Source organism: Camelina sativa, chromosome 14, assembly GCF_030686135.1.
Source record: "Camelina sativa cultivar CO46 ecotype springtype chromosome 14, ASM3068613v1".
Classification (NCBI taxonomy): Eukaryota; Viridiplantae; Streptophyta; class Magnoliopsida; order Brassicales; family Brassicaceae; genus Camelina; species Camelina sativa.
In genome coordinates, this window is record NC_141893.1 from 33,692,308 (window position 1) to 33,804,965 (window position 112,658).

Here is a 112,658-nt window from a genome sequence, read left to right on the forward strand (position 1 = left end):
GCCAATTGGACTCCTAAAGCATGTCAAAGAGCAACAATCGGTCGGAAAAACACACCAGATCGGGGATTCAATCGGAGAAACGAAACAGCGTAACTGTAAAAACCAGTCGCTCAGTGAATCGTCTAGAGAGAGACATTTTATACGACCTAAAATTTCATTACAAAAATTTTGAAAAATTAATGTGTATATATACAATATATTTTGATAAATTTCTATAATTATTAATTTATATTATTGATGGGATCATATATTTATTAAAGATTTTCAAAATAATTATTATTTTATTATATTTTCTGTATTGTCTGCAAAATTACATTGGTCCAACTTCGAACCGAAGAAATTTATTAATTTACTGAATATTAATTTATAGCAGTTTTACTGTAATTGAGAAATGTATGTACAATATATTTACGATTAAATGATATTTTATGAGTTTTAAAAGAGACACTTGCAAAATTAGACCCCTAACTTGAGTCAATTGCAAGACTAGACTCCTCTTTTTCTCTCTCAAACATTTGCCACTTTCTGCCTACTAAATCCTCTGCCATTCATTGTATTAACAGAAATGCCATTATTTCTAATTTATTTAAATTTCTTGCGAAAATGTTTATTACATCCATATCCTCATCTTCTTGTCTTATTTACGGTTGTACCACCGCCATCAATTTTCCAACAACCATGAACAACTAAATTTGAAGCTCTTAATGCTTCAACAACCCGATTTGTGAGCTTAAATAACACCAAATGCTATGAGAACTTCATTTTTTTCCATCTCATCTCCATTTTAATCGAAAAAATTGAAAGTTCGTTAATCTTGTTATATCTCGTGAACAAGGAAAATTGGCGCTGTGTTTCTTCAGTGGTGACTAAATACGACGTCCTCGGTGCTTGACATTGCGAAACCACCACCGATAAGGTTATTTTCCGGTAATTTCGTGATTTTCTTTGTTTTTTTGTCGAACTTAGACTTCATTTGTTAGTCCAACCGTCATAATATCATGTAAAGTCTACTATGTGGTCAGTTTTGCAATTTAAAATTTATCGACTTTCGAGCCTGTAGACTAAAATTTCAGTCTCCTTAATTTCATTTGAAAACAAAAAAATATGATTCAGACTGCATTATTATCTTTCTGTCAGATAATTCGTTTGCAGTCTACTAAGGTGTATTTTTGCAATTGACCAAATTCTTGACTTTTTAGTGATGACTGTTGGCCTAAGTCTTCTTACGATAATAAACGAGTAGACTTCTATAGTGACTATTTTTGGAATTGACCAAAATATTTAAACATTAACCGTAATATTATTATATTAAAATAATTATTTGACTGCAAAGGAAGTCTACTAATTAAAAATTTTAATTGTTGGTCAACTCCAAAAATGACCACGGCAGATTGCAAACGAAGTCATCATTACTATAGACTTCATACGTAGTCTACTTGGCAAAAGTCAAACTTGGTCAATTGCAATACTAACCACGACGAAGTTTACATTTTCTTGTTGACGGATACTTGTTAGACAGAAGTCTACTGTAAAGTCAATGGGTTGGTCAATTGCAAAAATAACCAGAGTAAACTATAATTGAAGTTAACATGTGGAACTTTCCATTGAAGTCTACCTATTTTTATCTATTTAATTGCAAAACTAACAAAAAAATTAACAAAGGATGACCACAGAAGAAGTCAACCGGTTCTAGTAGATTTCGTCCACTGTCTGCTTTGTTAAATTGTAATTGCAAAAATAGACCACAAAAAATAGACTTCATTTGAAGTTATCTTTGTATAGTCTAGTTTATATCTACCTGTTGACGTCAACATGAAGTCAGCAGATTTTGAAAACCAAATTATTGCAAATTGGTGAATAATTTTTAAGATTTTCTTCTTGTATTCTTCGATATATGTTATTTACTTGCCTCTGTATGTTTTTGACATGAATCCATATTATACATATGGAGAAATCAAGTTTTTGGTTTTCATAGGCAGTTAGGTCATTAAAGTAGACTAATTTACGAAGTCAAACCGTTGGAATTATCTATGAAGTCTGTATATTTGAAATGGTGTTTAATTGAAATTTATAAATTTTTCTTTTTGATTTTGTAGTTCAAAATGTTTTGTATCGGTTATGTACTTGCCTCTGTCTATTATTGTCATGATAATATATTATACTTTTGGATCAATCATGTTTTTGTTTTTGTTAGGCATCTAGGTTATTGATTTAAGACTTCTACGGATAGTCAGCTATGTAATGAGTAATTGACTTGTTGCTTACTCTTTCAGGTAGATGGCGCAAATACCTGTTGTTTACGGAGTATGGGCGACGAGAAATGGGTCCTGGCATTTTGATATGGATGGACACAAAGGTGGGAGAACGTTTTTTTTGCGACACGGTTGTACATACACTGAGCTTCTTGAAATGGCTGTAGAAGATTATCTGATTGACAAAGAAACAGAGATGGTTCAGTTATCGTATCCCTTAACAGAGATGATGCTTCAGCAATTGCCCCAAGATACACCTCCTGTCTATGTCACAAATGATAGATCAGTTCAGAACTTGATAGATTTTAGTAGTAGGAATGTTGTTCGCCTTTGCGTCTCTACGCGATGCATGGATGGACAATCGGTTAAGGGATATGTTAATGATATAAATAACTCTTGTTCTATTGCCGATGGGGAGCCAACGGATGAATTTGGTGACGATGTAGATCCAGGTGCCGATGAAGGTGTAGAAGAATGTGAAGAAGCTCTCCATGACACTACAGATGAGAAGCCAAAAGATGTTGATGACATGGATTTCGATTACAGTGAGTACGACAAATTTGAAGATGAAGATGACGATGAAGATGGAGATCACCCGGATGTAGATGCTGAAGAAGGAAAACCGTTTGTTGGTGGTATTCATGGACAGTTAAATAATCCTTGGATAGACCAACTGAAAGTAAGTCAATGCTTTCCATGCAAACATGATGTCATAAGAGAGGTGCGTTTGACCGCTATTATGCTAAAATTCTCTTTCAAAATTAAGAAGTCCACAAAGTCTCGGTTGGGGCAATATGCTCTGTGCCAGGATGCACGTGGAGGGTCGTGGCCACTGTGAAGAATGATCCAACCACTTTTTGGGTCACCAAATATCTGAACGTGCATACATGTTCTATTGTGGACCGCATAACTCACCGTAAGCGTTGCACCTCCAAATATATTGGGATGCTTTTTGTAGACCGGGTAGGAATAGTAGATGGTGTTGTCCCACAACATATCCAAGATTCAATGAGGACAATGTTCGACATGACATTGGATTACACAACTTCGTACAGGGCTTTACAATATGCCTTGGAATATGTGAGAGGAAATGTCGAATCTGGATATGCGAAGTTGCCTTATTGTCTTAGAAAAATAGAGCAGTCAAACCGGGGAAGTGTCGTTGACCTTGTTGTTGATGACGATCATAGGTTTAAGTACCTTTTTCTATCTTTCGATGCTTCAATCTGTGGTTTCAATTATGTCAGGCGAGTTATTGTGGTTGATGGGACCCATCTCACAAGAAAGTATGAAGGTGTATTGCTAGTCGCTTGCGCACATGATGGTAACTTTCAGATATTTCCGTTGGCTTTTGGAATTTTTGACTCAGAGTGTGATGCTTCATGGGATTGGTTTTTCACCAAATTAAGTGAGTGTATCTCGGATGAATATCCACTGGTAGTAGTTTCGGATAGGTGCAGTTCAATAGCTAAAGCATGTCGCAATGTTATGCCATGGGCAACACAAGGGATATGTTACTACCATCTCCAACAAAACATAATTTCTAATTTCCGTGGGAAGCAACTGATGTACTTGGTGAAAGGGGCATCATATGCGCATATGTATGATGATTACAACCGCTACATGGCTTCCCTTAAATCCGGCCCTTGCAGCGTACTTGAATGAGGCAGATCCAACTTTATAGTCTCGGGTTTACTGTCCAAGAGATAGATACAACATCAAGACTAGCAACATTGCGGAATCTATCAACTCCATGCTAAAGAAAGCCAAAGGTTATCTCATCACATATCTCATTGAGTTTATTACGAAAAAGTTAGGTAGGTGGTATTGGAAAAGACGAGATGATGCACTTAGTCTGACAACCACTTTTAGTCGGGGTGTTGAGTTCTTATTGGCCGTAAGGGAGCATTACGCAGATATGATGACGGTAGAACGCATTGATGGCTGGCGTTTCTACGTTAGGGGTGGGCAACATGACTGTTTGGTTGACTTGGAAGCAAAATCTTGTTCATGCGGGGTGTTTGATGTTGAGAAAATGCCATGTTCACATGCAATTAAGGCTGTCAAGTCAAGCGGATGACATATGTCTACCGTAGTCGAAGCTTACTATAGAAAATATTATGTCTATGCGTCGTACGTGACTACCATCATGCCCAATGTCGAGCACGATCTAATTGGGCCAGATATCCGATGTATACCTCCCATACCGAAGCGGAAGCCTGGAAGGCAAAAGAAGTCTCGTTGGCTAACATGGCTAGAACTATCACGTAAAAATGGGAGCAAGCTGAGGAAGTCTCATAAGCAATATGCTTGTTCAAAATGCAGACAGCCTGGACATACTCGACCTCATTGTGTAAGTAACAATTCCACTTGATATATTTTTAACGTTTTGTATATGATCGTCAGTTACACTAACAATTATTTGTATAGGTTGCTGAACATGGCGAGTAGAAGTTAACTTCATCGTGAAGTCATCTAGAGTTTTCTTAGCTATAATTTGTCTCTGTAATTTTCCGGGATTATCCCACGTGTTCACGTCGACATTATTAAAGACTAGTACGTAACTATCATTTACTCGTAAGATCATTTTATGATACTCCTCTTCTTGAACAACCACAATCAGCTAGAGAATGATGAGCCTAATTTCGGGGTCAGTTTCTGATACAAATTCGCATATACAAACAACTGCTCCAATCTACAACTACTGCGGTAGATCAACGATTATTGTGAAATCATGGACAGATGCAAATCCAGGAAGAAATTTCTTCAGATGCACTGTTCATGGGTTTTCCCATTGGTCAGACGTAGAACCATCACGTGGTTGGCAAAGGCGGAGCTTATTGGATGCGAGAGATGAGATCCGTCGGCATAGAGAAGAAATCAAGGTACTTAAAGAATCTGTAAGAGAAATGAAAGAACAAGTTGTTAACGGTTTGGTGAACTCTGGGGTGGTTAACACATATGAGGAAGACAAGAAGAAGTTTGAATGTGACTTACTGGCAGCGAATGAAAGGGAAAAAATGCTTCGAAAATTTATGGTTCTCTCTTGGATAGGTTTCATTGTTGTCATTGCAATGTGTCTTGGGATGTGTACCAAGTCTCTAAGTTAACTTCAATCTAATGTCTACTAAGCTTTCGATGTATGATGCGTTTCTCTCTACATTCAATGTACCCTTTCGATATCTCTGCATTCGTTGTACCCTTTCGCTATCTCTACATTCGTTGTAATCTTTCGATATCTCTACATTCGTTGTACCCTTTCGATTTCTCTACATTCATTGTATCGTTGCCGTCTCAATTTCACCTATAAATATCCTCTCAATTTCCACTCAATCTTTTGCATCTCCTTCTTCGATAACAAGAGAATAAGTTGGTTACGAGCTATGGCCGGAGAGAGTTCCAGTAAGCGTAAGCGAAGCAATTCCGATTTCGAGTGGGATGAGGAAGTAATAGATGCCATGAAAGATGCTTTTGAGAGGACGAGAGTCGTGGTTGAAGAAGAGACGAAGGACCGATTTAAAGCCATTCTTCGTATGATGAGAGATCACATGAAGAAGAAGGAAGAGGCTACTGCCCTTGTGCATCAAGTGGATCTGATCGACGCTCAACTATCCTAACTGAATCAAATATTGGGTCAACAACTTGTCGACATCGAGGCAGAGCACAAGAGGTTAGAGGAGATGAGAGAGGTTGCGGAAGCTGATGTCAAACAGTGTGTGGTTCCTCCTCCTATTGATTGGGGCAAACTTCATGTCTGTCTCGACGATTAGTTGCATCACCCAAACTCCTATTTGTATTTTATTTTTGAACTGAATTTATGCATTCTGAATATCTATTTCTCTATTTCTATTGGTCAACTCTACATGTCTATTGAACAACAATATCCATTCGAAGTCTCCAAGTTAACTTCAGAAATATGTCTAATAGGCTTTCGCTGTACGCTATTGTTTAGAGAGACTACAAGTAATTAATATTTTTATAAGTAACTAATGAGGAACAAGCAAGTGTAAAAATAAACAGAGTCGACAAAAAAAAAAAAGCATCGGTTCTCTCTTCTCTCTCTCTTTTTTGTATTATTTTATTAATATTTTAATAAAAATTTATAATAACACATTCCCCGATAAAGTTTATAACTCTGTCACATTTTATATTATTTTATGTTGCTTATCTGGTTCTGACAGCAAGAGTAGAGTATCGGCGAGATAGCAGATAAAAAAGCACTTTGTTGGTTTTTATTGAAACTCTGTAGATGGATTGAGATGAACCACTGTTTTAGTATTGAGATGTTAGGTGAGAGGATTCCACAAAAATATATGGATGACAGCAAGAGCAGCCTATCATCATAGTTAAACAAAAAATTTAACTACGAGAACAAAAGTTTTACATGTCTATTGAACAACAATATCCATTCGAAGTCTCCAAGTTAACTTCAGAAATATGTCTACTAGGCTTTCGTTGTACGCTATTGTTTAGAGAGACTACAAGTAATTAATATTTTAGTAAGTAACTAATGAGGAACAAACAAGTGTACGCTATTATTAACGTTTAACGTTTGAAGTTATGTATATGTTACGAAAAACAGACCAAAAAATACCAATATCCCACATATAACTAGTAGACAACAAGAACAATCATCCTTACACATTAGAGTTTAAAAGGAGGTTCACACAAAAAATATCAAGCTCCCGCCCATCATCAGAGTTTAATCAGTAGGATCCCACCCACAAAATATAAAGATCCCCCAAACAGAAACAAAACATCAACCCTACATCATCCTAATGAGTCATACATACTTAAAAAAAGAGTTTAAGTCTTTCAAACAAAGTTTATAGTTAGTCCCGGATTGGGGGAGGATCATAGAGCCCAAAGTCGTCTATGTAGTTCTCCTCATTTTGTCCACGACATTCAATCTCGTGAAATAAGTCACAAGCCATCTTCTCCCTTATCTGTGTGATGTTTGCGTCGCACAAAGTAGTAGGAAAGGCTAACCCAAGAGCATGACATTCTATGTACTTCAAAGTATACACACCACAGTCACCTGGCTTCTTGTTCGGAGGCACTCCTTTTTTGACCCGCTCATGAGTGAACTTCTCGTACGAATACATATGCTTGTGGTTAGGGCTGGCTAACTCCCGCAACACGTAGGGAACCAAGACGGCAATAGGTTCGATGGCAGATGCAAGCTCTTCGTCGTTGGTGACACTCGGGATGCTATCCCAGACGACGATGTGTCTCATGGGAATCGAGATCCACATACCTACCCAGTGCGTCGACTTCACGTTTAAAGGCACGTATAAGTCGTCCACTTCCAGACCCCATTGCTTGTTAGTCTGAGCATAAGGTGGATACTCCCCTGCATGGTAGCTAAAGGCACCGACCGGCAACAGTTTCCCAGATCCATTAGCATGTGCTTCAGAATTGACAAAGTCAAGGTACTTCGTTGTCCACAGATGAGTGAACATAGCGTCTAGGAAAGCCAATCTACTCGTTCTAAATATCTGAGGATGCTACGCGTGTCGATGTCTCAATAGATTCAACCCCGCATCCATGTGCTGGATAACCACATGGATTTAAAACAAAGTTATATAATATTGAAGACCGACTCGAAGTTTTCTAGTATACTTGGAGACGAAGTTTTCTAGTAGTCTTACCGAATCTCGTAGCCAGACTGTTTTTGTCTACAGTTTGTACCACCAAAGACAGGATCGGGATTTCTCTGGGACCTTGTTCTTGTACGTCCTGCGGGTGATAAATGGTTTGGATACATATAAGTTACTAGAGTTTCGACAAAGAGAATTTTTGAAACATAACATAAAAGTTAGTAGACTTACGGATCTTTCTTTAAGAAATCAAGGAAAACCTTCTTCAACTCCATGTCTGCTTTATCAAAACGATTGTACGCTGACGTGGCTGATTTATCACCCATGATAGTCTTGGCTGTGTTATCACCAACGAAAGGAGAACGTTAACTTGACACTAACCTCTTAACCCTTTCAGTCTTGCCATGTGCCGTAATCCTAGCCGCTTCTTTCCTTGGTTCTTGTTTCTTGGCTCTAGCAGTCAAGTCGGCAGCTGTTGGGATTTTCGTGCGAATAAATACAGGTGGGTCTGACTCAGTGTCAGATGATTCAGAGTTGACTTTCTTTGGCACCTTCGTATCCGTATGAGTAACAGGTGGAGATGGTTTCAGGGTCTCAGATTGCCCTGGCTTGTTCTGCAAATTCCGGTTTAAAAGTTACATGGTCATTTCTGGAAACATATAATATTAAAGTCGCCTCATATATTTAATTTGTCTCAAATAAAACAAACAAAGAAAACACGGATATAGAAGTCTACTTAACATAAGGAAGTCTACTTCACATAAGGAAGACAATTGTTTTTATGTCTTCGAAGTTGACAACTTCTGGAAGTCTATTTTTTCTTCGCCTTGTACCTGGTATTGTGATTTTGAGGGATCGTAGTAGGAAATTGAAAGTGTTCAGAACTAACCATTTCCGTCTGAGATTCCTTCTGTTCATTTGATACAGCCTCTTTAGTACCAGAAGCTACCTGAGAGTCCTTCTGTTCCTTTGATAAAAGATCAGCCTCTTTCGTACCAGTCACATCTCCCTTTATTTTGGTAAGATCCGAAGCCAGGCTTTCAATCTTCCTATTCAACATGTTGAAACCTTCCTTCATCTAATCAAGCAGAGCTGCTCCCCACATGCTGAGCTCATCTTTAATAGAATCCAAGATATTGAACTCCAAGGCAGTTGAAGTACCTGAACAATGCCTCTTCCCACTTGGCTCATCAAATGTACCAGCTCTCTTCTTCTCACTCTTTTCCTCCACCTTCACCTTCGCATTGTTGGATTCATAAATACCATCCGTCTGCCACAAACCTCTCCCCCACCTCCATGGACCAAAATCCCCATTGAATGCTCTCAAAATCTTATCAGTCTTCTCATCTGCTTCATCGTCTTCCCAAACAGGACTAATCATGTCACCAATGGTTTTGAAGTGTCTGATGTTTGACTACAATTGATATAAAACAGTGTACTAGTTCAAATTATAGGCAAATCACAAAGGTGCGTACCTGTTTTAAAATGCCCTCTTTGACATTTTTTCTACCGCGAGAACTGTGGTAAGCAAGCAACGGTGGACTTGGATTGTTCGCCAACGGTTCCCCAATTGATTTGCCAAAATCAGGCATAGATTTGTACACCCATATCTGCAGAGCTTCGACAAATCCGTCTATGGTGTAACTCTGCTTGTTTAAGTCCTTCTCCTTAACAGACAAAATCAGGTTCTTGAAAACAACTCTTCCCCAGGGATAATCAAGAAATGCATCTAAATCCATGACTAGCCTAGTCATATTTAGACGGGTGGGCGTTGATGGTTTCCTAGCTTCTATAAACCCAGCATAGATAGCTAAATAACCCAACCTAATACGATCTATTCTATCCCAATCACTTGAGTTCTTACATGCTACAACCAGTTGCTCAATACTCGGACCGCTGTCTAAATTGACTCCAAGCTTCTCCCAAAAATCTTCCATCTCAACTGAAACCTCCACATGTGGCTGGTCCAACAACTCGACATCGTCACAGTTAAGTCCACTGATGGCTTCAAACTCATTCAAAGAAAATCGTAAAGGATTAGATCCAACCATACTCTAGATCTCGTACTTTTTGTTGCAGATTATCTGAAAGGTGAGCAAATGGTGAACCAGTCTGGAAGCCCATTCGAATTCGAGCTTGTAGAACTGTAACAAGACACCCAGTCGAGACTGATAAATCTCGTCCCATTCATCCGGCTCGAGAGCTTTGTACAGTTCAGCAAACAGCTTCATATCGTTGCTGTAATAGCCGATGCTTTTTATTGGAAGCGGCTCATCACCTTTCGCGTAAAACCTCCGAGGAAATTCTGATTTTCTCTCCTCGTCCATTCTGCAAGATAAGATTAGGTTTGGCGGGGAAATTAAAAAACGAGAGATTGAGAAAGAGGAAGACAAATCCAATAAGTCTATGCGTCAAATTGAAAAAGAAGGCTACTATCAAATTGCAAAAGAAGTCAACCTCCAGTTTGATCGAAGAGGACAACAGCGGCAAAGACGCGGCGAAGATGAAGATAAAGCGGCTGGGTTGAAGAATACAGAGTTCGTCGAGATCTGGTACAAATAAGTTAAATGAAGTAAGTAAACTGACAATCCGAAAGATAGAGATTTATGTTTAACATGAACAAAAAATGGGAAAATCAATCGTTAGTGATAAGCGATAAGCGGAAGGATAAGCGAAAGAGATAAGCGGAAGGGAATCGTTTTCTAGTTCCTTATGAGGAAGAATTAGAGATAACTATCCTATGTTATCTCGGTTTTTTAAGTTTTATAAAATTACAATAATTATAATAATCCCGGTTTTATAAAACCAAAATCGTTTTATTAGAAACAGTACCAGAAAATTAGGAAGAAATTATAAAGAAACCGGTTAAAACCGGTTCCCGCTTATCGGTAAATTAAACATAGAAATATTACCGCCAACTAACTTCAAATCAAATTATACCTTGTAATGATTATGTTGACAACTTCTCTGGCAGACTTCTTGATGTTCATATATTTTACCTTGTTTTCCTTTAGTTTATTCACAACTTTTGCATCTTTTGCTATCCATTTAGGCCATTATTGTGTAGCTTTAGGACTAATCATGCATTAGAGTATAGTTGCATTGCATTTGCATCTTTTCATGCATAAACAGGTGATTTTGGAGCTTAAGGAGCATGAAAGCAATGCTGAGGAGAAGTGAAGCAATCATGAGGAGAAAACAAGAGAGTTAAGGCTGAATAATCAAGGTCCAGAGTCCAACTCGACCGCACCACTCGACTACCACTCGACCGTGTGCTGAGGAGGACTCGACCGAGTGGAGAATGCACGAGAGAAGCCAGCTCGACCAGCCACTCGACCGAGCACTAGTCAAGTTGACCGAGCCGTTGACTACTTTGACTTTTTGTATTTTTAGGGCTTCCACCTCACCTCCTATATAAGGCCCTTGTACCTGCAGCCACCAAAGAGTCCAGCTTTTTAGAGAGTCTAAAACCTAGTTTTTACCTTTTTTAGATTTTATTCCTTTTGCACTTTCTTTTATTTTAGATTTTGTACTTGTTTAAGAAAGAAAGACTAGATCCTTGTATTTTGTTTGTTTCATAACTTTGAAAATATTAAGATTTCGAGTTTTATTTCTTCATCAACATTGTAGATCTCTGTTTCATCTTTCTAATGATGCAAGTTTCAATATTTTCTGGGTTTTTGACATATTTCACCATGTGTTCTTGTGAGTAGTTTGCTTTGGACCTTGAGGATGGGTTAGGCTGGGTTGATCTTGTGGTTTGTTTGATTTGGTCAAGCTTGATTGTTGTAGATCTCTTCTAGGCTAGATGATCTTAATGCTGATCCTATATCTGAGAAGGTAGGGTTTAATTTCAAGCATCTTAGCATCACACCAATGTCTAAGGAGCATAGATAAGGCTAGATCTAAAGCTTACCATTAGGCTTGCTAAGAGATTAGAAGTCTTGTTTGGTTTGAGATGTATTGCTTAATGCCTGCTTGTGTAGATTCTTTTCTTTGTGAGAACAAGTCTAGAAATGCATAGGTTTGATTGTTTCTTGCCATGAGAGTGGATTAAACATGTCTTAGAATAGTATGTCTAAAGATCAGCTCAAAGTTTGCTTGAGATTTGTTGACCAAGTTAGATAACCATAATGATTAGTTCAGCCCATGAATCCCTCCTCAAGGCCTTCTTTGTTTATTAATATCTTAGTCTAAATATCATTGCTTGCTTGTTGTTTGATTCGTTTTTGCATTGCTCTGTTTTTATTGTGTTGCTCTGTTTTCACGTTTAGTCTAGCTCGACCCTGTACTCGACCTACACTCGGTCGAGTGCTTGCTCAAGTTCGTCCCCAGAACTTGTGTTTATGATTTGTGATTGTCCTGTTTAATTCCTGTTTTAGTTCTGTTGCATTCATTTAGCTTTCTGTTCATTACTTATCTTGCATTAGTTCTTCATCAACATAGTTTCTATTTCTGTTCTTGCTATTATAATCACTCTGTTCCATTTGCATTTAGCTCCTAGTTCTTGTAGTTTTACTTTCTGCACTTTCCATTTCATAATAGGATTGTTAGTGACAAACAACCTTTACATCTGGCTTGACTTAGACTCATATGCACATCTTAATTGTTCACAAACACTCAGATTGGATTGACACCTCTTATACTACAATTGCATAAGGGGAATTGAAACACCCTGACATCCATTCATTCATAAGTCATCATTCTATTCATCATTCACCACACCACAAAAATAGTTAGTTTCACTTCTCCACGGGAAACTGGACCGTCTGCAAATCCATCAAATCAAATTAATTTTTGTACTATTATGCTGAAGACTTCTTTCTGGGGAAACTAAAACATACTTTAAACTGCAAATCCATCAAATCAAATTAATTTTTGTACTATGCTGAGGACTTATCAAGTAGACTTCTTTCTGGGAAAACTAAAACATACTCTAAACTGCAAATCCATCAAATCAAATTAATTAATACATCGTTAACGACGATGAACGAGTTTCTATGGTACAAGGACAAAAGTTGCGTGTATATAGAATTCTACACTTTTAAGTATAAAGTGATATGATATAGAAACTTTCTAAGAGTTACACAGACGTGAATGATAGATGATTATACACTTATATGATGAAGTGAAGTGATATAGAGAAAGTTTCAATTACCCAACCGCGATCAGTCTCCAATTAAGTGTGGATGATTTATATTGACCGATACAAGTATTTTGACCAATCACCAATTTTCCGGCGTGAAGATGAACTACGTACTATTTTTTTTAAAGAGAAAAGAAATGATTTAAAGATAACTTTTTTGGTTGCAGTTTTAAAATAATCAAAAGGCCCGTGCTGGTTTATATATACGAGACGAAACGGTTACAATGAACAGTTACATAATTAATAACGTAAACCGTCATGTCGTAAATCATTAACGAGTAGACTTCGTCTACTGACTTCTTAATGTAAACGGGGGAAGTCTACTAAATAGGTCATCTAATGAAGTCAACGATATCGTCCAAATATTACAGAAACTGAAGCAAGTTCACAGATTACAGACATAAATACGCCATTCAAACAAACGGCCACGATAAAGAGAGGTTCACAGATTTTAATTGAAAGATCTACGAAGCAAAAGATTAATACAACAATAAAGATTATACCGGCGATTAAGATATTCTCGACCACCGCGCGTACACGACGGACTGACAGACGTAATTCCTTCATCTGATCTTTCACCTTGTCTAGCTCCTGCTGAACCCATAACATTTCATCATTTTCCTGGATGGCTGTAATAGAATCCCTTTGGTCAGCAAGTCCACCTCTCATTGCTTGAAGTTCTTGCATAATAGCCTCATCCCACCATTTCATAATATGGTCCTCTCCATCCTATACCATAACATAGAAATAAATATACCATAAGAATATTATCTATACTCAAATAATAATTATACCAAACGAATAAACCATCATACAATCTAACAACCTCATGGTTATTCCATCCAAAGAAAATCCTTCCAGGATTGTCGGCTGTGGTGGAACATTTCATAACGGTTTCCCTTCCGCAGAAACATTTGTCAGGAATTCCAACTGTCAGGCCAAGAATGTTTACTTCGGGTGGACCTTTCACTCCATACTTGCAAAGAACTAGAAGATGGCTAAGTGTAGCTGTGTAACCCCATATCTGAGTGCAAAATGAACAAAAAACTATGAAAACATATATATTTTCGAACAAAATTAGCTAAATCGTTACAAAAGCAAATCGCCGACGATAAATGATGAGAATACTTATCTGAGATATCATTGAGTTTCAAAGACTATAAATAATGAGGATAGAATCTGAATTTTCGAGAGCAACAATATCGGAATTTTAGAGAGAGAAATTGTGGAGAGAGAGAAAGCACATACAAACTAGGGTTGACTTACAGAAAGAAATATTTATATGGTTACTGAATCCGGTTAGGTTAAAATCAAGGAATCGGTACGCATTCGGTTTGGTTCAGCTATCGGTTTGGTTCAGCTATCGGTTTGGTTAAATTGTTGATGAAATTAAAATAATATAATATTAATAGTTGATGGCATTACAAAGTCAACCACCAATAGTCTACAGAGAAGTCTACTTAAGCAAACCCTAAATCAAATAATTTTAACCTAATCAGCTTTTCCTCCCTTAATTTGACTAGTTTATATGTAAATTTATTTTATTTCAATGCAGGAAGTCTATGTGGTTATTATTTGGTCAATAGGTTTACCAAATTATTTTTTATAAATTTTAAAATTAAAATTTAAACTATAATTAACGAGTAGACATATCTTTATGTCTACTCGTTGACGTCAATTGGAGTCTTCCTTAAATGTATCTATTGCAGACTTCTTCCGGATTACATCTGTCATTTCGGCTTCTGTTTTTTGTTTGGTCGTAAGGGAGTTAACTATAATTTCAACACCCTTAATGGTTATGTTTTTCGAAAATCGAATATAGGGTCTACGATTTCATTCAAATGCAAATAAAGGTAAAAATATGCAATTGTCCCGTTTTAAAAAGGCTAATTAAGTATAACAAGTGTTATCGATTGCATATTAGGTTATTATTTTGAGACAAAATAGTATTGTATAATTTTTTTTTTCAAAATGATTGCGGTGCAATTCGATGGTATTATGCTAGAACATTGAAAAAGAAATACATAGTCATGTTTGGAAGAAAAGATAACATCTTTGATTTGGGCTATGGTTTGTGTTAATATTCTTTTGAATATATAGACATAAATTAACGTTCAAATTCCAGAGATGACAATCGAATACTCATATAAAGTTTTTAAAGTATTTAAATCAGTAAAATGATATGTTTAGGGAAAAGGTAATAACACATTTGAAAGAAACGTACATATGAAGTTAAATAACATGGATAGAAATGATAAAAAAAAGTTTAGACAAAGAATATTGCGGAGATAGGAGGTGAGGGTGTGAAATCACCTAAACCAAAGAAGGGGGCGGGCAATTCTGCGGAGATAAACAAAGGTATGATGGAGGATGTGGATCCACCTGATACTATCCCATGAACGGAACATCTCGATCACCACAAGGGACGGTTAGTATTTGCGTATGCCGTCGACTGGAAATGCCCCTTTCTCCAGGTTTTCATCTTCCCCTAAGAATTTGGACTGTCCCCTTTGTTATTCCCTATATTCTCAGTATAACAATTCCAATCTTACCAATTCATGCTCACCTGCGTTATCTACGGAGCAATGTATTTGTAAGCCGAGATCCTTTAGTCATTATCATTGACATTCCGGTTATGGGTAACCGAGACACTTTATTGTTGAAATCGATGGTGTATGTTTACAGCTGGAAGTTAAGGACATTAGTGAAGTTTGTACTAGCCGCTTGCCATTGTTGGTCTAATGGGTCAATGGCGTTTGCTCATCTTTCGGAAAAGATCGATTTGGAAGCAATTCAAGATCGAATGGTCCTCGTGCAAGAAGATTGCGAATTTGCGGACGCGGGCTTTCTAGCTCGTCCTGCACGCCCTTCCCACCGCAGGGTTTTGGTAGGTATCATACCGCCGGGGCAAGTAGGGTGTAGTGGTCTCTCTGAACCTTTGATTAGGACTTGGAGTTGCCACGTAAAAAAGATAGTGGTCTTGTTTGACCCAAATATCTTTATGACTGAATGTTTCTTTCTTGAGAAATCACTCCCTACCCTTTAGATTTCGTTAATCCCTTATCTTTGGCATTATCTTAGCCATTCTAGTTGTTGTATTTTGGTCCGGGTTCTACAAGCTGTTCTACGAACACCTTCCCGCGATCTGTTTTTATTTTCCTTGTATGTTTATCCATGTAAGTTTAATGATGGTTGTAAAACTATCCCTAAAAGGAGAGTTACTCAATCATGATTTAATATAATGGGTTATGGTTGGGAAAAAAAAAAGAAAAAAAAATATATATATATATATATATATAAAATAGTAGTAGTAATACATATTTTCTTTTTGGTGTAAACGAAAATAAGAATAAAAATATAAATTCGAAGATGAGTAAACAGTCGATTCGACCATCACTGCGTGGTTTAGCTGCAGCTCTCGGAACTAGGTCCCACCATTCCTAATAGGATCTGACGTGGATCCTCGATCCCTCCCTCTTCCCTTTTAAAGGACCCGGAACACACTCAAATTTACGACAACTGCCACCACCAAACACCAAGTACTGCACTGTATATAACGTTGTCAGTGGGAAGGGTAGTTTCGTCAAAACCAAAAAACCACTTTCCGGTTTTCGTGAAAAACCCGTCTCCAGCCGCTGCATCCATCCTCCCATTCTCCATTATGCTCTCTCTTTCTCACCGCAAACATATAATATTAGCAGTAACGTATTATTATAAGTATATGTAACTCAGTTTTGGTCTGTGCATCGAGTTAACACAGGCAATGCTCGTGTCTCCCTCTCTCTCTCTCTCTCTCTCTCTCTCTCTCTCTCTCTCTCTCTCTCTCTCTCTCTCTCTCTTATATATATGTTTTTAGATTCTCTTTTTTATCTGTTGGAACTGGGGAGCTCTCTGTGTTAGCTAAAATCGGTGATCTCGAGAAGCTTTTATTGAATCCCTTTTTCTTTCATTTCGTGAGTTTCCTAAATCAAGATTCGACTTTTATTGATTTTCTATGATGATGATGTAACGTTTCTTCTCATTCTCTTTGCATGTATTGATCTGGCTTTCTTCTCTTCTGATCTCTGTTTTCCTTTTTTCTTCCCAAGCGAAAAAAATTAAAAAAGGTTTCATGTTTTGGATTGGCGTTACACTATCTATTATCTGGTCGACCATATATGATTGGTTGGTTGTTTGTTTTGTGCGTTAAACGTGATTTGAGGTCATGGTTATCACGGCATTGGTACTTGTGGAATCTACTTATTATGTCTTCAAAAGTTTGATTCTTTTCAGAATACTTTTTTTTTTGGAGTGGAAGCATTTAAAAGAAAGAAAGAAAGAAAGAAAGTAGTGTTCCTTTTTGGTTCTTAAGATTAGATGGTGACAACAAAAAGTTGATATATAAATATTGGCATTTTCCATGTGATCTTAGAATGCATTTTCTTTTGTGTTGTAGGAATGGCTTCAAATTCGGCTGTTGATATAATAGAGACATCTTCCAAGGTTCATTTCTCTGGCTTTCATCGAATGGATGGTTTAGTTTCGATTATATCAGATCAGTTGGCTGAGGAAGAGGAACATGGCCAACCTTTTGTGATCGGTGAGAGATGCTGGCAGATTTTTATCTAACTTAAACTGGTTTGAAGATGGTTAGAATCAGACAATGTTAAATAGGATGTTGTTGTCTTTTCAGGAGTTGCTGGAGGAGCAGCATCCGGTAAAACTACTGTTTGCGATATGATTATGCAGCAACTACATGATCAGAGAGCTGTTGTTGTAAATCAGGTACTCGAATGTGATCTATATCGATTTCTGGCTTTTTAGTTCTGAATTCTGATGAGTGACTACAAGTGGCTGTTAGTCGAATATATAATGCATTGAGGCTGATCATTTTTTTTTTTTTGCAGGATTCTTTCTACCATAATGTAAATGAAGAGGAGCTTGCAAGAGTTCATGATTACAATTTTGACCATCCTGGTTAGTAAGTCTCTGTATAGCCAAAAACTAATTAATGGCTCTCTTGATCTAATGCAGACTGCTGTTCTGTGTCGCTTACCCTTTTAAATATCTGAATTTATGCTTGTACATATGAATCTTGCTCCTTGTCTTGTAGACGCTTTCGATACTGAGCAATTATTGTCTTCCATGGAGAAGTTAAGAAAAGGACAAGCAGTAGATATTCCCAACTATGACTTTAAAAGTTACAAGAACAATGTTTTTCCACCTAGAAGGGTAAGGAGCTTCTTAGAATCATTTCTTTCTTGTCACATAGTCACTTGGTATATATGTGTGCTGGTTCTGAATTCTGACATTTGAAGTTTGCTTCTTATTTCTGAAGATCAAACTCATGATGAAGTGATTAGCTCTCTTTTTAAGACACATAAACTTGTTCATCATTTGCAGGTAAACCCTTCTGATGTTATAATTCTGGAAGGGATACTCATTTTCCATGACCCTCGGGTGCGAGATTTGATGAACATGAAGATATTTGTAGATGCAGGTCTTTCTCTTACCGAACCCGCTACACTTATTTAGCCAAATCCATAGCAAATATGAGACGCTGCACTTGTGTATTACACATGTAACAAGTGTATATATAAACATGATGGTAATAAATTTGGTTTCTTGTTCTACATCATGGTGTTATTTATGCAGATGCTGATGTGCGTTTAGCTAGAAGGATTAAACGCGATACTGTTGAGAAGGGCAGAGATATTGCCACTGTTCTTGACCAGGTTTGTGTCGCTTTATGCAAAGAACCTTCGTTAATATCAAATTATTTATGTTTTGCGCTGATTCTTCATTTATGTTTTGATTTGTGAAACTTCTAATGCAGTACTCTAAGTTTGTGAAGCCAGCATTTGAGGATTTCATACTACCAACAAAGAAATACGCAGATATAATAATTCCCCGAGGAGGTGATAACCATGTTGCTATTGATTTGATTGTGCAACACATCCACACGAAGCTCGGTCAACATGACCTCTGTAAAATCTATCCAAATCTTTATGTTATTCAATCAACTTTTCAGGTTTTTACTTATTGTCCTTCTTCTCGTCTAATCAACACTAATCAATTCTTGTTTAATGACTAGAACGACTGATCCTTTAGCCGTTGGTTACAGATACGTGGGATGCACACTCTAATCCGAGACTCTAAAACAACAAAGCATGACTTCATCTTCTACTCCGATCGATTGATTCGTTTGGTGGGTGCTAAATTTGTTTTTTGTTTCGTATTATTTCACCATGTTTGCTTTATTAATGTCCTCTGGCCAGGTGGTTGAGCACGGCCTCGGGCACCTTCCCTTTACAGAAAAGCAAGTGGTCACTCCCACAGGTTAGCTAATGACAAAGATTATATCTTACTGCAATCTTGCAGCAGAAATCTCCAACCAGAGTGAGATAATAAACTCATTTTCTTTGGCTTGTAAATGTAGGATCTGTGTATTCTGGTGTGGACTTCTGTAAGAGGCTGTGTGGCGTCTCAGTTATCAGAAGGTACAGCTCAAACACTTGACACCGGGTTGTTGTTGTGGTCAAGAAGACCCATATAACGATTCTGTCTTTGAACACAGCGGCGAGAGTATGGAGAATGCTCTAAGAGCATGCTGCAAAGGAATCAAAATTGGAAAGGTTCTAATTCACAGAGAAGGGGACAACGGTCAACAGGTTTGTAACTTGTTTGTGTTTTCTCTCTGTTTCATCACATGGTCCTAATTACTTTTGTGGCAACCACCAGCTTATCTACGAGAAGCTACCCTCAGACATTTCGGAAAGGCATGTGCTTTTGCTAGACCCAATCCTGGGGACAGGTCTGTGTTCTGTGAACTCTGTACTACTACTGGTGGTGAGCAAAAGACAAGATATAATAGGAAGATAACAAGAGCTTTTTTTTTTTTTTTTTTTTTTTGTTTACAGGAAACTCGGCAGTTCAAGCGATAAGACTGCTCATAAGCAAAGGCGTGCCTGAATCCAACATCATATTTCTCAATCTCATATCAGTAAGTTTGAAATGCAAAAGCGTTGTGGCTTCCTTCTCTCTCTACATAGCTTAATTTGTTGAAAAAAAGAAATAAAACGGTATGGGGGGTTGTTGTGTGTGGGTTCAGGCACCTCAAGGAGTAAATGTGGTGTGCAAAAAGTTCCCAAGGATAAAGATTGTGACTTCTGAGATAGACATCGGTTTGAATGATGAATTCCGAGTTGTTCCCGGTATGGGGGAGTTTGGAGACCGCTATTTTGGGACGGATGATGAGTGAAACTGTGAGAGAGCTTTTTTGCCCTCCTCTGAAAATTTTGATAAGTTTATTTTTGGTTTTCAAATATGTTATACGGATTTCATAAGATCACACATATACATAGTATACCAACAAACAAATTTTCCAACTCAGTTGAAATTTCCAAGTAATGTATACACAGTTTTTGGGTCCAATCATATCCATGTGTGTGTGTCTCTCTCTCTCTAAGTTTCAGAGTCCAAAAGTAAACTGAATGATTCAATTTAATTGATAAAGTGTTACATGAAAATGACTTATAGTAGAACAACCACTTAGCACTACTTCCTAAAAAAACTGCAACTTATTCAACTACTTCGTTAACAACGGAAGACTCAATCCTACAACTTAGACCAATTCAAACTTAACAATAAAACACTTAAAACTTGATAAAACTTCATATTCTTCAATCCCTCCCTTAAATTGGAAATACTTTGTTTCTAGTTTACACCTCCTTCACGCCAACTCCCATCATTCCTTTGAGCTTCTCGAAGACTTCCAATTTCACCGGCTTGGTCATTATATCTGATAGTTGTTCTTCTGTGCAACAAAACTCCAGCTCAATCACCCCTTCGTTCACAAGATCTCTAAGAAAATGGTACCTCACATCAATGTGTTTGCTTCTCCCATGTAGAACTGGATTCTTGGATAGCTTTATGGTAGAACTGTTGTCACAAAACAGAGTTGTTCCATTTCCTTGATCAAAACCAATTTCTGTTAACACATTCCTCAACCACATTGCTTGACACGACCCATGAGCTGCTGCAACAAACTCAGCCTCTGTTGTCGAGAGTGTGACAATTGGTTGTTTCTTAGAAGACCATGACACTGCACCATTTCCCAGCATGAACAAATACCCAGAAGTGCTTCTTCTATCGTTCTCATCTCTTGCATAATCACTATCAACATACCCTACTAGCTTATCTTCTTCACCAAAACCACGCTTATACTGAATACCAAAATCAGTAGTACCTTGAATGTATCTCAAGATCCTTTTTGCAGCTAGCATATGTGCTTCAACTGGATTCTCCATGAATTTGCTCACCAAGTTGATAGAGAAAATAAGATCAGGTCTTGTAGCAGTTAGATACCTCAAACTTCCAACAAGCTGCTTGTAGGATCCTGAGTCTACTGCTTGTCCAGCTCCTTCCTTTGTCAACTTGCTTCCTGTAACAGTAGGATTCACCACTGAGTTGCAGTTTTCCATACTGAACCTCTTCAATGTTTCCATCGTATACTTCCTCTGACTGATGAAGATTCCTTGCTCATCTTGAATTACTTCTACCCCCAAAAAATATTTCATCATTCCCAGATCAGTCATTGAGAATTCCGTCATCATGGAGGCCTTAAAACATGCAAGCATCGATTCAGAATTGCTTGTGTAGATAAGATCATCAACATATAAGCTGATGATCAAAACATTTACTCCCTCAGCTTTGACAAAAAGCGTGTGCTCACAGTAGCATTTCTTAAACCCTTCTCTGATGAAATAGCTCTCAATTCTGCTGTACCACGCCCTTTGAGCTTGTCTTAGGCCATACAATGCCTTTCTCAGCTTATAAACTTTCTTGCTATCTCCTCCCTTTAACTCAAATCCTTTGGGCTGCTCCACATATACATTTTCTTTGAGTTCACCATGCAAGAATGCACTCTTCACATCAAGCTGCAGGACTCTCCACCCCTTTTGTGCTGCCAATGCAAGAATTAATCTGATTGTATCCCACCTTGCTACTGGTGCAAAGACTTCATGAAAGTCTACTCCTTGTGTCTGATGAAAACCCTTAGCCACCAACCTTGCCTTGAACTTATCAACTTCTCCCTTCTCATTTAGCTTGGTTTTATAGACCCATTTGACTCCTATCACCTTTGTTCCCTCAGGTAACTCAACCAGCTCCCATGTATGATTTTCTTCTATAGATTTAATCTCAGCTTCCATCGCCTTTCTCCATGTATCATGTTTGATGGCTTCCTCAAACATTTGTGGATCATCTTCTCCAACATAAAATGCTACCAGCTCTTCACCATCTATTGACATGAACAAACTCATACCTTTACATTCGTAGTCTTTCATCCACACTGGTTTTTGAAGAGTTCTTCCAGCTCCACTTTTTTTAACTGCAGCCTCTCTTTCTTTTCCAGTAGCTATCTCAGATTGTGACTCAGTGACTGGTCCTTCTATCTCTTGCTCATCAACTATCTCTTCTTCAGTTTCTTGAGAGTTTTCTTGTGCCTCTTCTCCTGGAATATTGAGTTTCTCTTTCTCTTCTTCATCAAGAATCTCAACAAATTTGTCATCTTCCAACTCTTCTTCCCAGCTCCATGGTTTCTTCTCGTCAAACTGACATCTTTGCTGATAATGATCTTCTTTGTTGATGGATCATAAAGGCAATAGGCCTTTGACTCCTTACTGATCCCAAACATCACACACTTGATGCTTTTCTCATCGAGTTTGACACGCTTTTCATAGGGAATTAGTGCAAACGCGACACACCCAAATACTCGCAGATGCTCCACAAAGGGTTTGTGTTTATTCCACTTTTCTGAAGGTGTCATCTCTCCTAAGATTTTAGTTGGACTCATGTTGAGTATATGCACTGCATATTGCACTGCTTCCGTCCAAAAACGCAGTGGAACTCTCATCCCAAAGAGCATACATCTCACCATATTCATCACACTTCTATTCTTTCTCTCAGCGACACCATTCTGCTGCGGAGATTAAGCTGTTGTGAGCTGTCTTTTAATTCCTTCTTGTGTGCAGTACTCCTGGAATGTTTTAGAGTTAAACTCTCCTCCCCTGTCTGTTCTTAAGCACACCAAGAGTTACCCTAACTCCCTTTCTGCAGCCATCTTGAACTCCTTAAATGCCTTGAAAGCTTCTGACTTCTCAGTGAGAAAGAATGTCCAGCATTTGCGACTGTAATCATCAATAAAGTTGATGACATACCTTTTCCCACTCTCTGAGACAGGAGATATTGGACCACAAATGTTGTTGTGTACCAGTTCGAGGCCTCGGCTTGATCTCCATGTACTCTTCTTAGGAATATTTTCTCGGTTCTGCTTCCCTTTCATACAAATCTCACATACAGCCTCTTCAATGGTGATCTTTGGTAATCCTTCTACCATCTCCTTCTTAGCTAGTGTCACCAATGAACTTTGATTTAGATGTCCAAATCGTTTATGCCAGATTTCTTCTTCAACATCAACCACCTAGTTTACCTCCATCTCTCCTCTTCTCTCTTTCACCTTTGCCAATATCGCAAACATTCTGTTTATGGACATTACTGATCGCATTATCACTCTTCTCTGCTCTTTCTGCCAAACTACACACAAGTCATCTTCTACAGTGATCTTTAACCCCTTTTGTTGCAGTTGTTCGACAATAAAAAGATTATTTTTCAGACCTGGGATATAGTAAACAGAGGATATCACCTGAGTTATACCATTAATCTCCAGACGCAGGCTTCCTTTTCCCTCAACTTGCAGCCTTCTATCATCTCCAAGTTTTACATGTTGACGAAACTTGTCATCAAGCTCCGTAAACCATTCTTTCGTACCACACATGTGGTTGATGCAGCTTGAGTCCAAATACCACACATGTTCTTCGTCCTTCTTTGTGAGATTCACTTGTGCCATAAGTAGCACATCTTCCTCTAACTCAACATAGTTAGCCGTCTTCTCCCAACTAGGGCATTCGTTTTTGAAGTGACCCATTTTGTGACATTTGTAGCATTCGATGCTACTTTTGTCAAAGCTCACATGACCTCTGCTTCTCCCTCCACGGTAGCCACCTCTTCCACGGACATATCCACCACGTCCTCTTCCACCTTTGATTTTAAGAGCATGTTCATCACCACCAACAAGTTTGCTCAGATTCTACTCATGCACCAGCAGAGAGCTCTGCAACTCATCAACCGAGAGAGACGTGATATCCTTTGATTCTTCTATAGCACACACCACATATGTGAATCTTTCAACCAGAGTGCGAAGAATCTTTTCAACAATCTTGGCATCAGGCATGTCTTCTCCAAGATTTTGCATATCATTTGCCACCACCATTACACGGGATACATATGTCGTGATTGTATCACCATCCTTCATCTCAAGTACCTCAAAATTCCTCCGCAGCCTCTGCAATTGAGCACTTTGTACCCTCATGTTTCCTTGGTACTTTGTTTTCATGGAATCCCAAATATCCTTTGAGCTATCTTTCTTTGCAATCGTCTTCAGAATCATCTTGTCAATTGATTCAAAGAGATAGTTCTTACCCTTGAGATCCTTGAGCTTCAACTCTGCAAGCTCTGTACGTTGTGGTCCGGTTAAGATCACGTTTCTCTCCGGCTGTAACACACCTGTCTCAATGAGATCCCACCATTCCTTCGATCTCAGCAGTTTTTCCATGAGCATTGCCCAATGCTCATAGTCTCCATCGAATTTTGGAATACTCAACAAAGACTCTTTATCACCCATCTCACTTGTTATCTCTCGATCTGTTTTTCTCACCCCCACTCTGTTTCTCTCTCGATCTCTCACCCAATGTATTTTGCTCTAATACCACTTGTAAGTTTCAGAGTCCAAAAGTAAACTGAATGATTCGATTAATTGATAAAGTGTTACAGGAAAATGACTTATAGTAGAACAACCACTTAGCACTACTTCCTAAAAAACCTGCAACTTATTCAACTACTCCGTTAACAACAGAAGACTCAATCCTACGACTTAGACCAATTCAAACTTAACAATAAAACACTTAAAACTTGATAAAACTTCCTATTCTTCACTCTCTACTCCGGTTGACCATTGAAGTCAGTCAACCCGAGTGAATATGATAAAAACCAAGTGTAAATCGAACTCAAGATCGAACCAAACCGAAACCTGATTGAATACGCGGCTCGTGAGAAAATCAATGGGTGTTTCTGACCGTAGTAAAAAGGTAGAGAAAGAGTTATGTTGTTGAGTTGTGCAAATGAAGAGAGTGACGTGAGCGTATAAAAAAGGTTACGGACAGTGCAGGGACTTGAAGAGGTTACACAACAGTAAATAATACAATACGGGAGGACTCGCTTTGGTCGCTTCCAATTTCAATTTGCTTCTCACTTTCTCTCTCCTCCCGCTTCTCTCTTTCTCTACTTCCTTACAATTACAACACCATGAGCTCCTCCGATGGCGGCTCCTCCTCTAGGGTTTCGATTCCTCGCCATCTTCGCAAAACCCTCGAGAGTATCAGGGAGATTACGGGCAAACAACATTCCGACGAGGATATCTTCGCTGTCTATAAGGATTCCTTCAATGATCCTCATGAGACCGCTCAGAAACTCCTCTTTTTAGGTTCTCCCCCTCCCTCCCTCCTCCTTGTTACTTACTTACTAATCATCTCTCTGTCTCTCCTCCACTTAGGGTTTTTATTATGTATTTCTTAATTTGCCTTATTCGATTTGCTCTGTACCGTACGATAGGATTTGTTGATGTTTTGGAAGATTAGATCATGTGGATTTGCTTTTTGGTTCGCTTTTTGGATTATGCTTTCTTATTAAAAGCCGTTTGGAATAATTGACAGAGAGATCTTTGTCGTTTATTTATTTTTGGGTTACCCTTCAAAGATTCTAGTTGGTGTAGGTTGGGCTACTTGTTCTTTTGTGTCTAGATGTCAAAACATTGAGATTTTGGATTGTTTAGATTCACAACAATGCAGCTTCTTTCGAAACTGTATTCTCGTCTGAATATAACTCTTGTATTTTACTTTGTTCTTCTTTATTATGAGCCTTGTCCTTATATACAGTGTTGAAATACTGCAGATACGTTTCATGAGGTGAGAAGTAAAAAGGAGAAAAGGAAGGAGGCAAGTCTTCTTCTTTCTTTCAGTTATTATTTGTCTTTAGATTCAACAGGTTGCATGATACTACTGTGTGTGCATCACTTGCTCTTATGATAGCTTTCCTTATCTCATATGATCTCTCTCTTTCTGCCTGCAGAGTATAGTGCCAATCATTCAAACAAGTGGCAGAGGTGGTCGGAGGAACTTTGCTTCAAGTAAAACTTATCAAGGTTGTTTGTTTTCTTTTATTCATATCTTAGAAAAATGACAATTTTCATGCTCTTCCCTTTTTTAAGCTCTTTGTTGACATTCCGATGCAGGTAATGGAAGAAGTGCATCTTTTAAAAGGGATAATGGAGCTGTTCATGCAACAAGAGGTTCTAGAACTGCCCAGCCTGCTACAAACATCACAGTACATAGTGAAATGAAGTATGTTTAGTTTACATATCATCCTTCTTTGTCTCTACCATTATGGGTGCTTTTCGTTTTTTTCTCCTATTAAGTATCATAGTATACCTTCTGCAGGGATTCTGGTCCTACTAGTCTCCCGAGTGAGGTCAATCATAAAGTTCAAGATGATCCTTCTTTGATTTCCGCTTCCTGTTGCAGTAGCCAGTCAGATCAAGGTACTGTATATTGACTTATCAATCTTGATTTTGCCTCAAATTCTTCATTGAAGAAGTTTTCAGTTTACTATGTTGTCTAATTAAGTCAGTAATGGTGCAGCAACAATGGCCTGGTATTTGATTCAGCTTCTGGTTTCTTTTTGTTACAGTCGCAGAAATTGAGACTGCATCCAATAAAGTCAAAACTCAATCGTTTCTCAAGTCAGATGTTAGGGAACAATCACACGTAACATTTCCTTTCCACCTTCAGGATGCCAAACTACTGCAAAATGGTCTGACATTTGGCAGTTTTGATTCCAATTTCGTGAACGAGGCATCTTCTAACAATCGTGCCAGTGGCGGAGATGATGAGAGGGAACCTTCTCCCACTACCAGTGGTATTTCTGGGGTTGCTTCTGCCAGGTTGGTGACTACAGTACTTTCACTCTACATATTGTCTTCCTTAGTTATTGATCTACTGCAATCTCTATTCAAACACACTGCTCTGGGTTTCAGTTAAGTACTTAAGTGAGACTACTCAGATAAGCATTTTCAAGTTCAGTTTTGGACATGGGAAGGTCTTTCCTTGTAATATAGTAGTCGAGGTGTAATTTTTTTTTTTGTTGGCTTATCCTTTTAAATCTCAAATTTCGTGTTTCGATCTCATTACCATACCTTCCTGTGCAGAGAAGAAACATCAACTTTTTCTGAAGATAAGGATCATGGAATTTCAAATTTGGCACCTGGAGCTCACATTATCCCACCTGTAGAAGAAGTATTGAAGGAGGAAGCTTTATCAAACACAGAAACTCATCAAATTGCTTATGGTCAAGAAGCTCCACTCAGTATGTTTGGTCTTGTCCCCTCTATATCAGCAATAGGCCAGCCTGCAAACACAGAAGCAGCCGAGACTCAGGCACGTGGAATATCTTGTCACATTATATGCAGTCAAACGATTCCTTTATTTGGTATATAATGTTTTGATAACTGTGTTTTTTTTTCTTTCCAAATTGCAGCCTGGAGCTCCAGCTATTTCATTAGTATCATATCCTCCGGATCAGGTCTCCATAGCAGCAGCCTCTCAACAGGCAAATCTTTATAGGCAGCAATACCCTCCCAATTTCTTCCCTTACAGTCCCTATTACTCACAGTTTTATATACCACCGCCGTACATTCACCAGTTTGTGAACCCAAACGGGATCCCTCAGCAGTCTTATTTTCCACCAGGAGCTGCTCTCACAGCACCTTCTCATGTAGGCAACACCGAAAACTCTTCCCCCACAAATCCATCCCTACAAGCTTCTTCCACTGTTGCTACTCACATCCCATCTGCAACCGCCTTAAATTCTATCCATAGTGAAGAAAATGCATCACGCCTGGTCAGTTTTTTTTATTGTTGTATCCTTGCAATGATATATATGTAGACTATATATATTTTAACAGTGGTGTACATGATATTGTTGTTGCAGACTGAAAGTGCAGCTGCATGGGTTGGACAGGGATTTGGCAACCTGCAGGTGAATCCAATGTACAACTTAGCATTCCAAGGTCCGCCACTCGGTTTTCCAGTTATGCAGGGTGGTCATGGTGGCCTCATGGGAATACACCAACCAACACTGCCCATGACCGCTGCTTCAACTACATATCAGACTTTTCCGCCAGGGCCACACACCACAACGGCTATGGCTGAACCCACAGGACACCCGCACATCGCTTATCAGCAACATCAAGCTGCCCCAACGAATTGGGTCAACAAATATTAGCTCAAGGGGGTATAGAGTTACACATCAAACGCGTAATAGAGATGTTAAAGTCTGGATTTTTGGGTGTAAATACTTAGGAACCATCATCCCCAGAGAAATTTAGGTTGACAATTACAAGAAGGAAGAAGATGTGCATCATAGTAGCAAACCTTTTGCCACATTTTTTGTTGTGAGACCATACAGGAAATACATAAAAGAATGTACTGGATGATCCCTATGGAATAATTTTTTGAAACATGCAGCCTCTCTATATGCATGCCTCGTTAGTCTGAATGTGACTTTAACCGAATCAGCTTTAGGCGTTCTTTAGTAGTCGAGATCAGATCAGAAATATTGTCATATACCTGAGAAAAGATTACACACATTCCTATATATAAACACTTCCTCAAAATTTGAAAGCACATTAACGGATGATTCTCTGATGACCTCAAAATTCTACAAAAAATGTATAATTGAATCCAACTTCCTTGGCCACATGGTTATTTCTTTAAGCTATCGTTTTCTTTCCTGATGGCATCCAGATCGGCTTGTAGTTTCTCTAAACTCATGCCTCGAGCTGTGATGGACCCCAACTTCTTTTCATAATCGGCTGTTTCTCTTCTAAACCGATCAGTCATGAGAATTTTCTCAGAGATTTGCTCAAAAATACTGTGAATACTGGTCAGTAGCTTGTAGACCTGTCGTACCGCTGGGTCTCTTCTCACTTCCCTGCAGAAAAAGAAAACCGTCCTCATCATCACGTTATAGAAGGGTATACATGTGAGCGACATGGCAACTTTTCTTTTGGTGTACATCTGAGCGGACGATTCAAATACTGTATGTGAGACCAAAAGCTCATACCTTGTAACCATTTCATCCACAACAGCATATGATCGGTGCAGGCGTTCTCGGATTGAGTTACTCTCTAATTGTAGCTCCCTGGTCTCCCCTGAAATCCTCTGAATATCGGTGTCCAGTTTACGGCTGTTTTTAGTTATTTCTTTAATCCCATGGATATAAGATTTCCGAGGGGCTGCTTTTGGCTGCCTCTCAAGTTCATTGTATAGGTTACACCGTTCATCTTCCCTGTCGGGAAAAGATAAACACATTAAAATGATACGAGAGTCTAGGGATAATAACCTGATCGAGGTCACAGGCACACTTAGTCATACACCAAGAAAAGAACTTAAGAAACATCTCTAATTGCCAAAATCACAAAAGTCAAAATCACAGACAGTGAAGAGCCATGTAGTAAGAGTTTTCTGGTTACCTCTTTTGAATTTCTGATGAGAGAGATTGTAAATCCAGTTCAGTCTTTCTCAACTTATGGAATTTCTCTTTAGCCTCTGGTTCCTCAATATGAAGTTGGTCCAAGAGACGTAGCTTTTTAGTTTCCAAAGTCAACCTTACATCGTCCCTGAAGGAAGACATGCTATACTTAGTAATCATGCTATACATAGCGCTCCCCCAATGTCTACATCCATTTACACATACAGGGATTGTACATATATATATTTCAAGTTATCAAGTCCTGTGGTTTCCCAGGGAACTGAATGCATGGATGCTTTCAACTTGAAAATGATAGAAAAGTGTTCATACCATTGCTTTTTAATATCCGTGATATTACACCTTTTGATCACCAGTTGTTGATTAAGCTGTTCGAGATATGAACCACCCGGCTTTTTGTCCGCCAATAACCTCTCTGCAGCCATCTTTAATAACTCCAGCTCACTGTCAAGACTAAATAACTCTGAAGATCCAGATTCCAGTTCCTCCAAGAGTAAATTATGTTGATTCTGTAACTCAACAGTCTCAAAATTTGTCTACAAAGCGTAAAAATGATAAAGGTTAAGCCATCAACATTCGTTAAACGGATTTGAAATCACTATTCTTATGTAACTGTTCAAACACATTCCCATATACAAAAGAAAAAGAGATAAGCCCACAATAAGCAGAAGAAACAGTACCTCAGACGGGTCTTTGTAAGAATTATCGTCATATCCAGATGACTCTCTTAAGGAAAGATCTGAGGGTACATCATCAACAGGGTCATCTGTCTTTCGGGGAAAAATGTCAACATTGGCGGAACCATTGGTTGATGTATCTTTTGCAAGAGAGTCTGGTAAATGGGAGATTTCAGTAGTCATTGTAAGATCTTTAAGGACAGCTTCAACTTTCTGTATATGCATATCAAAAGTCTCATCCTTGTCCTCCTTAACCATCATGTCTTCTGAAATATCTCTAAAATTCTCAGTCTTGGTCCTGCTAGCTAAATCACCAGCTGGGGAAGTTTTCACCCCTTCATTTTTCTCCGAAAGCCTCTCAACCAGAAACCTAACCAACCTATACGAGTCATCTTCAGATGGATGCAGAAACTGCCGCAAGCAACACATACAATCTGTTTCAGCATGTGATGCCACACATATAAGAAAAGCCACACAAGCCAGAACAAGAAGATTCTAACGAAGACCAAAAGGACTTATCACAGCTCACAAGAACCCATCTTACATTCTCACAGCCACATCTAATCTACAAATTCCACAGTAAAAGCATGTCTCTTTCAGAGGTGTTAAACCCTAAAGATAATTCCTTTAATCAATCAGAAGACGAAAACGCGCCCTATCCTATCAACCAATCAAAATTCTTAGATTCTCGAAGACGATCTAAAGAGGGGAGTGATGATATGATATGTATAACCTTATAATAGCTCATTTCGCTGATGTAGCCTAGATTCTTCACAGAATGAGCGATGTCGGTGCAGATCCTGAACCTATCGGGGAGAGAATCAGGGAGCTCATGGCAAAGCGACGCCGATGGGTCAATGAGATTGAGCAACTGAGCACAGATCGATACCAACGCCTCCGGGGAAAATTCGCCGACGGAAGAGAAATCTCCGGGAATCAGAACCCCAGATTCGATCAGCGTTGACATCAGTATATCTCGCGATTCCTCCATACTTCTTCTCCAACCTTTCTCTTCTCTTCACAAAAATGGAATGGAAGAAGAAGAAACACACAACTTAACAGTTTTCCGTCAGCAGCCTATACGACACCGTTTTGGAAATGATAAAATAACGGTAAAAGTAATAAAAATGAAGAGCTGACTGTAGCAAGTCTGTACATTTGTGACATCTTCGATTTACTAAAACATCACGATCTATCGTGACACAAATAAGAGTAAGACAGTGTGGTTATTGGCTTATTGCCACAACCAACTGTGGAAGAGACTTTTTTAACTAATGCATGTTGGCCTGCGGTTTTGAGGCTTCAATTCGAAGGAGAATGAATGATCAGTAGGAACACACAAAAGTACTATACTAAAATAGAGGCGATTAATGTGAAAGAGTTAGGACTCTCTAAAGATGTCTCTCGTCTCGTCACACACGAGAATGAATGGGGGAGGTAGTTTCGTTAAAGAAAAATATCATCATGAGATCAAGAAACTAGACTTGTATAATTAGGGTTATAGGATAAATGATTACAAGTTGTTAGGGTGCATGAGACTCTTTAGTGCTTCACAGTTAAGCATAAGGATTAAACTACGAGAGCTGCCATGATCAATAATTATGGTGTTTCTTCTCACATGAGGCTATCTATATGTAATATGTATGTGTTAAGGGTAACTAATGGATCATGATCATTTTTAATAAATTAACCACTTGAGCTGAATTTTTTTAGGGGCATAAAAAGATCATGTATGATTAAAGCATTTGGAGAAAATTATTTCTTAAACGGTATAATATATATTTTTAAAAAATGCCACATGTTAGGTCCAATTTCACTATTTTGGAAGCATTGTTTTTCAAAACGGAATATGGGAATATGTTCTGAGGATATTAAAAATCATTATATATTTATTCGTTAGATCAAAAGGAAAAAACCGACAGAAAAAAAAAATATAATAAAAAGAGAAAAAAAAAGGTAAGAGGGAAGAAGATGGTTGATTGACGATGATGATGCATAGGGTGTAAAAAATGGGTATGGGTTTCTATCCTGTTTGTCTATTATTTTAATGCTTAAGTTTTTTATACCCATATAAATAAATGGGTATTGATGGGTTCTTCCAATAAATTTGTGGGTTTAACAGGGCAATCCCATTAGGGTTATGGGTTACCCATGGATTAATCAGAAAAAAACAAAATTAATATATATATATATATAATATAATATAATATGTATATATTAATATGTAAAATATCTTCTTTTTGCAACTAATATGTATGTAGAATCTGATTGGATCATCTAAAGAAGATTGAAGTGTTTTTTTAATTTTAAATTGAGAATGGTTTTTATTTTAAATTAAAAATGACTTATTATTTTGGTTTTATGGATTTTTAGTTTTCGGATTTTAGGATGCTTTTTCTATTTTAATATCTATATATTATTTTCTTAAGTTTGGAAACTTTGGTTAATTCTATAATTCTATTTTATATAATATGTTATGGATTTAATATTAATTATTTTATTTTATTTTCTTTATATATAAGTAACTCATATAACCCATTTAGCCATTGGATTTTATATTATTGGATTTGGGTATATAAATTCAACCCATTATAATAAATGGATCGGGTTGAACCCGCCCATGAAAACCTCCAACCCATGTGGGTATGGGTCGGGTCGGGTTACCCATTTTGACACCCTAATGATGCATGTGTCATATGACTCACATAATGGGGTCTTTAAGTTTTGTGATTGAATGAGAGGGAGAACTAACACATGGCTCATGGACATTTATGTTTCTTTATATATATATATATATATATATTTTTTTTTATTTTTTTTCTTTTTTTTTTGAAGTTTACTTGCTATAATATCTGTTAAAAATAATGAGTTTTGTTATTTACCTTACGAAACATTTGTATGGAGCATGCATCTTATTCTCTTTTTGGTTGCAATCTCAAGCAAACTATTTTTTAAATATTTTTCTTTTGGTTCATATCAAAAGAAGTATCTAACATATATATACTATATTGTGGAGTACATGTCCTTATTTTTTAGTTTTTGGTAGTGCGTATGTATTGGATATCAACGATCAAAAATTCGAAAGAACTAGATTCCCATATATATATATATATATATATATTAGTATATGGCATATTTAATTTAAGAGCATGTGCGTCAATTTATCATCAACTGTCTCTAATTTTTCACAATTAGTAATCAATCAACAAAACATTTATGGAGTTACCTAAAGTGGTTTACGCATGGAAAAAGTCATTAAATATTTATTTACTAAGAAAATGCGAAGAAATTTAGTAAAGTAAATTCAAATTGAGATTCTCACTTGACTTTTCTTAAAGTAAATAAAATTACAAAATTTTAAAAAATTCAGAAAATGGAAAAAAAAAAAAGAAAAAGGAAGGGTTGCTCGATATTCGTAAAAATGTGTTAAAATTGGAAAACATTTTTAAATTATTAATTTTCTATGGTTCAATTTTTATTACAAGGAAAACCTCATAAATACCATATCAGCATGATGATGATATTGGTGGTATTTATTCTAGCTCTTTGGTCTCTTTGATTCTTGAAGAAGAAGAAGAGAGAAGAACTTAACTGGTCTCTCTCTCTCTCTTTCTCTCTCTAAAGTTTTTATTTTTAATCTCTTTGGCTCCATAAAGAACCTTTTTTTTTTAGTCTTTTCTCTCACTTCTCCTCGGAGGCACTATTATCCGTGAGATCAGCAAAGAGATTTAAACCCTCTTTTCGATTTTGCGCTGAAACAACTTTTGTTTTCTACAAATCCGGGCCGAGCTGAGATCTCTCTATCTAGAAATGAGCATCACTAATGAAGAAGCTATCAAGCAATTACGTGCTCTAATGGAAGACGGTGTGTTGTTTTGTTTAAGCTTTGCTTTTGTTTGAAGATCGCCGACTAATTTTGAGCTAATTTTTTTTTTTTTTTTTTTGCGTCTCTGGTATTGACAGTTGATGATTCACTGAGAGAGCCGTATCGGGTTAGTAAATTTACTTGCTTTTCTCTCTTTTAGATTCTTTGAAAGAAAGATTCAACTTCTCAACTCTTTTTGCTTCTTGAACCAAAGATTGCTTCTTTCGATCTTGGGGGATTACTTTTCTATAAATAGGGTTCCAACCAAACCCCAAGTAAAGAATCCCTTTCTTTTCGTGTCTTGTGTTTTGATTGGTTTTTGAGTGATCTGGATCTAGATTTGATTCATGCTTTATATGTAAGTCTCTCTCTCTCTCTCTCTCTCTGTCTGTCTCTCTTTGCGTTAGATCCGTTTTGATTCAATGTTGTTCGATCTTTGGAGTTGTAGTTTAGATCATTGATTGATCTGGAGTTTTCAGTTGGGGTTTCGTACGTAATCTTGGATCTTATGTCGTCTCTAGCTTGAGAAAAGACCCCCCATTTGGTATATACTATGGTGGAATTTATGAGTGTGCTTGTGTTATGCTGCAGAACATTCATCAAGGGTGTCCAACAGAGACTTTGATACGCTTTCTTAAAGCCAGGGATTGGAATGTTCAGAAAGCTCATAAAATGGTTTTAAATCTGCTTGCTTTCACCTAATTTAGACTGTGTTTTGATATCTTATTATAGCTTTCTTCCGGGGTTGTAAACTAATGACTGCAAGTGTTACAGTTGCTCGAGTGTTTAGAATGGAGGACTCAAAACGAGATCGACAAGATTCTAACAGTGAGTTTGCAGCTTTTGTTTATCCACTTCTCTGAAACCTTAGATCTCATCTGATCATTTGTTTTTTTTTCTTTTCTTGCAGAAACCTATTGTTCCTGTTGACCTGTACAGAGCAATCAGAGACACACAGCTTGTCGGTGTATCTGGTTACTCAAAAGAGGTACTACTATTTTGGGTGTCCCTTTCTTTCTTTCTTTCTTTAACTTTTTGAATTTTAAAAGCATCAACAATATGTTTGATCCTTTGTTAAATCATTTTGACTTTTATTTAGGGTCTCCCTGTCATTGCAATTGGTGTGGGGCTTAGCACATATGACAAAGCCTCAGTAAGCATCTCTATCATTTTCCACTAAGATACTTGATATGAAGTTGAAACTCTAACCGTAGGCCTTCTTTATCCTCCATTCAGGTCCACTACTATGTACAGTCTCACATTCAAATGAATGAGTACCGTGATCGTGTGATATTGGTAAGACCAAATAACTTTTTCCTCCCTACTCCTCCTCCTCTACATGTGCTTGTTGTTTGTTTTTTATCGAATCTTGATGGTGTATTTTTCTTTTCTGTAGCCATCTGCTTCAAAGAAACAGGGACGACCAATCTGCACTTGTTTGAAAATTTTGGATATGTCTGGTTTAAAGCTTTCAGCTTTAAGTCAAATTAAGGTATTAACTGTGCCCTAATTGCATTAACTTGTGTGCTTTATATAACTTGGTTCATTTTCCACCACATGTATTGATTTTTTTCCTTTTCTTTCTGCAGTTAATGACTGCAATAACCACGATAGATGATTTGAACTATCCAGAGAAGACGGAGACATATTATGTTGTCAACGTCCCGTACATATTCTCTGCTTGTTGGAAAACCATAAAGCCTCTGTTGCAAGAGAGAACAAAGAAGAAGATTCAAGTGCTGAAAGGCTGCGGGAAAGATGAGTTGCTGAAGGTAAGCAATTCATTTTCCCAAGGAGAGAAGTGTCACTCTTTGTGCAAGAAGACTGAAAGATTTTTAACCTTTTGATATGCAGATAATGGACTATGAGTCTCTCCCACATTTCTGTAGAAGAGAAGGGTCTGGATCTGGTAGGCATATCTCAAACGGAACATCAGACAACTGTTTCTCTTTGGATAACTCTTTCCACCAAGACCTTTACGATTATGTCAAGCAACAGGCTCTGGTTAAAGGGACAAATGCACCGATCAGACATGGTTCAGTCCACGTAAAGTTCCCTGAGCCAGACTCCGAGGGCAACAAGATCTTTGATACCTTAGAAACTGAGTTCCAGAAGCTTGGGAATGACCACAAGATCTGATTTCTCTTGGCCCCTTATAACACGAGTTTCCCGTAAAAGACCGGAATTTGTCTCTGGTTCATGAGCAGTATTTAAGATAAGAATCACCTTTACTTGTATTACTAAATTTGCTTGCATCAGCTAGATGCAGCTTTTGTTTTAAAAAGATGAAACACAATTTCTTCGGGATGGATCTTCTGATCTAATATATATATTCATATAGAACTCATTTCTATTTATATACTTCTTCTTGCTCTTGTTTCTTACTTCTTTTAACAGTTCCTTTCACGTAAACCAGATTGCAAATCTGCATGCTTCTTGATTCTTTCACCAATGAAAGACTCCACCGACAGTACTTGTGATGCCAAAAGTGCAGTGTCGTCCCTTTTAATATCACCCATTTGTTGGAGTTGCAGACCCTTTGATCCCAGTCGTCAGTGGATCAGTTGTGAAACCAAAGATAACTGGATTCGATCCAGTTCAAGATAGATACGAAATAAAAAGCAAACTTGGCTACTCTTTTGAAATGTCAAAACCAACCATTTGCTTTTAGCACTCTTTTTGGTTGTTGATAAGATTATTGTAATCTCAAAAGATAGATAATCATTGACGCTACCTTCCATTATTTGACTGTAATAGAAACATTGTAGCTGACAGTTCCAGTGACGTAAGCTAATGTCTCGAGATCCACACGACAATGTCCAAACTTACGGCCACCACAAGTTTGGTTCGTATATAAAGTCCTAACCTTTCCACTTGTCTGAGAGACACTTCTCCTCTTACGTTTTTCATTTACACTCGGTGGTCGCTTCGCTTCAAAGAGATAAAACAAACCATGGCCATGGGAAAGGAAGATGATACCCGGTGCAAACCGGTTCATGATGGCCACAGTGAACCGCTTTTTGAGACCAGGAGGAAAACCGGAAGAGTGATTGCGTACCGGGTTTTCTCAGTCTCGGTTTTTGTGTGTACCTGTTTGATTTGGTTCTACAGAGTGACCGTACCGATAAAAATTTCTGATAACCGTACCGGTATAAATCGATTGATCTGGTTCGTAATGTTGGTTGCGGAGATTTGGTTCGGTTTGTATTGGGTGGTCACACAATCTTCTCGGTGGAATCCGGTTTGGCGATTCACCTTCCCCGATAGACTCTCCCGGAGATATAGAAACGATCTCCCGAGGGTTGACGTTTTCGTCTGCACGGCTGATCCGGTGATTGAGCCGCCCTTGATGGTGGTCAACACAGTCTTATCTGTGGCGGCTCTCGACTATCCACCGGAGAAACTCGCCGTGTATCTTTCAGATGACGGTGGCTCTGAGCTCACGTTCTATGCTCTCACGGAGGCGGTTGAGTTTGCTAAAACTTGGGTTCCGTTCTGCAAGAGGTTCAACGTTGAGCCGACATCTCCGGCGGCTTACTTGTCTTCCAAGGGAAATAGTGGTCTTGATTCTACGGCTGAAGAGGTGGCTGAGTTGTACAGAGAAATGGCGGCGAGGATTGAAACGGCTTCAAGACTCGGACGAGTACCAGAGGATGCACGGTTGAAGTACTGTGACGGGTTTACGCAGTGGGATGCTGACGCTACTCGAAGAAACCATGGAACCATTCTTCAAGTAAGTATTGGCTTTTTTTAGTTATGTTCTGTTTTTTTTTTTTAATCTAAATGTTTTTATTTATTTATTTACATATCAGATATTGGTAGACGGAAGAGAAGAGAATACAATAGCCATAGAAATACCAACGTTGGTGTATTTATCGAGAGAGAAGAGACCTCAACATCATCATAACTTCAAGGCTGGAGCCATGAACGCATTGGTAGTGGTAACTTGGCTTGTTTCACAAGACATTTAAATCTCTAATGTGACTTCGTTTGTTGTTTAATTCTCTTAACAGCTGAGGGTTTCTTCGAAGATAACTTGTGGGAAAATCATACTTAACTTGGTCAGCACGCGATGCTCTCTGCATTCTTCTTGATGAGAAAGAAGGAAAAGAGATTGCTTTCGTGCAGTTTCCGCAGTGTTTTGACAACGTCACAAGGAATGATTTGTATGCAACCATGATGCGAGTAGGAGTGGATGTAAGTTAACAAGAAACCACATTAAAACTAGACAGATTATGGATTTCTTAACTTTAATGTTTTGGGATGTGAATAAAAAAACAGGTGGAGTTTATTGGATTGGATGGAAATGGTGGTCCGTTATACATAGGAACTGGCTGCTTTCACAGAAGAGATGTGATATGTGGAAGAAAGTATGGAGAAGAAGAAGTAAAATCTGAGAAAGTTCAAGAAATGATAGAGCCTAAGATTATTAAGGATCTCGCGAGCTGCACTTATGAGGAAAACACTCAATGGGGGAAAGAGGTATGGCAAAATGATTAATACTAACTCACTTACTCCGACTGTTTCTTTTACTCAATCACTATCCCTTTACATGGCAGATGGGTGTGAAATACGGTTGCCCGGTAGAAGATGTGATAACTGGTTTAGCGATTCAGTGTCGCGGATGGAAATCAGCGTTCTTGAACCCGGAAAAGAAAGATTTTCTCGGGGTAGCCCCGACCAATTTGCACCAGATGCTTGTGCAGCATAGGAGATGGTCAGAGGGAGACTTTCAGGTTCTACTTTCGGAGTATAGTCCGGTTTGGTATGGAAAAGGAAAGATCGGTTTAGGGCTGATACTTGGTTACTGTTGCTATTGCCTTTGGGCTCCATCGTCAGTACCTCTCCTCGTTTACTCTGTTTTGACTTCTCTCTGCCTCTTCAAAGGCATTCCTCTGTTTCCAAAGGTAATTATATTTCCTCTGTTTCCAAAGGTAAATATATTTCCTCTGTTTTTTTTTGTTTCGGTATGAACTCGGGATCTCATAGGGGGTATATGAATATATCCAGGTCTCGAGCTCGTGGTTTATCCCGTTTGGATACGTCACAGTGGTAGCTAACGCCTACAGCTTAGCTGAGTTCCTGTGGTGCGGAGGGACGTTCCTTGGATGGTGGAACGAGCAAAGGGTGTGGCTATATAGAAGAACAAGCTCGTTTCTTTTCGGATTCACGGACACCATTATGAAGCTACTTGGGGTTTCAGATTCAGCATTTGTGATAACATCGAAAGTAGCAGATGAAGAAGCAGCAGAGAGATACAAGGATGAGGTAATGGAGTTTGGAGTGGAGTCTCCAATGTTTCTCCTCCTCGCAACACTCGGCATGCTCAATCTCTTCTGCTTCGCCGTAGCGGTTACGAGACTTGCTTCTGGAGACGGTGGAGATTTTAAGACGATGGGTTTTCAATTTGTGATAACAGGCATACTTGTTGTCATAAACTGGCCTTTGTATGAAGGAATGTTGTTGAGGAAAGACAAAGGGAAGATGCCGACGAGCGTTACTGTTAAATCAGTTGTTATAGCTTTATCTGCATGCACCTGTTTAGCGTTTTTGTAAGGGATTAAGGAGTCAGTAGTGTGTTTAAATAATGAGAACTAGTTATGTAATTTTCGTATCTTATTTTGCTACTATAAAATGGATAGCAAATATTCAACCACTACTATAATATTTGGGAAGTTTGCAACTCTTTTAAAAAGATTTTTGATTTACAAAATCTAAGGAGAGAGAGAGAGAGAGAGAGAGAGAGAGAGAGAGAGAGAGAGAGAGAGAGAGAGAGAGAGAGAGAGAGAGAGAGAGAGAACCCTAACAATAGACTAATACTAACATATATGGACAAACAAAAATAGCCCCCTTGAGTTTTCTATTCATTCTGCTGCAGTCTTTAATCAAAAGCTCTTACTCCTTAGCCTGAAAATCTTCGAGATCTGGCCACAAAACAAGTGAAATCTTGAGATTTCCAGACTAAGCAATTTATGGGTAAACCTAAAATATGTACAAGTGTGAAGCTTACTTACATGTACAGAGGAGTCAAACGAATGAAGGATTGATGGGTTTTCCACTGATTCTAAAGGTGACGGTTTCCAGAAAGAAGCTTTGTTCAGGCAAACCCAAAACCTTCACTCGCTTCATGAATGGCAAGTAGCAAGCGTTCCTGTAGTTGTTCCTTAGACTGGTACTCAGGGAGGTCTAGTTGGTTAAAACTGCAACAGAACAATATTGGCAAACATACTTAACGAGAAAGTAAAAAATTAATCATTTAACTGAAAAAGGCTTTGTAATGATTTCTAACCATGTATGAGCTGATGGCAGCCGCTCCGGAGCTCCATATGCTTTGTGGATTTGTAGTCTTTGAGGGCCAGAAATACCATGCAGTGCCTTGAAGCCTTCCAAAGGAACCTGAAAACAGAAACATCGCTTGTTAAACAAAAATAATCTTTCCTTTTTACGTTTTTGTAGCCTTTCAGAAAGGGAAAGAGAGGAAGGAGATCGAGATCATCAACCAACCAGAAAGAAAAAAAAAAAACAATGACAGAGATATACCAAAAAGAACATCTCAAGTGACTCGGACGGAAGCTAGCTAATATTGGTATACCTTTGATGTTCCGGTGACAAATTGAAGAAATCTAGCCATGTCTTCTTTGCTAAAAGCTTTAACGACTTCCCAGAACCAATGAATAACTGGGGATCCTGCCGTGTAGCTGGTATACTCGGTATTGGTTTTTAGATCATCAACTAAAAAAAGACGAAATAACAAATGTCATAATACTTAATGCATAAGCAAATAAGTAGATACAACAATATTGAACAACAGAATCCAACTTACAGTCAATCTCAGGCAACCCACTGATTAGGAGCTCAAGCTCTTTATCGTTGAAAATCGATACAAGCTCACGAGGTATCAATTCATTAAAGCCCTCGAGGAAAGCGTTGATTTGAGGCCGAATAGCATTGGTAAGTATGTGGCCGGCCACAAGGTCAACATACTCATGTTTTGTTTCTTCTGTTACCCGTATGTTTCGTCCTCCAGGTTTAAGCTCATAGTCCGTCACCTTAGCATCAAAGATAGATCAAATTCAATATAGGCACTTTGGGATTAAGCACATAAAAGAACATCTATCAGCACACACCTCAGTCTTTTCGTAAAGAATATGTTTCTCCTCATCTGCGTCCATACTAAATGTGAGGTCGAGTATGTCGCTCACATCATTCTGAATGAAAAGAAAAAAGGGACATGTAAGTCTCAAAAAGCAGGACCTGATTTCAATTTTGAGCTTTGTAATAGATAAAGGTAAATAAAGGCTAGGTCCTCAAACCTCTAATAGCCACTTCAAATTCTTGTAGTAATCAGGATCCACCGCCTCAATGTCATGATAAGTCACCTTCACACCGAGTATGTGCTTGTAAAAGGAACGAGTGAAATAAACATCCAAAAGCTGCCCATCAAACAATGCCTTTGCCACCTGCAATGACATCACAAACACATCAGAGAGACCAAAAACAAAAATTCCGACATTGCATTGAGAAGGTCCTGATATATTACCATGCGACCAACAAATTTGAAGTATGATAGATGCTCAGTTTGATAAACAGAATTGGGATTCGGTTGGAAGGTGGCATCATTTCCAACAGTAGTGAAGAGCAACGCTCCTTTGTCAAATATAACTCTTGACAATAACTGATACCATTCTCTGGTAAGACCACCGGCATCAATACCTTCCTCACCTTGAAACTGCACATTCAGACGTCCCTTCAGATCCTGTGGGGAGCGCATACGTAACTGATTGTACGAATCTTCCAGCACGTAAGCTCGGCGGACACTAATACGCAATGGCCCAGAAATATGTTGATCATGTTGGTGCCGTATTCTTGACCTGAAGTACGCTTTCTTGTTGTCAAAATCAATCAGCCTAGGCGCCTTGAGCATCATTGAAAGAGACTTCTCTAGCAAACTCGGATTTTGCCTAACAAATGAATTCAAGAGTCGCCTATGCTTCTCCGCAAACTTTGCAAATGTAACAGAGCCATCAGACTTTTTCTGAGAATCTACAGTGGATTTGGATGATGAACCATGAGCAGACGACTCCTTTACTTCTCCCGCTGTCACATTTGCATCCTGCTGTAACATTGACGGAGTTTGAATCTTTTCACAGAGTACAAAGAAAGCCTCAATAAGAGGCAGGAGCCTCTGAGTTCCAGGAGAAAGAGAGGACTGAGGAGAGATCCCTAGAACATGATCTCCGGGGTTAACATTTGTTGTAGCTGCAGTATGATCCAGCTGCAACTCCGTCATACTGATACACTGGCTAAGTTCCTGCCACAAAGGCTCTAATGCCACATTCAGTCTCTGCATAATGTTTTGTTCCTCCTGTTCAGTTTCCCTTTCAGTTCCCGCATTGCTACCCTCAATAGGGGAAGTAAGTGAGCTAAGCACTTGCAGAACACGGAGAATTGAAGCCCCCGCCATGGAACCTGTACTGTGACTCATCTTCTGTGTTTTGCTTAGTGTTGCCAGCTCGCGGACAGTTGAGGCACTCAAACCACTCGCTAATTCTGAGAGTTGTTTCGTGAAAAACTTGCGATGAGCCACATCTACGGTAGCCAACTTTTTCAGTACCTCTCCCGCTAATGAGTAAATTTTATCCGATAACCTATTACGGTAATAAAACATGTGAGTTCGTCTAAAGCAATTCAGGGAAATAACTGACCAAGGGAAAAAAAAAAAGACAAATTATGTAGACTACTATATATAAGAAGAAAGAGGAAGCTAAAGAACGCAAAGAATTGAAGAAAGGAAGGCGGGTGTCTCTTACCCTTCACATCCAAGAAGAATGCAAAGATTGCAGAGGTCAGACTGTGGCAAATGCAAGAATATGTTATATATTTCAGCACAATTCTTTCTTCTTGCAACAGATAGCTCAGCTTCATCCACTCGCTCAGATTCAGCATCTTTTTGTGTTTCACTTGAAGCTTCTTCACCGACGAGTTTGTTTTCTGATTTCTCAGGTTCTTCTGATGACGGAGACCAACCCTCAATTCGGGATGCTGCTGTGTAGACAACAACTTGCAGCAAACCCATGACCTGAAAGAAAACGGATGAAATAACAACCAAAACAACTTTCATGAAATCGCCATGAGAAAAGACCTGCTGTTCTGAAAATCATGCTAAACATACCAGCGCTAGATGAGATGTACTCTGCAAAAGCTGAGGCCGGTTAAGCAGTTTTAGGAAGACAACCAGAGGTATCTCCAGATCCCGGGGATCTGCCACATGAGTAACTTTCTCTTTACCCTTGCCTTCATATACAGAGGCTTTTGGGCTTGACAACTGGGATAGAAGTGACGAATCAAAGTAAAACAACATGTCAGCAACAGCAGAATGATTTGTCGCCAAGTAAGTCAAAACCTCAAGCACCCGACGGAACACTAAAGGAGGAAGACCTGTGTTAAGAACAAATAAAGTCAGTCGGTGCTCAGGGTTCTTGCAAGAATAGCAAACAAAGAATTTTGGCAGGAAGTACTACCATTCAACAGCTGCGATCGACCATAAACGACATTTGATTGACAGCCATAGAGTCTTTGCGGATTAGTTATCGCCAACTCGCTTGGTGATGTTTCCATCTCTGGCCTAATCATATCCAGTAAAAGTTGAACCAGGTTTGCTCTTGTACCGCTGTGAGCACATAAATTTAATAGAAGCCTCTGCAGAAGGCCTTTTCCCAACGGCTGTTACATTAAAAAGAACATCATTGTTAGCATAAAAAAGTTCTTGAGATACTTCAATTAAATTAGTCATTTCGGCATTGAAAAATAATTGCTAGAAGAGGTTAGGAAAAAACAGGAGTGCCTCTTACTTGTGCTAGTCGTAATAGCCTGATTAGTGATTTCAAGGCATCAGCATTCACAAGAGCGTCTCCTTCAACCTCTTTAACTTTCAAGCCATCTGCAGAAGATGAAACAGCCCTCTGACCAATAGTGACTCCAACACCCCTGTCCATCCCTGTCAGCCTATTGTAACCCAAACCATTCCTCCGATTATTCAGCCTGTGGCTACTTCCAAAACCACTACTACGAGCCTGATAGTGACTCATTGCTCGGTCTCTGAGCATCTGCGCTTCTGCAAGTAAAGGTGAAGGCAAAGCTGCCAAAACTGCTTCTGAAGAAGTTAAGAGAACCTGAGAATAGCATATTTTAGATTGTTATAATCATTTCAAAATTCAAATAACCTAACTTCAAATAAAGAGATACAAACCTCTTCACGTAAATCAGCAGGTAGAGTAGCAATAATTGAAGCGTTATCCATGTCAACTGGTTGTCCTTGTGACTGCTGTACCATCCTTTGTGCCCTTTGTTGAGCAAGAACTTCTGTTTGGATATCCGGGGGGAGTGCAGCCAAAAATTCAGGATCTATGTCGTCTACTGGAGGTGGTTCATAAGTTGGAGGCTGGACAGACTGAGCTTGCTGAGAAGCAAGGACTTCTGCCCGCAAATCTTCAGGGAGAGCTTCCAAAAACGTAGGATCGATGGCATTCGTTTCAGGTGCCCCACCATCCAAGCTACCTTCATCAACTTGTTCATCACTTCTCACAACTTGTGTAGCTTCCATGGATGAGAGCTCATTGTTGTCACGGTTCAAAGGTGAAGGTTGCACACTTTGATTTCCCTCTGCACCATCGCCACTCATATCTACATCAACACTTGGTTGAAAATTAGAATCAGGATCATCAACTGCAGAAGGGGTCACGGTTACAGACACATCTTGACCATGGGCAGTGGAGATAAGATGCACTGTTTCGCGGTCTGCTTGCTCAATAGGTGCTCCATCACCTTCCACAACTTCCATTCTATCAATCTCATTAGGTGTACTGTTCAAAGGAAGAGGCTGCGGACTTTCACCTGCATCTCGGACGACTGGAGAAGCTAGATTAGCTTGAGCCTGAGAGAAACTTCCAGCCGTTGCATCAAGTGGGTTATTAACATTTTCATTGTTATTTAACAGTTCACGTTCTTCACTTTGTTGACCACCTTCATTTCCATCCCCCAAAACAGTTTCACTTCCAACAGATGGAGGAACAATTGGGTTCTGCTGCTCTTGGACTTCTGTGGTATTAGTCTCCCTTTCAACAATAGTATCTGCTGGAGCAGAAGCACGCAAGTTGAAAATAAAATGTTCTTCTATCAACTGGGCAATTGAAGCAGAAAGGCTACTTGGCTGAGGATGACCTATATCAGTCCACCGACTATCACCAACCCCTCTTCTTGATGAATCCATACCAACAACAGAATAATCAGTCAATGGAGGAGGTGCCCCACCACCTCCTAAACGATCACTGAAAGAATCAACTGGCACATGATCAAATGGTAGAACAGGAGTATCAAACATGTAAAACTGTGCTACGTCATAGCTGCCAGCTTCTGAATGCCTGGATATGCTGCCAGCACTTGCTGACACTGACGCTGTATTGCCAGTTTGTGAAGGTCTGGAGAAGAGCGGATGCTGAAAACCATGTACTTCTGAACCAGATCGATCAAAAGATGATCTGCCTGTTTGACGTCTACGCTCGAAACCCAAGGGTCTCCGTTCAGCAAACAGATCATCCACATTCACACCTTCAAAAGGCTCAGCTGTAATATCATCAATAAAACCATTTCCACCACCAGATCGCCCAAGAACCTGGAAGTGATCCAGGCCATCAAGAGCTTCCCTCCACCGCACCTCTATTACACGATTCTCGTGGAAATCATCCTCATCCTCATCAATCATGTCATCATTATATTCATCTCCAAGGCCAGTATCTTCAGGGTCTTCCACATCAGTTCCAGCAAGAGACATAACACCAGCTCCATCTTCCACTAAATCTGCGTCTTCATCATCTCCTTCATCATCCTCCCCTTCATCGCCCATATCATCATCTACATCATCGTCAGCCCTATTTTCAACATGAAAAGTCATTTCTATTTGATCACCTTCAATCTCTTCTCGCATGAAATCCATTTGAATAGGCTCAGGCAGTATTGTCTCAGTGCCCTCTATCCTCATCTCCTGAGGCATAGCCTGGGTTTGACTCGAACCCCTTTCACCTTCGCTTTGTGAGGAAACTTGAGGCTGCTCCTGTCCATTCTCTGCTGCATCTGGTACTTGCTGAAGACTGCTATTATTTTGATTCAGCTCATCAATTTCAGCCTCAGTTGAAGTTCCATGACTATCATGTCTCTCATCAGAATCGGTGCTTTTTTTCTCGTTGTGTCCTTCTGACTTTAGCTGCTCAGCAGCATTTGCAGCCCTCGTTAATGTCTCAAGAGACTTGAGAATAAGAGTGATAAGCTTTGGAGCATCAGGGTGGTCAAGATCAATCACGTTAAGGATGCTGGTCAGACACTGAATAGTTCCCCCATCTATCATGCTCTTTGCAACGTCAGGTGAGCAGCCACAACCAGGTGCATTGCTTGAAGATGAATTCTTTGTCAAGATCGAATAAACCAGGTCAGCAAAAGCAAGAACTCTTTTATCAGGTAATAGAACACTTTTACTCGAACTCCTTCCCAAAGACGCAAATACGGATAAAACCCTCGAAAGCTCGTTGATTATTCTTCTACGCCCTTCACTGGAACGACTGCACAAAACGACCAGAAACCAGGAAGCCTTTTCAGACAGTTTCTCCTTCCATTCGTCAGGTCCAACAAACTTTTCGAGAGATATAGGAAGCAATCGGTGAATGACATGGTAAATTAACCCTCCATTTCCAGGTGAATCATCAGGTAGATTGGATCCTCGAAGTTGAGATATTTCTGTATCCCGCCTCAGTATTACACTGGTACCATGCAAGTACATGAGAACAATATCACTCAACAACTTCAAAATGAATGTTACCCTGGCCAATTCTTCAGATTTTTCAGACCCAAGTTCTGCTTTCTCCGGATCACCAACTTTTGATTTACCCTTCACTTTAGTAGCCCGCTCATCAACCTCCATCGAAATTAATTTGGTTTCATCATCCTCCTGCCTCTTCACCCTAGGAAAACTCAAGACAATGTCAATAAGCTGATCAATAACCTGGATGAAGTTAGCAGGGACTCTTCTGTGGCTTTTTGAACATTTTCCTGACCCATCATGAAGCTTATTTTCAGATATTCCAAGGGGTTCATTCAAAGAGATTCCGTGTTCATTGCCAGAAGCTTTTGGCTTTTCTTTTTCCTTTGACAGTATCACAAAGTCCCTCCCTCCTGATGACTCCAACTGACAAGTTGAAGCCACAGCTTTCATAAAAACAACTGGATCTCTTGAAATTACAGGCGCCATTGTTGTGAGGAATGTCCGAGGTAATACCCTACCTATATGTCTCTTCCCACTCAAGGTCTGTCGTATTTCAGATTCCATAGCAGTTTGGAGAGTTTGAGGATCTTCAACAAGATGCCGAACAATAACAGATGCAACGGTATCATACCCCGGGAAAAAACATTTTTTCGGAAGATTAAAAAGTGAAGATAAACCTCCATTTTCCAGAAACTGGATAGCTAAAGCATGTGTTTTCGTTAGACGAGCACATAACTGAAGCACAGCCTGCATGATCATAGCTGGAACACGTTGCTTTATGAGGCCACAGGCGATAAGTAAAGCTTTTTGACCCTCTTCCATGGTCAGATAGCCAGTAGATTTTCCAAAAATCGATTCCAAAGCCTGGTTTGACTCCCCTTTAGCAACATCTGAAGATAACGCGTTTTTTAAAGCTGCCGTAGAGTCTTGTGGAGAATTGCTCGGCTCTAAAGATCCACCTTGATTTCCTTCCACATATTCAGACGAGAGTCTTGTCTGTGCCTGCAGCATCATGCTCAAGACAAGAAGCAAAGCACTAATGCATTTTGGAGCTAGAATCTCAGTTGATTCAGATTCACTCTTAAGGTTGAAATCCGTCAAGATACCAATTGCTACGGTCACAATACCATCTTGTGCAGCAATTTCTCGTGTGTGATCATCTTCAGAGAGTACTAATGCTAAAATATGTGGTATCATAGTCAAAGCACCAGTATCCTTGGAGAAATCAAGTTGTACAAGCTTCAGTTGCTGAATAAGATAGGACACTATTTTTGGCCGATCTTCCCCTTTGTTTCGGTTACAAAGTGTCACAAACAAATCCACCAACGGGAAAGCCATAGAATCATCACTCTGAAATAACTTCACTGATGCAGCAATAACTTCATCAACAGGTGGTTCTTTTGGCTCCGCTTCTTCCTGCGGAAGATCTACAGGCTTTTCTGTATCCTCAAGTTTTGGAGTGTCAGATGAACTTCCAAGAGACAGGGCAAGTGCTTGGGCCAATTCGTCATCTTCCTGCACAGGATCCTCAGGATTGGTAAACAACCACTCCATAGCCATTTCAACACTGTTTGTTCCAACTCTTCGTAACGCGTCTTCAGCCCTTGCCCTTGAAAATCCCATTTCAACAATCATACCAACAATGGCTTCGTCAGGTTGTAGAGGCAAGGCTCTTTGGTTTGTACCCCGGGTAACACCACTGCGATTTTGTCTAGCATCCACAACACCAGAGTATATATGTGTAACAAGCGAAGTAACTGAAGCAACAAAATTAGGATTGCAATTTGGAAACATAGTGTGGTTCCATATAGGTAGTACGACATCCAGAACCTGAGACTGCAGATTTCGCACAAAAGTCTCAGGCTCCCTTGGTACATGATAAAGTCCAATCGACAAACCAACTGAAGCTGGCTGCACAAGAAGCTGCGTTTGAGAGGCTGGGGATAAAAGATATGTAGAATTAATAAAATAGTCCAGTGCTCGGCAATAGTTTTGCAGAGTATCTACCAACCACGTACTGTGAGACCATATATTCCTTTCACCTGGCTTCTGATTCTCAGTATTAGATGCAGGAATTGAAAACGGCACTGTCCAAAGCAACTGGCTTGTAGCTTCAAATGTTGTGAGAAGTTCCTTAAATGTTCCATGGACATAAAAACTATTCACCATAGCTGTAAAACAGACCCTCCTTCGAGTATCAAATGTCAGGGAAGTGATGCCATCTACCACTTTTCCAAGGTATCGGCACTTCACTGACAGAGAGATGTCATGCCCAGCAGTAGCACCATAACCCTCGAAGTTAAGAGCTTCAAGAAATACTTTAGCTAAGGCGGTACCAAGCGTCTTAGATGCTGAACTCAATGATGCTCCATCAATCCTACGACGATTAGCAGAGGTAAATCCTTTCACAAGGGCCGTGAAGAAGAAACGTAGTGTACAACTCAGCTTGTTTAAAATTTCAACAATGAGAACTTCAGTGCTTTTCTTTTTCAGCTCATGGGAAGATGACGTTTCTGGTAGATCAGTTGGAATATCAGAATCAAAATTAAAAGACTCCACATGTCGACGAGTTCTACCACCCCTCATACGGGCTATTGCATGTCGAGTACGACCATGAATACCATCGCCAGAACGCACAATAGACAGAAATTCGCGATCCCCACCCCAAATAGACTGAGAACTACTGCTTCTAATAGATACAGGGTTTGTGTATCTGAAGGCAGAAGCATTGTTTGAATCCTCATCACTCTCTCTTTCAATATTACTGGATGATGCTGAAACTGAATTATCAGATCCTCGACCTACACTCGTTTTTTCATCTTCCTTTGTATCATTACACAAGGCCATCTGCCAAATCGTTTGCTTGTATGTTATACCAAGTTCTTTCAGTACATCAGCATCAGCAGCACTCAATTCTGAGATAACTGAAGCTGTTCCTTTCAACAAAAAGTTGGAGAGGGACAACATGCCTTCTAGGCAGGAAAGAGATCTCAAAATCTTCGTCTGGAGCGCAGACTCTAATTTAAGAAACTGAGTGCCTTCAATGGAAACCAAAAGGCCATTTGTCTTCTTCAGATGTTCTCGTAAGTAGGAGCACACTATACGGGCTAGACCAGCCGAATGCTGAGGGGAGAAGTTCTTAAAAGCGACAGAAAAACTTTGACCAAGGGAATTTGTTAGCGGCATAAGAGGTAAAGAGAATAGCTGCAAAACAGCATCGATTCCTTTCTTCTCAACAAACAGGGAACATACTTCCGCATTCTGAAGAACTGTTTCAAAAAGACGAGCAACATTACACACACAATCTGGAAGAAACAGCTCAGTGTTTGCTGGAGAAGTGTCAGAAGATGATTCTGCCTCATCCAAAACTGCCAAGCTCTTCTCATCAACGTCAATTTCCATAGGAACAGGAACAGCATCAGTAGGCACATCCGCTGACTTAGAGGTGGTGGCCTCCATCCCAGATCCAATAACCAACATGGAATTGAGGATCTCAATGAACATATCAACTCCATAAGTGCGCAATGAAGATTGATGCCTTAAGAGTTCGTCAAGCCCACTTGACAAAGAACCAGGTGTATCGCCAGTAAGAGCCCGCAGATAAGACGAAGACGTAAAAATTTTCACAAAACACCTCAAGGCATTTCGGTCCTTTACAGCTTGAAGACCATTATTGTTGAGACACAGAGCATCCAGACACTGCGGAATACATGTTATGGCTTCTGCAGAGCAGATGACCTCATCAGATATAGCATCAAGAAATGCAGACGTTATACCGGCTGAATCTAAAGCATTGAAACAAGTGGGATCTTTATGAATGAGATCACTCATGACAGTGGCAGCAAGCGAGAATACTCCACCCCCAAAATCTTTTGACCTCCGAAAGATAATGCATAAGCATTCAGGCAACAAGCTTTCCTCGGAACCATAGAGGTTAGTGTTACCAGGAGCATAAGTTCCAAGAGAAATTGCACGTAACAAAGCTTTTAACAACAATCTCCTGTGATACGAAATTAATGCTTCAGAATAGGGAAGCTGTTCAGTATTTGGCCCATTACTATCAGAACTGCAATTTTTTTCATTCACATCGTCTTCCTTACAAGAGACTTCCAGTTTCAACCGAAAGATAGTATCATCTAAGCCACCCAAATCTCTGAACAAAGCAGCAGCTGGATTGCTGTAATCCATGAAGGCTTCTAATATATGCACAGCGGTACTGACCAAATGCAAGTGCTGGGGATCTGTATCTTTGATGAGAGGCACTAGGGTCGGAATAAGACCAGCTTCTCGAATGGCAGAACATCCAGACGATGACGAAACCAGGACTGTAACAAGGGATAACAAGGCTTCCGCAAAACCCAGAGACCACTTGGAGGTATTACGAATAACAGAATCAATCGCTTTCTGCATTAGGCCAGATAGCAAACCACGATTCCCCCCAGATGTGACTGCAGTTAAAACAGCCGGCTGCCGAGTTCGATCTTGCGATAGTGCAACCAAGGAAAGCAAGCATAGTATCCTTATTTTCTCTGGAACAGGATCCTCATAGCTTACCAGCGTAACTAACTCATTTACAAACTCGGGTTCGCCATTAAAGAAAGAAACAACATTCTCAGTGTCACCAGTTGCTTGAAACAATACAATGAAAGCATATAAGCGAATGCATGTATACTGCTGCCGGGTTGCCAAAGAAGAGAACGCCCTTGCAAATCTCAATCTGGTCAACAACGCAAATCGCAAACTGGGAGGAACATTATGATCAATGACTAATTTGTTCAGAATTTCCAGGTCAGACTCTGCACGCATGCTGACATCAGGTACATGGATAACTTGTAAACCGCCAGGAAGCTCACTTGATGATTCATTAGAAGCATAAAACTCAAAATGAAGAGTACAACCTAGCTGGTGAGAAACCTGATCATAACTGTCTTCTGTGGCACAGGACGTCAAGCCAAGGCCTTCCTCTTTTCCTCCCCAGCCTTGTGCAAGGGAAAATAGTTTCGAATTCAGGGAAGCATCTCTTATGGAGTACTTTCCAACTTGCCTTTTCAAAAAGGCAGCCAACGTCTGCAGACAGGCTGAAACAACATCTGCATCAGTAGATGCAAGCAGGAGAGAAAGATGCTGCTGCAGTTATGAAGAAAAAAAGTGTGTCAGAATTATAGAGATAGACAGCTTAGTATATAAAGCAATATATCTAGCGAAACAACCAGCAATCAACATAGAACAAGAGTTGATAAATATCAGCAATATAAAGTCGTATCTTGGGAAAATATCAATGATATTTCGGGGGATTCTGGCACAACAGATAATTACCTCATAAGAACTATAAAAATGTTTATTTGTGCAATTCTCTAAAACAACTCTGATAACTCGGAGAACTTGCAGAACAGCATCCTTTGGGAAAGGTGGATCAGATTCCTCAAAGGTTTCATCAATATGCAGATCTTTCCTTACTTTAACGTGCTTCTCAAAAAATGTGTCAAAGTAATTGAAGAGGTCCACCCAGTGATGAAAGTCACCCTTAAAAAAAAAAAAGAAAAAGAAAACGCTCCATACATGAAAACAAGAGTAGACAAGAAAAAAAAGAAAAAAAAAAAAAAAAGAAGGAAAAGACGATATTAAATTACCTTGTCGAATTCCCAGCGGAAACATGCAAGGGGTTCATGTATTTGCTCGAGTGGAACAGCAGTAACACTATTAATGAAAGATTTGATTTTGGGAGGCTGGAAGAAATAAAAGAAGGGGTGTTAACACAGGCAATACATACAACATCAAATAGAATGGAACCCGCACACAATAAAAGATATAAAACCCAATTAAAAACCATTTACCCAACGCCTCCACGGCTTGTCTTAAGAAGAGAAACCCCATTAAAGGAATGAAACAAAGATCATATGAATAAACCATCCACCAAAAAACAACATTAAACCCAAAAAAATTCACAGAACCCCGATGATGTGTTGATCGAGTAAAAGATACATGCTAGTTCTACGATAAGCCCAGAGAACAAAATATAAATCAGTAACAAGTAGCAGAAAAGAGTGATCTAGAAAGTAGATAAACACGCAAATGCAAAGAGAGATACAGTAATCTAATATGATCAAAGGGTTTAATTAGGAACACTCACCACTTCCGAAGTCCTTCTCCTTCTAAGCTTCATGATGATTAGATTTTAGAGGCAGGGGAGCATCTCCTGAAGAAAAAAAGAAAAAAAAAAGACTAAGAGGATTAAGCACTGATCAAATCGTGAATTGATCAATACACCGAGATTAAGGAGGACTCGAATCAAAAAAAAAAATCAACGGGGGATGATCTGGTCTAATTACTTGGATTGATGGCGATCGGTGAGGTAGACGAACGAGAACGAGAACGAGAAGAGGAGGGAAAAAAAAGAAGAAGAGAAGAATTGAGGTTCCTTGGAGAAATCGCAAGTGAGGTGGAGCGATCCGAAACTAGGGTTTTGAAGAGGATCGCGTAAAAATAGAGAGAAGAAGGGATTTTGATAGGGAGAGAGAAAGACGCTGAGAGAGAGAGAGAGAAGTGGAGAGAAGATTTCTAAGCTAAGGCGCTTTGTGTTTTATACACACACCTCCAGAACATTTTTTCTTCCAATGCCGGTTTAACATATAACTATTTTCTTTTATTATTACTTTCTTTTTTTTGGTGAAAATTTTATTATTATTATTATTGCTTTCTTGAATATATTTTTTCCCAATTTTCTTCTTTTACTAATATTGGAACTATTTTTTATTTATTATTGACTTACCATAATATTTATCAAAAATCAAGCCAAAAAAGAAAAAGTATAAAAATTTGTCAAAATACTTTACATATTTAATTTCTTGTAATTTAATATGAAAAAATGTTTTGATACTTCCGAATATTTATATTTTATAGATCCTGTGCATAAATCTGTTGCAAGATATATCAATGATCTTGATATAGCCATATTATTTTGATTTTTTTTATCTATCCTATTATATGAAGCATCTTTAATTCTTAAACGAGTTTGATTAGAAAGTAAAAAGGAGAATCCTTGAAAAAAAAGAGAGTAGAAGCAAAAGCTAAAGACAATTCTCTGATTCTTTTCTTCACATCTAATGCCTTTTTTGATTTCTTCTCTCATGAATTACAATATATTTTGAAACAGAATCATACTAATATATTTACAAACTATTTGCCAAAAAATAATCATCAGCACTTGCACATCTACACAAAGCTACTTCTAGTGCAATGAGGCATTAAGGAGAGAGCTTAATTTAAAAAAAAAAAAAAAAAAAAAAAAAAAGACTCAATCCTCAGAGTCAGGTACCTCAAACACCAGAAATTTTGTAGCAGAACTGACTCTCTTACCATCTAGAGTCTTGCTTTTGAATATAGATGATGACAATGAAGAAGAAATATGACTCTTTCCGTGCATTCTGATGTTGTTTGCAGCCACAGTTACTTTCTTGCCTATCATTTCGTTTATATCCACAGAGTCTCCACGTTTCCTCTCCGGCGTTTTTGCTATGAAGCTGTTGAAACATTCAGTGTTTTCCATCTCAGCAGCACTTGCTATTGATGATGACGATCTTATGGCTTCAGGTTCCGGTGTGGAAGGACTAAGATACTCTCTCTTGTCAAAAACCGTTTGTCTCTCAGGCTCAGCAGCAAGATTTTTAGAATTTGGTTTCGCCCTAGACTTCTTTGTCTTCTTGTTTTCACCTTGTTGGATCAGCGCAGTGACTCCTTCAATGCTGTTAGATATGGAGATGTCCTGTCTAATTTGCGCCTTCTCTATGCTGTTAGGTATGCTTGGCTGTTGTGATCCGTTTACGACCCGAGCTTTCGCATGGATAAACCAGGGCTTTTGGTTATCCCGGAAGACGTACTGCATAGGCAAAGACTCGACAAGGTGATAAAAGCGAGACTTTCGTTTAACCTATACCACAAAAGAAGCAAACGTTAGAACGACTCTTTGCAAGCAATGGATTGAAAATGGAAATGCTTGCTTATTTGCATTACCATCAGACCATGAACTTGTATCTCCCCCAAGCTCGATAAGCAACTTGCATGTGTCTTCTCGAGTTTTCCTGCAAAAGAAAACACTTTGCATTGGTACATGTTCTGTTATAAAAAAAAAAAATGGTAAAAAGTAGGTATCAAAATAGTGTAACACAAACAAAAAAGATCATCAATCTTCGATTTGAAGGAACAAGACAATACATGTGTTATCTCATCTCATGCTGTCCTGAAGAAACATTAACATATTAACAAATGATAAGACAATTCAAAAGAACTGAGAAAGGCAACCGTGCAGGTCCTCAAGTGTGTAATAGACAGAACATCAAAAGAAAAAAACAAACACCAATGATGCAGAAGACAATGTGAAAAGAACACTTGTTTTAGTGCTCATCATTGGAATCATAATCTTCAAATTTATCTCTAGCATCCCCACAAATGCGCATGCATATCAGTTTACTCAAAGGCCAATACATTATACATCCAGAAAGATTGAATCGAAGAATACTGCCTACCAGTACACACCTATAAGCTAAGTTACGAAATTGAGAAACCGAGAAAGACCAAAACTTTTACAGAACACTGTAGCTTACGGAAAACAAAATCGAAAGAGAAAAAGAGGGTTTTTATTTTAGAGGGGTGGTCTCGAGCTTACTCTTGAAATCTGCTGCTGTGATATCCAGAGGAACCGTCATGACGATTCCAGTTCCCAAGTTAGTCTCAGTGAAGACAGCCACTTCTTCTGCAAACGCCATTGTGTAACACAACGGTGGCGAATTTGGTTCGTTTTGTAATTTGTTCATCGGAAAAACAAAAACAGACCACGCTGTTTCAAGCCATGTAAAGACAAATGCTTGCAGTTTTATTAACCTATAAACGGCAGACTGTGCAAGTGTATATTTCAAAAGACTGAAATTTATGAAAACGGTAACGTTTTGTTATCGGAGTCTTCTCTTCCACCGATGAGCAAAACCTAAACAATGGTCGTTTGATTCTCTCTCTCTCTCTCTCTCTCTCTGTTCAAAAAAATGCGCCGGCAAAAGCAATGGCCTTTGAGGCCTCTTCTTGCCTACAGCTTCTGCTCTTCGGCGGCGGAGAGAGTTAGTAATTCAACGGCTGCGGCGGCGACGGTGGCTTTTCCGTTGAAGCATGTGACGAGGTCGAACTTCGAGAAGACGCTGAATGATCTGCGTGCACTCGTGAAGGCTGCTGATTTCGTGGCGATTGACCTAGAGATGACTGGCGTGACGAGCGCTCCGTGGCGAGACTCCTTAGAGTTCGACCGCTACGACGTCAGATACCTCAAAGTCAAAGACTCCGCCGAGAAATTCGCCGTCGTTCAGTTCGGCGTATGTCCCTTTCGTTGGGATGCTCGAACTCAGTCATTCGTTTCCCACCCGTTAGTGTCCTCTCTCTTTCTCTCTTTCTCCTTCTCTCTTTACCTTAAAATTGTGTTGCTTTGCCGATGGGTTTTGTCTATTTTGGGCAGGCAAAATTTCTTTGTATTTCCTCGGCAAGAGCTCACATTTGATCCACCAGCTCATGAGTTTCTCTGCCAGACGACTTCCATGGATTTTCTCGCCAAGTATCAATTTGATTTCAACACTTGCATACATGAAGGTGCCTCCTTTCTCCTTTTTATTTGGTCCTTATGTTTGCATATGCTTTTTACATTCCAAATTTGGATGTTCTCAAGACCAAAAAAGAGTTTAGCAATCAAGTATGTTTTGAAAGTGTAGTTAGTCGTCCCCGAGGAATTCACATATTTGAATAATCCCAGGAATATCTTATTTGTCCAGACGACAAGAGGAAGAGGCAAGTAAGCGTTTGGAAACGCTATACAGAGAGGAGGGGATTGATTCATCGGGTGAAACAGAAGATTTGAAGTTGGTGCGATTGGCGGATGTTCTATTCGCTGAAAGGATGAAGAACATGTTGAATGAATGGCGGACTGGCCTTTTAAACGGTGGTAATGTATCCTCTGAGTCTCCAAGGATCTCGAATGAATCAACTCGGAGTACTGAAACCGTGTTTCACCAGATGCGTCCAGCTCTCAGCCTCAAGGGTTTCACTTCTCATCAGCTCAGAGTTATTAACTCGGTAATGCTCTCTGTTCTAAGAATGATCTCTGTTGTTCATCTTTTCTTTAGACTGTTTTTTCTTTTAATCTCTTGGCTTTGGATTTGGCTTTTGCAGGTTTTAGGAAAGCATTTTGGAGATCTTGTCTACATACATTCAAATGATAAAAGTTCATGTTCACAAGACTTTGTAGTGTACACTGAATCAGAATCGGACAAGGAAAATCTCATGGTAAGTTAGCATTTACATTGCTGGAAAGATATGTTATCATTTGAATCTTGACTGGGAATGATGAAGTGAAGATGATCTAGCTATAATGTAGTCACTGATTCGTCTACTTAAAGCCTTCTTTGATTTAAATATCATTATTACTGTGTCTCTATTCACAGAAGGAGGCAAAGGATGAGCGCAAGAGAGTGGGGGAAAGAAAAATACAATCTGCAATCGGTTTCCGTCAAGTGATTGATCTACTTGCTTCAGAGAAGAAGTTGATTGTTGGTCATAATTGTTTCCTCGGTATGCAAGCAAGTTGCTTCTCTATACGTCTATGAAGGTTTTGTAACTTAATGATCCCTCGCTCTAACCATTTTGTTCATCTGACACAGATATTGCACATGTATACAGCAAATTTGTTGGTCCTCTTCCTTCAACAGCTGAGAAATTCGTCGCCTCCATCAACAGTCACTTTCCTTACATTGTTGACACCAAAATACTCTTAAATGTGAACCCAATGTTGCATCAGCGGATGAAGAAGTCCAGTACATCACTATCCTCCGCGTTTTCTTCGTTGTGTCCGCAAATCGAGTTTTCTTCAAGATCCTCGGACTCGCATCTTCAGCAGCGTGTCAAGATTGATGTTGAAGTAGACAACTTTAGGTTTGTTCCTTCTTTATTCTCGGCATGAACACTTGACTGTTTTCTGATTTAAATTGTTTTGATTTTGAACCGACGTTTTCTCTGCTTCAGGTGTTCTAACTGGAATGCAGGAGGAAAACATGAAGCCGGTTATGATGCTTTCATGACAGGTTGCATCTTTGCGCAGGCATGCAATCATCTAGGGTTCGACTTCACACAGCATTCGCAATCAGATAACTTGGCCCATAATGAGAAACTTGAGAAGTACATCAACCGTCTTTATCTCAGCTGGACTAGAGGTGATATCATCGACCTTCGAACAGGCCACAGTAATGCAGATAACTGGCGAGTCTCAAAGTTTAAATACGAGAACATTGTCCTCATCTGGAACTTCCCACGAAAACTGAAGGCTAGAGAGATCAAAGAATGCATCTGCAAAGCCTTTGGCTCGGTTTCCGTTATCTCTGTCTACCACATTGATGACTCTGCGGTTTTTCTCTTGTTCAAGAATTCAGAACTTGTCTGGGACTTCCTAAAGCTTAAGCGGCAGCTGGAGTCAAGCGACGGTCCAGTTTCGGTTCTTCACCCATTATCCAAGATCCTCGAAGGAGGAAACACTGGAGCTGCAGACTACGAAGCATACAAAGAGATTTGCAGCTCACACATCTCAGAGATCCTATTCTCTGACCAAGCTGAAACAGTTGGTGTGAAATCAAGAACAAGACCCGACCCACAAGATGAGACAGATAGAAGAGAAGAGAGCACAGTCGCTGTGACTCACAAATCTTCGGATTTGATTGATGCTTTTTTGGCCAATAGAGTTGAAGTCGAAACTGCTACGACTAATTAACTAAGCTAGCTAACCTTTTGTTTTGTCAACGTGAAACGCAAATAGTTTAATACAAGATGATTTGTTTTTGCGTGACAAAAATTTTGAAAAGGAAACATGTGAAATAAAGTGCGAATCATCAGTATTAATCTTAAACAATTGATCCAATGGAGATGTCAATCTCAATCAAGTTATCTTCTGCTTCAATTTCTTCCCAGATCTCCATGATCATCATCTCCTCATAATACTCCTCTTTACTCATCAAACGTTTCTTCACACTCTCCAACTTCTCTTCCCTTTCTTCTCCCGCCAGAGAAATTTCTATCAACCCATCTTCCTCTTCGGGTAGATTGGTTCTGGTATCCTGACCTTCAACCTCCTGATCATGAATGTAAGATTTGGGTTTCTTGTTGAACACGTCACTTGCGTAGAGGATGTCAGAGAGAAACAGGATTGGGATAGTTATGAGAATGCAAAGATTCTTAAAGAAAGAAAGTGACGAGATCAATAGTGTCTTGTTGACTCCATTTTTTGCCATTGTTGGGTCATTAGACCTTACACAAACCGATTTATATATAAGGAAGGATTTGGATATATATGTTTATAAGAACTCTTGAGTTTCTAATAGAATGCATTGAACACAGACAAGATCCAATGGATACAAAGACAAAATCTGATTACATGTTCCCCATAATCTTGCAATGGAGCCCATTAGGTCAGGACTTGTGGTCAATTGAAGAGACAGGTGTTAAATGCAGTTATGGGAGTTTCAGAGGTCAGACACATGTATTGTTGCTTTGACTTTCTCCCGTTGATTCCAGACGTAGCTATTGTCTAATAATCTCGAGTCCTACAAGAATATGTCACCATCATGTGAACCGAGAAACCCGCTGCAGACCTAGGCTCTAACTGTCTAACAGATAGATAGTTTCACTTAATGCCGAGGAACTCCAATCCGATAGCGGTTGGACTCAACCCATATCGATCCAAGTACTTAGGGTCGTGAAACTTGCTTAGATGTCTCATTCCGCTATCACAAAGAATGGTGACAATTGTGTGACCAGGACCAAGGGTTTGAGCCACCCTCACTGCCCCAACACAGTTCATAGCTGAGGAGCTTCCAACAAAAAGCCCATCATTCTCCAGAAGAAACCTAGGAACATAAATTAAGAAAGATATCAAGATCCCAACTTCTACAGAATCTTTATCAGTACCATCTAAAACAGGTATGTAGAGACATATAAAGAATGAGCACTACCTCGACATCTCAACCGCTTCTTTATCAGTACCACGAAAACCGCCATCAAGTTTTGCCATGAGGAAGTTTTCAGTAAGCCTGTTGATTCCTATGCCTTCTGTTATTGTATCAAATGGGTTCTTTAGTCGACGCCCTTCAGCTTCCTCTATTGTGTACATCACTCCCCGTGTTACTTTATTGTACAGACCGGATCCAGGAGGATCGATCAGGAAGCATTTAACTCTTTCATTCTTACCCTGTTTATAAGCACAAGAAACTTATGAGCTTTTTGTGTTTATAACGTACATGAATTACCCATATATAAAGCTGTGATTAATATAAGCTCTGATGAACCATACCTGCAGAAACCTTGAAACGCCAGCTAAAGTACCGCCGGTACCCGCAGCAGCAACAAAGGCGTCGATGTCGCCATGAGTCTGGTGCCAGATTTCAGGACCAGTACCTTCATAGTGAGCCCTATAATTTGCCAAGTTTTCAAATTGATCTGCGAAGAAACCACCTGTAACTGAATCTGAGAATAAGGAAGGCTCTTTCTCTTCCGCAACTGTGCAACCATTAGTTTTCTCCTGGTGTATGCCATTTGCTTCGCGTTGTAGTCTTCTCTTTGATGCTAACTCGTTTGCTTCCTCAGCCCGTCGCCTCGCAATGTTGACAAAGTGATCTTTGTGAGTTATTGAGACTGGCCTCACTCTCTCAACAGTAGCTCCAAGGGCTTCAATTATTTGAGACTAAAATAAGTCCAACACAATATAAATTTGAGTACATAAAATGCATATAGAGAAAATGTGTATCATCAAAGTGTTTGAAAGATAAAACCTTTTCAATAGCAGCATCATCAGGTATAACAACATGACATTTACACCCGTATGCTGGAGCAACCGTAGCAAGACTAATGGCAGTACTCCCCGCACTACCCTCTGTTACAACTCCTCCCGGGAATAGCTTACCAGATTCCAAAGCCTAAACAAAGAAACAAACAAAAAAAATCAGGGTTCTTTGACTCTCTTCTAGATTTCACTTATACCATATTAACTGGAAGTTATATTGCAAAACACTAATATGAATAAACCAGTCTGATGAATTTTAATCACTGACATTGTTAAGAATTTTAAGACGCAACTAAACGCAAGTTGTCATTCCAACTGCTAAGAGTAGGACACAATCTAAGAAGTAGAAATTTGAAACCTTTACTATGTGTTACCTCTTGAATGATCTTCACAGCAACTCTGTCTTTAACGCTACCTCCTGGATTCAAAAACTCGCATTTACCAAGGATCTGAAGACCAGAAGAAACAAAGTAGATTTTAAAAAATTGCAACTTTAACTCAAAGTTAACAGTCAGAACATCGACACTAGATAAGAAAAAATCGAGAAGAACCTCACATCCAGTAGCCTCGGAGAGACTATTGATACGAATTAGAGGAGTATTGCCAATGGCATCGACGAGCCCGTTTCTCATACTCAGCTTCTCCTTCCTCTTCTTCTCGGAGAAGCGGAAGACGAAGCTCCAGTAACAGTAAGAAGAAATCATCACCATCGCCGCTGCAGCAACAACAGCGCCAGTTACCTTAACAGGCGCCATTGAAGCTCTCACCACCTCCTCCTCCTCCGTATTCAAACCGGTCAAGTAATGTAATTAGGTTGTCGGCAAAGCAACTCTCTTTCTTTTCTTTTTTATTCTAATCCCCAATCTTCCCATTAATTAAAAATACGGCACTAATGTTTATAAATTATCAAATGCATCCTTCTCTTGATTAGTTCTTAAACCCCGTCTCCTGAAAACCCTTGGCTGGCACACTCTCAAAAGTCAAAACGATGTCGTCTCTATCTCGTGTTCTCCGTGGCACCTTCAACATTTCTTCGATCCGCCGTTTTTCCTCCGCCGCCACCGTAGCCTCCGAAACCACGGCAGTCTCGGCCGCGATCTCGCCACCTCAAAAGTCACTTGCCAGTATAGTAAATGGCGAACGAAACCCCAAACAGATCGTGGAGAAGTTCAAGAAGGCATGTGAGTCGGATCGGTTCCGGAATAACATAGCCGTGTACGATAGAACCGTGCGCCGCCTCGTCGCAGCAAAGAGATTAAACTATGTCGAAGAGATTTTGGAGGAGCAGAAGAAGTACCGCGACATGTCAAAGGAAGGATTCGCGGCGAGGATCATTTCTCTCTACGGGAAAGCGGGTATGTTTGAAAAAGCCCAGAAGGTGTTCGACGAAATGCCTGACGGAAACTGCAAAAGGTCAGTGTTGTCCTTTAATGCCTTGCTTAGTGCATATGGCCTTTCCAAGAAATTCGATTTGGTTGAAGAACTTTTCAACGAGTTACCAGGAAAGTTATCAATCAAACCAGATATTGTATCTTACAACACTTTGATCAAGGCATTGTGTGAGAAGGGTTCTTTACCCGAAGCTGTTGCATTGCTTGATGAGATTGAGAACAAGGGTTTGAAACCTGATATAGTCACATTCAACACAATTCTACTGTCGTCGTATCTAAAGGGACAGTTTGAGCTAGGGGAAGAGATATGGGCTAAAATGTTAGAGAAGAATGTAGCGATAGATGTCAGGACTTACAATGCTCGGTTGCTTGGGTTAGCCAACGAGGTGAAATCAAAAGAGCTAGTTAGTCTCTTTGAAGAGCTGAAGGCTAGTGGGATCAAACCTGATGTTTTCAGTTTCAATGCTATGATTAGAGGGTGTATCAATGAAGGAAAAATGGATGAAGCTGAGTCGTGGTACAAAGAAATTATGAACCATGGGTATCGTCCTGATAAAGCCACCTTTGGTTTATTGCTACCTGCAATGTGTAAAGCAGGCGACTTTGAGTCTGCGATTGAGCTCTGCAAGGAGACATTCAGTAAGCGGTATCTTGTCGGTCTAACAACGTTGCAGCAGGTAGTTGATGAATTGGTGAAAGGGTCCAAGAGAGAAGAAGCTGAGGAGATTGTGGAGATTGCAAAGACGAATGATTTCTTAAAGTTCAAGCTAAATTTGCCGTCCCAGGAAGAGTAGTAGTAAGTGGTTCATTTGCTACTCTGACTCACACACTCTAGTGTCTTGTTACATTGTGTGAGAGCGAGCTCCTAAATTTGCGGATGTTGCCCAGTTTGTGGCTTTTCTACTTGTTTGAACTTTCCTCTTATGGGGAAGGAAAACTTGTTTCTTTCTATGTAGTTCAGTTATTTGAGTCTGAAAAAAAAAACAGCATGTAGTCGAGTTTTATGCAGAAGAAACGCTACACATTTAATAAAAGTTTGGGTTATTTAAGGGTGTTTTTTCTCAATAAAAAAAAATTTGCATTTCCCTTGATCCTTGATATAAATGTTGTAAAATACTTCATTAATTAGATATTAAAATCCTGAAAAAAATGTTCAGATATCATAATTACAAAAATGAAATGATAATCTTGGTAAACAAGTAAAAAGAAAAAGGAAAAAATCAATATTGGTGGCGTGGACAAAAAATATCGGAGTTGAAATAAACCGACTTCCAAACAGTCGATAAGAGTCTTTAAATGAGAGCCCATTAATAAACCTGTTTCCAAACAGTCTGATTTGTTTATTATTTTTCCTTTTCTCCGATCACACACACACAAATTCAAAACCCTACTTCAACCCTTGCTGCGATTCACAAAGAGCTTGGCGGGGGGGAAGAAAACGCCGAAATCGGAAAATGGCGTCTATAGTTCTTCGATCCCGTATGTTGTCAAGATTGATAAAGCCTAGATCTCGTAACCTGAGATTATTCTCTTCTGCGGAAGCTTCTTCCTCGAATTCTACATCTAGGTATCAAGGAATCTCCTCTGGCCAGTCCGTGTTTTCTGATTTTCCACCGCCAAATCAGCCTCTTCCGCCGCCTCCTCCTCCTCCTCCTCCTCCTCCTCCTCAAGCGGGAGCTGCGGCCGCGGCAGCGGTGGGAAAGGAACGAAAAGGTCTTAAGTATCTTGGTTACGCACTCATGTGGGCACTCACTGGTGCTACAGCCGCTACTGGTTACGCGAGTTTTGGTCTGTACTTTCATTCCCTTCCATCTATAAAATAACTTTTTATCCTCTCCCGTAGATTACTATTTTTGATCGGCTTTGCAAAGTTGTTCTTACTGTGAAATGTGTTGTTGTTAATTAATCGCGGCATTGCGTTCCAGTTTCTTTTATGTGTGGATTTTGAATTCAGTGTTCTTCACTTGGTTGAAGCATGAATCACTCGCTGTTGACTCTTTTAGTTCTGATCCATACTTCCTTTGTTTCGTTTTACAGCTTACACAATGGATGAAGTGAACGAAATGACTAAGGCGTTCCGAGAATCAGCTAAGAAGACGCCAGTTATTAATTCTTCTGGCATTGATGTGAGTATCTCGAGTCCTACTTAACCCTTGTGCTGTCAAGTTTCTCCGCTTTAAAATATTGTTTTTATAAGCTTCCGCTGAATGTACTCATCTCTCTGCAGAAATATCAAACTATGTTGTACTCTACTGCGATGACAGGTACAGTCCTTTCGCCACTGTCATCATAACTTACAATAGTATGTGTTTAATTAAGCATAGCATGAGTTGGTTTGCTTGAATTCTGATCAGGTTCTGCTAAAGCCATTGATAAGTATTTGGAGCTTAGAGAAATTGTGGAGGAACATGTGAAAGTACGTCCTTTCACCAAGACACAATATTGCTTTTTGTTGCACCTTTTTTTCCTCTTCTAATTCCTTCTATAATTCTTATTTTCTTACCGTTTCCCAAATAGGGCTTTACGGAACCTCTCTCGGAAAAGCTTCTCCCTGATTTGCACCCCGCAGAACAGCATGCATTTACTCTAGTTCTTGATTTGAATGAGACACTGCTTTACACAGACTGGAAGGTAGCAATTTCATTGATTTACTGGTCATCAAAAACTTGCATCATAGACGTGAATATCTGGGCTCAGAGTATCTATGTGACGAAACAAAGCAGTCCTGGTGAACTGATTTGTTTTCTTATGTAAAGCTCTGTATTTAACCTTTTCTGCCTTCATATTTACAAAAATGTTTAGCGAGAAAGGGGGTGGAGGACATTCAAAAGACCAGGTGTGGATGCATTCTTGGAGCATCTTGGGAAATTCTATGAGATTGTCGTGTATTCTGATCAGACGGATATTGTAAAGTCCCCCACTTGTTTGTTTTAGTTTTTTTTTGCTTGTAGAGTCATAGTAATGCGACAACTAACACTAGTTTCATTGCTTCTAGTACTTAGGGCCGGTCTGTGAGAAGTTAGACCCAAACCGCGTCATACGTTTTGCGCTGGGAAGAGTCGCTACTAAATATGTGAATGGAAAGCACTATAGGGTACGTAAGCAGCTAGTTTTATCTCTGGCAAAGAATTTTTTCCTACTTGCCACATTACATTAGCTGTTTCTCAACTGGCTGTTAAAAATTCCTGCTGCAGGATCTGTCGAAGCTGAACAGAGATCCGAAGAAGATTCTCTATGTTAGCGCAAATGCCTTTGAAACAAGCCTTCAGCCAGAGAATAGCGTGCCAATCAAGCCTTACAAACTTGAAGCTGACGACACGGCCCTAGTTGACCTGATACCCATTCTTGAATGTCGGTATTATGTAGTGTGGAATAACTTAAGTTCTAGTCCAGTCTTGTGAGCAGCCTTTATAAGTGTTGTCTGGTTGATTCTTCGTATTTTTGTTATGCAGATGTAGCACGTAACGCTCCAGCTGACATCAGACCGGTTCTAGCCTCTTACGAGAGAAAAGATATTGCCAAAGAGTTCCTTGACAGGTCCATAGAGTATCAACAGTGAGTCGATATATCAGAACTTTTTCTTTACCCCAATCGTATCAATGCATTAATCTATTAGCTAGTGTCCCCCACTAAGACTGTTATATATGTCTGTACGCAGGCGAATGCAAGAACAACGGGGACAAGGCCGATTCTGGAGGCGTTAAAGGATCTAATATTTTATGTATAGCGAGAGACAGTTATATCGTCATTGATGCTGCACACTATAAAATAGGAACAGGAGGTACTGTTCATCGCTATGGTGGTTTAGGTAAAATTCAAACTAAAATGGATGGTGTCTTTCTCATCAAAGAGTTGTTATGTCTTTGCCCAATTTTCCTCGCCTTTGTCTCTGCTTTCGATAGAAAACTTCTCTTTGAGAAAACTAAAAAAAATAAGAAATTATCAAATGGAAGGTTCATTTTTCGTCGACTAACAACAATACAGTTTTTGTTTTTCTCTGATATATATATATTTTTTTTTGGCTCTGTTTAACAAATTGAGTTATGATTATGAACTTTTAAGACATTATTGGTTGAAACGTCTGTTGGTAGGTATTGCTAAAAAAAAAAGAGTAATTTACCTTTTCTAGTACGCTAGTCTCTGTCTGTTTTAATGCGTGTCTTAAGGTGCAAAATATCAGGTCTACAATTAGGTCAATCAACCTCTCCTTTAGAATTTTTTTTTTAAAATTATGATTAATTCAGTTAATAGATTTATCTTGTTTATCTGAACCAAATAACTGAACTTTTTTTCTTCATAAATTTGAATTCATCGAAAGATAAGTCTATGTCTAGCAGCAACCAATTGCAAAGTTCCTTCACCTGTAATCCTTTTCAATGTGTAAGTTGTAATCAACCAATCAAAAAACCATAAATTTATTGTATGTAGTACAAAACTCCATCCATGACTTTTAGTTTTTAGTACGACTCTTAAACACCACTTATTTATTACACGACATATCTATATCTCTTAACTTCGAATCACTGACACATAAACCGATACAATTCACATGTATCGTCCTCTTCTCTTCGTCTTCTTCCTCTTTCTTGTCTTGGTCGTCCCTTGTCTCTCCCATGGAACCGGAGCAGACCACGACGACGATGAGGCCCCGCCCGTTAAGAGTAGCTCTGATCTCAAATCAAAATCCTTGATCTCTGTCAAAATAGGTTGCCTTGTGATCATCTTTGTCCTCACGTTCATAAGCGGAATATCTCCTTATTTCTTGAAATGGAGTAAAGGGTTTTTGGTTCTTGGAACACAATTCGCCGGGGGAGTGTTTCTTGCAACCGCCTTGATGCATTTCTTGTCAGATGCTGATGAGACGTTTCGGGATTTGTTGACGGCTGAAGGAGAGTCGGAGCCTTCTCCGGCCTACCCATTTGCTTATATGTTGGCTTGTGCTGGTTTTATGCTGACAATGCTTGCTGATTCTGTCATCGCTCATATCTACTCAAAGAAGACCCAAAGGGATTTGGAGCTTCAAGGTACCAAAAAGTTTCTAACTTGTTGTGAATCTCAAATCGATAATTAGAAACGGTTAGTGAGTGTTGAAAGTTTGGTGCTTTCAGGAGGAGAAGACAAATCGAGACAGACGTCAGCAACAACTGAAACATCGGTCGGAGATAGCATTCTATTGATCGTAGCTCTCTGTTTCCACTCTGTTTTCGAAGGCATAGCAATTGGGATCTCAGAGACAAAATCAGATGCTTGGAGAGCTCTATGGACAATAACACTCCACAAGATATTTGCAGCGATCGCCATGGGTATTGCTCTCCTCCGTATGATCCCTGACCGTCCTTTATTCTCCTCAGTCACATATTCTTTCGCATTCGCCATATCTAGCCCAATCGGTGTAGCGATCGGGATAGTCATCGATGCAACGACTCAAGGGTCGGTCGCAGACTGGATATTTGCAGTGTCGATGAGCTTGGCGTGTGGGGTTTTCGTGTATGTGTCTGTGAACCATTTGTTGGCAAAAGGGTATACACCAAACAAGAAGGTTCATGTCGATGAGCCTCCTTATAAGTTTTTGGCTGTGTTGTTTGGAGTTGTTGTCATCGCCATTGTTATGATATGGGACACTTGAAAGAAAGAAAAAAACACAAATATATTTAATAAATATTAATCAATTTTACAGGAAACAACTTTACATATATAATATATATTTGTGAATTTATTTCGTCTGTTGGGATTAATTTAAATAAAACATAATTAATTTACAACCCAATTGTTAAAAAGCCAGATTATAATAGAAGAATTGCACAAATCTATCAACTAAGATACAAGCATGCACTATATAGAAGCTAATCCTTGTAAGAGCAAGTTCAACAGTCGAGTGTTAAAAAAAAAATTTAAATATACTTTTAATTATAATAATTAGAAATAATGAAGTTAAAACTTTTTTAAAAACTGTAAAATGGTATGCTCTAATGGTAGATCTTAATTTTGGGTCCTTAAATTTTTTTTAAAAATTATTTTGAAAATTGTAATATGTCAAGTACAATTTGGTTTGTTGACCACTGTAAAATGGTATGCTCCAAGACTGACAAAGCAGGAAAATGACCAATGTAAGCAGAGAGATTTCTAAACAAACGATTACAACTTGCTCAGCTTGCTCTAGTAAAACAAATTTCTCGTCTAGTCCCAATTTTTTTGATAGTTTAGGTCCTGCTAGGCTCTTGGCAGCCTCATTAGCATCTGGATGTAGATGAATCAACATGTGAGTTAGACATTTAAAAGCTACAAGAAGTTTAACCGAAAAGATTGGATATGCATGCGCTTATATATCAAGTAAGTGAGTTACTATCTGAATCTGAAATTTCCTCATCGGAATTGCTTCCATCTTCATTACGATTCCAAAACTCGGAGTATTGTCCCTCATTGGTCATTTTGTTCGAGCTTACAAAAGAAAGGGTACAGAGTTCAGTTAGACTTTGTATATACCTTGCGATGCATATTTAGATGCGGTTAAAGGCAAAACCTGGTGATGAAAATTCAAGAAGAATTGTGTCTTCGAGAGGCAATGGTCATGAGCTCCTCCAAGGAAGGAGCAACTTGATTTGGATGCTTACATTACACGTTTTTTTGCATTGCTGCGAAGGAAACTGCTTGCAACAAGAAAATTAGGATCTTACCTTAATAGAGCGTTAAAGGATTTGATTGAATAAAAACAGAATAAAGCATAACTAAAGCAAAAACATCACACAATGTAATCCTAAAGATAATACAACTCATGGTACAATGCTATAATCAGGCCTCTTCTTGAGTTAAACCTAAATATTTAGAAACAATAAGTCGAATCTGGAACTAACATAAGACTAAGTGGTAACCCCAAATTCTCAATCTATCATCCATCTCTATGACAAGTGAAAGAGCTTAACAACAAAAACATAGCAGAAGAGAGAAACTTAAGTAACCGGTGTAAAGTGTTGATCTAGTTTAGAAAAAACCTGAATAGATTGGGCAATATGAGTGATAAATGCAGAGGGAAGTTTCAAGTCTTTAACAGTTCTTTTGGCAAAGACAACGACTTCATTGTCTGGGTCTTAATCAATTTCAAACAAAGTAATCGAAGAAGAAGTAGAGGAAGAGATGAAACTCACATCCTGAACTTACTAAAATCAAACACCCAATCGAAAGACCCAATCGACAAAGACCCAATATTAATCAAACAAACTCACATCTTGAACCCTAATTTTACTAGTAAATTCCCAAATCAGTAAACCCTAAATTTCTAATTTCTACTCTCAATTCAGAAGATAATAAAGATCTACACTTCAAATCAGAGATATGTGTACCATGGGAACAAGATTGGAGTGTCCTTGTATGCATGGGATTTCGGTCAGACCCAAAAAAACCGACCCGAGTAAACCGAAACATTCGGTTTTCGGGAACGAGATAGAAGGATGAGGAGAACCGATCGAGAAAATTAATTTGCGGATTCGGTTTCGGGGAATTTCGGTTTGGGGGGTCATTTTCGATCGGTTTTACTAAACCGAGGTATAAATGGTGTCTCATTAACCCTAATAATCACTTTCAGTCTTTCACCCTCGAGAGAAAACCTTCTAACCCTACGCCGCCGACTACGAAGGCGATTCTCCGAGAAACCCAAACTCCGTCTCAGTCACTCATCATCATCATTTCTTCTCTCGTTCTCTTAATCTCTTCTTCTGTTATTCTTCGTTGTCTTTTACAAGTAGATCTTTGTTGGAAAATTCTCGAAATCGAAAGATTTGGTGAACCCTAATCCCCAAATCGAGAAGGTAAACTCTTATTCCTTTCAATCTATGTTCTTATAATTGAAATCATTTTAAATCCTTGGGTTTCTGTTAATTTCTAGTACCCTAATCTCGTTAATGTTAGATTTCCAAAAAAACCCTAACCCTAATTTTTTCAAATCGATTTATTTTCCAAAATTTGGTATAGTTCCTTATAATTTCGTCTTCTGGGTTGTTAAATTTAGTCGTAATTGTTTTCATCTGGGATTTAAACACAAACTAGGGTTGCTTTAATCGATTGTTGTGACTTGTGAGTATAAATTTTTTGATGGTTTACTTGCTCGAACTTCTCTAATGTTAAGCGTCTGTGATGGTTTGCAGATGGATGCTCAAGACCCGAACGACCCTAATGTCGACTCTGCTGCTGGGACTGCTGAGGCTGGGAATAAAAGGAATACATCAGACTCTGCTCTACCACCTAAGCCAAAGAGGAATTATCCTAAAAGGGTTGAGGTATGGCGACACTTCAGTCAGAGGAATGAGGATGATAAGTATAGTTTCTGTAAGTATTGTGGGACAGAAGTAGGGTGTGATACGGTTCTAGCAGGGACTAGTTCGATGAGGGGTCACATTCGTATATGCAAACTATACAAGGATTTCAATGAGAGGGAGAGTCAGAAGGCATTAGGTACTGATAATAAAGGGAATATGAGGGTCATTAGGTATGATCCTCAGCTGTTTAGGCAATCGGTTAATGAATTGGTTGTGGTGAATGAGTTGCCATTCTCCTTTGTTGAATATGAAGGGTGGAAGCGGTTTTGTTTCAACATTCTGCCATTATATAAGACTTTCTCTAGAAATACATGTTCTAAGGACATTGTTGGGAGGTATCTGCAAGAGAAATCAGAGCTAAAACACTTGTTTAGTGTTGAGAAACAAAGAGTCTCTCTAACCACTGATATATGGGTTTCACAATCCACATCTGTCAACTACATGGTTGTGACTGGTCACTGGATTGATGAGAATTGGGCAATGCAGAAAAGGATACTTAGCTTCAAGGTAGTGACGGATCACAAAGGAGAGACAATTGCAGGACAGCTGCTTGGTTGCTTAGAGGATTGGGGGATTGAGAAAGTCTTCACAATTACGGTTGATAATGCTAAGTGGAATGACAAGGGTCTGAAGGTTTTTAGAGAAGCGTTGATGCTGAAAGAAGTTGGAGCTTTAGTAAGCAATGGTGAATTCATGCATATGAGGTGTTGTGCTCACATTCTCAATCTAATTGTGGGAGATGGTCTGAAAATCGCAAATAAAAGCATTGTTGCTATCCGGAATGCCGTCAAATATGTGAGATCTTCTTTTGCAAGATTGAAGTCCTTTCAATTGAGGTGAACACTTTAAGTTTTTCACCATTTTGTTCTAATTATATTACTTTGGATTGTTTGCTTCTGATTTGGCTTTAATCTTCTACAGGTGTGACACAGGAAAGGTGTGTAAAGGCAACTTGCCTCTCGATGTGGTTACAAGGTGGAATTCAACATATCTTATGCTCACCGCAGCTTTGAAGTTAAGAGTAGCCTTTGAGAAGATGCTGAGTGAGGACAAGTTGTACGATGAATACTTCCTGGAAGATGATGAGAAGACTAAGCAGCCACGTGTTGGACCACCAATGTATTCTGATTGGGAAGAGGCTGCAAGGTTAGTGAAGTTTCTTAAGGTCTTTTACAAATGCACTTTGACATTCTCGGCTTCCACAACTGTGACCTTGACTGTTTCTTACAAGGAGATTGTAAACATTGAAAGAAATTTAATTACTAAGTGTGGAAACAGTGATGAGGAGGTTAGGAAGCAGGCTCACATTATGAGGGATAAAATTGAGAAGTATTGGGATGGGTTAATGAATATGAATCCGCTAGTTATTGTTGGTAGTGTCTTTGATCCCAGGAATAAGATGCAGTTTGCTAGTCTATGCTTTGAACAACTTTATGGTAAGGATACAATCGAGTGTAGGAAGCTTACTAAATTAGTCACAAATGTGATGAAAAAACTGTATGAGGAATACAGTTTCAGACTTAGCATACCTGTTGAGGTTGAGCAACCCGAAGCATCACAAGCAGCAAATACTATGGCTGCCTTATCTGATGATGATGATGATGATGGTTGTGAGGGGGTAGAGACTTTATACAACAATATGATTAACACTAGGAGACAAGTAGATGGCTGAGAAAACAGATGTTAGAGTGGAGACTGCTTTGGGTTTCCCTTATGATGTCCTCTCATGGTGGAAGTGTAACACCCAGAAGTTCCCTATCTTGTCTGCTATGGGTAAGGATGTTCTAGCTATCCAAGTTTCCTCTGTCGCTTCAGAATCAGTGTTTAGTACTAGTGGCCGAGTATTGGATTCATATAGGAGTTCTTTCTCCTTATATGGTTGAAGTACTGATGCTCACTCAGCAATGGCTAAGGTGATCACTTTAACTCTGAATGTGCTTCTGATTTGTATTTATATTACACTGGTTTGTTTACTTCTGATTTCTCTTTGCTATCGTACATGTGCTCTTTTAAAGCAGAAGCTGATGTTGCTTCCATGACGCAGATGTTGGAGGATGTTGCATTCTTTGAATCCCTTGGTTAGTATAAGTGTATAACCAATTTGTTTACTCTTGGTTATATACAATTCTGTTTACTTATGAGTTATGACCATTGTTTTACTTGTATAAATTCTCGGAATGCACAAAATGATACTCAGTGACTCTTGCTTGCCTTGGTATAAGTTATGCATTTCCATTTATATCTTCTAAATACTAGTTAGATTATTGAATGTTGGAACTTGGATTACTTATTGTGTTTCTCTGTTTTGATGTTTACAGGTAGTAGTATAATTAGGAAGCAACTCTTTTGTACTTTTTGATGTGGAATAGCAGCATTAACATAACTCGGGAATATGAAAGTGGTAGCTGCTCTCTTTTGTGGTTTTTTGATGCGGATAAGCAGCCTGCACCATGCAGCCTTGATATGGTATTGATTCAATAGCTTCTACCTCCTAAACAATGAGTTGGTATTGATTCAATTCTAATCAAACTGTTATTTAGGCTGAGGGCTTTTGGTACATTCTTTTGTAAATCATGGGTGCATATGGTTCTGTAATGATGTGATACATACACTTGTTAGGCTCAGTTTTTTTGGCTACTTCGGTGCATAATAACCGAAGTAGTGTAGATTCGGTTTGAATTCGGAATGCAATATTTCTCAGAAAACTGACCCGATTAACCCGAGTCCCGAATACACCGAACCGAATAAGTTATCGGTCCAATTTGGCAAGATTTCTCAAAAACCGAATAAGTAACAAACCAAACAAACTGATCCGATTTAGCCGAACAAACCGAATGCCCAGGGCTACGTCCTTGAACCAAACTCATCGATTTTTTTAACTTCCTGATTGGTGTTTGCGGTTGAGGAATCAGGCCGAAGTTGTCACCGACGTCGCTTAGATGGTGATAACAGCGGATTAGAAACCGATTTCCGACACATCTCTTCTCTCAATTCGATGGATTGAGACTTCAGAGGAAAATCACAGAGAAGGATGTCGAAAGAAACGAAAGAAAGAAGAAAAATCTTTGTGTGAATTTTTTTTTTTTTTTTTTGTTAATTTCTCCAACCAATGACAGAGCAACACATATACAATCCTAAACAATTCTAAAAATGCTTAACTTAGAATCGATTTTAGCATTATTAATGTGTTTTGATTTGTTTTTAATCATAAGCATTCCTTAACAATCGGTTAAAAATCACCGTTGAACTTGCTCTAAGTAAAGTAGAGATTAACCTATTGAGATTTGAGATATAGGAGGAGCAAAGGTTAATCATCCTTAATATTTATTCCTCCAATAAGAAAAACAAAAAATATTTTATTTGATTTTTAAAAAATTGCATGGGTTAATAGTAATGGGCCTTTATAGCCCATTAACTTGTAAACAACCAAAATATTGAAGTCTTAAGAGTTGAGAGCGTCTCGTCTCGTCTCTCTTTCTTCTCTCTCACTCTCTCTGTTGCTCGATTCTCGTTTGTTTCCTACCTTCGGAATCTAAACCAAAGGTAAGGGTTCTTTACTCTTCCGATATTCTCAACTATTTTCTCAAGACATTTTCAGTTCTATAGGGTCTTGGACATTGTAGGTTGCTCGAGAAAATGTATAAAAAAATTGATGGTCTGAGTACTTAGTCGTAAATTGCAAACTCAAAGCTGTTGTGAGTCTTTTCATTTCTTGTAAAGTTGTTAGCTTTTGATGGAATTTTTGATGATTCTGCCTTGGTTACTTACATGCCTGCACAGTGTTTGTTTAAATGCCTGACTGAAGTTTTTTTTTACAGTCAAAGCTCACATTTTTTTTTTTAATCATTCTGTTAGTCTTGGTATAGGTATAATGTGAAATCGGTTCTGATTTTATGCTCTGAGTACTGTTGATAGGTGGAATTGGTATGTTGCTAGTGCATTTATTGTAATCCAGATTCTTAAATAAAGACAGAACATTTGATCATAGGTTGCTGATGATGATTCGTAAACATAGATGTTCGTTTCAGAGAAGAACCTAGAAGTCTCTGTCTACTATCTTTTTCTTTCTCTATGATATTTTCAGTTCTGATTTTGACAAGAGTCTTTCTCGGTTATTTCCTTTGAGAAGAATGTTATGTGATGATAGTTTTTAAGTGTATATCTAGTCTCTGAATCAATGATGGTAGATTGGTAGGTATATGCATGTTCCTTTACATAGCTGTTTGACATTTTTTTTTGTTGTATCTCTGTTCTACTGATTTGGATCTTAAAGTCTTAATTTTTAATCGCAAATCTCCCTTTGATTTTCAAATATTAGTTGCTACCTACCCACCAATGCAAATTAAGCTCTTTATTTTTAGCTCAAACTACTGCAATTGTGTACTGGATTCTATAAAAAGTCTTATGCTTATAATTTGAAAACATTCATCTAAATCTATGAACCTTGTTTGTCTGGTCTCGATTGGGTAATGGATTGTTAGTGTCCTTATTAGAGCCGTAGGTAACATTACTGATTTTGAAGGGTATTTGCAACAGGCCAGTCTCGTAGCTGCCATTCCTCTTTTGTCGTTGAAACATTCTTCTGAACTTGATGTATGCTTTTGGTTGTTTTCAGGTGAAGTCCAACTCGCCACAAGCACTTTCTTCTGCAGTTCAGTGACATTGGTTGGATCAGTTGTAAGCATGGTTGATAGGATAGCTGGTTCTTGATCAGGTTTGTGTCGCTCTAAGCATGTATTAGTTTTGTCTTGTATTAGTTTGGATCCTATATAAGAGGTACCTCCTTCTTCTAATTCTATGATTCGCTTATATATATATTTTTGCTACTGAGTTGTGCCGTGTGATTTGAATATTCTTGTCTTCTAATTCTTAACATCGTTGAAGCATACCTTGGAGGTCTTGTTTATGAGCTTATATAAGCTCTTTCCTTCATCATTTTGGTAGTCATGTTTTATCAACCAATCAAAGTCTGTTTTTGCTTTTAACGTCGAGTTTGAATCAATACAATTGTTCTTGTGAGTTCTTAAGTGTTTTAATGATTGAGATAGGTTTTTCCGATGATTTTGGTTTAAGTACTTAATAGGTTGCTTTGATTAGATTAATATTAATTATATGATTAGTTTATTTTTGAGTGGGTTGTTCCATTGGACATGGTCCGTTTATCCAAAACGGTGCGGATTAATAAGATGGGCCTGTAATTGTTTTTTTAAGAAAAAAAAAAAAAAAACTTCTTCTTCAAAGCGAGACGGACGGGCTATTTGAGTCGACTCGTAAACGAAACGAGTTGATTACTGGATTAGCTTTTTTCGTGATTATCGGCTCCGTTGGTCTTCAAAGCGGCGGGCATATGTGAAATCGTGGTGATGAATTTGGGGGATTTGAACAAGGTCTGGGAAGTTAAGGCTCTGAAGAAGAAACCTAGAGCAGATGAAGCCACGAAGATTTTGGAGAAGGTAGCGAATCAAGTTCAACCCATTATGACTAGACGAAAATGGCGTGTCAAGCTTTTCTCTGAATTCTGGTAATTAAAAAGGGTATCTCTCTGCCAGTTCTGTGGAAGAATGATTCAAAGAATTTTGATTTTTTTTAGGGTTTCATCAATGATGTTTGTTCTTTGATTTTTTTGAAATTGGCAGCCCAACAAATGCAAGGCTATTGGGGGTGAATGTAAATAGAGGCGTGCAAGTGAAACTGAGGCTTCGGAGGGTAAACCATGATGGAGATTTTTTATCGTACCATGAAGTTCTTGACACCATGCTCCATGAGCTTTGCCACAACGCCCATGGTCCTCACAATGCAAGTTTCTATAAGCTTTGGGATGAACTGCGTAAGGTATTGTGTTTCATCCTTTTCATTCCTTATTTGACCACTTACTGACTTGCATCATTGAAGCTGATGATTTTATGATTCATCCTTTCATTCATTTATGCATATGAGATGTGATCGTATTGTGATCGTATTCATTTATCCAACGGCTCTCTACCTTTGTTCTTTACAGGTTACCGATGTTTTGTGGATGGTTCTTGGAAATCCAATGATCGGTTCGCAGGAGCAGGGTGGTTCTGTATCCAGCCCCATGACCCAAGGCCAGGAAGGGGTGCTACTAATTTCCGGCAAAGTCTTTCCCCCTTACACGCTGAAGTGGAAGCTTTCATTTGGGCAATGCGCTGCATGATCGGACACGATTACTGTGATGTGGCTTTCTACTCGGACTGCGCTGACTTGGTGAAGATGGTGTCTTCACCGCACGACTGGCCGGCTTTCTCGACTTACCTACATGACATAAGGACGGACAGGGAGGAGTTCTCTTCCTTTTCCTTATCTTATATTTCCAGAGATGCAAATTCAAAAGCGGATCTTCTTGCACGCTATGCGCGCACTTCTCCGCAAAGTGTTCTGTATGTAAACAAGTTCCCTACGCATTGGCTCGTTTGAGCTAATCTATTGTTGTCAAAAAAAAAAAAAAAGATGTGATCGTATTAGTAAAACTAGTACAACTTCGAGTTCCTCTTACTAGTATTCTCTTACCGTCATGGTGTATTTTGAAGTGAATCAATAGTTTACGAAATGTTTCTTATCCAGGGGAATGCACTGTCTTACTATTGCAGAAAAATCATTGCATGTTTCATTTGTTTCTGCAAACCGCTTTTTGACTTATTCCATTACATCTAGGAATGCGAGGAGTTGATGTCAAAGGGTATAACAGGGACAGGGAAAGGATTTGATGTTCCTGGTAAACGTTTGGGTGGATTTTCTCGTCAGCCTCCTCTCTCATCTCTCCGAGTAACTGCAGCTTCAGCAGCAGAAAAAAGAGTGCGTGCGGGTACGCTTTTACCCTCAGGTCCTCATCGTCTTGGTGGTGATAGCAACGTTATGTCAGATCTTAGTCCAATTCAGGCTGCTGCAATGGCTGCAGAAAGGCGTTTACTTGATGATATTTGGTGTGGTTCCCAATCCACAGAGGGTTTAGAAGACGAAGAGAATGATAGTGAAACATGTAAGGAACCCATTTCCGAAAGAGTAGATTGCACAAGCTCGAATGCAAAATCAGTAAAAAGATGCAGTAGCTGGTCCAATGCCAGTTTTGGCCCTCAGTGTGGATTAGATGTCATTGATTTGACAGAAGAAGCTCCTGTAACAAGATGTACTAAAAGAAGTTGCAGCTCAAGTGATCAAGGTCCTTCTTTTTCCAAAGATGAACCGAACTTTGGTTTCATGAATTCATCAGTAACTTTTCCATCGACAAGCCATGATGCAAACCACAACAGAGAAGAACCTTCAATGTGGGAGTGTGCAGAATGCACCTTATTGAACCGGGTAAGTCTTATGAGTGTATGTTTTTCAAGTTTAAACTTAGAAGCTTCTCATTATCTCTATTCTATTTTTCATTATGTCTTAATTTTCTTCCACCAGTCATTGGCTCTAATATGTGAGCTATGCACTGCCCTAAAGCCAAAGGAAAGGGAGATGAAGCACAAGGTCTGGTCTTGCAAATTCTGCACGCTCGAGAATGAGGTGAAGTTAGAGAAATGTGAGGCTTGTGGTCAGTGGAGATACTCATATGGAGCACCATTGTCAACAGGTGCTCCTAATGTTGGCACTTGAGGGAGTCACCAGTCTTCTACAAGGATCTAAAGTCAAACTCTTAGCCATTTTTGGTAGTCTAAGTAACAAGATTCTCCAAGTTCTGTAAACTGTGTCCCAGCTTGGGCTTGTGGCTGTGGTATGTATGCAGAGAAGGCGTTTAACTTTATAAGGTAGAAAGAGTATTTTGATTTTGCAAACACTCAAACAAATTTGATGAGTAAACGCAATGAAAAAGGTTTTTCTCTTGGAATAACGATTTTGAGGAAGCTGGATGAAAAAGATATCGTGGTATTTTGATGGTGGTTTTGTAAGTCTCAGCTTCCAAAAGAATTATGTTGAAAAATGGGTAGAGTGGGGACTTGAACTCTCGTAAATGGGGTAAAAAAACAGAAGGTCAAACCAACTGAGCTAAGTTGATCTCTTTGTACTGGTAACATAAATGACTTTTATGATTTAATTGGGATCATCTGGCTTTGAACGTAGGATCCGCACTAAGTTGAAAAGATTATAAACAGCTTTACTTATCTAGTGATATTTTAATCAGAAAAAAAATATATTTCCTATATAATAATATATAAAACGGAAGTACATAATTTTTCTTGTAGACTATATAATTTTTATAAGTTGGTTACAAAATAGGCTATATAGATTAAATATATGTCGGTTACAAAAAAGATTATAGATTAATTGGTCAATTATGGGCTATATAAATACACTTCAAAAATCCCAAAGAATCCTCTTAAAGAATATTCCAATGATTTATACAATTTCCAAAATAAATCTTTAGTATTCCATATATTGTTACCAAATATATATTGTTAATCATAAAAATATATTGTTAGGCGTAAAAAGAAATAAAATCTTTGCAATTTATCATACTTAATCTTGATTTCCGAGATCTTATTTTGCAGTTGAAAATAAAATCTTACCTAAGCACGGGTCATACTAAAAAACTTTCACCAAACATGTTCGAAAATTAAAATAAAAACAAACAACAAACATAACCATTTCTCATCCATAAAATTACAAAATTAACAATAGAAAATTTATAAAATAGGTGTCTTTTTCAAGCTATCATAATTAAAACTTATTAAATTTTATTACATAATGTTTTATCTAAAAAAACTTTTAAAAATAATATTTTATTCTAAAATTATAATATAATTAAAAGGAATTTCAACCCGTGCTTTAGCACGGATCCAAATCTAGTTAATTATATATCAAATTAATTTTAGGCCATATATAATTCGGCAAGGGAATCTTATCAAATCGACTTGATACCAAAAATAAGAAGAGCAGCTTGCATTTGAATGGTAAGTTAACAAAAGGTTAAATTGAATAGAGGTTGAATTTGCGTATGTGACAATAGAGCGAGCTACCTCCTCATGCATGAACGAGAGATAGCTCGTGCGTCGTGACCAACCACGGCCCCATATTCTTAGTTTAAATATGCATTTCACTTCACACACTCCTCAAAAGAAATACTATAACACAACAATCAAATCAATAATTTTCCTTAATTGGCATGATGATCATCAAGTTTCTCCTGTTAACTCTTCTAGTGATCATCTCTCCGATTTGGGCCGAGAACGATCTGATGATAAATGAATGCCACAATGCACAAGCTCCGACCACATGCATGGGATGTCTTGAATCCGACCCAACCTCCGTTCATGCTGACCCTGTTGGTATCGCCGGAGTCGTCATACACTGTCTCGACTCTCGCCTTAATATCATCATCAAGCAAGTTTCCTCTCTATCTAATAACCATATATGTTTTTTTGTTTCCTGTTGTAACTAAAAACCATATATATGTATATATAAAATCTTTGATTATAATGTAACAAGTATTGAATTGTTGTAGCAACCTAACGGATGTATCGTCAAAGGAAGAGAAAGCTGAAGTTAAGAAAGTTTTGGAGGCTTGCAAACATGACTTGTCGATGGAGGTACCTAAAAAACTGTCGGAAGCCAAAACGGATCTGAGAAGCGGTGATTACGACAAAGCCGCTAGATCGATAATGCTTGCACTTGGCTACCCTTGGAGCTGTCGGTCCAATCTCGAAAGTGTCAAGTTTGATGAGTCTTTGTTTGAGGAGGCTTTGGAGCTATTTAGCCAAATCAATATATATGCCCAACTCTCTGATGCTGCTATGAGGATCATTGATCGCTTCTAATAACCTCCTATCTCTTTCTTTTTCTCTATGTACGAAACTCAACATTGACGCTTGCTTACCCCAATGAAAATGAAATGATTCCCTCTTTTTATTATACGACATCATGTGTTCTTATGTTTTTTTTTTAAATTAAATCATTTTTTGTTTTGTTTTAAATGCATGATTTCATTATGCTTAACATTCGATCATCTAGTAGTAAACGTGATGTTCTGTTCTTGAAAGTTGAAACTAATAAACTCATCTATCTTTAAGGACAAACGTGATGGGCCACGCATCACCAATTCCCCACCCAGTAACAGTTTAGTAATTAAATATACGGATTAGTCGCCACGAGTAATTTATTTACATCGGCCGTCATGCAAGGGAAGGTGGGGAGAGAGGAAGAGCGATAATAGAAGCAGTAAATAAATACAAGAAAAAATAAATTGAGCCATTAAAACTCACTAGGACGACAAAACGATGCGGGAAAGGAAGAGATAATAATGATACTACTGAATATTATTGACGTTTCGTTTTCCCAAAAAAAGAAAAAAAAGAAAGTGGCCTTTGGTATTTCTTTTGAACTTGTGAGGAAGAAAGCTACTCTTGCATATAAATATATGTCCGTCCATAGAAAGTAGAGAGATAGTGAGAGAGCCTCGTTTCTTGTTAATTATCTTCTTCAAAAAACCCTAATATATATAATCATATCATTTCCGTTGCTTACTATGGCAGATGAAACAACAGTAAGATGTGTTTTCGCTACCACTAATAAGGACACTCATCTCGCCATTCTATTGGATAAACGTGACTCTGTATTAGTTTTCAAAGGTTACATGATTACATCTGTTCTTATCTTTATATATTTATGGTCTTTTCTTTCTTATCGATATTTTGGTAAATTCGTTTTTGTGTCAAATGTCATGCATCTATGTTTAATCTTGATTTGCCTGTTATTTGCACAGAGAAATTTAGCAAGGACCACGAACGTTGTTTCCCAACTCTTGGGAAAATCATGGTTTCTGCCTTGAAGGTAAAACAATCTGTTTTTTTTTTTTTTTTTTAATTCATATCATACCCCCACGTCTTTCTTTCTTTCTTTCTTTCTGTTGTTTCAAGAAAAAAGAAGAAAAACAACAACTTACGGATGGATCTTGGTTTTGTTTTATAGGTTAAGTCGGGAGGGCAAGTTTATCACTTGCCTGACTCGATGATTCTGAGTCAGGCTTTTCAGGCCATCGGTAACAAGGACTGGTTTCTATCTGTGGACGTCATGCCTGTTGAGGACAAGGCCGGTGAGCTGCCGATGACTAACACTGCTGCTTCTTCAAACCCTGCTCCGACTCTTCCTACTCTGATAACTCATGGACCAGAGGAGAAATCATCAAAAAAGAGGAAATCTAAAACTTCGGCTAACGAAAGTCGTAAGAAACCAGCTCTTGGGGTTGAGACGTCAAGTGGTAAAAGAGAGGTTGAACCTATTGCAACTGGTTCAATAGCAAAAGGTAACCTTCGTTTTTTTGTTTTCTCTAAATATATATATATACTGCTTTAAAATTTATTGGTCACGATTGACCAAGAGTATAATTCTTGCACATACGTTAGAACTTGTGGATGAGAGCCATAATACTGATGAATTCGTTTCCTTCAGATTTTGGTTGAAGTTAGTGATTCTCTTCATTTTAAGATGTTATTAGTTTTGGTATCTTTTAGTATTAACCGTTTGATTAGCTCCAACTGCTACAGAGAACCTTCCAACTGATGAAGCTGAGAACCAAGGTCGTGTTGATGCTACTTCTGAACCAATGCAAATCGGTAAATTTCACTTCCTGATTTGGTTGAATGAATAGACATTTTGTTCCCTTCTTAAGTATGTTTGTAACATGGGCGTTTTCTATAATAATGTGTAGAAACTGGGACTGGTACCAAGGAAATTGTTGAGAAAGCTGGTGAGGAAGCTAAGTCTGTGAAGCCTAAGAAGAAAAAGAAAGCAAAGGCACCAGCTAAAGAAGTTGCTTCTAGCTCACAGATCGTTGAGACTCCTCCTGCTGAAGTCACCAAAGAAGATCCTCTGGAGAATTTGGACAATGTTGTGAAGAAAATTGTGCAAGAGGCTTAAGTATTTTGCTCTGCTATATGAGTATTTTTGTTGTATCTTTTCTCTCCTTTTTTTTTTTTTTTTATTATTTTCTATGTGACTGAACATCAATGCTGTTTCCATGTTTAAGCAACTTATTTTCTTTTTTATTTATTTATCATGATTAGTGAGTGGATTGTTTTTGGTTCTAATTCTTGATTTCATTTATGCACCAACTAGTAATCGTATTACCCTTTTCACCAAAAAAAAAGTAATCGTATTACCCTGCTCATCATTTTTTTATAAAACTAGAGATTCATTTTGAGGAATCAGAGAAGAAGAAAAAGAAGAGTAAAGCTGGAGGAGACGAGGAGACTGATGATGGCCACAGCACGAAGAAGAAGAAGAAGAAGTCAAAGAGTGCAGAGTAGGGATGCAAAACATAACAAAACCCTGTATTGTATTTTTTTTTTTTTTTTGAGTAATGTCGGTTGCGTTTCGTTTTCTTAGTGAACTTTGGATAATTTTTGTTTTGGTCTGGAAACGATGCGAGATTTGGTAACATCATAATATTGTTTAGGTTTCACGATTCTGTTTCTGTTTTACATGCTCTAAGTTCTGCAATCACATGATTACTTAGTAAAATTATCATTCCAAGTGCATACCAAAATATGCCATGCTATGGGAAAAGACTAAATGGTAAATTTAGTATGTTGGATGACGTTTACAACCCTGGAGTCTCCATTTTATAAAATACTACAACTGCTAATAAAAGACTATTAGAAGTTAAGAAAGTTTTGGAGGCTTGCAAACATGACTTGTCGATGGAGGTACCTAAAAAACTGTCGGAAGCCAAAACGGATCTGAGAAGCGGTGATTACGACAAAGCCGCTAGATCGATAATGCTTGCACTTGGCTACCCTTGGAGCTGTCGGTCCAATCTCCAAAGTGTCAAGTTTGATGAGTCTTTGTTTGAGGAGACTTTGGAGCTATTTAGCCAAATCAATATATATGCCCAACTCTCTGATGCTGCTATGAGGATCATTGATCGCTTCTAATTAATTAAATAAACCTCCTCCTTCTTTTTGTTATCTATATGAATATGAGTTTCTTTAAAGTAGATAGTATCTTCAGTCTGAGTATATATATGCCTGAGTTGTTTCTGAAGATCTTTTGAAGAATTTATGGTCGTCTGTTAACAGTTAACCGTGTGGTATGATTTTCACGATGTCCATTTTCACGTTCCGTCCATTTCAATTATTTTTTGAAATAGTCAAATTTGAATATGTTGGGCCAATTTGATATCTACTGTTTGTTATAGGGTTTATTCTAGAGATATTCCACATTTTCTTTTTCTATCTAATTTTAGAAACTAAAAAAGTTGCATCACTTGAAAGCGAGAGTTCATATATATATATATATATATATATATATATATATATTCTTCGAGAACCAAATCAAATTCTCCAAGTGAATAAGAAAGATGTTTTGTGTGTGTAATCATGATTTTGAAGAGCCAAATCTACTTGACTGACTGGTTGAAATTGAGAAGAAAAAAAATCTAATATGGGGATGGGGCAATGAAAAGGAATGATAGGGTCCTCAAACACTGGATACCACTACTATTTTACTACCATTTAAAAAAAAAAATTAGATGTATTTTGATTTTGATTTCTTGCTATTTTCTGATGTCAAACACCCAAAACTTCCAACTAAATAAGTTAATTATCGTCTTTGCAGTTAAACATGATGGAGAAAATATGGAGAATTAAGAGGCATACACGTACATTTACGTTGCCCAATTGAATAATTTGGTCGTCTTATAAGTTCAGAAACTACACAAAATTAATTAACCATAACAATAGTCGTTTCATTCTGTAGCTTTCCTTGCGGGAAAAAGAGATAGCAACGGAGTGTCATGTAGAGTAATAGTAAACTCTTTGGTCCTCTTGTGTAGTTGTGTGTGATATCAAAGTCAAAGTACTACAAGTAAAAGTCAACAATAGTTATAAATAAATAAAAAATACAATGATAAATCAAATTAATCAGGTACTAATACATAAGATTATTAGAGTGTAAAATGTGATTAGATTCAGACAACCTTGAGAATGTAGGGAGTCAAAGGGCATAGATTCACGCAACTTTTAGACATACGTCATTACAAACGTCACCTTTCTTGATTTAGTTTAATTTAGTTTACAAATTTAACCTCCTTATTATAGCAAATTTAGATAACCAACAGATTTAAATTTCTTGATTTTTATTGTATCTTATTTTTTGCATTAATGAGCTTATAATTAACATTTTTGTATTTTTTTACACCTATCACTGTATTTACAAATTAATTATAGTTAGGTATAGATGACATTCAAAAATCATTTAAGAGGTTGATGTCTTGATGATATTGTTAAGCAAAAAGTAGGTAGCACAAAAAACATGTGGATGACTGATGAGCCTTGTGTAAGTTAGTCATATGTGGTAATCATGCACAGATAAAAAAAAAAACAAAATTGTAAACATAACTAGAGGAGATATATAATGAAATAATTTATAAAAATTGGAGAGTGCTAATTTTGTAATTAACTTAAAGATGTTTTGGGTCAGATATGACCATATCTCTGTATATATTAAGCTCTCTGTTTATCTTCTACACGACTCTCAAACCACTCTCTCATCTTCTCTTCCTTAAACTTAAACTCAACATTCCTTCTTCTTCGCCAATCACAAACCCATGGCAACGTGCATCGACACATGCCGAACCGGAAATACCCAAGAAGACGATTGCCGGTTCTATTGTACCAAGAATTTCTTCCGACCCGGTTATTCTCTAAACCGGAAGATCCACACCCAAACCGAAGAAGACGACGTCTGGATCAAAATGCTTGAAGAAGCCAAGTCCGATGTCGAGCAAGAACCCATTTTGTCAGACTACTACTACGCTTCGATCACATCTCATCGATCATTAGCTTCTGCTTTAGCTCACATCCTCTCAGTAAAGCTCAGCAATTCAAACCTCCAAAGCAACACACTCTTCGAGCTGTTCATCAGCGTTTTAGAAGAGAGCCCCGAGATCATCGAGTCGACGAAGCGAGATCTGGTAGCGGTTAAAGAAAGAGACCCGGCTTGCATAAGCTATGTTCATTGCTTCTTGGGTTTCAAAGGCTTCCTCGCTTGTCAAGCTCATCGTATAGCTCATAAGCTCTGGAAACAGAAGAGAAAAATCGTAGCTTTACTGATCCAGAACAGAGTATCTGAAGCTTTCGCCGTCGATGTTCATCCGGGAGCCGAGATAGGAAAAGGGATTTTGTTAGACCACGCGACGGGGGTGGTGATCGGTGAGACGGCGGTGGTTGGAGACAACGTTTCGATTCTACACGGCGTGACGTTGGGTGGAACGGGGAAACAGAGCGGTGATCGGCATCCGAAGATAGGCGACGGAGTGTTGATCGGAGCAGGGACTTGTATACTGGGGAATATTAAGATCGGAGAGGGAGCTAAGATTGGATCCGGTTCGGTGGTGGTTAAGGATGTGCCGCCGCGTACGACGGCTGTTGGAAACCCGGCGAGATTGATCGGTGGGAAAGAGAACACGAGAAAACTTGATAAGGTCCCTCCTGGTCTAAGTATGGACCAGACATCATATATAGCGGAATGGTCTGATTATGTGATATAAAAAAAAAAAAAAAAAAACAAAACAATTGTAATAAATTGGTCTTTCTTTCTTGTATAACTGATGAATCAAGTCAGACTAATCTTACCATTTGAATGATGATCTCATCTTACAAAAGTTATATTGTCGTGTACGAAAGCTGCATCATCCATTTAACAAATAAGGAAGAAATTGAATGACACAATTCAATTCCAACTAATACAGAGTTCCACCATATGTTGTTTACAAATAGTATCATCTTGTTAATTCTTGAGGATTAATCGATTTGTTGGCTTGTAAATTGGGCCCAAGTCAATTGTTTAATGGGCCACGTATAAACCAACCCCCCAGTCCCCCACCCATCAGTCATTTCATAAATTTATTTACTGTTTCTCGCCCGGTGTATTTATTAACATCGGCGGCGTCATGCTAAGTGGGACTATGAGAGATAGAGGGAGCTTCAAATTTAAAAACTAGAAAATTATTAGATTTGAAGACGTTCCGTTTTCCCAAAAAAGGGACTTTTGGGATTCCCCAATAATAATAAAAGAAAAAGGGATTTCCCAATAATAATAAAAGAAAAAGAAAGAAAAAAGAGGAGAAATGACCTTTGAGATTTCTACTCTATGCCTATATAAATGTCCGTCCATAGAGACTAGTGAGACAGAGACCCTCATTTCTTCTTCTTCTTTTCTTCTTCTTCACACACTATCACTATGGCTAACGAAACATCAACTTGCGTTTTTATTACGACGAACAAACATACACATTTTGGTATTCTTTTGAACGGAGACGATTCTGTTTCCGTTTTCAAAGGTCAGTTTTCTTCTCCTATCTTCATATGGTCTCTTTCTTTTTTTTTTTTTCTTTTTTTTTTTCAATATTTTCGTCAATTCGTTTCTGTATTAAAAACTCACTGCATGCATCTGTGTTTTACACAGAAAAAATAAGCATGGAGCACCAACAATGCTTCCCTAGTTTTGGGAAAATCTCTGTCTCTGCCTTGAAGGTATAATTGTTCATAACCCGCGTCTTTATTTATTCTTTGGTTTAAGCAAAAGCATCAACTTAAAGGGAAGGATCGTGTTTTTGTTTATTATATAGGTTGACTTGGGAGGTCAATTTTATCACCTATCAGACTCGATTATTTTGAGCCAAGCTATCCAAGGCATCAGAAACGACGACTGGTACCTTTTCGTTGATGTTGAGGTGAATGGTGAGATGCTGCCTATTACTGCTCCTTGTTCAAACCCTGATCCGAATCTGATTACCAAAGTCACTGAGGAAAAGACCAAAAAGAGGAAACTCAAAATTTCGGCTAGTGACAAAAAGTCTCAAAAGAAACCCGCTCTTGGGGATGCTACAAGTGGCAAAGGAGTTGTTGAAGCCATCGGTATAGGTAACCTCTGTTTTTTTTTCCTTTCTATTTTTGGAACAGGTTATTTGCGAGTAGCTATAGAAATTAAATTTAGTTTTTATAACTATGGTTTAATTTGTTCAGTTGTTCTAGATAGATACCCTTAATGTGTAATGTTTTTTCTAGTAGACGTTGTAAAGGATTTAACAAATGTCACTGCTCCGGCGTTAGAAGCTATGGATGGCGTTCATGAGAATCCCAAAGGTAATATTCTTTCTGAATCAGTAGGAGTATATAGCTAGGTAGATTTATTTTGGTTGTTTGTATTTTTAATTCACTGGTTTTCATATTCAGATGTTACTTGGGTACATCACTGACTCTTCATTAGCTCCAACTACTCACAATAGTTACCTTAATATATTTTATTTTATTTGTATGTTCAGTAGACCTTGGAAAGGAGGTAACAAATCTTCTTTCTGAAGCGATAGGAAAAGGTAAATTTTGTTTGATGGTTTATATATGGTTGAAGTTACTTCTTTTCATTTCTAGGTTGTTACTTGTGTACATTATTCACATTTCCTAAGCTCCAACTACCGCTAATTATTATCTTTTTAATTGCTGGATTTTTAGCTTGTCCTACAAGTAATTTGGAGGCTAGTAGCTCAGCTGGACTTGAGAAAAGCTCAAAAGATCAGATTGATCTGTCTCTTGTTGCTCAGAATGAAGGCCTGAAAGATGGCATTGTTGCAACTTCTGAATCTGTTCCAAGCTCGAGTGGAGGAAAGATTACCAATACTCTTGTATTATTGGCAGATCCAAGAGGTAATTACAGTTCTTGGTTGATTAAACATTTTCTTTAGCAAAAGAGATTACCTCTTGTATCTTTCAGCGTATTACCAATACTCTCGGTCTTTGCAATACAGTTCTTGGTTAATCTTACAGTTCTTGGTTGATTAAACATTTTCTTTAGTCTTTGGGGCGTTTCTATTAATTTGTAAATTGCTGATTCTCTTTAGCAAAAGAGATTGGTGCAAAGGACATTGGTGAAAAAGATGCTGATGAGGCTAGCAAATCTGTGAAGGCTACAAAAAAAATAATGACAAAGAAAGCTAAGGCACCAGCTAAAGAAGAAACTGAAGGTTCTTCTAGCGCGCCCAAAGTTGAGCCTGGTGTTGTTGTCAGTGACCCTCAGGAGAACGTGGGCAAAGTTGAAAAGAAGTCAAGCAAGAAATCAAAGAAGAAACCATCTTCGAATGTTGTGGAGGAGTCTTGATTGTTGTCATCTTTGATTTAACAAAAAAATTGCTCTGCTACTGTGCTACTTTTATCTAGTTTTCTGTCTTTTTGTTTTTCTCTATTGCTACCTGATTTCCCTAGTTTCAAAAACTTATTTGCTGGTTCTTTTCTTTCAAAGAATCGTTTAGGTTGTTTTCTTGTTTCTGTTTTGTTATAATGCATGATTTCATTTCGGCTTTCAATGGATTTTTAAGACTTCAAATTTTCACCATCTATGTTGAGATGAAAAGGTGTGTGTTTATGGATAAATATTGCTTGTATTTGGATCTGTTGTGGCTGACTAGCTTAACTAAATGAGCTGAGAATAGAAATTAGGACAATGGAAGAGATGAAAACAAATTCACGAGAGATAATTCATATTGGATTAAGATTCAAGAAAAGTGTGGAAGTGGAACCGCCTAGAACTAGAAGCAGAGCAGGCTGAAACGGAGCCGCGTACCAAACAGGAGAAGCTAGCATGCGAAGATACAATGATTGTTGTGCAGCTTTTGGCAGATGAACTCCTCTTAGGCAACTCTAATAGATGCTATTTTACATTTTCTTTCTTCTCTGATCTTACATTACATATATTTTGGGACTACACATATATATAATAATGCTATTTTCAAGAAAGAAACCGGGTTTATGGTACCAAACAAATTGAACCGGTCTGGTATGGCTTAACGTTGCATAATAAGATAAGGGTAGTAATGTCATCTCTCCATCAGTGTCACCTGCTCGGCGGATCCCGGAAAAAGACGCCGCCTTTTTCTTCTTGTCTGCAACGTTTCATGGGCACGAGACTCCGACTCATATAATCTTAAATCTCAGTTTCATTGGTGCTTCGATCAATAGCTAAATCTTTCTTTTGGGGGTATCAAGTTACTCAGAGGATTATAAAAAGGAGAAGAATTTGGTTTACACTCTTATCGCCGGAGAGATTTGGAGTTAATCCTTTTCATATATATGGAACTTGATTTATCTGTTCTAGGTCGTTTATTCATTGCCCCCAGGAGGAACTCAAGTCTCACGCAACTCTGTCTCCAAAGATCGAATTTTTCAGTTCAGAGAAACAAGCAGCCCCCGCTCTGTGTCTTGTCTAGTCCCTCTAGTTCCAGTTTTGTTAGATTCCGGAAAAGATGTGAATTTAGCCATAGAAACCAGCTTATTGTGTTGAGTGCGACTGGAGATCGTGTGGGTACTAGTCAGAAACATTCAGATTCCGGCGAAAATCTCGATTCGGTTAAGATTTTGCTGAAACGAGGAATCGTGTTAGGAGCGGTGGTGTGTGGAGTTTTGTTGTATGGATGTCGGAAAGTATTAGCATCTACAAATGTGATGGATGTGGCTCTTAGTCAGAGCAAATTGTTGTTGAAGAATGCTTGGCCTAAAACTTCTCTGGTTCTTAAGCTTCTTAGGGAGCAAGGTTTGATATTGGCTGTGCTTCTCGGTCTTTCAGCCTTCTTCTCCATGGCGGAGACATCCATCACCACTCTCTGGCCGTGGAAGGTAAATTATTCATCTCCTCAGTAAAGACTAAAGTGCTCTATATATAGATATTGCATGCTTCTTGAAAAGTGGTGGTGTGATGTGTTTTGTCTCAGGTGCGCGAGTTGGCTGAAAAAGAGCCTGAAAATGGCGTTTTCAGGATGCTCCGCAGTGATGTTACCAGATTCTTGACAACCATACTTATTGGAACTACGTAATGCTACTTACTTGGAATCTTGTTTTGGGTTGTTTGCTTGATTTATTTTGCTGTCTCTTCTTAACTTCTTCGGTTGTTATTTAGAGTTGTGAATATTGCGGCAACTGCCTTGGTCACTGAAGCAGCAACAGCTATTTTTGGTGAAGCTGGTGTTAGTGCAGCCACTGGATTGATGACGGTACATATAAGTTTTACTTATTACTCTAGACTGAGATAGCTATACAAGTTTTGAGTCTTGAATGATTGTAGGTAGCCATATTACTCCTGACTGAAATAACTCCAAAAAGTGTAGCGGTTCACAATGCTCAAGAGGTTGCAAGGATTGTGGTAAGTTTGAATTAGTTATCATCAGCAAAGGCTTGACAAACAAAATATGCTCATATGATAATCTGATTTATGTTGGTTTTACTATGAATCTAGGTCAGACCAGTGGCATGGCTTTCCTTGATATTATATCCTGTTGGAAGAGTTGTGACATATCTTTCGATGGGAATTCTGAAAATTCTTGGTTTGAAAGGACGGAGGTATGCATCACACTGGATTTGTCTGTCCGAATCAAAATATAATACTGTGCCTCTTTCCGAGTTAAGACAACTTACCTGTAGTCTGTTGTTCTTTTTGTGCTAGTGAGCCATATGTTACTGAAGATGAACTGAAACTAATGCTACGTGGTGCAGAATTAAGTGGGGCTATAGAAGAGGAAGAACAGGTAATGAGTTTGTTATGGATGTTCAATGAGTATTTACCAATTACCTAGACTTGTGATAATTCAAATGACACACGTTGCAGGATATGATTGAAAACGTGTTAGAGATTAAGGATACACATGTTCGAGAGGTGATGACTCCTCTTGTTGATGTAGTTGCAATAGATGGCAGCGGCAGCCTAGTTGATTTCCATGAATTTTGGGTTACCCATCAGTACTCAAGGTTTCATATATTTTCACAGCTTTTTTAATGAATATTTTTTTTCTTCTTAGGATTATTTGTTGTGCTCAAAGGTTTTCATCACAGGGTGCCTGTTTTTGAGCAGAGGATTGACAACATAGTTGGTATTGCATATGCTATGGATCTCCTAGATTATGTTCCAAAGGTCTGGCTGCTTCTTTTCCTCTCTTTCTTGTATTTGTTTTCTTTTCACTGATGGCGAGTGAGGACACCATAGTTGTGCACTTATGGATTATGTATGTTTTGAAGGGTAAATTGCTTGAAAGTACTACTGTGGTGGACATGGCACATAAACCTGCCTTCTTTGTCCCTGGTAATCTTCGATGCATCCAATCTTTTAGTTTAATATCTAAACCTTAGGCATTATTTTCTCACTCGCAATAAACTTTGATGTGCAGATTCAATGTCAGTTTGGAATCTTCTTAGAGAGTTTAGAATAAGAAAGGTTCACATGGCAGTTGTTCTTAATGAATACGGTGGAACCATTGGAGTATGTTGCTGGTTGTCCTCTTCTTTACTTAATTTATCTCTCCTGCTTTCTCTTGTAAGGTTTTCTAATTTCTCTCTATGCAGATAATAACTCTTGAAGATGTGGTCGAAGAGATTGTTGGTGAAATATTTGATGAAAACGATTCAAAGGTAGGTTCATCCTAGTTTCAACTTGTTGCTCTTCTTCAAGGGTTGGGTCTATCTTCTTCACTTAGTTTCTCACTTCCATTGTTTTGGGCTGATTAGGAGGAGATTCAGAAGAAAACGGGTTATATTGTGATGAGAGCGGAGGGGATTTATGATGTTGATGCCAACACTTCGATTGACCAGTTATCTGAAGAACTCAACATAAAGATGCCAGAGGTAATATACTCTTTTAGCCGTGTCTTTAGTGTGTCCCTCTAGAAAGCAGAACCGATCTTAAATTTTTGCTTATTGACAGAATATAAAGTATTCTTTTGTTCCCCTTTTCGCAGGGCCATCAGTATGAGACAGTCTCAGGTTTTGTGTGTGAGGCCTTTGGGTACATCCCAAAGACAGGTGAGAGTGTGACGGTAGTTCTTGAAAAGGAAAATTGGGAAGAGAATGATGAACAGGACGATGCTAAACACGAGCGTCACGATCAGAAGGAAAAGCACCAAGTTTATAGACTAGAGGTACATAATAGCACTCCCCTTTGCACCAAATTCTGCAAAAACGCTTATTATATTCTCTAACAACCTTTTGGGACAGATACTAGCAGGGAATGCGAGAAAAGTGAGCGCAGTCCGGTTCGAACGAGTTAATGATATGGATGAAGTGTCAGAGGCGAGAGATGTAAAAAACATGGTCCCCAAGTTCATAAGAAAATGGAGCAATGAGGAAGATTCTGATGGTAATCTCCAAGCCAAGAATGCCGTCTTTGAGGAGCATCTAATTGCTGAAACCGAAAATATGAAGAAAGAATAATGATAAAAGGGGAAGAGCCAGAGGAGGATGAACATTACTGTTGTAATTTTTCTAACTGAGAGAAGAGTAGTTTCTTCTTTTTACCAATAGTGAGATATGTATCCACACAACACAATACTAAAAAAAAGAGTTGAACAGTGATGAGACAGAATTTTAGAGATTTTTGGAGATACTTATGCGTATCGGGTTGGAAAATCGAAGTAAGGGTGCTCGAATGATATCAGATTTCTCGATCAAAGAGAAGTCAGACGTTGTGACTAGGTGGTGAAGATATATAGCCATCTGAAGCCTAGCAAACTCTGCTCCTGCACAGAGTCTTGCACCACCTCCAAAGGCCATGAACGTTTTAGAGCCAGAAAGCAATTCTTTCCCCTCCCATCTCCATGGATTAAACTCGCATGGTTGTTCATAGATTTGAGGGTCATAATGAAGAAGAGATGGAATAACCAGTACAATCCATCCTGCTGGTATTTTATACCCTGCAACCAAAACATGCTTTTTAAATAAGATCATTGGTTACAAACTTGTAGAAATAATGTTCATGAACCCATCTAACTTGCCTTTGATCACCACATTACTCACAGCCTTTCTGAACATAGCAGGTGACAAACTTCCTAAACGAAGAGACTCATTGATAACCTGCAATCGCAACAACCAACTAAATGGCTTAACTACTGATGGATGCGCAACAAGTTTGGGATTGTATGTATACATGAAATAAGAAGCAAATAATATAAGAAAACAGAAAGCTACCATGTGGGTAAAGCTCATCATGGATTTGTATTCTTTCCAAGTAACTCCAGACTCTTTATCAACTCTGTTTTGGAGGATGGTCTGATGCTCTCTCTGTTCAACGTAGTTAAGCTTTAAGCATATGATGATAAAGAACAAAAAGATTCAAACTTCTCAACTACAGAGTTCTCTTAGTAAGAATTACCTTCAACTCCATAAGCACTTTGGGGTTTTCAGCTATGAATTTCACAGTAATTGCAGTCATAGTAGAAGTAGTTTCATAAGACGCAATCAGTAAACTTAATATTAGCTCTACAGATCTTTCCTCGTTCACCGTATCGTCCTCTTTCTCCACTTCATTTATCATTGTCTCCATGAAGTCTCCATATTTTAAATCATTCGATGTTGCTTCTTCTCTCCTCTCTTTGCACATTCTTTTTATCATCTTCATCACATTTCTGCGTGCCTTTACATAGGAAAGTGGATGCAGAGTGTTAAACTGTTATAACCAGACAAGTTCTACAGCTGACAAGTTATGGACAAGAGATCTTACCATAAGACCATTGTAAAGAGCGTTCCAAAAAGAAAGATCAAAAGGGGACCTAACCAAATCAAAGCTGAAATCTCTAAAGTTTTCGATAAGTTTGCTCTTAGTCTCAAGTTTGATGTCACTTATGATCATCTGGACCATTTGTTCCAATATCAACTGCAATACAAAAAAAAAGACAAAAAGACAAGTGGGTAAGATAGACATTTGATCGCTTAAAATTAGATGGAGTACTTAGGGTTTATTATACTCTTCCAACAGTATCTTTGACGTCTAAGACGCCTTGGAAGGAGACAGCTTTGAGATGCTCGCGTGTTGCTTGGTCTATTTTTTGTATAAATCTTTGCTTCAAACACTCAGGACCAAGAAGCTGCAGAGCAATCTGTCTCATGTACCTGTGGAAGTCCTTGCCTTGCTTGAAGAACAAGTTATCTTTCCCAAAGATTCTAACAAGAGCTTCTGGATAACTCATGACAAAACACATGTTGTCTTGTTTGAGAATCTCAAAATTCACTTCCGGGTCTGTAGAAACAATCGTTTTAGAGCCGAGGATATTTGTCCGGAACAACGAGCCACCACCGTACCTGAAGTACAAAGCAGTGAGGGATAGAGAGAGAGAGAGAGACATTAAAGAAGAAAGAAGAGAAATGAAACAGAATCTTGAAACTTGCAGATGTCCTAAAAAAAAAACCAACTTTGACATTCTTTTCTTGACAAATGGAGGGACTTCGTTGAATCTGTAAGGTTTGAAGAACTCAACGGTTTCTCCTATCACCGGAAACCCCATTGAACCCGGGGGTAGCTTGCCGGAGCAGTAAGGGTTAGCCCATCTGTAGAGCCAGACACTGATCTTGATGACCAGTAAAGCTATAACAACACTCAATGCAACACCCCACACATCTTTCTTAGTTCCTTTACTAGCGATTAATAAACACTAATATTGTTCATATAAAATAGCTTCATATTTTGAGGAAGCAATATACAAGAAAACCAAATCTTACAAGTTACTACTACGTACCATATACCTCCAAATTACAAGACTAACAATTATATACTAATACAGTTTTACCAATAATTGAGTATTATTACTTTGAAGTTTTTTTTTTAATTTACTTAGTGTTTGTTTTGATATTTGGATATAAATTTTAATTCAAGTTAGTTGAACAAATAAGAGACCATGACGACCAACAAAAGCTATAGCAACACACAATGTAACAACCCGCATTTCTTTGAATTTATTAATTAGCTGGTTCATAGCAGCTAGTAAACACTGACTTTACATAGCTTCCGTCAGAATCTGAGGAAGCAATTTGCAAGAAAGCCAAGTTTTACAAGTTACTATATATACTTAAACAAATTCTAAATTAATAACACTGTTAAATTTTGTAATTTGGTATCTCCTACTTTTTAGTAGATTCTCAAGATATATTGGATGTTTCAAGAATTTGTGTGATCTCACCACTACAAGAATATTGGATTTTGATAGCAATAACGTTTATTTGTCTGTAATTAAATATTATATAATAACGTTTTTTTGTTGTTATTAGCTATCTTAATAACGATTTGTTATTTTATTTTTAATATTATTATACCATATATATAAACATAATTGATTATTTATATATTTTTTTATTTTATTTGATAAATAAATGATTTTGGGGGTTAGAGACGGTGTATTTAATATCCAAATACTTCGTTAATTGTCAGAAAGCCACAAACACAAATTCTACATGTCATAAACACTAGATAAGGAGTTTAAAGAACTACATAAACCCAAACGTAATCATTCACCCCCTATGTTTTCTTCTCCATCTTCTTCGCATTGAGTTATCTCATTTGGTCTTGTTTGTCATCGGCATCTGCAAAAAGGTAGTCAAAAACGAGAATCAAAGAGAAATTATAATAGATTAGAGCCTTAAATCTGAATCAAGCTTAAACCAAAGAACTATTTAACTGTACCAAAAATTCAAAGAACAAGTTTGAATGAAGCTTAACAAGACCTGAAACAACTCAAAAAAAAATTCTAAATTGAACATGAAATAATGTCTTATCGTCCTAATAATGCTTTTGGAGAGCATGTTTTGAGTACCTTCGGTGAGTTGAGCCTTCAGTTCTTTAAAAATACACATTCCTTGACCATGACTTGTAATCACTTCAAATTCTCCACCTCCACTCAACACGTCTTTGTAGTCCAAATCTTAGGAGTCCCTGAGAAGAAGCTAACACAAAAATTCCAGTATTCATAAAATTTTAGTTGAAGATTACAAGAGACTAATCAATAAGAAGAAAGACGAGTACTTTGCTTAAACTAGCTATCAAAATCGTCGTACCTTCACGACACCGAATTTTTTTAACATACTTTTATGTCTGGCAATTTCCGATGGCTTTTAACTGTCTATAAGAAACATAGAACATAAGAAACTACACTTGCCTTGCTTCTCATCGAATCATTAAGAAGACATTATAAAGAAGATTAGGGCTGAAATAACACTTGCCACTTCTTCTCATCGGAAAATCAACTTTAGCCCCTTTTTTTTTTTTTTATTCAGATTAAAATCTTCATCTTGAAACGTTTCACTTACGGTCCTGTTTTCAAATTGAGTTCGTAAACACTCAAATCATATTCACATAAGCAAAACTCATTCAAAACCCAGAAAAATGGTTCAAGTCCAGTTGATATTTCTGAATCCAAAAACCAATTGAGAAGAAAGCAGATATCTGACCACATCAATACCTTTCTCAATGTTCTTCTTGAAATCAATCCCACAATGCTTTTCTTAAAGAAACGAAGACCTTGTACGGATATCACTAGATCTGCAAGCGGGATCTTCCGATCTATTATCAAAAATATCAACCCTAGCTAAATAAATTAAAGAGAAACGAAGAGATGTAATTACCTCGGGTTTCACAATACAGATGGAAGAAAACGAACAGATCTAGCAGATACGAAGAGAGATATGTGCGATGGTGGCTAGGGTTTCAAATCCCTATCTCTTTTGCTTCACAAGTGGCTAGGGATCGATTTTAAAAGAAAGAGTGAAAGGGAGAGAAAGACAAGATAAAAGATCTGTATCTACTGAAAAGGCGTAACTAGGGTTTCGTTATATGGAGAAAGTAGATCAAGATGATCTATCTGGTTTTAAATCTGGGTAAAGGATTTAATCGGAGGAGAAGCCTGGTTCTAAATTTGGTGAATTGACAGAGAATGTGAGAAAAAAAAACATAGCGTTTACACTTTAGCAAACGCTATAAAAAAAATTAGAGGATATATCAAATATAGCAAAAAAACATTAAACGCTATATTATAATGCTATTAATACTCTAATTTCTTGTAGTGCACAGACAGTTAACAAGAATAATAACCATAGGCATGCAGCTAATATAAGTCAAGGAGCCTTTAATTTTTTCTTTCAAATATAATCAGTTGTATTCTTAATTTAAACACACACAAAAAGCATACGCTAGTTGGAGGTAGATAGGATAGGATCAATAAAGTCTCCAAGAAGATCAAGATCGATGACGCTCTCACTCTGATCCATGAACATCACGTCAAAACGTCTATCTTTTTTCTTCTTCCTAAACCAGTGGTCCGGTATACCTTTGATTTCAATCTTTCTCACATCATTTCTTTGTAGATCATAACAAAGAATGTGAAAGGTAGAAAGCAAATCCTGTGGTATCAAAACAACCTTGCCATTTTGAGTTGTACCACCGTTTACGTCGATTACAATGTTGTTGACTAATTGCAGCTGACAAGGATGCAAAACCAGAGTTTTTTGGACCATTCCTTGTTTCCGGCATCTTGCAGAATTCATAAAACCACCATATATACCCTTATCTCTTAGCTGGGTAGAGGTACTTGGTATTGGTGTATTGACCGACAGCCGATGTTGGGTTTTGTTATAAACCTTAAGACCTATTGTTATATAAACCTTTGTATCATTGATTAAGAAAGACAACATAATAATAAAAATTTTTCCCCGAAATCCGTCTATAGTTTCTACGTGGTATCTCTAGTTTCTACATGGTATCAGAGCAGGCAATCTTTGTGGATCTAAATTAAAGCTTACGCGCTATTGTTCTTGTGATCCCGATAATCATGGGATGTGAAGCCGATGAAAACGATGGTGTCGTGTCGATGACGAAGATGACGTTGGTTTGTGCCGACACAATTAATGTTTATCTTATATGGTTTTACGCTGGTGGTAAAAAAAAAATAAAAAAAGTTTTGCTCTTAGTTTATGGTTTTCCTGGGAGAATAATTTGGTTTATGTTTGTTGTCAGTTTCCCTCTCCAGCTTGTTAGAGTTAGAGGAGTTAGAGGGATATAGTTTTGGTTTTCTTAATAATAAACTGGGGAATTTTTTTTCCTTGGTTCTAGGGTTTATGGTTTACATGAATTTGAATTATGATTTTTTTTTTCTTTTTTTTGAGTTTTTATTTGGTAATAGTTTTACCATTACGGGGAATTGTTTGGAACACTCATATTTTTAGGTCAATTTCTTTTTAGTCCGATTTGTGGACTGTCCAAGATTAGGAGAATTATTTGTAGAGATTGCAGGATTTTCACCCACAGAATGTTGTTATTCCCTTTTTACCAAAGTCCGAAGACGAGCTGAAGTTCCACCTCTATATTCAAAATTAAAGTTTATGCCCGGAAGAGTTTGTTGACATGATTTGTCCATCTTTGACAAGTGTCCAAGACATATGTGTTCCGCTTTTCTATTGCAAAATTTGCGTGTTGCGTACCATGTTATCGTGCGGGGGAGTATTAGTGTATGGACCGACAGCCCATGTTGGGCTTTGTTATGTTGGTTATTATAAACCCTAATATTGTTGTAAACCCTAATACCTAGTGTTATATAAACCCTTGTATCATTGATTAAGAAAGACAACACAATAATAAAGACTTTTCCCCAAAACCCTTATATAGTTTCTGCATGCTCATTATCAACCTCTTCTCATATAATTTATACATGTCAATCAAAGCCAGGTAATATATAACCCCATTGACAGACTGTCCTCGATGGACCGGGATGTAGGAACAGAAGTCTGATGGGATTGGAGCACCTTTTTCCAGGAACCTCCTTGAGGTGTTAGGAAAAAGACCCAATGCTCTGGCATAGTCGTTAGGTTTGGCGCAATTGAGCAGATTACTTTGTACTAGTCGTTAAGAGGATTGTGTCCGAAGTAGTAGTAGTAGATGATTTTCTTAATTACTCCGGGAGGTATGATGCTGGATTTTACGGCGGGTAAGGTGAAAAGTTGTCTGGTGGCAGGGTTATAGATTCGCGGTTTTCTCCAGAGGGTGTAGCACCGCGAGATGTACCCTCTCGTCTGTGGGATGGTCAGATTGCGGTCAACAACATAGGAAGCTAAGACCTAAGAGCCGAAGATAGGATTACATTTTTACGGTCTTTGTAGAGATCTTCTAAAATGATGTAAAGATGAGGACGTGGTCAGGATTGGGCCGTAAGGAAAAGGCTGCTGAAATATGTGGAGCAGAGGAGCGACGAACAAATCTTTGAGAGGCACTTGAATCTCATTAGGGATTTTGTAAGCAATCTCTTGAGAATCTCAATCACCACATGTCCACATCCATTGGAATGTCGTGTGCCTCGTTTCGTCTTCTTCTCGTCTTCCTTTCCCGTTGAATCCGTGACAAACCCATTGTACAACAACTATCTTGACTAAAAGTAGCGCAATCTTGGAGTGCAAGAAATCAAGCATTTAGGGTTTAATTTGTTTGTATTCTTCCTCTTTTGACAAAACCACGTAGTACATATGGATCCTTTTACCGTTTTTTCTAGTGGCTAAAGCATTTGGATTAATCTGCATAAGTTTGGTCATGTATTCTAGTAAATCATTTTACCGTTTTTTCAAAATGTTATAATTCTTGAATCAGAATTAAAAGCATGTAAGCAGTTGCAACCAAATGTATAGGATGAAATATGTACATTTCAGTTCTCTAAATTCTTATCTTGATTGTTTAGTAAAGACATATATATATATACCAACTAAGTTATTCCCATATCATCAGCCACCAAAAGCTATCGAACTAATCAACTAAACACTTTACAAAATATCTAATTATACAGTCAAAGAATTTCAGTATTTGTGGGCAATAAGAATGTTTTTCCTAACTTTACTTACATAATCTATGTTTATAGGGAGAGCCAGAAATTGTGCTAAAAATGTCTGGTTTTGAGCAGTCACCAGTTCTGTCATCATCATGCTTGGGTACTTGTTTACCTTGCAAATAGGAGAAACAACACAATTTAGAACAAATTCAAGCATTTACAACCAAATGTATAGATGACAAGATTTGATAGCAAAGTCATTATAAAGTTAACAATAATCTCAAACAAGTTCTAATTATACATTTTTGTTACTTTATTTTAAATACACAAAATCATAAATACAATAATCTCAATCTAAACCATGTATTATTATATCACTTGAACTTTTTTTGCCCAATGGATTATTGTGTATGGTTGTTGTTCGTAATCAATTTTCACCCACATTCAAATGTCACATCCACTATCGATCATATAACAAATCAAATTTAAAAGTTAAAATCACCATTTACAACAACATTCAATGCCGACTCTAAATGAAGTAACTAAATTTAGATGATTAGATGATTACATTTATGTAAATGTAATCAAAGCCAAGTTTCAATTTTTGAATTGATCCCATGTCTGTCTCACCTCTATCAAAAGGTAATATGAATGTCTAATCGATTCAATCCATTTTTTTTGTCGTTGTTTAGAAGATCCTTTTTTCTAAACTATAATATTACAATTAAAAAATATTTTAAATCAACTGTGTTTGTAGAAATTTCCAACAAAAATTATTCGGTTTTTTGGTTGGAACTCAATCTGAATCCAGTCAACAAAAATATTCAGATTTTTTTCGAACTATCTGCTGAATCCAGTTAGACTCACCCGCACAAATTATGAAATCCGAAGGTTTTGCCAACAAAAATATCTGAGCTAACGCAATTGGTTACATATAATTCCAAATCTCCGCAAAACCAAAAATATATGAGCTAGCGCAATTGGTTATATATCATTCCAAATGTGCTTCACATCCTCGTTTCAAACTGTATTGGAAACATGAAATCGTTTTTTTTTTAACTTGTTTTACAAAAGATACATCAATTTTTAGTTCAAAATCATCACAACAAAAAATCAAAAGAAATATTGATACACGTTAATCAATTTTTTTCACAATCTCCTACACAAAATAATTTGTTGTATAGATGGGGGAAAAAAATCACACATTAAAAGAAAAAAAAGCAAAGTATGTTTTGGCTTTCTAATAACAATAATAAAATATATATATATATATATATATATATATATATACTTTTTTCAAATATTTTCTTAGAACCAAAACTATATTAAAAAAAAAAAACTTGTAACCACTTCACAAATTATTGTTTTGATAGGCATTGTAAACGGGTAAGTTATAAGTTGATTTAATTATCTATGATTCGATTAGCATTGCTAATGTTTACCCAAGTCACCACAAACTATCAAGATTTTAAAAGAGGCATGATCAAATATTTAGTGGTGAGAATTATTAAAACATGGAGACAATTCACAAGTTGTGAACAATCATGTCATGCATATATGTAGACTCAAAGACTTGTATGGGGATTAAATACGTACGCTTTGATAGATTCCCATCACTCACTCGGTGAGATCTAGAAATACTAATGAGTACTCAAGTACTGGTGCTCGAATGATATCCGGTTTTTCAATCAAAGAGAAGTCATAGGTTGTGACGACGACTAGATAATAATGAAGAAATATAATATGGCTATCTGAAGCCTGGCAAACTCTGCTCCGGCACATCCTCCTCCAAAGGCCATGAACGTTCTAGAGCCGCCAGAAAGCAGTTCTAACTTTTGAAAATGGATAAAAAGACCTTAGAGAGACAGTTACAAGAAATATAACCTTAGGTTGGTCTGTTTATAACGTGAGCTTTACATTGCAATGATAAGGAGATATTTACTTAAATATACCAGAATTCCATGAGGTCAGAGCCGTTCTCCAACCCAAATGATAAGGAGATATTTACTTAAATCATAGTGTTCTGGCTGGTCTGCTTCAGAGAAGTACCATGTTTGTTCAGTTTCGTCAAGAGGTAAGCCAATACGACTTTAGCACCCAAAGCGGAATGACCACGAGACAAGCATATTGCACCACCCACAAGTACCAGACCTTTTGCTATCAGTTTCTTTGATGGTTTTCTCAATATTTTTCTGTGTTTGGCTACAACATGAGTCAACACTTCTAATTCACCACTACTTGTTCCCATGGAGACTGTGACATCATCTGTCTGAGTTTCTAACTCTGATGGAACCTGCAGCAGGAACAACAACAACCATATCAGTGAAGACCAAATCGGTTGCTTCATGCACATTCGGTTTCAGAACACTGAATTCCAGCTTACAGAACAAAATATTTAATATGAACCTCACCTTTTTAGTTAAGGTGACAGCAGATAAGATGGGTCCTTGTTGGGTTCCCTGACTGGTTGCCATGTATTTACAAAGTGCATTATCCATCTTACAGACGTAACTCCATATGCCTTTTGAGAAGGCGAGCTTCGCCATCTCAACATTTAACCCAGCATTCTCCTGGTGAAACATTTTGATCTCACAAGCATTTCTTCCGGGAACTGCAGCAAGTGTTAAGGTCAGCAGTAGTTAGTTAGGTATCAAAATTTGGAAATGAGGACAATACAAACACCGTACTCACTATGATCACTTGATTATATGGAATTCAAACAACATTGATCAGAAAATTTAGGTGAATAAGAAAACGACTTGCCTTGCCTGATTCGCCAACCAGATCTAAAATAGCTTACACGTACGTACTTGCTCTGTTTCGGTACCATATTGTGATCACAATCCTAATAATAATAACCAAGGAGCAAAACAATAAGTTAAGAAGCAACAACAAATTGTGACAGAGCGAGAGAAGTTTCAGTTGATTTTTATACCTTAGTGAAACAGTAGAACTTGTCCTTTCCTTGCCACAGTCTCCAAGCTAGTAGGTACTCTCTTGATGTCAACAAGGGAAACTTTTTAATGGTGCGACCAATCTCGATTCCGGTACTACTGTCAACCTGCAACTGCTCATGATCAACCACAGTCTTGTCCCATTTTTTCCTATAATCATTGTCCATATAAAAGTCCCTCAAAATCTCTGCAGAGCAGTCCTCAAAGACCGTGACACTTAGGTACTTCATAGGACCACCATCCTAAAAAAAAAAAAAAAAAAAAAGAGCCTTATTCATTCATTACTCAGTAATCAGAATAGCCTTATTCATTCATTACTCAGTAATCAGAATAAAAGACTATAATGACACAAAGTGAAGAAGATATATAGAAAATGATATGAACCAAGTACTACTTTAGGTTTGGAGCGTTTAGCAGTGTACGAAATGCGATCGTTGCTTCTGTGAATAACATGTTCCCATATCTCATCATCAGACTCATTTCTTTCCTCCAAATTTTCGATAAGAAATTTCAAATCTTCGTCGGAAACTAGTCTGGATATCCTGTAAGAGGAAACTCGTATCAGAAACAGCTCAATGAAAAGCCTAAAGATTGTGAAAATATCATAACCCTTTGTTTACCTTGATTGAGAGTTCACGGCATGAGAAACTGATTCGGTAGGCGAAGAAGAAGAACTGAAGAAGCGAAATTTAGAGGAAAATAAGATATGAAAGAGAAGGATTAAGAGAAGCGAAATCGCGGTGGCCCAGATGTAACCATCTCGCCGGAAAAGTTGGTCGGAGAAGAAAGACAAAGCCCAGTTGGGTAAGCTCTTCATCGGAATCCCAAATCTCTACGCTACGATGTTTGAGATTGCGAACTCATTCATTCATAATCATCGGTGGCGTGTGTTTCCAGTTGCACTTGCGGGCAGGGCAAGGCAACGGCTTCACCGATTCACTCTGTTTTCTCTCTTCCTCTTTAATTTTGTTTTTATGGTTTAACCCCTCATATTTTTAGTTATCCTCTTTTCACCCTTTCGTTTTCCATTCTTATAATCTTGCCCTCTTTGTGCTCAATGCCTCAATCTAATCTAATTATGTGTGTTTTATATACAGAAACATGACCAACTATAGTTGACAGGTCAGACTATATTTGTGTGATTTGGAGAACCATAAAGTAAGGCAAGCCACATAAATGAAAATTGAAAGAATCTGTCGTTGTAATTCATGTAAAATAAATTAAATAATACATGGAAGAAATGAAAGTGTGTCACAGAATCTTGATATTAATCTCAAATGGATAAGGGCCATAAGGCAACAATTGATTCTACTGATTCTGTGACAATCACGATCACAAGACTAGTAATAATCTATAATATGTGGAGAAATCCACAATGAGACAAATAATATTATGAGGGCACATCATGACCACTGTCAAGCTGTGACCACAACCACAAGAAACAAAGTTAGGAACAGGAGGGAATAAGAGAAATGCATTCTGATTAACTACATTAATGTAGTCTCCTGAGTTTAGATTTAGATTATCTAAACCCATCAAAATCGAAACCAAATGTTACGAGGCATTAACCATATGACTAAGGACCCGATCCACTAGTCTACTACCATATACTGTATGTATAATCCAATTAATATATACGACCAATCATAAAGCAAACTATAAATTTGCCCGCTATTATTCTTCTTCTGAGCAAATTCCATGTGATGGAGGAGACTGCTCCTTGCTTACTCTTTCTAGAGATGCTTGTTCTGAGCTAGACTTTGGCTTTCCTAATGACAACCTTTCCTTATCAGAACAAATGGATTATTAATTTGCAGTTAAAACTTGGAGTAACAATAATGTAGACATATGGATTGCTGTTACTAGTGAGACACTTCAGGATTAGTTTCTCTACTTAGCTTGCAGCCTTTTGGTTTGACTACAAGAAAATCTTAATTACCAAGTGCATCCTGGCCAAAACTGTATTCCTGCAGAGTCGTCTCCAGGATCAGCAGTTAACTACAACAGACCAGTCATGAGATGGAGTCCTGAGCTCCATGAACGTTTTCTAGAAGCCGTGAACAACAAGCTTGAAGTGAGTTAACTTTTATGTGATCCCAACAACCAATTTATGATTCTCATGGTTATGTTTTTCATCTTTTCGAAAGAGTTTATTGCTGCAAAATGTTGATCTTATAGGTTGTGAATGTTTCTTATTTTTTGAGAATGAATTATACACATATTTATAGTACAAGGAAAGTCTAGGGTTTAATAATAATTACAAGTAGATCCCTAAGATCTATTGATATATACTTATCTCCTATATGCCTCCTCAAGATGGAGGGAGCTTGATGACTCCAATCTTGAAACAAGCTTCTTGGAACCGTGCGCGGGACAATGGTTTGGTAAGGGTGTCGGCCAATTGGTCATGAGTAGAAACATGTGAAACACATAGCTGGTTAGACTGTATTTGAGCACGTACAAAATGGTAGTCAAGGGCTATGTGCTTCATTCGGGAATGGAAGACCGGGTTGGCACAGAGATATGTAGCACCAATGTTATCACAATAGATGACAAGAGCAGAAGGGAGTTGTATGCGCAATTCAGAGTACAAGGAAGACAACCAACAGAGTTCTGCAGTAGTTTTAGCAACAGCTCTATATTCAGCTTCGGTCGATGATCGGGCAACACCAGACTGCTTTTTGGATGACCAAGAGATGGGGTTGCGACCAAGGTAAATAACATAGCCATTGGTAGAGATATAATCATCAGTATCTCCCGCCCAATCCGCATCAGAGAAGCCATGGAGTTTAACAGGAGACGTCGAAAAACAGTGTAGAGAGTTAGGAGATGAAGCATGAAGATAAATACCATGAGTTGAAGTACCAGCAAGATAGCGAAGGACTCGTTTGGCGGCTTGCCAGTGATCCTGTGTTGGGCGATGCATGAACTGAGATAGGCGACTGACAGCATAGGAGAGATCTGGTCGAGTGAACGAAAGGTATTGGAGACTCCCCACAACAGAGCGATATTGAGAGGGGTCAGCAAGAGGAGCCCCGCTTGTGAGCGTTAATTTAGGCGTGGTCGACAAAGGCGTAGAGACAAGCTTTGCGTCGGACATGTTGGTCTTGAGGAGGAGATCATGAATGTATTTGCGTTGCATGAGATGCATACCACGTTTGGACCGAGAAACTTCAATGCCAAGAAAGTAATGAAGATCAACGGGATCCTTGATGGAAAAACGGTCTGAAAAGGCAGTGAGAACAGCATCAATGGTGCGTGAGTGAGTCCCAGTGACGATGATATCGTCGACATAGACAAGGACATATATGAGATGAGAGCCGGAGCCATGGATAAACAAGGATGCATCTGCAAGAGAGTTAGTAAAATCGGAATCAAGAAGATGTTGTTTAAGATCCATATATCAAGCGCGGGAAGCTTGCTTAAGTCCATAGATAGGCTTGCGTAACCGGCAGACATAGTTTGGTCGATCCTTGTCAATAAATCCTGGCGGTTGAGACATGTAGACTTCTTCTGTGAGGTCACCTTGGAGAAACGCATTGTTGACATCTAGCTGCTTGATTACCCAAATTTTCTTCACTGCACATCAAGAACAGCCCGGATAGTCGTAGACTTGATGACAGGATTAAACGTATCAACATAGTCTTTGCCATATTATTGATGAAAACCTTTAGCAACCAAGCGTGCTTTGTACCGATCAAGAGACCCATCAGGGAGAAATTTTGTGGTGAACACCCACTTAGATCCGACTAAATTTTGTGTAGCATTAGGAGGCACCAAATACCAAGTGTAGTTTCCCATTAAAGCATCATACTCCACGGAACACGCCCTTCCCCAGAATGGATCCTTAAGAGCTTGAACTATTGTTTTTGGTTCCGGGGATACAGAATTACGAACTGTTGCGAGGTGACCAAATTTTGGGTTGGGTTCGTGTATATTATTTTTGGCACGAGTTTTCATTTTGTGGTGATTTTGCGGTGGTACAATATTTTGTATTTGGCTCTGTGGTCGTGTGGGAACAGCTTGGTGTGGAGTGGGGTTTTGTGGTAGTTGGGGCTGAGTTGTGGGTTGCAACTCATTTTGTTGTTGAGCAGTGGGCTCATGGGAACGATGGTGTGTCTGAGTCGTGGGATTCAACTCATTTTTACGAGGAGCAGTGGGCTCCGAATACATTGAGGGAGAGGAAGAAGAAGAAGAGGGTGAAGGGATAGAGGGCGATACCTGTTGGGGAGGAGATGTCGTCGGGTGAGGATCTGTGGGGGGTCCCAATCTCGTTGTCGGAGAAGAAGGTGTCAGCGACGGGTTTACCAGAAGCATAGTAGGTGGACCTTGTCGAGCCGGAGACAGATCGTGATCTTGAGGAGTGTGTAATTGTCCAGTCTTATCACGTCGTTGATACGTAAATAGTATAGGAGGTCGCGACAATGGTGAAGACGGAGAACCAGAGACATCATCACTCGGCGATGACGGTGATGACAGCGGAGATGGCGGTGACGGTGGAGACGGCGGTGATGGTGGTATTGTCACCGGCGGCGACGACACCTGAGGCAGGGAAGGAAGCAGCGGTAAGTCCCATGAGCTCGAGTATGATGTTGTATCATTATCATGTCGCGGCATCGCTTGTCGAAATGGAAAAGTGTGTTCCACAAATTGAACGTGACGAGAAGTATAAATGCGACCAGACGGAATGTGGAGATAGTAGTATGCACTCTGTGTGAGAGAATAACCAAGGAAGACACAACCAACAGACCGAGCATCAAGTTTGTGATTCGTATAGGGTCTTAGCCAAGGGAAACATAAGCAACCAAAGACTAGAAGCTTTTCTATTGACCGTGATTGATCATGTACAAGGTGGTGTCCGTACGATCGTCCGTACACATGTGGAATAAGGTCGAGTTCTATCTTGTTACATGAAGTAAAGGTGAGGCCTTACCATATATGGCCCAAGAGAAGGATCGAGAATCTCTTCATAGCCGTTAAGAAAGAGAGATAAATAATATCACATGTTGGTTTCACTTAAGGAAACCAACGATATGTCGCTATCTACATCGGGACCTAGCATCTCTCTTTCCTTATGTCCCTATTGATATGTTGTATTGTGTAAAGGGTGTAGCCCTAGTTTTCTTTCACTATTTAAAGGCTCTAGCCGACATTGTATTACACACACTAATGGAATCTAAGTTTCTCTCCATTCTCTTTGTCGACTAAACTCTTCTCTCTCTCTTAAATCTAATATATTTACTTCCGCTTAAACTACCATGGTATCAGAGCATGTTCTTCGATCTATAACTCTCTAAACATACTCTTCATACTTCTATTCTCCAGCTATACTCGCTATCCTACTCATTTTATTATCTTATTCTCTCTTTATACTCGTTATTCTACTCGTTTTATACTCAAATCTGTGACTATGGAGAACAACAAACCAATTGTTACTCCGGTGGTGCTCAAAGGAGCAAATTACTTGTTGTGAAAAAGAACCACAAAGACCGCACTTAGTGGCCGGGGACTATGGATCCATGTTGAGACGGACCAACTCCCCAAGAAAGCCATCAAGGAGGACGGTAAAGAAGAAAAGGAAGACAAGGAGGCTGATCTCGAAAACGAAGACAAGTGGTTTCAAGAAGATCAGACTGTGCTTGCCATTCTCCAAAACTCGCTGGACGCACCAATCCTTGAAGCATACTCGTATTGCGAGACGGCCAAGGAGTTGTGGGAGACGCTTGCAAATGTGTATGGGAACGTGACCAACTTGACTCGAGTGTTTGAATTCAAGAAGGCGATTAACGGTCTCCATCAAGAAGACTTGGAATTCACGAAGCATTTTGGGAAGTTTAGGTCTCTATGGGCCGAACTTGAGATGCTCCGACCAAGCACAATCGATCCGGCCATTCTCAATGAGAGAAAAGAGCAAGACAAGGTCTTTGGCCTTCTACTTACTCTCAATCCGGCTTTCAACGATCTAATCAAGCATATCCTCCGCGGTGACAAGTTACCGAGGTGTGTTCCCAAGTTCAAAAAGAACAAGGCTCACTTGGACTCTTTAGTGGCAAAGAAGACCTAGCTACCGCTAACAAGGGGATATACAAGCATGAGGACAGGAAAGTGGTGGTGTGTGACCACCGTAAGAAAAGAGGCCATGTAAAAGACAAGTGTTGGATCCTTCACCCTCATCTCAAACCGGCCAAGTTCAAGGCAAATCTATCACTAAAAGGGCCGAGCAGTCTAGGAGGTGCCGGCATGGTGTACCAAGGAGGTGCAACGGCCATGGCCTCTAGCTATGGAGATATTGTGAGGAAATCTGACTTGGAGGCCCTCATCAAGTCCATTTCCGCACTAAAGGACTCCGGTACCACTTTCTTTGCTTCAAAACCTAGTAAATCTCTTGTTGTTGACTCGGGTGCTTCTCATCACATGATAAGTAACCCTAGTCTTATACACAAAATAAAACCAGCTGTAGGCAATGTTATTATTGCTAATGGAGATCGTATACCGGTTAAAGGAGTAGGAGACTTGAAATTATTTGACAAGAACTCCAAAGCGTTATTTATGCCTACTTTTACTTCTAATCTTCTTTCAGTTAAGAAAACTACTACTGATCTGAATTGTTATACTATTTTTGGACCTAATAGTGTACATTTTCAGGATATTGAGACTGGAAAGGTTCTTGGAGAAAGGGATGCTAGAGGAGATCTCTATGTCCTAGAGAATACTTCATCGAGTCCATCTAATTGTTTTTCTTTTATATCGAACCTTAGTATTGTTTCAAGTGATGTGTGACATGCTAGACTAGGCCATCCTCACACTCGTGCTTTTGAATTAATGTTCCCTAATGTTTTGTTTGATAGTTCTAGTTGTGAGTCTTGTATTCTTTGCAAACATTGCAAGTCCATTTTGCCTAAATCTACTACAATTTATGAGCATTGCTTTGAATTAGTATATTCTGATGTGTGGACCTCTCCTTGCCTATCTAGAGATAATAACAAGTATTTTGTGACTTTTATTGATGAAAAATCTAAGTATACTTGGCTTACCTTGTTACCATCAAAAGATATAGTTTATGATGCCTTTGTTAATTTTCAGAATTATGTCACTAACCATTTCAATGCTAAAATAAAGGTACTAAGATCGGATAATGGAGAAGAATACACAAGCCACAAGTTAAAAGAACATCTCTCCAAACATGGCATTTTACAACAAACAAGTTGTCTGTACACGCCTCAGCAAAATGGAGTGGCGGAGAGGAAGAACAGACACCTCATGGAGGTCGCAAGGTCAATGATGTTCCAAAACAATGTCACTAAGAGGTTTTGGGGAGATGCAATGATGATGGCTTGTTATCTGATCATTAGGACACCTACAAAAGTGTTACAAGATGTGTCGCCTTATGAGGTACTAAACAAAACTAAACCTCCTTTGGACCACTTAAGTGTTTTTGGTTGTGTTTGAACAAAGAAGTAAGCTTGACGCCAAAAGCACCAAGTGTATGTTTATTGGCTATTCGACAAGTCAAGGGGTACAAGTGTTATGATCCGACCACTGGCCGTACACTGATCTCACGAGATGTGAAGTTTCTTGAACACCAAGGTTACTACGATACGAAAAATTGGGACAGTTTGAAAGATTTGTCTCACTCCAACTCTGATCGGGCGACCAATCTGCGGTTTCTACTTAACCATCTTGGCATTACATCACCAAATCATGCGTCAAGTGATCATGTTCCTTCACCTACTGGTGGCCCCGGCGACTCAACACCGTCATTGTCTCGACAAGAGGGTAAAGAGGTTAATACCGAGGTGGACCAGGCTACAACATCGAGTGTTACATCACAAGAAGAAGGCAACACCAAGGCGGATCGTGATCTTGACCTTGATCATCATACAACTGCTGCTGGTACATAACCACTACCCCCGTCCACTACAATCATTCCTCAACTCCGGCGTAGCGAGTGCCTCAAGTTTCATCCGTCTACCTGGAAAGACAAACATGTTTATTACAACAATCAGGCAGTGGCTCATCCTATTCAAGCCATGTGTTCGATTGACCTTGTATCACCGGACCATGCAGCCTTTCTCGGTAAAATTGATGCTCAATTTATCCCTCAAACCTATGATGAGGCCAAAGAACACAAGGAATGGCTGGAAGCTATTGATGATGAAATCGGTGCCATGGTTCGTAATCACATGTGGGACGAGGCGAATCTCCCTCAAGGAAAAAAGGCGGTTAGTTCCAAATGGGTGTTCACCATCAAGTATCTCAGCAATGGTGATGTGGAGCGCTACGAAGCTTGTCTTGTGGCTAGGGGCTTCACACAAATCTATGGCACTGACTACACGGATACATTTGCACCGGTAGCGAAGCTTCACACCGTTCAAGTTGTTCTCTCTCTCGCCACGAACCTATCTTGGGATTTGTGGCAAATGGACGTCAAAAATGCATTCCTTCAGGGAGAGCTTGAAGAGGAAGTCTACATGCATCCCCCTCCTGGTTTGGAGGATATCGTTGCTCCGGGAAAGGTTCTTCGGCTTCGCAAGGCCATTTATGGTTTGAAACAATCTCTGAGAGCGTGGTACCACAAACTCAGCTCTACTCTTCGCAACCATGGCTTCAAACGTTCGGAGGTGGATCACACTTTGTTTACTCTTCGCTCTACCGGTGGTCTTGTCGTGGTCTTGGTTTCTTTGGACGACATCATTTTGTCTGGCGATGATAAGGACGGTATATGCAACACCAAAGCTCTTCTTAACTCCACATTTGATATCAAAGATCTTGGTGAGCTCAAATACTTTCTTGGGATCAAAATCTCTCGCTCTCCGGAGGGTTTGTTTCTCTTCCAACGAAAGTATACACTTTATCTTTTACATGAGATAGGTTAACTTAGAGCTAAAACGGTGTCCACTCCACTCAAAGAAGGCTACCAGGTCAAGCGAAAGGGGGAGATGAAGAAAACGCCTAATGCTCTGGTTAACAAGCTGGCTGAGACGTATGAGGATGTGGGGAGATATTGTCGACTTGTGGGTAAATTAATCTATCTCACAATCACAAGGCCTGATATGTGCTATGTGGTCAATCAAGTCAGTCAACATATGAAAGCTCCAACCAACTTTGACTGGAACACGGTGGAACGGATCCTTTGTTACCTCAAGGGGAGTCCAGGCCAAGGCATTTGGATGGTAAAGAACAACAACACTGAAATGGTAGGGTACTGTGACGCAGACTACGCTGGTGATACAATGGATAGGAGGTCTACGACTGCGTATTGTACATTTGTTGGTGGTAATCTATTGACTTGGAAGTCAAAGAAGCAGAAGGTTGTCTCATGCTCAAGCACCGAGTCCGAGTACAGGGCCATGAAGAAGCTAACCAATGAACTTGTGTGGCTCAAAGCACTTCTTAAAGACCTTGGTTTTGAGTATGATCAACCAATCACCATGCACTGTGACAACAACGCAACAATACACATTGCCACAAACTCAGTTTTCCATGAACGGACCAAGCACATTGAAGTGGATTGCCATAAGGTTCGAGAGAAGATTGAAGAAGGGGTAG

General features: G+C 38.6%; 18 protein-coding genes, 1 long non-coding RNA gene and 5 pseudogenes across 53 annotated transcripts; 15 read left to right on the forward strand and 9 right to left on the reverse strand.

Moving 5' to 3' along the window:
* Positions 1 to 2,277: 2,277 nt before the first annotated feature.
* On the forward strand, positions 2,278 to 4,626 carry LOC147928980 (uncharacterized; annotated as a pseudogene).
* Positions 4,627 to 8,930: 4,304 nt separating this feature from the next.
* On the reverse strand, positions 8,931 to 10,179 carry LOC147928981 (uncharacterized; annotated as a pseudogene).
* Positions 10,180 to 16,583: 6,404 nt separating this feature from the next.
* On the forward strand, positions 16,584 to 20,411 carry LOC104743020 (uridine kinase-like protein 3). Of its 3 annotated transcripts, none has more exons than XM_010464140.3 (15): positions 16,584 to 16,951; positions 17,434 to 17,577; positions 17,671 to 17,762; positions 17,885 to 17,954; positions 18,091 to 18,209; positions 18,381 to 18,477; positions 18,633 to 18,712; positions 18,814 to 19,008; positions 19,102 to 19,185; positions 19,256 to 19,316; positions 19,417 to 19,477; positions 19,555 to 19,648; positions 19,719 to 19,791; positions 19,898 to 19,980; positions 20,089 to 20,411. In XM_010464140.3, exons 2-15 carry the CDS (start codon positions 17,436 to 17,438, stop codon positions 20,236 to 20,238), a joined length of 1,401 nt encoding a protein of 466 aa, XP_010462442.1. In that variant the 5' UTR covers positions 16,584 to 16,951; positions 17,434 to 17,435; the 3' UTR covers positions 20,239 to 20,411. The 3 variants fall into 3 exon arrangements, with proteins under 3 accessions (XP_010462442.1, XP_087341120.1, XP_087341121.1); XM_087484994.1 differs by having other exon boundaries at positions 16,584 to 16,758; XM_087484995.1 differs by having other exon boundaries at positions 16,871 to 16,951; positions 17,885 to 17,958.
* A 3,049-nt stretch (positions 20,412 to 23,460) lies between these two features.
* On the reverse strand, positions 23,461 to 24,729 carry LOC147928982 (uncharacterized; annotated as a pseudogene).
* Positions 24,730 to 25,110: 381 nt separating this feature from the next.
* On the forward strand, positions 25,111 to 28,670 carry LOC104743021 (GBF-interacting protein 1-like). Its single transcript, XM_010464143.3, has 9 exons — positions 25,111 to 25,578; positions 26,046 to 26,089; positions 26,223 to 26,295; positions 26,386 to 26,494; positions 26,591 to 26,691; positions 26,841 to 27,093; positions 27,358 to 27,586; positions 27,687 to 28,049; positions 28,140 to 28,670. Exons 1-9 carry the CDS (start codon positions 25,401 to 25,403, stop codon positions 28,431 to 28,433), a joined length of 1,644 nt encoding a protein of 547 aa, XP_010462445.2. The 5' UTR covers positions 25,111 to 25,400; the 3' UTR covers positions 28,434 to 28,670.
* An 85-nt stretch (positions 28,671 to 28,755) lies between these two features.
* On the reverse strand, positions 28,756 to 31,570 carry LOC104743022 (uncharacterized). Of its 2 annotated transcripts, none has more exons than XM_010464144.2 (6): positions 31,110 to 31,570; positions 30,380 to 30,787; positions 30,012 to 30,235; positions 29,683 to 29,829; positions 29,274 to 29,498; positions 28,756 to 29,141 (listed from the first exon to the last, which is right to left on the reverse strand). In XM_010464144.2, the coding sequence occupies exons 1-6, from the start codon at positions 31,365 to 31,367 to the stop codon at positions 28,913 to 28,915; spliced, it is 1,491 nt and encodes a 496-aa protein (XP_010462446.1). In that variant the 5' UTR covers positions 31,368 to 31,570; the 3' UTR covers positions 28,756 to 28,912. The 2 variants fall into 2 exon arrangements, with proteins under 2 accessions (XP_010462446.1, XP_010462447.1); XM_010464145.2 differs by having other exon boundaries at positions 30,380 to 30,810; positions 31,110 to 31,457.
* Positions 31,571 to 33,797: 2,227 nt separating this feature from the next.
* LOC104743024 (SEC14 cytosolic factor) lies at positions 33,798 to 36,598 on the forward strand. 2 transcript variants are annotated; one of them, XM_010464146.3, is made up of 10 exons: positions 33,798 to 34,241; positions 34,340 to 34,368; positions 34,833 to 34,916; positions 35,016 to 35,069; positions 35,152 to 35,229; positions 35,341 to 35,394; positions 35,478 to 35,537; positions 35,638 to 35,733; positions 35,831 to 36,013; positions 36,096 to 36,598. In XM_010464146.3, exons 1-10 carry the CDS (start codon positions 34,187 to 34,189, stop codon positions 36,378 to 36,380), a joined length of 978 nt encoding a protein of 325 aa, XP_010462448.1. In that variant the 5' UTR covers positions 33,798 to 34,186; the 3' UTR covers positions 36,381 to 36,598. The 2 variants fall into 2 exon arrangements, with proteins under 2 accessions (XP_010462448.1, XP_087339823.1); XM_087483697.1 differs by having other exon boundaries at positions 33,895 to 34,241; positions 34,340 to 34,599.
* A 518-nt stretch (positions 36,599 to 37,116) lies between these two features.
* LOC104743023 (cellulose synthase-like protein E1) lies at positions 37,117 to 39,897 on the forward strand (annotated as a pseudogene). The gene is made up of 6 exons (XR_015579688.1): positions 37,117 to 37,974; positions 38,054 to 38,176; positions 38,255 to 38,438; positions 38,523 to 38,723; positions 38,801 to 39,148; positions 39,252 to 39,897. The product of XR_015579688.1 is annotated as a cellulose synthase-like protein E1 (transcript).
* LOC104778454 (E3 ubiquitin-protein ligase UPL1) lies at positions 39,877 to 53,653 on the reverse strand. Its single transcript, XM_087483694.1, has 17 exons — positions 53,382 to 53,653; positions 53,183 to 53,248; positions 52,683 to 52,778; positions 52,369 to 52,575; positions 44,491 to 52,179; positions 44,093 to 44,413; positions 43,763 to 43,964; positions 43,414 to 43,679; positions 43,052 to 43,320; positions 41,782 to 42,889; positions 41,555 to 41,701; positions 41,369 to 41,449; positions 41,065 to 41,290; positions 40,834 to 40,973; positions 40,531 to 40,637; positions 40,256 to 40,441; positions 39,877 to 40,165 (listed from the first exon to the last, which is right to left on the reverse strand). Exons 2-16 carry the CDS (start codon positions 53,213 to 53,215, stop codon positions 40,339 to 40,341), a joined length of 10,995 nt encoding a protein of 3,664 aa, XP_087339820.1. The 5' UTR covers positions 53,216 to 53,248; positions 53,382 to 53,653; the 3' UTR covers positions 39,877 to 40,165; positions 40,256 to 40,338.
* Positions 53,654 to 54,107: 454 nt separating this feature from the next.
* LOC147928983 (uncharacterized) lies at positions 54,108 to 55,927 on the reverse strand. Its single transcript, XM_087483698.1, has 3 exons — positions 55,715 to 55,927; positions 55,063 to 55,130; positions 54,108 to 54,979 (listed from the first exon to the last, which is right to left on the reverse strand). Exons 1-3 carry the CDS (start codon positions 55,860 to 55,862, stop codon positions 54,347 to 54,349), a joined length of 849 nt encoding a protein of 282 aa, XP_087339824.1. The 5' UTR covers positions 55,863 to 55,927; the 3' UTR covers positions 54,108 to 54,346.
* Positions 55,928 to 55,955: 28 nt separating this feature from the next.
* LOC104743027 (poly(A)-specific ribonuclease PARN) lies at positions 55,956 to 58,924 on the forward strand. Of its 2 annotated transcripts, XM_087483695.1 has the most exons (7): positions 55,956 to 56,458; positions 56,549 to 56,679; positions 56,840 to 57,159; positions 57,256 to 57,369; positions 57,528 to 57,654; positions 57,744 to 58,014; positions 58,105 to 58,924. In XM_087483695.1, the coding sequence occupies exons 1-7, from the start codon at positions 56,088 to 56,090 to the stop codon at positions 58,841 to 58,843; spliced, it is 2,073 nt and encodes a 690-aa protein (XP_087339821.1). In that variant the 5' UTR covers positions 55,956 to 56,087; the 3' UTR covers positions 58,844 to 58,924. The 2 variants fall into 2 exon arrangements, with proteins under 2 accessions (XP_087339821.1, XP_087339822.1); XM_087483696.1 differs by lacking the exon at positions 55,956 to 56,458 and having other exon boundaries at positions 56,859 to 57,159.
* A 453-nt stretch (positions 58,925 to 59,377) lies between these two features.
* Positions 59,378 to 61,726, reverse strand: LOC104743029 (cysteine synthase 2). The gene is made up of 6 exons (XM_010464149.3): positions 61,459 to 61,726; positions 61,282 to 61,356; positions 60,897 to 61,040; positions 60,419 to 60,808; positions 60,081 to 60,316; positions 59,378 to 59,975 (listed from the first exon to the last, which is right to left on the reverse strand). Exons 1-6 carry the CDS (start codon positions 61,660 to 61,662, stop codon positions 59,753 to 59,755), a joined length of 1,272 nt encoding a protein of 423 aa, XP_010462451.1. The 5' UTR covers positions 61,663 to 61,726; the 3' UTR covers positions 59,378 to 59,752.
* A 169-nt stretch (positions 61,727 to 61,895) lies between these two features.
* Positions 61,896 to 63,347, forward strand: LOC104743030 (small ribosomal subunit protein mS78 (rPPR3a)). Its single transcript, XM_010464150.3, has one exon. The coding sequence runs from the start codon at positions 61,896 to 61,898 to the stop codon at positions 63,090 to 63,092; it is 1,197 nt and encodes a 398-aa protein (XP_010462452.2). The 3' UTR covers positions 63,093 to 63,347.
* Positions 63,348 to 63,622: 275 nt separating this feature from the next.
* Positions 63,623 to 66,271, forward strand: LOC104743031 (mitochondrial import inner membrane translocase subunit TIM50). Its single transcript, XM_019236411.2, has 10 exons — positions 63,623 to 64,086; positions 64,336 to 64,424; positions 64,526 to 64,562; positions 64,653 to 64,714; positions 64,816 to 64,929; positions 65,101 to 65,205; positions 65,294 to 65,392; positions 65,493 to 65,649; positions 65,751 to 65,853; positions 65,957 to 66,271. Exons 1-10 carry the CDS (start codon positions 63,753 to 63,755, stop codon positions 66,000 to 66,002), a joined length of 1,146 nt encoding a protein of 381 aa, XP_019091956.2. The 5' UTR covers positions 63,623 to 63,752; the 3' UTR covers positions 66,003 to 66,271.
* A 252-nt stretch (positions 66,272 to 66,523) lies between these two features.
* On the forward strand, positions 66,524 to 67,979 carry LOC104743032 (zinc transporter 11). Its single transcript, XM_010464153.3, has 2 exons — positions 66,524 to 67,322; positions 67,407 to 67,979. Exons 1-2 carry the CDS (start codon positions 66,848 to 66,850, stop codon positions 67,922 to 67,924), a joined length of 993 nt encoding a protein of 330 aa, XP_010462455.2. The 5' UTR covers positions 66,524 to 66,847; the 3' UTR covers positions 67,925 to 67,979.
* Positions 67,980 to 74,025: 6,046 nt separating this feature from the next.
* LOC104743033 (uncharacterized) lies at positions 74,026 to 78,444 on the forward strand. Of its 6 annotated transcripts, none has more exons than XM_087483699.1 (6): positions 74,039 to 74,150; positions 75,223 to 75,321; positions 75,819 to 76,128; positions 76,244 to 76,439; positions 77,280 to 77,924; positions 78,021 to 78,444. In XM_087483699.1, exons 3-6 carry the CDS (start codon positions 75,971 to 75,973, stop codon positions 78,210 to 78,212), a joined length of 1,191 nt encoding a protein of 396 aa, XP_087339825.1. In that variant the 5' UTR covers positions 74,039 to 74,150; positions 75,223 to 75,321; positions 75,819 to 75,970; the 3' UTR covers positions 78,213 to 78,444. The 6 variants fall into 6 exon arrangements, with proteins under 6 accessions (XP_010462457.1, XP_087339825.1, XP_087339826.1 ...); XM_087483701.1 differs by having other exon boundaries at positions 74,044 to 74,150; positions 75,819 to 76,141; XM_010464155.2 differs by having other exon boundaries at positions 74,026 to 74,150; positions 75,223 to 76,128.
* Positions 78,445 to 79,663: 1,219 nt separating this feature from the next.
* Positions 79,664 to 80,467, forward strand: LOC104743034 (uncharacterized). The gene is made up of 2 exons (XM_010464156.2): positions 79,664 to 79,937; positions 80,059 to 80,467. The coding sequence occupies exons 1-2, from the start codon at positions 79,720 to 79,722 to the stop codon at positions 80,369 to 80,371; spliced, it is 531 nt and encodes a 176-aa protein (XP_010462458.1). The 5' UTR covers positions 79,664 to 79,719; the 3' UTR covers positions 80,372 to 80,467.
* A 531-nt stretch (positions 80,468 to 80,998) lies between these two features.
* On the forward strand, positions 80,999 to 82,639 carry LOC104744183 (uncharacterized). Its single transcript, XM_010465194.2, has 5 exons — positions 80,999 to 81,181; positions 81,316 to 81,383; positions 81,522 to 81,855; positions 82,082 to 82,165; positions 82,261 to 82,639. The coding sequence occupies exons 1-5, from the start codon at positions 81,079 to 81,081 to the stop codon at positions 82,467 to 82,469; spliced, it is 798 nt and encodes a 265-aa protein (XP_010463496.2). The 5' UTR covers positions 80,999 to 81,078; the 3' UTR covers positions 82,470 to 82,639.
* A 2,097-nt stretch (positions 82,640 to 84,736) lies between these two features.
* LOC104743035 (serine acetyltransferase 1, chloroplastic pseudogene) lies at positions 84,737 to 86,214 on the forward strand (annotated as a pseudogene). The gene has a single exon (XR_015579689.1). The product of XR_015579689.1 is annotated as a serine acetyltransferase 1, chloroplastic pseudogene (transcript).
* Positions 86,215 to 86,510: 296 nt separating this feature from the next.
* On the forward strand, positions 86,511 to 88,915 carry LOC104743036 (uncharacterized). 2 transcript variants are annotated; one of them, XM_010464162.3, is made up of 7 exons: positions 86,511 to 86,892; positions 87,018 to 87,085; positions 87,181 to 87,475; positions 87,623 to 87,697; positions 87,880 to 87,927; positions 88,064 to 88,255; positions 88,450 to 88,915. In XM_010464162.3, exons 1-7 carry the CDS (start codon positions 86,793 to 86,795, stop codon positions 88,704 to 88,706), a joined length of 1,035 nt encoding a protein of 344 aa, XP_010462464.1. In that variant the 5' UTR covers positions 86,511 to 86,792; the 3' UTR covers positions 88,707 to 88,915. The 2 variants fall into 2 exon arrangements, with proteins under 2 accessions (XP_010462464.1, XP_010462462.1); XM_010464160.3 differs by having other exon boundaries at positions 86,743 to 86,892; positions 87,877 to 87,927.
* Positions 88,916 to 89,344: 429 nt separating this feature from the next.
* LOC104743039 (DUF21 domain-containing protein At1g55930, chloroplastic) lies at positions 89,345 to 92,969 on the forward strand. Of its 6 annotated transcripts, none has more exons than XR_015579690.1 (14): positions 89,345 to 90,217; positions 90,313 to 90,410; positions 90,498 to 90,591; positions 90,663 to 90,740; positions 90,834 to 90,937; positions 91,041 to 91,122; positions 91,203 to 91,342; positions 91,427 to 91,505; positions 91,610 to 91,673; positions 91,759 to 91,861; positions 91,934 to 91,999; positions 92,096 to 92,212; positions 92,326 to 92,505; positions 92,582 to 92,969. XR_015579690.1 is itself a non-coding variant. In XM_010464164.2 (14 exons), the coding sequence occupies exons 1-14, from the start codon at positions 89,675 to 89,677 to the stop codon at positions 92,795 to 92,797; spliced, it is 1,953 nt and encodes a 650-aa protein (XP_010462466.2). In that variant the 5' UTR covers positions 89,345 to 89,674; the 3' UTR covers positions 92,798 to 92,969. The 6 variants fall into 6 exon arrangements, 4 of the variants coding, with proteins under 4 accessions (XP_010462466.2, XP_087339831.1, XP_087339832.1 ...); XM_010464164.2 differs by having other exon boundaries at positions 91,759 to 91,850; XR_015579691.1 differs by having other exon boundaries at positions 89,397 to 90,217; positions 90,834 to 90,997; positions 91,091 to 91,122; positions 92,582 to 92,781.
* On the reverse strand, positions 92,821 to 95,241 carry LOC104743038 (cytochrome P450 708A2-like). 2 transcript variants are annotated; one of them, XM_087483708.1, is made up of 7 exons: positions 94,772 to 95,241; positions 94,327 to 94,660; positions 94,083 to 94,235; positions 93,735 to 93,995; positions 93,551 to 93,643; positions 93,358 to 93,436; positions 92,821 to 93,276 (listed from the first exon to the last, which is right to left on the reverse strand). In XM_087483708.1, exons 1-7 carry the CDS (start codon positions 94,861 to 94,863, stop codon positions 92,951 to 92,953), a joined length of 1,338 nt encoding a protein of 445 aa, XP_087339834.1. In that variant the 5' UTR covers positions 94,864 to 95,241; the 3' UTR covers positions 92,821 to 92,950. The 2 variants fall into 2 exon arrangements, with proteins under 2 accessions (XP_087339834.1, XP_087339835.1); XM_087483709.1 differs by having other exon boundaries at positions 94,472 to 94,660; positions 94,772 to 94,995.
* Positions 95,242 to 95,752: 511 nt separating this feature from the next.
* Positions 95,753 to 98,091, reverse strand: LOC104743040 (uncharacterized). Of its 16 annotated transcripts, none has more exons than XR_015579704.1 (7): positions 96,974 to 98,091; positions 96,811 to 96,890; positions 96,572 to 96,662; positions 96,407 to 96,467; positions 96,166 to 96,284; positions 96,036 to 96,076; positions 95,753 to 95,935 (listed from the first exon to the last, which is right to left on the reverse strand). It is a non-coding gene; the product is annotated as an uncharacterized LOC104743040 (long non-coding RNA). The 16 variants fall into 16 exon arrangements; XR_015579698.1 differs by having other exon boundaries at positions 96,166 to 96,295; XR_015579697.1 differs by having other exon boundaries at positions 96,407 to 96,471.
* A 3,932-nt stretch (positions 98,092 to 102,023) lies between these two features.
* On the reverse strand, positions 102,024 to 104,437 carry LOC104743041 (uncharacterized). Its single transcript, XM_010464166.3, has 6 exons — positions 103,730 to 104,437; positions 103,504 to 103,651; positions 103,091 to 103,351; positions 102,919 to 103,000; positions 102,567 to 102,766; positions 102,024 to 102,448 (listed from the first exon to the last, which is right to left on the reverse strand). The coding sequence occupies exons 1-6, from the start codon at positions 103,924 to 103,926 to the stop codon at positions 102,164 to 102,166; spliced, it is 1,173 nt and encodes a 390-aa protein (XP_010462468.1). The 5' UTR covers positions 103,927 to 104,437; the 3' UTR covers positions 102,024 to 102,163.
* Positions 104,438 to 112,658: the final 8,221 nt, after the last annotated feature.

Excerpts from the sequence above, each read along its gene's own strand:
- LOC104743020 (XM_010464140.3), top strand. The coding sequence starts at position 17,436 with ATGGCTTCAAATTCGGCTGTTGATATAATAGAGACATCTTCCAAGGTT. Across the intron at positions 18,210-18,380 it reads ATGTTTTTCCACCTAGAAGG|GTAAACCCTTCTGATGTTAT; the intron begins GTAAGGAGCTTC and ends CATCATTTGCAG. Across the intron at positions 19,009-19,101 it reads TTATTCAATCAACTTTTCAG|ATACGTGGGATGCACACTCT; the intron begins GTTTTTACTTAT and ends CGTTGGTTACAG.
- LOC104743021 (XM_010464143.3), top strand. The coding sequence starts at position 25,401 with ATGAGCTCCTCCGATGGCGGCTCCTCCTCTAGGGTTTCGATTCCTCGC. Across the intron at positions 26,692-26,840 it reads CAGTAGCCAGTCAGATCAAG|TCGCAGAAATTGAGACTGCA; the intron begins GTACTGTATATT and ends TTTTTGTTACAG. Across the intron at positions 27,094-27,357 it reads TCTGGGGTTGCTTCTGCCAG|AGAAGAAACATCAACTTTTT; the intron begins GTTGGTGACTAC and ends CTTCCTGTGCAG.
- LOC104743022 (XM_010464144.2), bottom strand. The coding sequence starts at position 31,367 with ATGGAGGAATCGCGAGATATACTGATGTCAACGCTGATCGAATCTGGG. Across the intron at positions 29,499-29,682 it reads TCATCAGAAATTCAAAAGAG|GGAAGATGAACGGTGTAACC; the intron begins GTAACCAGAAAA and ends TTTTCCCGACAG. Across the intron at positions 29,142-29,273 it reads GTGGATGAAATGGTTACAAG|GGAAGTGAGAAGAGACCCAG; the intron begins GTATGAGCTTTT and ends CTTTTTCTGCAG.
- LOC104743024 (XM_010464146.3), top strand. The coding sequence starts at position 34,187 with ATGAGCATCACTAATGAAGAAGCTATCAAGCAATTACGTGCTCTAATG. Across the intron at positions 34,369-34,832 it reads CACTGAGAGAGCCGTATCGG|AACATTCATCAAGGGTGTCC; the intron begins GTTAGTAAATTT and ends GTTATGCTGCAG. Across the intron at positions 35,070-35,151 it reads AGATCGACAAGATTCTAACA|AAACCTATTGTTCCTGTTGA; the intron begins GTGAGTTTGCAG and ends CTTTTCTTGCAG.
- LOC104778454 (XM_087483694.1), bottom strand. The coding sequence starts at position 53,215 with ATGAAGCTTAGAAGGAGAAGGACTTCGGAAGTG. Across the intron at positions 43,965-44,092 it reads GGCTATTACGACTAGCACAA|CCGTTGGGAAAAGGCCTTCT; the intron begins GTAAGAGGCACT and ends TTAATGTAACAG. Across the intron at positions 43,680-43,762 it reads TCGATCGCAGCTGTTGAATG|GTCTTCCTCCTTTAGTGTTC; the intron begins GTAGTACTTCCT and ends TTCTTAACACAG.
- LOC147928983 (XM_087483698.1), bottom strand. The coding sequence starts at position 55,862 with ATGAACAAATTACAAAACGAACCAAATTCGCCACCGTTGTGTTACACA. Across the intron at positions 55,131-55,714 it reads CACAGCAGCAGATTTCAAGA|GAAAACTCGAGAAGACACAT; the intron begins GTAAGCTCGAGA and ends TTTCTTTTGCAG. Across the intron at positions 54,980-55,062 it reads TACAAGTTCATGGTCTGATG|GTTAAACGAAAGTCTCGCTT; the intron begins GTAATGCAAATA and ends TTTGTGGTATAG.
- LOC104743027 (XM_087483695.1), top strand. The coding sequence starts at position 56,088 with ATGCGCCGGCAAAAGCAATGGCCTTTGAGGCCTCTTCTTGCCTACAGC. Across the intron at positions 56,459-56,548 it reads CAGTCATTCGTTTCCCACCC|GCAAAATTTCTTTGTATTTC; the intron begins GTTAGTGTCCTC and ends TATTTTGGGCAG. Across the intron at positions 58,015-58,104 it reads GTTGAAGTAGACAACTTTAG|GTGTTCTAACTGGAATGCAG; the intron begins GTTTGTTCCTTC and ends TCTCTGCTTCAG.
- LOC104743029 (XM_010464149.3), bottom strand. The coding sequence starts at position 61,662 with ATGGCGCCTGTTAAGGTAACTGGCGCTGTTGTTGCTGCAGCGGCGATG. Across the intron at positions 60,809-60,896 it reads ATGATGCTGCTATTGAAAAG|TCTCAAATAATTGAAGCCCT; the intron begins GTTTTATCTTTC and ends GACTTATTTTAG. Across the intron at positions 59,976-60,080 it reads GAAGCGGTTGAGATGTCGAG|GTTTCTTCTGGAGAATGATG; the intron begins GTAGTGCTCATT and ends TTATGTTCCTAG.
- LOC104743030 (XM_010464150.3), top strand. The coding sequence starts at position 61,896 with ATGTCGTCTCTATCTCGTGTTCTCCGTGGCACCTTCAACATTTCTTCG.
- LOC104743031 (XM_019236411.2), top strand. The coding sequence starts at position 63,753 with ATGGCGTCTATAGTTCTTCGATCCCGTATGTTGTCAAGATTGATAAAG. Across the intron at positions 64,087-64,335 it reads TACTGGTTACGCGAGTTTTG|CTTACACAATGGATGAAGTG; the intron begins GTCTGTACTTTC and ends TTCGTTTTACAG. Across the intron at positions 65,854-65,956 it reads AGGTCCATAGAGTATCAACA|GCGAATGCAAGAACAACGGG; the intron begins GTGAGTCGATAT and ends GTCTGTACGCAG.
- LOC104743032 (XM_010464153.3), top strand. The coding sequence starts at position 66,848 with ATGTATCGTCCTCTTCTCTTCGTCTTCTTCCTCTTTCTTGTCTTGGTC. Across the intron at positions 67,323-67,406 it reads AAGGGATTTGGAGCTTCAAG|GAGGAGAAGACAAATCGAGA; the intron begins GTACCAAAAAGT and ends TGGTGCTTTCAG.
- LOC104743033 (XM_010464155.2), top strand. The coding sequence starts at position 75,971 with ATGAATTTGGGGGATTTGAACAAGGTCTGGGAAGTTAAGGCTCTGAAG. Across the intron at positions 76,129-76,243 it reads AAGCTTTTCTCTGAATTCTG|CCCAACAAATGCAAGGCTAT; the intron begins GTAATTAAAAAG and ends TGAAATTGGCAG. Across the intron at positions 77,925-78,020 it reads AATGCACCTTATTGAACCGG|TCATTGGCTCTAATATGTGA; the intron begins GTAAGTCTTATG and ends TTCTTCCACCAG.
- LOC104743034 (XM_010464156.2), top strand. The coding sequence starts at position 79,720 with ATGATGATCATCAAGTTTCTCCTGTTAACTCTTCTAGTGATCATCTCT. Across the intron at positions 79,938-80,058 it reads CGCCTTAATATCATCATCAA|CAACCTAACGGATGTATCGT; the intron begins GCAAGTTTCCTC and ends GAATTGTTGTAG.
- LOC104744183 (XM_010465194.2), top strand. The coding sequence starts at position 81,079 with ATGGCAGATGAAACAACAGTAAGATGTGTTTTCGCTACCACTAATAAG. Across the intron at positions 81,856-82,081 it reads AACTGGTTCAATAGCAAAAG|CTCCAACTGCTACAGAGAAC; the intron begins GTAACCTTCGTT and ends CCGTTTGATTAG. Across the intron at positions 82,166-82,260 it reads TTCTGAACCAATGCAAATCG|AAACTGGGACTGGTACCAAG; the intron begins GTAAATTTCACT and ends AATAATGTGTAG.
- LOC104743036 (XM_010464160.3), top strand. The coding sequence starts at position 86,793 with ATGGCTAACGAAACATCAACTTGCGTTTTTATTACGACGAACAAACAT. Across the intron at positions 86,893-87,017 it reads TTCTGTTTCCGTTTTCAAAG|AAAAAATAAGCATGGAGCAC; the intron begins GTCAGTTTTCTT and ends TGTTTTACACAG. Across the intron at positions 87,086-87,180 it reads TCTCTGTCTCTGCCTTGAAG|GTTGACTTGGGAGGTCAATT; the intron begins GTATAATTGTTC and ends TTTATTATATAG.
- LOC104743039 (XM_010464164.2), top strand. The coding sequence starts at position 89,675 with ATGGAACTTGATTTATCTGTTCTAGGTCGTTTATTCATTGCCCCCAGG. Across the intron at positions 90,938-91,040 it reads CTTGGTTTGAAAGGACGGAG|TGAGCCATATGTTACTGAAG; the intron begins GTATGCATCACA and ends TTTTTGTGCTAG. Across the intron at positions 91,506-91,609 it reads TCCTAGATTATGTTCCAAAG|GGTAAATTGCTTGAAAGTAC; the intron begins GTCTGGCTGCTT and ends TATGTTTTGAAG.
- LOC104743038 (XM_087483708.1), bottom strand. The coding sequence starts at position 94,863 with ATGGGGTTTCCGGTGATAGGAGAAACCGTTGAGTTCTTCAAACCTTAC. Across the intron at positions 94,236-94,326 it reads TCAAAGATACTGTTGGAAGA|TTGATATTGGAACAAATGGT; the intron begins GTATAATAAACC and ends TTTGTATTGCAG. Across the intron at positions 93,996-94,082 it reads CTCTTTACAATGGTCTTATG|GCACGCAGAAATGTGATGAA; the intron begins GTAAGATCTCTT and ends TCCTATGTAAAG.
- LOC104743041 (XM_010464166.3), bottom strand. The coding sequence starts at position 103,926 with ATGAAGAGCTTACCCAACTGGGCTTTGTCTTTCTTCTCCGACCAACTT. Across the intron at positions 103,001-103,090 it reads AGTTCTACTGTTTCACTAAG|GATTGTGATCACAATATGGT; the intron begins GTATAAAAATCA and ends TATTATTATTAG. Across the intron at positions 102,767-102,918 it reads TGGTTGGCGAATCAGGCAAG|TTCCCGGAAGAAATGCTTGT; the intron begins GCAAGTCGTTTT and ends CACTTGCTGCAG.